At 46.7% G+C, this 144179-nt stretch overlaps 1 protein-coding gene across 1 annotated transcript; it reads right to left on the bottom strand.

The window, feature by feature from the left end:
- Positions 1 to 70962: 70962 nt before the first annotated feature.
- On the bottom strand, positions 70963 to 137035 carry PCDH12 (protocadherin 12). Its single transcript, XM_069654108.1, has 4 exons — positions 133721 to 137035; positions 108831 to 108922; positions 106795 to 106949; positions 70963 to 79905 (listed from the first exon to the last, which is right to left on the bottom strand). The coding sequence occupies exons 1-4, from the start codon at positions 136667 to 136669 to the stop codon at positions 79457 to 79459; spliced, it is 3645 nt and encodes a 1214-aa protein (XP_069510209.1). The 5' UTR covers positions 136670 to 137035; the 3' UTR covers positions 70963 to 79456.
- Between the last annotated feature and the right edge of the window lie 7144 nt (positions 137036 to 144179).

Below are 144179 nucleotides of genomic sequence, written 5' to 3'. Positions count from 1 at the left end.
AACAACTCGAAATCAATCCTATGTAATGAGCCAATCCTAAAAGGCCGCAATTCTAATAAGGAATTCATCCTTAAGACTGGCGCCTCTAAGTGCAGTGTTTTCTCAGCAATACGAGGGTGTGGAATATCCCGTTCTATACATCAGCCGGAAGCTATTTTCCCGAGAAAGAAAGTATGCAACCATCGAACTAGAGGCACTGGCAATAAAGTGGTTGATAGGATACCTAAAATACTATCTAACAGAGAGAAAGTTTAGGCTTATCACTGACTATTCACCACTCTCTTGGCTTAGTATCTGAAAGGATACCAACCCTAGGATCATGGGCTGGTTCTTGGACCTTCAGCCCTTCTGTTTCCGTGTAGAACATAGGAAGGGAAAAGAGCGGGGGAATGTAGATTTCCTATGGAAGGAGAGGCGAAGCCAGCAATATCGGAAGAAGCGTATATGACGATTCATTCAATGTCGCTACTTCTCCCCAAGGGGGGACCCCTTTCACATGAGATCATGGAGATGAAGCTGCTACCCGATAGTCCCCCTGGGGGTGGTATAATGTGGGAGGATCACATGAGGAGGGATTCCCCCCCCCCTCTAGGAATAAGGACTACCATCTAGGGTACAGCCCTGATGAGACCATCACACCCACACATACTCTAACCTCTCCTTCCTCTGGTAACATCTTTGTAGACAGTAGACCTATGTACTGTTATAAGGCAGAGTACCTCAAGGTTCTGGAAAGTAAAGAGATGAAGAAGAACAACAGGAACCTAGGTAATCCAAGTACTGGGACAAATTGGCCCCGTGGAGCAATAAAGGTGAAACCTGTGAAAGAGAAGAAGGATTTATGCAATGGGGGCAGTCACTTCTGGCAACATTGTTTAAAAATCGTCAATGAACTTAACACTTGGTTTCTGGCTGTCACGGAAGACGGCAGGTGTGCTGCGCACCGAACGTGGAGGTTCAACCCTGCATTGCTGATCCAGAGTGAGAGAACTCCAAGGACGCTGCCATTCCGCCACACCTATTGATCGGGTGGTCTGTAGGCCAGTGCATAGCAGTGGTGAGAGGAGGAAGGAACGACGTCGAACAGCCAGAGGGAAAGCAAGATGCCGGAGAAGCCGAGCGGAATGGCCGCCATCCCTGGAAGCCCCCCTCGACATGCCACTACCACAAGCAAGGTAAAGGGCGGCATAGGAGACCTGGAGGGGACACAGCGGCTTACCAGGAGGGCACATGCAGTTGTTCCTAAGCCCCTTTGCAACCATAATGCTTTGCTGGCACGGCAGGAGTAGAAAGCCTACAAAGCTCCTCCTCATTGCAGTGGTGAATCGAACCCTGTTAACCACCAAGGAAGGGTCAAGGACGCCAACTATCATAAAGAGAACTTAAGAGGGAGAGTACCTCATGTCACTGGCATGGATAAACCAACTGACAGCCAAAGGAGGGCCAGGGACCCTAAACAAGGTACAAGTCTTCTCACGCAGTTCTTGGCAGGAGAATGAACCAAGTGTGCCAGTTCAAAGAAGAAGAGAAACCCTCCTAACACTCAGTGTTGGGTCTTGTGTAGCCTAATGAAAAGTAGACAAGGGGAAGGGAGTAATTCACCTGGTTGTAAGGAATTGATAACAAGATGCCAGGACAAGGGAATCATTCTAATAACCCGGACCGGCAGTGAGGTCCCAAAGGTCTGGGGAAGGGAGGCATTCCCCCGGCTGTCTGATGCTGGACGTCAGGAGAAGGGAGACATTCTCCTGTCCCACCAAGACAGTATTGTGGAGAACATTACTATCAGGGGATGGGAGCCATCCCCTCTGACAACTTGTGAGACGCAAGACTGTTCTAAGATTTGGCAACTTTTTCAACAAACTAGGAGCCATAACCCAGGAGAAGGGAGTCATTCTCCTGGGGCCAGAACAGTACTATGTTGTTCTTTAGTTTTCAGTGTAAGGGACAGAAGTAAGGTTTTCTTGACACAGGACAGTGGACACTTTTGAGTTGACAGACATCCTGACAGACACCTTATCTGTAATTGAGGCAGGGAAACCCCTCTTAGGAATAGGGACAGATAGGTTTTCTCTTGCTTTCTTAATAAGAGTCTTTAGCCACAAACATGCCACCTTTGTGTCAGCTATCTTCTTCTGCACCCTTACACTAGCCTTGAGGGTGTCTCAGAATTACCCTTCTGTGATGGAGGCATTAATGATGCTGAGGAGCGTGCTGGGCTCATCAATTGTTTAATGATCGAGGGGCGTGGCCTGGAGCCGATGGCGTGCAGAGTCTGATCCGCCGAGCTCCGGCCGAGACGTCGTTTCCGAATCCTTTTTCTCCGGCTTAAGTGGAACAGCAGCCCGCTGAGAAGCACGCAGTGGTGCGAGAGGCGATCCCGCAAGACACCTGCTCGAGGGGTCGGAATCTCCAGCCCCCTGGATGGTAGCGCAGGCCCTGGAACGCGCTCCCTCCCCGTGCCGTGCCTGGACCCAAGATGGCGCCCCACACAGCCTAGCGGGGCCTCCGTGCGGAGCACCCCACCAGCACACTCTTGGGACGTGGTGACGGCTGGGAGCACTGAGGAGGCGTACTACAGCGGAGCTGGCCTCCTTGCGACATCCGACTGCAGTCGGCACCAGACCCTCGCCCTTCTCCCCCTTCATCACGCAGGACTGCTCCGGTCGACACTACGTGCCGGAACCTCGCACAATACGCGAGAGCCGCCGTATCCCTGGAGCTCCGCTCCACTGCTGCACAACGCACATCCCGGGGACGGCGGAGAGGGTCTCCACGCAACACCCGACCGCAGTCCGCACCAGACTCTCGTCCTTCCACCCCATCGCCGTGCAGGACTGCCCCGGCCGCCATTAAGCGCCGGCGACCTACACAAAAAGCACGGCACACATCCCGAGGACGAGATCACACGGCGGCACCACTAGCCTCTGCCCACATCCAACTTCAACGAGGCCGCCACCGGGAAGCAGAGTCAGAGGAGCAACGGCCGCTGGGTCACTGCGATCCGCCGCCTTACCCGAAGGATCGGATCCCGGCTCAGAAACCAGAAACGACACGGAAAGCTGCGACGGTGGAGCCCTGGGGGACGAGGTGCGTCAAACCACGAAACAACCGTGAGTGCGGCCCCTGTCACCCCCCCCAGCTACAGCCTGCATTAACTCTGCAGCTGGGCCACCCAATTAGGCTCACACATCTAGGGGTGACAACTCCTGCCCTCTGGTTGCGGCCCACGGCTGAGCCCTAAGCGCTCCAACACCAACACGCCTGAGTCCAGGGGCAGCGACATAGGCGCCAAGGTAGCGGCTGAATCATTCGAACATACAGTGGAACACACAACACCAGAGAGCTGCGCCCCGGACTGGCAATAATAAACTCTCGGGGCACAGTCCACTCTAGAACCCCATTCCAGGCCACATAAGCGAGTGGCCCTTACTCCCACCCCACCAGCTTCAGAGCTCCAGGGCAACTGCTATTGCGCCTCCAACATGACCGCCAAAGATAAAACTAGAGCTGCCACCATGGACTCCTTCGTCTCAGCCCGGGCAAAGACTCCCACCCAAGCCAGGGCTGGCTCCACTCAAATCACTCGCTCGTACGAGATGGAGCCCAACGATAATCACTCCCAGATAATGGACGCTATTGCCTCATTAAAGACTCATATAGACTCCAAGATAGACGAGTTCAAAATAGACATACAACTCATTCGCCAGGATGCCCGCAACTTAACGGAGAGGGTGACGGCCATGGAGAATTTAACAGAGGAAAAGTCCGGGGCCACTGCAGCCCTACAATCCGAAGTCTCGAACCTGAAAAGGAAGGTCGCATTCCTAGAAGAAAGGGCAGAGGAAGCCGAAGGTCGGGCTAGACGGGGGAACATCAGGATCCTGGGCATCCCGGAGGGAAATGAAGGCCTGAATACCACGTCCTATGTCGAAACCCTGCTGCTACAGGATATTGGGGCAGGCAAGCTGACTCAGGGATTTGCGGTGGAAAGGGCCCACAGGTCCCTCCAGAAACGACCTCCCCCTGGCTCGCATCCACGGCCAATAATAGCTAAGATACTAAATTTCCAAGACAGAGAAACTATATTAAGACACTCCAGGGAAACAGGCCCTATCGTACAGGGCGACTCTAAGATCTCTATATACCCTGACTATACCCAGAAAGTGCAGAGGGAGAGGAACTCGTTTGTTCCGATTAAAGCAAGGCTCCGTCAACTGAACCTCAAATATAGGTTGCTGTACCCGTCCTGCCTAAAAGTCATCCACAAAGGGCGAGCAATATTTCTCGAAAACCCGGAAGCAGCCAACATGTGGCTAGAAGACAATAACCTCGCTGACGGAGGGGACAACCTAGGGGAGGAAGACTGAACCCCGAGGGAGGAAGACTGGACCCCAGGAACCTTTCACACCACCCACACATGAAGCATAAACAGCCGGACCCAAGAAGGTAATCCAATTAACAGTATGTCGTATGGAAACGACCCTCGTTCGGCCTCGCCGTCTTTAACTGGCCCACTGTTGGTCCATAATGCTGGGCAGGGGGCATTGTCACAAGCACCATTGGTATCCTGGATTACTCTAAGGTCCTGACAGTACCTTAAAAAGCACATATATTAAAGGTGACAGACATCTGGGTTAGACCTGGGGCAGACTGGGGTGGTCGTGTAGAGTTTCAGGGTCCAGAATCACACAGTAGGTGGCAGTGCCCGATCCCTGTGACCAACCCACCCACTGCCCCCAGGTACTGGTGGGGGACCTCTGTAACCCTGTGTAGATGGCTAGAGGAACTCCACTCGTTGGTGGCAAGTTCAGCTGTAACCCAGAGTTCAGCTACCGGTGGCTCCCTATTGAAATTCAAAACAGCTTCTTGCAGCTGGACATTGTACCTAAGTGAGAGAGAATTAGATGTGTGCGACCCTATATAGTCCTGTTTCTGCAAGCCTTAGAGTTCCTGGGCAGAGGCCATGCCCATCACCAGATAAGGCCAGTTTCTGAATAGTGTCTTGATTCAGAAATTAATCCCCATATGGAGTCTTCCCAGGAGAAAGTAGGAGAGTGGCATACCCCACTGATCCATTGGCTGCCAAAATGTTTTATAAATGTGTTCACATGTATTGTGACAAAGTTCCTTGCCGGGAACTTTGTCTGTTGACCAAAGGCCAGCCAACTCGAGACCTAGGTACTTAGCCAAACCAATAATAGAAAAACATATTTTCCAAAAGGTGCCTCAGGCACAGAAACTAAACTACCAGATCAGGGAAGCGAGATTTGGGGCAGGGAGACGGTAAACCTGCCAATATACCCAGTCAGATCACTTAAACTGGGGGATACAATAAGAAACCTGTCTCAGGGCCCAAATACTGAACTTCTACATGCAAACCACCCTCGAATGGACTACATCTGTCACACTGCGTTTCGCTCCCTACCGGCAAACCCAGATAGATCCGGGAAATTAAATGATCCCTCCAAGGACAGGGAGAACATAGGAAAACCTTTCAAGGACAGGAAGACCCTGTGGGAAACCTAAACAACCCTAAAGCCCTTGTATCCCACTTGCCCTCCCACAAGCAGCACAGCAGGATATTCTCCTCACAAGCAGAAGGTTCAGCTTCTCCATGCAAAGAGTTTTAAAATTGCCATCGGAGCTCTTATAGGTTTAACGCAGCCTCATCAGCTTCTTTCTGACTAAGGAAGTGAGAGCCCAGCCAATCCCAACTCTCCCACCATTTAGGAACACAGCTTCAGACCATCAGCGCTAGTTCCAATCAGGGGGAGGTGACATATTACTATATAAGCCAGATAGCCCAGTTCAGTGTGGTGGCTGACAGGAGCAGGTAGTTCCTGTTTTGGGAAGGCTGGAGAGAGGCGACTGTTGGAAACTGCATAGACTTTGGAGAAGATTGGAGATAGTAGAGTGTTTACAGAGGTGAGCTAGAGAGATGGCAGCAGAAAAGAGGAAGAGGTGATCTCTGCAGAAGACAAGAAAGTGGTGAGAATTAAATGGGAGAGAAAGGAGTGGAATGCACTAGTGGGAGCAGGAGAAAGGAGGAAGGCATTAAAAGCAAGAGTGGAGTGGAAGGTGGTAGTAGGAAAGAGGAAAGGAGAAAGGCAGTAAAAGCAGGAGCAGAGTGGAAGGCGGTAGTAGGAACAGTGGAAATGAGGGAGGAAGTAAAACCAGGAATAGAGTGGAAGGTGGTAATAGGCAGAGGGGAAAAGAGGGAGGAAGTAAAACTAGGAGTGGATTAGCAGAAGGAAACAAGCAGAGTCAAGGAGGGAGGAAATAAAACCTGGAGTGGTGTTGAAGAAAGGAGTTGCATTTGAAGGCTGGAGGGAGTTTGTAAGACCTGAAGTGGAGCGGAAGGTGGCAACAACAGGCCAAGGTGGAAGTAAGGAGACAGTGACGAATCCTCAGGAGGAGGGGGTAGGTGCGAGTGAGCAGACTGAGGACGATACGTCTTCGGATGAGGAGGATTAAGAAGATTGGCCTGGGGTTGAGTAGTATTGGAGGATAAAAAAGAAGGCAATGAAGAGAAGAGATTGTGGTTTTGGTAAGCTATTGATAAGCAAGGCAACGAGCCAGCAGCAGGCTAGTCAGCTAGAGGTAAGAGGTTCCGTAGGGCCAGGCCAGTCTTATGCAAATCGAACAAGGGGAAGGGGGTTTCAACGAGGGCCAGGGAGCTTATTGGCAGTTTGAAAAGGAGGTGGAAAGAACACCGTCGGGAAGAAATGCTGATATTGATTTCTGGCAACCTCCTGGCTGACCCCAACACCATCTCCAAAAACTCCCTTGCACCTCTCCATCCCCCAAGGGTCTGGCAGAGAATCAAGCACTGGTTTAGTCCTGGGGTACGGGACACTGGAAAGCCAGAACCTAGACTCAGATGAACAGAAGAAGGGTTTACTACACCCTGGAGCATTTATTATTAGAGAGGCGTGAGGTAACTCCTCTGGGACTCTCGAACAATGATGGCTGACACTCAAAAGCCTGAGCATTCAATTATGAGTTTGGGAAAGCTATCGTAAGAGACAATCTTGGAAGAAGGCCATCCTATGTTTTGTTATTTATTTGGTGAAAATCCTGTTTATAATAACGTTGGTCCATTTCCGTACACAGTCCCTAAGAAAAATCTTAAGTTTTAAGCACCTGATCTTGGCATACTTCTTGGTCCCAAATGCCCAATATGTGACCGTATTAAGCATGGTTGACTCATACTCCCAGTACCCCATGACTGGGAAAGGTCTACCTCTGTAGGTGTGCATGAACACGGAAGAAGACACTCTCCACAAGTCCAGTTGTGAGGAAGCCCTCCTATTACTTGCAACCTTCCAAAACTACTCCTCATGTGAAAGCTCTGCTGTGGCAACTGTGGAAACCAGACTTCCACCTAAGAGCATCATTTGACTCAACCAGCTTTGTTGGACACTCTGTCCTCAAGGAAGCCTTACCTGCCTTCTCAATAAGCAGAACCAGTAATTAGAGGGAAAGTGCCAGAACCAAGACACAACAGCAACTGACACACTGACATCTGCAGCTGCTACAGAGACAGAACAACCAACTACCTAAAGGGCCTGTACTAACAGTTCCCCCTTTACATGAGTTTGGTCATTGGAGTCCTAATACAACCATCTGCCACTGAAGCAATGGTTTCATTGCCCGCTGAGTTACTCCACTACCATTGCATCAACATCTAATAGGAGTAAAGCATTGTACCAAACTCTCACCTGAAACCGACGTGCCAACAACTCATGAAAAATTCGACAGAATCAACAACTATTTGATTAAATAGACAAATTCCGACAGATCATCAAATAAACCTCCCACAGCATTATCCCACGCTGCACTCCAGCATGCACACTGCCCCTCTGGACTGAATTATCTCCTCTCCCTCCCTCACACCTCCTAAAAACAATTGCATCACTCAAACCTATTTCTTACTGATGATATCATCTCAGCATCGTTTTTCAATTGATGGGCTCCGCCTGCAACGCACTACTCCACTTCATTAATACCTCCCCCACAGAAGGGCCATTCCTGGACACGCCCAACATTGGGCTCATTAGGCATCTTTTGGCAAAACCTTGGGAAATGTTGTCACTACCCAACTATTTACCAGATTCTAACCACTACACCTCCTAAACGGCTATCAGTCTGAGTTATGTCCCAAGTGTAGCATCGAGACACATGATGCCTTCAAATCATGCGTAAGGTGACTCATGCCTCCTCTTCCAACTTGACCTCTTGACTTGACACCATAGACCACCGCTTCCTCCTTTCCCTCTTCGCCGACAGGATGGGATTCTCTAGCACTGTCCTGAATTGGTTTATCTCCCACCTCTTGGGCAGAGACCAGGCCGTCCAGATGAACACATTACGTCTAACTGACTCCTAGTCTCCTGCAAAGTCTCACAAGGCTCCATACTCTCACTGATCATTTTCAACCTTTACATGGAGCCTCTGGGCACACTCTTCAAAGATCCCCATGTAGCCATCCACCAACATGAAAATGATACTCAGTTGTACATGAGAGTAAAATGCCCATAGGACATCTGTCGTCTCTGCGATTACTTTGCCGTCATCCAATCATGGATGTCAACTGCCTGCCCCAAATGTCACCCATTCGTCCTCATCAGTGCCCCTCTAAATGGAAACTTGTCCAACAATGGCTCTTAGATATGCACCTAGAAGGAGTCGATATATGACTCTCAGATTCAGCTAAATCCTTAGGCTTCACCATTGATAGCGGTCTGTACCTTTAGAAATACATAGCCATGAAGGCCCAAACAGCTTGGATCCAAATCTCCACCCTTCATATAATCAAACCCTTCATCCTGCTACAGCATAGTGCAGGCCTGTGTGGTCGTGCATACCGATGGGGGAAATGCCTTCCTAGCAGGGCTCTCAACCACTCACTTGGCTCACCTAAAAACAGTTCACCAAGCTGAAGCAAGTCTTATTATGGGCGTGCTGACAGTTGACCAAATCGCCCCCATCCTATCCAAAACTACATTGACTGTTTGACAAATCCAGGGAATTCGATCTTTCTCCCCAAGGGGATAGCCACCCCCTTTGGGACTAGGGAGGTCAGCCCCCTATGCAATACCCTCTCTAGAGGACAGGTAGTGCCCACGTAAGGATTCCATCACACCTCCCTTTACTGCTAAAACCTCAATGTTTATTGGTTATATGGGGGATAAACAGGATAATCATACAGGACCCCTTTAAAGTGGATGGCTTGTTTTCTGACCTGTTTATGTTATTGCCTTTGTGTGAAGACCAGGACATATTGCATCTTCCCTTTGCTTCCAGGGAGGAACCCAAATACACTGGGATGTCAGCAGCAGGAGAGGGAGGCATCCGGACAGCGAGACACTGACCTGCATGACCCCGGAGAGGAGGGAGTCTCTTCCTCACAGCAAAAGGCTGAATGAAGAACCACGTTGTTAACATGGTAGGTGGAGAGTTTGGAAAGCCTGCATAGCTCTGCCGCTTGGTGCTAGGTGGAGAACCCGGGATTGCCGAAGCATAAAGAAACAAGGCCAAACCAGGAGCAGTGGGGTGCCGTCCTGCCGAAGCAGCATCCAGAGCCTGAACTGTGTAGACCAGAGACGACGAAGCCCTAGATGGGCCCTGCCACTGGCAGAAAGGTATGCAACCTAGTACCAAGAGCAGGCAGAGGGTGGTGAGGCCAGAGCAAAGCCCACACCAGGCTAAGAATCTGTATAATCCCCAACGAAGGGGTGAACAGGCTGAGACAACCACAAGCCCACACAGGGCTGCACAACCAAATATACCACTATGGGTGAAGAAACTGAGACAAGGAAGTCTGAGCAGCCACACGCCCATGCAGGGCTTCAAGACCAAAAGCAACTTCCACAGTAGGGCTGAACAGGCTCGTAGATCACTGAGGGCTGAGAAACTGTTTACCCCAAGAGGCGGTGAGCGAAAAGATAAAGCATCCAGGGCAGGCCAGGACCATAGCTTACAGGAGGTTAGGAAGGTTGGATTAGATTTGGACAGAATACAGTGTGTATTTGTGAGACGTCCTGACAAGCACCCATTTGGTATTTTCTGGATCAGGTTCTCCTTTATAGAAATAGGATTAGAGTAGGTTTTCTTGAATTTCATTAATGAACTCAATTGTTGAACAGTGTCCTCTGGTCTGTCTCCCATGTCGTACTTACCACAGCTTCCTCGCCAGGCCAGAATACTGGTCAAGACTTGTGACATGGCCTGTCTCCAGGCCCAGTCAATAGAGGGAATGGGGAACCCAAACCATATCTTTTATGAGGCCTGAGTGTGGAGCCGATCCTAAAACCCTGCTTACCTGCGCGGCCGGTGGCTGCAGCACTGATGCTGGATGCCAGTATCGCAGAGCGGGATGCGTCCGTGATGGTGACAGCACGTTTGTGCCGGCAGGCAGAAACCGGTGCCACCTTCTACAGCAAAGCAGCTCCACAGGCAGCACCGATGCCAGGAGCAATAAGAACGCCACGAGATGGCACAACAGTATCAGGAAGAGCATTGCTCCAGCTGGCAGTGTCATCTGCCGCCTGTGTATACAGAATCACCACTACACAGATAACCCACTAAACCACCAGGGATAGAAATATTAAACAAGCCCTACAGGAAGAGGACCCCACTACTCCACCAAGGTCATAAAAAGAAGGAACAACAGTTCCTTATGGGCTTCCCTACCCATGTTAGAAACATGGTTGGGTCGCAAAAAAGGGGTAGGGTGTACAAGCCCTTGTGAAGCTGTTTCTAGCCCTCCCCTGTCAACCCCATCCCCCTCGGAGCCAGATAAGTAATTGGGCAGAGAGCTGGCCAATCCTGGGAGGCAGTGGGCTATTTAAAAGGCAGTTTAAGAACAGTTGACTGAGTTGTAGCTGGGTGAGGACAGAAGGTGGAGGAGGACATCCGAGAGATCATAGGAGGATGGAGCGCAAGGAGTGTGGGGGTTGTTGGAGAGTGGGGTGTGCAGAGTGGTTGTTCGTGAGTGTGAGGAGTGTGTCAGGAATAGCTGATGGGGCAGACGAGGTGTGTTACATTATGCACAATGAAGTGCATTGGAGAGCTGGGGAAGCAAAGACTACCTTTCCCAGCAGAATTAGCAGCCGCTTGTAGTCCTGGCAACGGCACCAGACAGGTGCAGCTTATTTTGGTTTGCTAGGCGTTATGCTGTTGGAGGAAGCAGGAGTTTGGGGTGCGCCCGGTGCACGGTTATGCTGACGGTTGGAAGACTAGCGTTTCGGCAGGAGGACAGACGTGCTGCCAGCTCACCTTTTTCTGCAGAAGTTCACATTGTCCGGGTAGTCTGTGGGGCTCCCGGACTAAAGATAAGTACTGGAGGGAATTGTGATTATACCGTCCTTGACAGACAGACTATTGCATTGCCATGGCGGTTTTGGGAGATGGGGCTTATGTCTAGTTGTTGGGTTATAATCACCCTTGATGGAACATGTGTAATTACGAACGTTCAACTGCAAAAACGGCCAGTATCACAAGTCATTGTTGGTTAAGTCACAACAGTTCCTGGAATCAGGAAGTTATATGTGTTCACAAGAACTAGTGCTGTTCACTAGAATTTGCTACTACATGTGTTCACGTTCTGTTACATGTTGCTTATGCTTGCTCACAGGGCCATGTATGTGTCTCATCATGTTGGGAAATTTCCCATTTGTTTGCTTCATCTCGTTTATGGCAAAGTGTTTGTTACATGTTCATGTTGAATTTCCATGTACATGTATATGTATTAGTCAGGCTTAGGAGGCAGGATGTTTAGGAATTATTCACATTATGTATGTATGTGTTAGTTCTACAGGTATCACGTATCTGAATATGTATGATAGGGTTGTGTAGGTCAGGTTTTACCCTGTGCTTCCCCAGTCCTATCCAAACTAGGTATTTCCTTACCCTCTTTCCGGTGTTCCTCATTCCCCCACCCTATCCACAACCTCTCCCTAATCCCTCTTGCCCCCATTGGCTGCCACGTGGTGTCCTGTGTATCTCTATATCAGGTACCTGTGCCAACCACGGTGGGAGGGGTCGATTCATTCGGCTTCTGTGGTTCGGAAGAGAGTGTCAAACTCTCTTCCCTTACAAGGTGTGATTGTGACAGAGTGAGAGGGGTAGTGGTATAGCAAGAGTAGATAAGAGGCAGTAGCAATGCTAAGTGGGGGTGGTGGTAGGGGAGGTATTGAGATTGGAGTGGTAGTGGTGATTAGTAGTTGTAGTAGGGGTAGTGATGGGTAGTGGTGAGGAGAGAGAAGGGAGAGGTAGTGGTAGAAGAGAAGCAATAACGTTAGTAGCAGGACATAGTGGTAGCAGAAGGAAAGGATAGGTGGTAGTAGTGATTAGTGGTACAGTAGTGGTAGTAGAGTAGTAGTAGTGGTAAGAATGCAGAGGTAGTAGTGGAGGAGAAGTGGTGGCAAGGAAGTGAAATAGTATCAAGTCAGAGGAGGAGCAGCAATGCAGGGAGTAGTAAGGAGATAATTGGCGGTAGTATTAGTAGCAAGTGAAGAAGTAGAAAAGAGAGGAAGTGAGAGGATGAAAGACTAGCAATGTTAAAGGTGGAGGTAGAAAGGTGGAGTGTAACACTGGAGGGATAGCAGTGTGGAGAGGAGGAGAACATTGTGGAACAGCAGCAGAGTTCCAGATAGGAATTTGAGCTGGGAGTATTTTATTCCCTATTTTTAAACTTTGAGAGTAAATGCAATTTTCAAGGGAGTAAAAATTAGTTTTCTCCTTCGCAAGAGAATAAAAAGTATGTGACATCCAGCCGATGCGTGCAAAAAGTTACACTGTATGGAAATGATTCTCATGTGTCAGCAGTCCAGATTGTGACAGAAAAGCAGGTTTCTCTCACAATTAACAGATAAAACACAGAATGAAGTAGCACCCTCTCACCAATGGAACAGATGTGCACTAATCCTCCGAGCTCCCTTTGCATGCACAGAATCTCATGGTCAAATGTTTACTGGACAGTTAGCCTTACATCCTTCAGAAGTCGGTCAACTATCAATTGAGGAAATAATTACATTGCTTAGAAGTTGAAGGAAGTCTGCATGAACCAGTACATACAATTAAATACTTATCTGGATTACCGCTACAGGGACATGTCTTGCTTAGTTTTTATTTCAGTTACAAGTGAAACCAATTATTATTCATTGTTTTGTACAACACTTGTACTGGCTGGAGTGTCAGGTTTTGAATGTTAGAATTGTAGTCTTTAAGAATGAAAGATAATGTGAACCCTGTGATTGTGGTAATGGCAATCGCTCAAGTGTGAGCAAAGGCCTTGCTGCCACTAACCAAATATAATACCATTTACAACATTGGCTCCTGTAATGAAGGAATGGTATCAAACAGTTCAAGGGTGTTTATTGAACTTCAATTGGGTTTGAAAAACACATATCTAAACCTAAATCAAGCTACGACCATCAAATAATAATAATAACAATACCGCAGTCCTAGTGGGGTCTTGTCAAAATAAAAGGGCCATACTAATAAACCTATTGCCAATCCTTACTTCTAAATACGAATAGTGTGGGAAACAATGTTATGCAAAAGAAAAGTATTCAAGAAATGATATGTCAGGATATTCAAGCTGTTGGCTTCCCTTCCGCACGTTTTCCGCACGGGACAAGGCGACAACTCGAGCTTAGCCAGTCTCTGGTTTCTCTAGCACAAGGGTGCAGTTCAAAACTTCAACATCATGGCCTTCTGTGCCAAAGTCTCTTGCCATTCAAAGTCTCTTTTTTAGAGGGCATGATGCAATAAGACAAACAACAAAGTTCCCTTCTCTTTGGGTTTCAAACATACAAATTCTAGGGTTATTTTCTGTTCACCCTGGGTGCCCCTCCGCTGGGCTCTGACCCACCTTCTTAGGATTTCACACATACAAATTCTCAGGTGATTCTCTGTTCGCCTTGGGTCGCCCTCTACCAGGCTCAGACCCACTTCAACAAAAAACCTTCTCAGGTGATTTTCGCTTCACCCCGGATCCCCCTCCGTCAGGCTCAGACCCACTTTAACACAAAGCTTACAATTGATCTCCCTCTGCCGGGCTCAGACCAACTTGATCAACTTTGCCACAAATATTCTTTACTGTATCAACATCGAAGACTTTTGATTGTCCGCTGGGTTTTGCTTGACCCGCTTCGATTCACAATTCTCTACAACTCTTCCACTTTTCAGTTGGATACCTTACAGAGAACCCGCGTAGTGCCGGACCACTCTGTCAAAGGTATCGGATCTTCATTTCAAAGTTCAATCACTCATCAGCAGATCAAATTTACTTGCGTCTTTTATTACACGTATTTCAAACAATGTGTGTTCCAGCGCTCGCCATACAATGTTGCCGCTTGCAACCTTGGCTTCAATACTGACTGGTCTTGTAGTGGTCTCCCCAACTCACCGACTGTGTTGATTTCACTGACGCTGCTTTGTTGTTGGAGCCAAGGACAGCAACACAGCGGCTGGTAATTTTCCCCTCCTTGATTCTTGACGCAGAGGATGCAGGATTCTTCAGCCTGTTTTCCTGGTCTCACGCTTTCCAATCTCGATGGCTCATGAAAGCAACAGCTCCTTGTCGAAAAGGTCAAAAGAACTTCCCTCTCGTACTCTGCCTTTTTTCCGTGTCTGGAAGCTTAATGGAAGTCAGGTGTGTGTGATGGTCAGTAATTGCCTGACCTTGCCTGACCATTGTATTGGGACACATCAGGTATACGTCTCGGGTGTTAGTCTGTTTTCTCTCATAGCGGGCTGTCTGTGAGAAAGTGTTTGTGTTGTAAAGGGGGGAAGGGGTTCGAGTTCCTAAATATCCTACTTGGTAGAATGGGGTAAAGGTGTTATAAGGAAGGGGATACCCTGTCTCACCATCCGGTGTCCCACTCCCCAAATACCCCTCACCCAGGTGATCCTCCCGCACTGGTCCACCCCCACGAACTAGATCCAAAAGCGATAGCAGTGTCCTGGCCACCTGGATGACAGATCCCCAAGGACCAGTGGGTGAGACACCTTCTGGTTTCTCACACTCCAAGTTAAAGTTATTGGATGTTTAAACTAGAGATTCCATACTCATCGGCGCCTCATACATGGTTTTGAGGTGCAAGTTTTTTACACACTTTTTATAATTAGAGTATTCATTAAATTGTAAGAGTAAAAATGATTTTCCAACACAAGAGTGTAACATGTATGCAACAGGCAACCAAAACACGACTAAACTTGAAAATGAAAAGAACACATTAGCAATAAAACAGAGTTGTATAGCAAAGATGCCTGGCTTCAAACAATATATTACATTTGTAGAAAACCTTCTCCTACACAATATGAACGAACACACCACATATATATATCTTGTGTGACGAATCATGGGATTACATCACTTATCCCCATGGGGGACCCCTTCCCTGTGAGGCTACGGAGGTGAGGCTGCTACCTGATATCCCCCCTAGGGGTGGTAAAAAGCAGAAAGACCTCACAGAGAGGGATTCCCCTCATGATGGAACTCCCTAACTTGTGTGCCCTTGAGATCTCCACAAACCCCAGTTAACCAACCTGGGAGTACTACTGTTATGTATTGCAGTACTCCCTCTTGTAGACAGTACTGAGAAGAGGAGGCTCCACAGAGGCATGAAGATCATGCCATGGAAATCACAGAAAGACTTTGACAGTCTGCTGGGGAGGGATCAGTTACAGAGTATAAAGAGAGAGAAAGGACTATGGAAGAGGAGAAGCTGGCATAAATGCTGGAACCCATCGGGAAGTTCCAACCTGGGAGTGGGGAAGTAAGCTGCAGAGGCCGGTACATGATGCAGAGGACAGTCAATGATACAGAGGACATTGAATCAATGTTGAAGGGGCGTTCCGGAGAAGGCAGGAGTGTCGAGGCAACCAGCAGCTGGAAGAAGGTTGTCAATGGTGTGACCTCGCTGAGGTGAACCATTCGGTCCAACAACTTTGTTGAATTGAAAGGACCAAGGACCCCCGCAGGACAAGTGCAAAGCAGCGGGGAATGGAGAACAGCGGAGAAGGAACGGCCAGGTAGAGTGGCCGAACCCAAGAAGAACTGGCAACGTGGTTGCGCCAGCAAGCTAGTAACAGAGCCACAGTAGACCCAATAAGGGTTTGGGGAGGATTGAAGATTGCCTTGGGAGTCATCTCCCTTGTCACAGTACACCCATAGCTACTGATCCTGAAGAGTGTATCGGGAGTCATCTTCCTCGTCACATTAGCCATCCTAAGTCTACTGACCCTGGAGAGTCCAGCGGGAGTCATCTCCCTGTCACAGTAGTCACCCTAAATCTACTGATTCTGAAGAGAGCATCGGGAGTCATCTCCCTTGTCAAAATATTTATAAGAAAGAGTGCATTGGGAGTCATCTCCCTCATTTCAGTGGTTTCCAGAGAAGCAAGACTGGTGAAGAGAGAATGAAAGACAGAGTGGAAAGCCTTGGGTGCAATCTCCCTGGCTCTAGTGACTTTAAGATTTGCAATCCAAGTGCCTGGAGGAGACCTTGGAAGGGGATGCAGGAACTCTTAGGAAAGGTCACGAGAACTGTGAAACTGTTATTACAACAGGAGAAAGGAGCCACTATCCTGCTTGGTAAATCAGACTCTTTCTTAGACCAACAGGTTAAGCCCGAAAGGAACCTGTTGGGCTCAGGGTTAGAGCCAAGTTAACAATAAAGACTTCAGCACGTGTGTAAGTGTAGGTTCCTTCTTGTATTCTTTTCAGTGCTGTCACGGACATACAGATGGAGGAAGGGACTCACAGTTGTCAAGTGAAGGACAGCCATACACCAGCGCCCACCACCCAGGCGATGACCTTCCAACTGACTCATGTAGATCCCTCGGTTCACAAGAGGCTGCCTGGGGTCTGATAGTGACATCAGCCATGACGTCACACCCTAGGCACAAGCCACAACACTCCTTCCCTTTTAGTGGACACAAGCGAAGCCACAAAGGAACGTATGTGTTATTCTGGAAGTGTAAACACTGCTGAAGGCTGGTGATATCAGAAGAAGGGAGCCATTGTTCTGGTTAAGGCTGTGACTGATTCCTATAACGAACCAGGAGGAGGGAGTCATCCTCTTGGATAACCTTACTTGGTTATGTTTTAGTGGTAGGGCTAGAGCAGAGAAGAATGTTGGACAGAGGACATTTATTCTGTGTTGGACAATCATCCTGATGACTAGCACCCGAGTTTCCTTAGTTAGCTAAAGAAAACTCTTTTAGAATCAGCAGAGTTAGGTTTCTTTCCTGCTTTCCTTATTTAATAAAAGTATATGGCTAAAATGCCACCTCTGTGTCCGACTCTTTCCTCCAGCTCGCCTCCCTTGATGATAAATGTACACAATGCAAGAACCTCAAAAAATACTTTTGTGTAATGTAACCATGAATTCACGTAAAGCATAATATGTTTGTTACAAGGGATACTTCCCAATGGTAACTAAGTTTTGCATCTGATTACTGGACCATAACATGCTAGGAAATAAATATGCATCCATAATGCTCCTCTCCATGCATCTGCAGACACAAAACACAGCAGAAGTTGAACAAAAGAAACCTTTATTTATCACAATGTGTGCTGTTTCTTTCTGAAAGTGTAAATGCACACAGATCACAGAGCAAATGTCTTGTTTTCAGACTGCTTCTCTATGGCATGCAAGTTCAACTAGGCAGATTAAAATCAAGATGTTCTGGTTTCTGTCAACTGACTTGACCTTTGCACTGCCCAATGCTCTCAACTAGTGCGTAAAGAAAACACACAGAAAAATAAAGGTGTCATATTTAGAATATTGTAATGCATAAAAAAGTCCTTTTAAGAGTAAGACCCTTATCTGGAGGACTGAACATCAGTGTAGAAGGGCAAGGTGCAGTTGGGCATGCGTGGTGAGAGACTTAGGCTGTGTGAGTGAAGGCACCATCCCTAGCGCCTAGAATACTAAGCAGGGCTAGGAGCAGGACAGGTAGAAGGCCCGTACGGAGTCAGTCGGCCAACTCATCAGGGTACCACTGCAGTCTTATTCCCCTATCAACAGCGGCCCCCTGGTGCTCTAGCACTGGCAGCTAATAGATTTTAGGGTCCTCTCCTCCAAATACAACTTTGACCCAAGTGGCACCCGCACAAACCACATAGAAACATACCAGAACACAGGACTCTGGCACGTTTTGCCTACGGTGCTCAATGCCTCAGGCTTCACATTTGCCTCTGCACCTCACTAGCCCAATGCCTGAACTCTTTTCACTTGCATTTCACCACTTCTATGTCTCCCTTCCCCACTTGCACATCCCCCGCCCAATATGAAATCCCCTACCTTCACCGCCCATGTGGCACCCTGGTGACAGAAGTGGGATGCATGTGCTCAGGGTTTTATGTGTGAACCAAAAGAAATGGGTCACTACATTTGCAAAGTACATGTAATGCAATACATGCCTGTCTACCCTCTTCCCCCTTGCATCATTTCTCGGTTCATATTTTTCAGGTGATGCAGGATGGTCCCTAATGCCATGACACCTCAGTCCTCACACCCATTTGGGATGCCCAGAATGTGCAGGAGGCAAACTACAAGCATGCACATATGATATGATATGATATGGCATTTATAACGCGCCTATACACAAGTGTTTCAAGGCGCTATGATGTAAGGGAGGGGAAAACAGTGGAAGACAGACAACGATCCTACTAGGCCAGGTGTCATTCAGATCGCGCAAGTGCGAGGGTAGGGGGAAAGGGAAGAGTGCCATGGGGAAGGGAAAGGGGAAAGTGCAGTACATGGGAAAGAAGAATAAATACGAGAAATAAAACGGCCTAAAGGTGGCAAGAGGAGGGAAGAGCAGACATAAGTGCTGGTAAGGGGACTGAAGGGTTACAGAACCAGTCCCTAAGTGCAGGGGGTTGCCAGGGAGGCAGGGCAGGTGTGCAAAAGGCAGGACCTGGCTCCAAGATCAGAAAGGGTTGCCAGGTAACCAGTGCAGAATCGGCAGGAATTTCAACAGGGGAGGGAGGCAGAGAAAGCAGAAGCAAAGAGGAAGGTTTTGAGGTGTTTCTGGAACCGGAGATGCCTCAAGTTTCAGGGAGGCAGGAAAGTTGTTCCAGAGCGAGGCCCCAGCCCAGGAGAGAGATCAACCACCAATTTGTTGCTTGGAGAAGCGGTTAACCCTGAGGGAGTTGGAGGCAGATGAGCGAAGAGCCCGAGAAGGAAGGTATTTAGGAAGAGAGAGTTGAAGGTAATGCGGCCCCAGGCCCCAGAAGGCCTTGTGGATAATGCAGAGGGTTTTGAACTTCAAGGAATGGTTCGGTCAAAATTTTTTTTTATTGCCCCTATGGGTCGGCCATGTGTTTTTAAGCCTAAGTCGCTCGATTTTAGAAAAACTTCCTATGGACCTTATCCGAGTTTTCGTCCATTAAACGCACGCGAAAACAGGCACCAGGGAGCTGCCATTTTGTGATAATCCTATCATTTCCCCCATCGCCCTGGCTGACCTGCTTTTGCGGCACTAAATCATATCCCCCGCCCCTGAGTCTGACATTATCAAAACATTCATATTCCCCGCCTCTCTCCGTGATGTCACTGTGCTGCGTAGGCAAACATGCCCAGTCGTCTTCTACACGACTTCACACAGAACCCGGAAACCAACACAGATCAGCTCACAACACAGCGCACCACAATTCGGAATATGAAACTGTACTTTAAAAACAAACAGCAACACAGTAAATGTGGTTAAGTATATTTATTTGACATTAAATGTTTATAGAATATTCTGCAATTGCCATATGAACTCCGAAAGTCATTTATTTTCTTTTATCTCTATCCGCAAATCCTTAAAATTTTATCGTGAGTCACGTGCTGTTCATTTACGGTAAACAGGGTGTTGGTTTTCGTTCAAAGAGGCACTTTTGTCGCACGTTGAACCGCAAGGCTGTTCCATCAAGTAGGCACTAGGCCAGCGTAAAGGTTGATATGTTGCTTCTAGCCACTAGTACCGCGTAAGGGCATATGGGCCCTTGGCGATCGTCCCATAAGATCATCAGAATGGTGCAGTTGTTTACATTAAGCTACAGCTGGCGGCTGAAGAAACCGTCGGTGTCTGAACCTGGTGGCAGGGGCAAAATGGAAGGATGTACCTATTTTGAAAACATAAAATTTATAATTAGTCTCGCCAGCCGATCTTTATTAATATTATTCATTTTATTTATTATGGCCGAAATGAAACTATTTGCTTTCAAGGATAGTGCAATGGAGTATGTTCGGCTCTAAAATCAATGCGAAAACTAACGAAATAAATCGAGGTTGGTACACAATGAGAAACGACTTTTTGTCTACATGCGTGTGGAATGTGGACCTGCATGCCCATGTGCCCGCTACAAGGACGATCCCACAAACCTTTTCAAAGCTCTTCATTCATTCATTTATTCATGTATCCATTCATTAATTTCTTCATTCCGGTATAAAAGTGTCTAAAGAGTTACTTACATTATATTTGCAATTTCCATTGTGTCTCTGCGTAATGCAGTCCGTAAATCCCACTGTGCTCTTGACAACGATTTTTCGTATACTGAACTAACATGAAACTCAGTCGAGTTTAAGAATTTTCTACCTTATCGTCTCAAACGTTATTGCACCCCCAACCCCCCCTTCAAATGAAGTTCTTTCTGCATGGTCCCTGTCTCTTAAGGTCAAAAACAATAGAACCTTATACTGCCAGTGCGAGTTGTGGGCCTCTTCAGGGCGCGAGCTGAAAATCAAAGCCGCTGACCTTCACTAGAAATTAGCATACATTCTTTCTTTGCAACATCCCGTAGTAAAGCCATCTGTGAGAACTTGAAGTTTCGAATCCATCTATGTAGTGCGCCTCAATGTGCAAATGCGAACTGGCTTCTCTCCCATCTGCAACTGCTCGCTTGGCGCGTTCTAAGGCCCCAATTTTGTCCTCGTTGTCTGCAAGCTTTGAGCCCCAAAGAACCATAACTATTGAGACTTTTAATTTTTTGGGGAAGGTCAGGGAAAGTATAAAGTACCCGAGGAGTTGAGTTGAAAGTGAGATTTATTGTTTGTTTGTTTTATTATTTGCAATACGCAAGCCTCCCCATGTTAACAGTGCCCAGCATTTATAAGAGATTGCGAAAATTAGTTACATCAACAAAAATATATACATACACATATAGACAAGGTCAGCAATATGAGGTGAATAGAGAGAGAATTCAAAGATGACACCCAGGTAGTTCGGCACCCAGGATGGTGAAGGTAGGGGTTAGCGTACTTTGTATGCACACTGTACAATAAAATGTATTTACAAAAAGACAATCGTATTACAATTGTTTAAACCGCGATTTGTACTTCACAACCAGCTCTCCTTTGGGTGGACATGGCACAGTGGCAATGTTGGGTGGCAATGGATCAGTGCTCTTCACAGAAACGTTCAAAATTCCATATCTGTGCTTCTCTAATACAGCAACAATAAGGATTTTGACAAAGTCGAACTCCATTTCCTCATAGACTGGTTTGATCACCCATTGCTTACTTCTTTTTGAAAAGGCCTTAGTGTAGCGAGGCATCCTTACATTACCCTTAGTCCTAGATTGTACACGGCCGAGATTCTCGTTATGGGCCAAGACGGCAAGTAGAGTCCTATGTCTCATGCCCTGTATGCTGAAATGCAAGCGCTTTGGCCTGTACTTTAGGCACATATTGTGGAATACCTCCAAACCTCCAGTGTGACAGAATTCTGTCAGTCCCCTCAAATCTCTTGATAGAGTTTTATTGAAAACAATCTTCTCAATGGTATTTCCACTGACCCTTCACAAGTTTTGGAGCTCCACCAAAGATGGTTGCTGATAGACTGGGACCACTCTGAAATACTTTCCAAACCTTTTTTTCCCTGCATCCTAAATGTTCTTATTGATTGATTTAGCAAGATGCCATACGTCAAATTGATGTTTAATATGTGGGAACTGCTCTCTCATTGTCTTGGCAATTGAAACGTGTCTGTCCGTGGCTATGAGGTCGATGTGCATTCCACTCGATTGCAGATATTCCACTGATTTTATAAATCCTAGTTTATCCATGGCCACTGAGGATGTACATTGTGTTACCTGCACGACCACCGAACTCACAATTTTCTTACTATCCATGTCCTGAAAGTGGTAGGTGCAGTACTTGGCAGAAAATCCAGGGCTGTCGCACTGTCCATCGCCGGCTAGCCTGAATCGTTTGCCTTCGAATGTACTTGCTAGAGACAATTGTTCAATTTTCCTAGCATCACTAATGGCCGGAAACAGATAATCATGTTGGTATTTGTAGTACTGCGTTTTTTAAATGAAATGGAGTCCCACAAACTGAAAGAAAGACTTTAACTTTCTAAAACTGGAGCCACTAAAAAGTGATGCAGCTGCACACAGTAGATTGCCTGCTGGCAGTTTCCCCAGCATCGGTTGTGCAGACCATGAAAACGTATGATGTAATCTACAGACGGCATGTATTGTGACATTACTGCCTTGTTTTTGACGAGTCACATGAATCAATGGCTTCCCACATACTTTCCCTCTGACGGAATGCCCACATTTCAGCATACTTATAATATCCATCAAACAACTGTCAAATACTATGTATTTGTCCTCTTTGATTAGACTGTCATCCTGCGTCAAAGTTGTTTCGGCCTGTGACGTTGAGGACATATCATCACATTTGAAAGAAATATCGCTGATATCAAGTTCTGATGCGTCAGTGAATGCTGCTGCTGGTTCATTCTCTGTCATTTCAACATCTGCTACTTCAACATTGATGGGAGAACACAACAATGTCGACAGGTTTTTTGGTGGCAATTTTTTGGCGGGTGTAGATTGTGTAAATTGATCTGCGACTACTTCAGAGCTATCTTCAATACATCCAGTATCATGTTGTTGCGGTGGTGCGGTCGTACTGTAGCAATGGTCCAATACAACTTTGCTGGATTCTCCGGATACATTCATTTCATTTTCTGTACATTGGATATGAGCATCCCGAGTCTCAACATGCCGCGTCTGAATTAATAGTTCCTCCATAGCCTCCATAGTGTAAATGGTCTGGCAACCAACATCTCTCATTCGCTTCACTGTCTGTGTATGTATAGTTCGTAGACCCACGGGTAACTAGAGGACAGATTGGAAAAGGGATGTTCAGTTTAAACACAAGATAAAGTATAGTACAATTGACTTTAAAAAAACATAAAATAGTCCCCAGCACAAAAAAAATTCTAAAGTTATGAACTGTTTATAACTAACCTTATTTTTGTTTCTTTTCTTTGCAACTTTTTTGACTCGACCTTCAACATCTGCACGCTGTTGCTCTGACACGTATCCGCATTTCTCCCCTTCCTCTTGCGCTGCAACGACAATATTTTCTGTATCCGCATAAACAGCACGGAATGAGGCTCCATCGACTCTCTGAAACATAGTATTTTCATTACTGTGTATCAAAATATTGTTAGCATAAAACGCACGTGAGGACAAACACACATGTACATCTCAATAGCCAAACACGATTTAAAGATTGTGTGGAACAATCAAACGACAAGTATTCGAACTCTGATGACCTAGTTCGATGGAGGTGTCAGTATCCATACCTCTGGCTCTGCATGGACTGCCACAAATGATTGTATTGAAGAAGAGGCATCAGCAACTCCCTGAAACACAGTACTTGCGTTAGTATGGTTTTCAATATCGTAAACATAACACACACTAGGGGTCGACGGCACAGGTACATATAAAGAGAAAACCACAAATGTTGCATTGTCTAAAAGAATCAAGGAATATTTAAAAATTATCAGATTTAATCGACTTATTTCTCCGATTTCTTTACATCTGCATCATCTAAATGGGGTCTTGTGATTGTAGTGGAAGCTCCATCATCTCCCTGAAACACAGTACTTGCGTTAATAGGGAAGAAAGTATAGCACATGGAATCACGTTATATGATCACGCTCGATGGAGCTGTCAGTATCCATACCTCATGCTGCTGAAGAATATCTAGGGCTGTTGTCAATGTGCTGTGCCCTTCCGAAAGCTGTTGCGCCGATTCGTATCCGCATGGTCCCGCTTCCACCGGAATTACTTGAATGTCAGGCTCTGCATCAAGTGCGTGGGTTGACGATTCAACAACTGCCTGAAACATAGTATTTGCATTAGTAAGGATTACAATATTGAAAACACAACACACGCTTGGGGTCGACCGCACAGGTACATATCAACGGCTAACCACAAATGAAACATGGTGTAGAACAATCAAACGACAAGTGTTCCAGTCCTGATGATCACGGTCAGTTGAGCTGTCAGTATCCATACCTCGGGCTGATGAAGAACATCTAGGGATGTTGTCAATGTGGTGGACGCTTCAGCATCTCCCTGAAAGACAGTACTTGCATTAGTATGGATAACACTAATTATAACTGAAAACAAACACCAGGGGACGACAACTAAGGTGTATATCAATTGGAAAGCACTAACCAAACACAATTGGTAAAATAATCACACGATACATACAAACTATTACTTGACATGCAGAAAACAAGTCTGTAGCGGAATAGCCAAGTATGATTACCTGATACGCGCTAGAAGTGGTTGATAACTGCGAGCACGTGACGGAAGTAGAATGTTCTTGCTTCAGATTCAAGGGATAGTCAAGAAGTTGTAAAGGTAAATTATTGTTTGATAATGAAATGCAATATTTAAAATTGCCATGTAAGGAGACAGAATACTTGAGTAATGTGCAATATAGCACAGTTCCCTGTGCCCATATATAGATTTCGTTTGTGGGTTATGAAATCTAAAAATAATATATTGATAAATGTCATTATTCAAAAAGCTATACACCCATATCAATGTCGAAAGTATTACAAATTGGAAACAACACCTAAAATATCAATGAATCCATTCGGCTACCTACACACTACCGCAAGGCCTAAAGCTAAAAACGGACACTTGACTCACCAGTGGCAGATTGTGGACAAATAGAGTGGGAATAGCGTTTGCGAGCAATTTTCGTGTTGATCGCCGTTTATTCTTCTTTGTTACCCAAGATGTGGTGTACATGTTCGAGGGAAAGTGCCGGCTGCAGATGCGGTGTCGATCACCCCTCTTGTCTTCAAAGACTTGTTGGACTCTACTTTCCAGCTCATCCAGTGGATATCCGCAATGTCTGACCCATTCTCTTATTCGATCAACAGTTTTCGGGAACACATGCATTGTAGTGCCTTCAGATTTAGCATGGGTCTTCGAAGGGCAACCGCTAATCGAACAGGCAGGCATTGTTGAAAATTCTGAAAAGTAAATATCAAGATTATTATAAAACCTTGATGAATAAAAATGTCATAAAAAAGTAAATGAACCATACCATGCTCAATGCAAGGTTTGTTTTGGTCGCCGGAACTATACCAGTTCATCATGTGCAGCTTAGTATTTGCATAAGTTACAGATATTTTTTAAATTATGTGACTAAACTCTGAACATGTGACTCGTCCCTTGGATGTTCTGTCTTGCACGAAAAGGAACCATGCTTACATTATAGACTGGACCCCCGAAGGATGCAATTCGATGACAATTGACACAGATGAAAATAAATAGATCTATTGATAGCATAACAATTGAAACTCAAGTCAAAAGCAATGAGACCAATGACCATAGCTCTATTGGGTACTGTAATAGCAAATAGATTGAAATGTAAAAATGACCGAAATATGACTAGGATACATGGCCTTACCTTGACCAACAAACAGTTGGATTCAGCAGGCCGAGCAGTATGTTGCAGGAGAACAGGTAGGTGGCCACAGGTAGCGCACTGACGAGTTTGCTCGAAGCGGTCACAAATAGCACGGCGACGAGCAGATTAGCATAGATCTCAGTGCTTCTCAGGTAGAAGGTTCAGGAGTTGACTTGCAAAGCACAAAGATGTTCACATGAGACATATCAAGTGGTTTATAAAGTATTGGAAACAGGGGTGTGTTTGTGAATGAATGACGTGTGTATGTTGTGGTATTATGTTTATTGCAGGGGGGCGGCCTGCCTCAGGGGAGGCCTGCCTGGAGACACGGGGTCTGAGGAGGCCATGTGAGCGATGGCCCCTGGGTGTGGGATACCTTTTGAAGTGTACATGCTGTTTGGCACCTTGGCCGTTTGCGCCCGTCACAGCCCCCTATGCCAGCGCTCATCCCCGGGTGCGAACCGCCTTTGATAGAGGGGGTGGGATGGATGGGCCTGGGGCGTGCAGATAAGGCACAGGAAGACTGCTGAATGGAGACACACTTATGTGGATTGCAGGGGGGCAGCCTGCCTCAGGGGAGACCTGCCTGGAGACACGGGGTCTGAGGAGGCCATGTGAGCGATGGCCCCTGGGCGTGGGATACCTTTTGAAGTGTACATGCTGTTTGGCACCTTGGCCGTTTGCACCCGTCCCTTGCCCTTATGTGATGTTAACTTTGCATGACATTCGCGTAGATGGGAACACTGAGCAGGACATGGGGCATCCATTTTTGTACCCCCTTTCCACTCCATTTTGGTAACCAGGCCCCACTGCGATAGTACAGCGCGCAGAGCACATGGCCCACAGCCTCGTTCCCACTCTGACTGGAAAACTACAGAGGTATTTGCAACATCTAATAAATGTAACACATCACTCTCTGAGATCACGGTCCTGCATGTGAACCGGCCTGAACCAAGCACATTGCTCGTTCATCTCCACAAACATGTCCTTGCCCACGCACGCTCACCAGTGGAAACTTACTGCCATTCTGACCCTGGGTCCCTGCAAGGTATTCTCTTTATGTGCCAGAACACTGAACATCTAGCAGATCCCCAACTAAGATTAGACCCCTACTGCAGTATATCGTTGCCTATCAATAACAAATGCCACATATCGGAGATTCTTGTGAGCACAGACCCACACTTCAAACACTGTATTATAGTGGTCAAGAACCTTGACCTAAGGCCTGTATAATCCAATGTTCATTGATAGTATTGATATATGTGTAACTTTTATAGAGACATAACCGACTGAAAGACTTTGAACAAGTGTTATTTAGTGCATTCATTATTGATAATATATTATGTTAGCTTAGATAGTGACCACCCCGCTTCACAGCGACCTGAACTTCACCCATTCCAAGCACAGGTGTCTGACGTCCATCCTTGAATGGAGACACACTTGGTTGATTTAAAAAATCGAAACAACCATTGTTAAAATATATGTGGTGTTTTATTTTGTAGCTTATTTTGATGACACAAAAATACAAAAGTTTACACAGTTCAGGTTGCAGCACAGCGAGAGAAAATCCCCTGTACTGACCGCTGTCACTCTGGAACGTTTCTCTTATGGCACAGGCGGGTATCACTCTTCGAACGCGATGTCCAAGCCTCCCGTGAAGCCACCATGTAAAGGAACGATAGGCCACCAGCCTGTACCACCTGTGAAAAGGAATGAAACAAACTGTTTTTAAATTACCAAGATAAGTTTAATAAACGTTTGTTGTCAATGACAATTCTTGTAGCTAATGGCATTCTGCTCAGACAAATGCTATCTAGACACTGCACACTATTGAAAGACTTTCATGCGTTACAATATGTAGATGTAATTTTGGATGTAGTAGAAGACCATGAAATGGGAGTGGCATGACAAGCAGAGTATACTTACTCGTTACTCGGATTACGAGGACGAACAGTTGCGCAAAGTTCGTGCATAAGCACCATCATTATCATTGTCACCTGTGTGAGGCAGGCTGCCTTGAAGTCTGGCAGTCCGGTGATGCTTTGCGGTCGTGGCTCGCCTTCTGAAATGTAGGCCACGCATCCCGAGTTTTCACAGCAGCAGCAGCTCTCCTCCTCGGTCGGCATTAGCTCGCACTGATTGCATGTGCACCAGGTGGAAACACCGTCCATGCGACTAGGTCCAGTGTCTTCATCCGTTGATTCGTCTTGCCAACTGCTGTCCGAAGCCCCATCGTTTTCGTGTGTTTCCCTTTCCAGTAGTTCCTCCTCGGTATACTCGGGCTCGTACATGTAGGGCATTATTGTATCCATTGTGTGTTGCACAAACTAAAATAATTGATAGCGGTGGTACTGGTATCTGTCCACACGGGCTACAAGCAACGAAGGTAGCTGACCAGAGCACTGAAACGAGTCACAGAATACTCAAAGTAACACAGAGAGAGGAATGGAATCGAAAATCTGCTGCTGTGTGTTGTGAAACGGTCTGTTTATACTTATTGAGGAAAGAGGCGTCCTGCCATTTCCATGGCGACACGTCATTAGCTGAAGCGCAGCGAATGTTGACATGAGACGTGCTTTGGCGTTGTGAAATGGGGGGTACGCGTCTGCTGATGACAGGCTCAGGGGCGGGGGATATGATTTAGTGCCGCAAAAGTGTAACGCTCACCTGATTCCCGTAGAGGCGCCGGTCTTGACTGGGCGTATACCGTATTTTCAAAGGTGATGTGTAACACACAGCTGGCTCTTTGGGCTGGACCTCTGTGCACTGTATGTCTGACTCGAAGGGTAAGATGTCTGCAGATAGAAAATATGGGATTAAGGAACTGGGTTATTGAATGTCTCTCTCTTCTTCCCTTTCTCTTCTCCTGTAGAACCCCAAAAGTTAACGCTCTCACCTTAGGTAAGTGAACGCCGTGCTCTCCATCTGCCTCGGGGCAGGGTGCTGTAACCAGTTTCTTCAATGGATAAGGGAAGCAGGCCTCTTGACTTCAGAGGACTGCTGTCCGTCGTTTACTGCACGAACGGTAAGTTTCGAGTAATTCTAATGTCTTTAAAGTCTTTAGTAATGATGTTTCTTGTTTTGCAGGGTTCTGGCGATGGCGGATGACGGGCTGAAGTGAGTTGAAGATGGAGCCCGTGTGATGAATAGAAGCGCCTGGAAGCACGTAAGTAAGCGCTTGTTGCCTGCTTCACGATGCGCTCTAACTGTCTTTTTATTTTGCAGGTACAAGTTCGGAGCGGCTGCAGGGTGCCGGAATACCCACTGGGTTAGATGTGGAAAGGAGTAATGGCACGTGAGTATTAAAGTTCCCCAATGTCTTTAAAAGCACCTTGTTTTGTCTTTCAGATGCGGGATGCAGCGCCGAAGGCCTCCGGAGCGTGCGAAGAGTTGGTAAGCTTTTGTCTTTCAGATGCCGGAATGCAGTGTGAAGACCTCCGGAGCGCACGAAGAGTAGGTAAGCCTTTGTCTTTCAGATGCCGGAATGCAGCGCGAGGCGTTGGTGACAGCCGATGGACCAGGTAAGTGAAGAGCTGTCACTGAAGACCGTAATGCTAACCTGTTCTTTCTTGTCTTTATAGGTGTTGCTGAAGACTGGATTCAGGATGGTAAGCCTTTTTCCTTAGGCCCAGGATCAGATGCAGAAGACACGATGAGCGTTCTGCTGCAGAGGATGCTGAATAACGCAAAGCAAGATTCATCCATCGGGTGTGGTTTAAATAGCCTCCTGTAGTGCTTAGGTGTCTCCTTCCACAGCCACGCCTAGGTAAGAAAAAAGTTCCTGCTTTCCAGAAGAGTTCCAGTGTTCTGAAACTAGGGAGTGGCTCCTGCCCCACCCAACAGGAAAAGTAGTTCCAAACAGAAGAGGATCAGAGGCTCAACTGGCAGGCAAGTAAGCAGCATGGTCTGCTGCAGGTAATTCCACCCAAGCATTATGAGCCCGGCGCTTCCAGCGCTGGGACTGGGCATATTTATGAGCCTGGTGCCACTGGCGCCAGGACTGGGTCCAAAAGGTCCCAATTGGGACTGGTTGGCACTCGGAACCTGGGTTATGGATCTGCTTCCAAGGGAGTTGGGAAAACCCTGACCTTTTGGAAGCAGAGATCATGACAAAAAGCAGGTCAGCCAGGGTGATGGGGAAATGATAGGATTATCACAAAATGGCAGCTCCCTGGTGCCTGTTTTCGCGTGCGTTTAATGGACGAAAACTCGGGTAAGGTCCATAGGAAATTTTTCTAAAATCGAGCGACTTAGGCTCAAAAACACATGGCCGACCCGTAGGGGCAATAAAAAATTTTGACCGAACCATTCCTTTAATCCTTGCAGCCACTGGGAGCCAGTGCAGAGATTTCAGTCCTGGAGAGATACATCCGGACCATGGCATAATTGAGTGGGAATGTGGGTTCCTGAATGCCAGAGTTGCTGCCTGCACCGGACAGAAGGTGACCTTCAGCGTGTCCCCAAAAAGGGCCAGCAAGATCACCATCGTGTGCGACCTGTGGTACGACATAGTTATTAGACGTCGTCCCGATGGCCTATGTGGAAAATTATATGATATGATATGATAGGTTATTTATAACGCACTTAATACCCAGAGGTTTCTAAGCGCGGACCTGGGGATTGAACCTGTGTTGCTCCGTGTCGTCTTGCTTCGTAGGCGAGCACGTTGCCTCTAAGCTATCCTCCTCAGACGAGTGTGGAGTCTGATAGTGCCCGGGATAAAAAGGTATGACATCATCCAGCTGGTGAAGCTGAGCATTGCAAAAGCTATGTCACCATTCAGAAACTGATTGACAATTTCTTTAGGACATTGGGCCTCATTACCCGGTTGGCATGGTGCCGGTGCCAGTAAACCCATTCCGCCCTATTACGAGGTCTCCTCGCGGGAACCGCAAAGGGCGCCTGGTAAAACTAGGTGACCTTACCGGGTTCCGTGAGGAGACCAGGGAGCTAACAACAGGCCCGTTATTAACGGCCCGTTGTTAGCTCCTTCCCCATTCCCATTCGAGCCCTATAGGGGCTCGAATGGGAATGGGAATGGGGATGTACCGGGTCTGGGTTCCTCGAACGAGGAATTACCGGGTCCTCCAAGGTTGGGATGGCCCGGCAAGTCCTCATTTGAGGAACCCGGACACAGTATGCGGTAAGGAGGTAACCATGCCACTATTTGCAGCATGGTTACCTCCAGCCTCGTAATGAGGGCCATAGTTTTTTTCATCAATGATTACTTTTACACCTCAAACTTTCTCAGGGTTGACATAAATAAAGCTTTTCAATTCTTGCACACATCCAGTACACAGTTAATCTTTTCAGTACAGTCAATCACACATTTCCCTCCATAACCAACAACCTGCCACACTTCCTCCGGTAACCCAACACACTCTCCAGTTACACTTTCGATGTGGTTGTTTATTCCCACAGCCACTAGAAGTAGAAGTGGGGACCTCCTCTGCCATCACTGAATGCCCCTTTGGATATCAGCCTACAAAGTCATCAAGGGGGAGATGGAGGAAAACCTGGCAGTGGATGGTGGTGTCCCTGGGTCCGTTGCCAGTACTAGAGTTACTTGGCAGGTGGTATTCTCAAGACACACTACGGCCGGGACATGAGGCCAAGGGCACCACTTGTCTCCTCCATGGTGTCACTCATTCTCCTGCTCCTGGCAGCATTTGACGCAGCTATGGGGTTCACTGCCCTACAGATGTCCTGAACTCTTCTACTCACCTTCTGCTCTGTCGTCTGTAGTGCCACCCCCACCTCCTCCCTCATTGCCTTGCTGCATCCTCTGTTGCTAGGGCAACCGCCTACATGGCCACCGGCTGCTGTCCTGCCACGTCCTCTTGAGTAGACTGCCACAATGCCCCCAAGGGCCGCATCATAGGTGGAGGCTTGGTCTGAAGTGAGGAACCCTTTGGCCAGGACCATTAACTAAGCTCCTGCCATTCCTGGGCTCGTGGGGAGCTGGTGTGACTTGGACGAACAGCTGCATGGCACATGTGAGTGAGAGCATATCATTGTTTGCTAGAGTTGGAAAATGTTAAGCGTAGAACATAAGGGATGCTTGGTGGGATTTTCTTTTTTTTAACACAAGACTGCTGTTAATCCTATGCGCGCTGCATGCTGTGCTGCCCGAGTTTAACTTCACCCATCACCTCTTCTCATGATACTCGTCTTGACTGAATACTGTTTTCCACCTGGCCCACTGTTCAACATGCTACTGTGGCATGGTATGAGCCACCTATTATGATGCTTTTGACTTGCCGCAATAGGGCAGTCACATTCATGAAGTGGTGAATGGCTCGAGGTGGCCTCTGCACTGCTGCCTCCTTGGCAAATCTTTTTGGCCCAAGAGCCTTAGGGTGAGAAGTTTTCCTGCCGGGTATGCCGGGTGGCGTGCTGCTCAGTTCACCTCAGTTTTCAGACATCCTGGGCCTCCTTCCATATCCCCCGTTGTGAGACAGTTTTGTACTGGATGACTGCTCCATCAGGTCCCCCCTGAGCTGTCCCGGAATCTGTGTTGGGTTATTCTGTGCTCCTGGTGCTTCTGCCTCACAGTATTTGGCAGGTAGACTTTTCAACAGTCCTCTGGTGGGAAGAGTGAGAACATATATCCTAATGGTATGCAGAGCACTCCTTGAACTGGACCCCTTAGAGGTAACCCAATACCATATACCTTAAATAAGGTGAAAAGGGTTGCATTGGCAGGGGCGGGGGGTTTCAGCAGAGGTCCCCCACGCCACCACAAAGAAATCAGTGACCCAAAAAATAAAGGGGAAGGATGGGTCACAAATTTGGGGGCCCTTAAAAGTGGCCTGACAAGCACCAAAATAGGAATTATTTCTGACCTTTAATGTAAGTCAATGGTAATATGCGGAAGGGGAGGAATGTAACACCCCACTACCCCAGGTCCCAGGGAATCCCTAGCCATAATTCTAAGGGATACATTAGGGCCCCAGGACCTGGGTACATGTATTTAAGTTGACAATCACTGTGGATTTGGTTCAGGAATTACCAGAGGAAATGGTAAGTACCAGGGTTTCTTTAAAGGTCTGTGAAGGGGATCCGGGACATAGGGAGTTGAGCCCTTGATCAGCGGTAACCCAGACAGACAAAAAGAAGAATGATCTGTGTGTGTACCCAGGAGAAGGGCCCACCAGGCAGAAGTGGATGCAGCATCAGAGATGGTGAAGCCACCAGTAGCACAGAGGAACCCGACCAAGGGGATTCTGCCAGTTCAAAGAGCAAGAGGGTAAATAATGCTTCCACAAAGGGGGCACGAGATGGAGGTGATCTAGGATTGCCTAAGATGAATCTGAGATGGGGTTGTAACAACCCACCTCTCATCTAGGGCAGGGAGACTCCCCACCTTGAGCTGCTTAGTCCAGGAGGATTTTGCAGGGAGGCAGCACAGCAAGGCAAGGAAACGGTTCCAAAATGGACCATTTAGTCCAACCAGCAAGGACTGGAGGGAGGACAAGCAAGAGCATAGAATGGGTTTCCAGCAGGCTTAAAAGAAACTGGGTGCAAGAACAAAGTAGCCAGGGTCCAGCCAATATGGCCAAACCGGGTCCTCGCCAGCAGCAGTAGCCCACCTTTGCAACAGTCCTCCGGCTATTCAGGTAAGAACCTGAGAAGTGCCCAGGGTGTCCCACTGGTAACACATTCACTCAGGTGCTAGCCTACGCCAACACTCCAATAACACACAAGGCCCACACACAAAGGTTTTGGCGGCCAGCCAAACAGACTGGCCCTAAAAAACTGGCAAACACAGTAGTCCACCCACACAGTATGTGTATTGGGCATCTCTGAGTAGAAAACCAGACTAACTCCATTTAAATCACAGTAGAGGGTTAACGCCTGGTATCCAAGTGATCCCACATTAGCACAACAGCCATTTTAGGGCTGCCTAATAGTTGACATAGACAAAGGGATGGCCAAACCACAATTCCAGAGAGTAAGGAGTAACAAATACTTTAGTACCCCAATAGCTACAACATTGGTGCATTGGGATGCTAATGCAGTAAAACTGACTGCAACCCTAGTATGATAGGGTCTGGGACTAGGCGCTCTCCACAAGATCCCCTCCCAATCTGGGGCAGGGGGTTTACCAAGGTGAAAACCAGAGCCCGCCCTGTCCCAGAGGTGGAGGGTGGGAGTTGGGGGAACTCCATCACGTGCCTTCAGAATTGTGTATACCATCTTCTGTCACGCAATGCCTGCCAGCACTTGTTCTCACCATTTTTTTTGCCTTTGTGTTTCAGGGCATCAAGGATCTGAATCCCATGTGGCGGCGAATGAGAAGAATTTGCTGGAAAAGAGAAATGTTGATTATGGCCCATCTCTACAAAGAATCAACTCCCAACATGGGAGCAATGCAAACAACTCGCTGTGCGAAAGAAAAATGAAACACCAGACACACAGCAGGACAAAGAAGTTTTAAGCTTTGCACCTCTGTAGCCCAGCCCCATGGCATAAAATAGCCACAAATTGGCCCACAGAATCGGGTGAGCGCTGGAACCAATGGAAGGGAGGGAGAGATAGAACTAGTAAAAGAACAGTATAAAAGGAGAGTGAATGAGAGACATAGTGTGGGTTGGATGGGCGAGGCCAAGAGGTGGACCAAGAGACCAGGCAGAGGACGGATGGTGGAGCAGAGTGTCGAAGAGTTGGTGTTAGAGCTTGTGGAGAAGGAGCCAAGTACCCCCACCTCAACCATCTCTGCCATATTACCTATAGGTTGGGGCTCAGAGTATGAAACACGTGCAGTACCAGTGAAAATAATGATAACAAGAAGAATTCTGGAGGCAAGGTTCCCATTGAGAAAGCCATACCTGCCTACAAGACATTATGATGGCCATTTGAATGAAATTCCAGAAGAAACAGGACAAATGAATGAAAGAGTAGATTGTTGACGTCACACAAAGCCAGACTGACATGCATAGAAGAGATGCAGTGTCAAGAGGATGTAGATATTCTATAAGGCATCAAGAAAGTATCAAAAATAAGTGACATCTTGGGCTTGAGATGAAGTGACTTAGGCTAAAGCAATGATGAAGATATCAAGTTATTTAACTCGTGTACAGATGCAAAGAAATGCAAGCAGACAAAGTATTCTTGAGGCTAGCTATGTAGTAAATAGATTGTGGCATGTGCCAACGAATACATGTATAGAAGTAAGCAAAAAATGGATGTTTTCACTACGTGTTATAGCAGAGCTGGACCAGAAAAGGAAGGCCTTTCCAGTGTGCCACAGTTAGGAAAAGCCATTGAATTACAGAAGTGAATCTCAGAAGGGCGAGGCTGGATGAGCCCCAAGAAGCCAAGGTCGTATCGGACTGGGATGAGCAGACATTAGTTACAATCGTGTGAAAGAATTAAACTCCTGTTCAGAAGATATGGACGAAAACAAGGAAGACATCAGAGGTTCATTAAATAATAGTATTTTAAATGCACTAGAGCTCAAATTTGTGGTCTTTATTAACGTGGAGGGATGAAGCTGGACAAACATGACGAACCACACCTATGCAGGGAGGCAGAGCCTGTCTCTACTCCCCTGTATTCTCTGGAACAAGGAACATTACCAAGGTCGAGTTCAGAGGCTTAATTGATGTGTAGACCACTGAGGTGATGATAGATGATATGCTAATTGGTGGGAAACTATGGTTATGACCAGCTCACCAGCACCTGGAAGTCCAGCCTGCGTGCTGCTAACGTGGGTGGAAAAGTACTGACGGATGTAAGAGTGCCAACCAATTATAGGGGACCGCATAATTAAGGGTCCTATAGTTTGTATAGACAATAGGACGTAATGTATTTAGTGACGTTCATAGTGACCTGTTTATGAGGAGGGCTTAGTAGTCCCACCTGATGTTGAAGAGCCTATCACTTTATTAGACTAGTATGGAACGTATACTTAGATGTTCCTTTAGACCCAATCACAGTTACCACTAAGTTTTTGTACTCTGCCACGTAGGATGACGTAAGCAAATACGTGGGTTAACGTCAGTTATGATGAGTTTTTGTTAAAAAAGTAAAGTTTATTTTAAGCTGCATTGAGACCATGCTGTGAGACGTCCGTTATACTCCCTGTTTTAGAGAATTGACATTAAAACAGTCAACCTTTTGCCAATTCCTGAGTTGTTTCGATTATTGATGTTTGAGTATCTTTGCATTCCCATTCGTCTCATAGTATTGCTACCTCGTTTTAAAGGGGTGGGTCGGCTGTCCCGGTCCATGTGGTAGCAGAAAGTTGATGGTTTAAATAATCCATCGAAGTAGTAAGCTTTGGGGTCCTGGTAATATCGGATGTCCTCTGCCATTCGGCTGAAAATAGCTCCCTGTAAATAGCGGAAATAGTTTTTAAGAATAAGCCTTGCAAGCATAGGTTCTCAGCGTCTCGGCTCCCTTGTTTTCAGGCAAAATCCCCTCCTGATGTCTACAGGAAACTGAACAGACTGAAGGTTGAAGCGGCTGATAAGGAGGAGACGATCCCGAGAGTCGGAAGTCGAAAAATGTAATGGTGTGTAAAACTGAGTGAGGTGGCAAACTGTGAATGGGCAGTGAGTGAAGAGAGTGATAAGGGGAGAACAAGTAACAGAGAAAGGTGGGGAGAAACAACTCGAGACAATGAGCGTCGAGTTATGAAGTAATTGACTTGAGGAGAGGAGCCAAGAAATTGAGAAATTGTGAGACGAGGAACGTCATGATAGAGTAAGCCCAGTGTCCTGCATCATAGCACGTAACAGAAGGAGTCATAGCTAGAGTCCCATTAGCAGATGACGTAGGCCACAGACTTGTTTAAAGACAGTCCAAAGAGAACGATTCACACCCAATCGGGATATTTTTAGGGGCGGGGATAAGTCTCGACGATCGCAGACTGAGATATCTGTGGTTGGTCGAATATGTCAGTTTGTTTGTTTTATGTGTTGAAAAGATATATATGTTCTGAAGAAATAATAGATGAATTAAGAGACGTGAATCAGAAAATACGAGATTTAAGAGTTCATTTTTTATTTGTTTAATCGAATTGATGATGTTTAGTAGATAACTAGATTGAAGTAAAACATGATATAAAAGGATTGGAGCTGCGACGATTGGTGCATGGTCATATTGTATTATTTTCTTGAAATGTATTTTTGAAAAGTGCAAAGTGTGAAGATGAGTATTGACAGTCAAGTGTGACGAGTCAAAATGGAGGATATTACTCCACTTACTCATCTATGCAAGCAACTGCCAAAACACGCACCCAAGCTTAAGCAGTATAGTGCGGAATGGGTTAAGGGCATGGCCACAAGGGGGGGATCACTATCAAAAGCAGTTTTGCAACACATGATGACATATTTGCATGCAGCATATACTGGAAAAAAGTTAGACAAAAGGCTAGCGAGCTTAGAGCTCTGGAAGATGTACGAGGAGGAAAGAGAAGAGCCACCTCCTGAGGACTGGATACTAAACATATGCAGAGAGGGGGGTGAGGAGCCTTCTGCTCCCCCCCCGAGGCACCTGAAGTGAACAGCGATAGTAAGAAAGTGACAGAGTGTACCCATTAAGCGAATTTAAGGAGGCAGCAGGGTACAGCATATGAGTCGCCTGCGCATAGCAGCGACGAAGGCCCAGATGTGATCCAGAGGGACAAAGAGAGAAAAGACAAGGAGATAAGTGATCGACCAAGCACATCCTTAGACATAGGACGAGAAATAAAGAGATGGAAAGGAGAGAAAGATATGGATGATGAGGTAGCACTCATACAGAATGAATGGATGGGTGGTCAGATTTTGCTCAAACTCGATGGTAAGAGCATCGTGGAGGTGAGGCAAAGGGAAGATCGAGATGAAAGAGACTAAAAGGATAGAGACAGAGAGGAACCACTGAAAGAAGATGGGACAAAAAGGAAAGCCAGACAAAGACAGGAATAGTTGTATCAAGATGAACACCTGAAAAAGCAGGAAAGGGCAGACGAGCAGAGAAGATATGACAACAGACAGATGGCAATCGAAGAATGAGAAAGGCTAGAAAGAAAAAGAGAGGAAGAGGAAGAACCGAAATTAAGGGATAAAAGAATGCAAAGATGTAGAGATGAAGAAATAAGAAGGGCAGAGAAGAGAATCAAAAGAAAGGAAGACAAGAGGGTGAGAGAAGAAGCAAGGAAATGAAGAGAGGTTTATGATGAAATAGAACGTAAAAGAAGGCAGAGAGCACCCGACATTGATCGTATGGAAAAGGAATTAGTGGACCCTAATCCAGAAGTGGCATGGGAGGATTTAGAAGAATCAATGAACCAATAACAGGTCCATCTGGAGCAAATCTAGAGGATGATTTTGACTCTAGAAGTATTGGAGATGCAATCGATAAAGTCTATCATGAGATGAGGACTAAGAAGAAACTGAAAGAAAAGGGTAAAAATGATCCACTCAAGAGTACGCAGTTGTACGACAAAGAAGGAGGCTTGTGTAGTTTTGAGCCTAAAGAGCTGTCTCCAGATAGACTAACTCTGAATAGAGATGACGAAGAGGGAAGCCACATAAATTGGGGACAGGATATGTCAGATGAGGACAGAGAAACCTTCCCTGGGGAGGAGGAAGGTATTGCATGTGGTCCTGAAGAATGTTATCCAATGGATAGAGAAGTCAGATCTAGACCTACCTATATCTCGGGCGTCAGAATTTCTGGCGCGGGTAGATCGACCTAAAGGGCGATCTCATGGTAATGGGGGGGACTCGGCCCCTTATGTGAGCAGGTTAAGATCGCTGCCCGGAAGAAAACGGTACAGAACCATTGTCCCTGCTATGGATAGACAAATGATGGAGGACAAATGTGAGTTTGGGATCTCGCAGTTTCCCTTGTTAGAGAAAGGAGGAGCCAGACTTCAGTATATACCATGGCCACAAATGCACAAGGATAATTTTAGGTGTAAACTCCCGGGTTTGACTTCTGGCCCTGGGAAATGGATACATGAGTTAGAAAAAATGACAAGAGGGGACATGTTAGCTATAGGGGACATTAAAGGTCTTCTAGTCGCCATTCTTGGGGAAAGAGCTGACACTGTTTGGTCAAGAGCAGGGTATTCAAGTGTTACTGCGCTGAACACTGCTCATGATGGAGCACTGTTTAACAACTGTAGGGCGGCAGTCTGGAAAGTACCTAGAGTGCTGTATCTGGACACAACAGATATGGGAGCTATAATGACGAAAAAGATGCAGGAAGTGAATGATCCCCTTGTTTACATTCTGTATTTTATCATATACTATGCCAAGGGCTGCCAGAACCAGTGCAGAAGCAACTCAAGAAGTTAGTAGGTATGGAAGAGAAACCATGGTGAGAAATACAGCTGGCCATTGTGCATTATTGCAGGCTATTGCAAGAGAAGAATCACATGAAAGATGATGCTAGGAAAGGTGAGGAGGAGAAATCAGTGCAGAAAAAGTGTCAAAATATGCCATTGAAGGGGCAATGTTGACTAGTGGGGAAGGGCTGAGTTCACAGCAAATAGCAGGCATGCCACACGTGAATACCCAAAGGCAGTTTGATCAAGGTAATAATGGATTTATACAACAGGGAAGGTGAGGCTTCTGAGGTAGATGCTTCCAGAATAATCAGGGACATTTTCTGAATAACCAGAGTGGATTTCAAAACATACAGGATGATAGTCAAAACATGCAGGGAGGGCAAATTAGGAGACCTCCTATATGTTGGACATATGGTATGTCAGGACACCTTGAACGCATGTGTAGAAGCCAAGGATTCGTGCAAAAGGGGCAATTCCCAAAAGGGGGGACCATATACCCGCCTGTCTACACTCAACATAATGGAGATGGGTTTTCCCAAAATCGGACGGCGCAGCAAACAGAAGCGACAAGAATGCAACCAGATTTGCAAACACAGCAGACAGCAATGAATCCGCCACAAGGGCAGTCACAACATTCACCCATGCAGATACACAAGCAGGGCACAAGCACGGGACAGTTATTGACTCCTAGGATAGGGGGTGTCACTGTCGAAGGAGGGAATCCTTTCACAGATACAGGAAAGAGAATGTACCCACAATAAGACAGCTCACTGGGAGACTTGATGTGTTCGATACTATCAGTGATGCCCAATCCTCAAGAGGAACCGAGGGTTGACGTCAGTATAGGAGGCAAATCGTTTTCCTTTTTAGTAGACACGGGTGCAACACGCTCATGTATATGAAAGGGGAAATTTACATTATCTGGGAATGTCATGAATGCTCAGAATTTCACAGGCGCTACAAGTAGAGTTCCTTTTTACTGAAAAATTGCCAGTCTCTATAGGAGAATGTGACATGTCTGTACCATTATTATGCTCTAGACAGACACCTGTTAATAAATTAGGTTGAGATTTAATGACAAAGTTGAACATGACGATTTTGTTCACTGATCAAGGCATAGTGTGTTCTACTCAAGGAATGCATTATCTAAACGTGAGTGAGTTTATTATGGCATTTACAGGACAAATGGCCATATGAGGAGTACCTTTAGAACCAGATGTTTTTCACTATGGGGTATGTATTTTGTTAACATGGCTACCAGGGTTAGTGGGTAAAACTGTGCGAATGCCTAATGAGTTTTTATTTAGGCCAAGGATACTTATGGATGAAGATGGAGGACAAATCTTTCCCTTAGAATTACAAGCAGCCAAATTACGTGGAGAAATGGCTTTGCTTGCTGGAACGGATTGTGAAGACAGACGATGGTGCACGGTGATTGCCATTGGAGAAGGTTATAGATTGGCTGACGTCACTGACAAAGATATGTTTAAAGACCACCCGTTAGATAACAAAGTAATATTTGAAATAAGTATTATTTATTGGGTAAGAGCAATTAAACGTGAGGTTCCTCAGAAAATGATGTTAGCATGGAAGCGTCCCAAGTTTTTCGATGAAGACATGGCGAAAATGCCAGTCTCATTGTGGACAACAGGCCCCTATGTCCTAGGCCTATTGAAGGGGGCTGGAGAAATATAGATTAAATTGAAACCAGGAGTAATTTTACCTCGAGCACAACAGTATCCCATGTCTCGAGAGGCAGATGAAGGTATTTTCAAGACGATATCCGCCATGATGGAACAGGGTATCTTAGTGACGTCCGAGTCACCGTGTAATATGTCAGTGTAACCTGTGAAAAAAAGTAAAGGGGGGTTATGGTGTTTAATTCAAGATCTCGACCCGATTAACCAGACTATAGAGGATGAGTTCCCTCTAGTTCCCAATCCTGTGACAATCTTGCCTAGTATCCCTGTTGAGGCACGATATTTAACCGTGATTGACTTGAAAAATGCGTTTTTCTAAATCCCATTGCATAAAGACTCTCAAGATATGATGCCATTTACGTTCAGAAAAAAAAGCTAAAAAGCATGTGATTGCCTCAGGGGTACTGTGAGTCTCCATCCTAAAGAAGGATTTAAGCAATATCGATTTGCAAAGTGTTGTGTTGCAATACGTAGATGACATTTTAGTCCGTAGCACCTCAGAGGAAGAGTGTAGACGTGATTCAGTTCAGTTAATGACTATTCTTGCAGAGAAAGGATATAAAGTAGACAAGGAGAAATTGCAATATTGTCAAGAAGAAGTGTTTGTATATAGGTCAGTTAATTTTGCATGAAGGAAAGAAAGTTACTCCTGAGAGAGCTGAGGCTATTTTGAAAACAATAAAGCCACACACGATAAAGTACATGCAAAGATTTTTGGGACTATGTAATTATGTGAGAGCATGGGTCTTTGATTACAGGTCATACATAAGGCCCTTGTTGCAATCTCTGAAAAAAGCACAGGCAACTCAGGAAAAAATTGTCTGGACTGAGGAAATGGAAGTAGGGTTTGATGAGTTGAAAAAAGCAATTTGCACAGCTCCAGTTTTTGGAATTCCCAATTATGCTGAGGAATTCTTCTCATTTTCTCACACAAATGGCACAGTCATGGCAGCATTACTCACGCAGAGGACCACGTTGGGGTACAAGCCCCTTGCATATTACAGTGGGATTTTAGAACTAGTAATGAGGGGTCACTTTCCCTGCGAACAATCTTTGGCAGCCGCCGCGTTCGCTATTGAGAAGGCTGCCAGCATAGTAATCGGATGTTCCATGACGTTATTTGTTGAACATGCTTTGTTTACCATTTTGGAAAAGCCTAAAGGCACGCTGACTTCTGAAAGGGCTTCTGCCTACAAAGTAGTCATATCAAATCCAGTGATTAAAATAGTCTGATGCAGAATAGTGAACCTTGCCATGTTTGTGAAGGAAAATGCTTTGGTAGCTGGGGAGATTCTCTTTATTGATGGTTCTTCGAAAATCGATCAAAATGATGGACAAAGATATACAGATGCCGCTGTGGTGAAGCACACGGCTAATGGAGAGTTTGAAGTATTGATAAGTGCACGACTACCGTCTCACTTCTCAGCACATGCTGCAGAGTTTGTGGCGCTGATTATCACACTTGAAAATCACGCAAACCAGGAAGTAACCATGTACAGTGACTCTGCCTATGTGACGTTGACGGTACACGCAGGGCTAGCACATTGGAAAAGGAGGGGCTACCTCCGAGTGGATGGCACTCCAGTGCAAGATGCCACCTTAGTGGTCAGACCCATTAGAGCACTACAACTCCCAGTAGCCATTGCAGTCATTAAATGCATAGCTCATAATAAAAGGGCAGATTTTATCTTGCGCGGAAATCAAGCTGCAGACGAGGAAGTGAAACGTATTGCATGTTCAGACACCATTATGAAGTTTGATACGCCTAATGTGAATGAAAGCATGGTGGTGATGATGGGTGTGCCTGAAAGTTATAACAACTTGTCTAACGACTCGGCGGTAACCCTTAAATCCGGCGGTAGCGCTATTACTGCCGGATTTAAGGGTCCGCCGAATCAGGGCTTCGGTGGATTTTGCCCCACCTCTGAGCTGGGGGGAAATCCGCTGAAAATTTGCGCTATTACCGCCGGCGGGAAATCCGCCGGCGGTATTAGTGCGAAGATTCCCCATTGAGCCCAATGGGGAATGGGGCATTCCCGAATGTGCTCAATGGGGAATGGGGACTTACATTACCGCCAAACTCGTGATCTGACGCTATTAGCGCTGGGGAGTTCAGCAGTAGGGCTAATACCGCCCACGCTAATAGCGTTACCGCCCAAGTCGTGATGAGGCCCTAAGACTCAGTTAATGGAACTTCAAGGGGAAGCACTGCAGGACGAAAAAGATCTATGGACATGGAGGGGGTGTTCTTTAACTCCTTCAGAAGCATTATGGAGACAGGAAAGCACTGGTAGACCAGTGATTCCTGTAGCCTTATTACAGGTGGGTTGGACCAGCTACACTACCCTGTGCATTTCTCTAGAGAGAGCCTCACCGCAACAATTGCAGAGGATTTGTTCATTCCGAATTTGGTAGAACATGTTGAATTTTATGTAGTGAACTGCATCGTATGTCAAATGGTTAGTGCTGGGCACACAATGCGTACAGTTAGAGGAGTTATCCCAAGACCTAATGATCCTTTCCAGCATTTACAAATCAACTATGTCAACATGCTGCAAGTCTGTAATGGATAATGATACATGATTGTAGTAGTATGTCCCTTTTCAAGGTGGATTGAGGCTGGTCCATGTACACATCCAGATTCCACCTGTGCAGCGAAATTTCTAGTACGAGAAGTGTTTCCTAGATGGGGAATATTTGAAGTACTGAGATCAGATAATGGCCCTCATTGTGTTAATGAAGTCTTTGAACAGATACGCTTGTTGCTTAGCATGAAGCACAATTTTTCATTGACTTATCACCTGCAAGCAAACAGAATCTGTGAGAGACTCACCGGCCTGCTTAAAGAAAGAAAAGCCAAATTGAAGCTTACCTTGAAGAAAGGATGGTTGCATTGCCTACCACTGGCATTGTATGCATTGAGAAATCAACCAGGTTCCGAACACCATCTTGCGCCCCATGAAATAGTGACAGGGAGGGGGGTGAGGACACCCTCATACCTCCATCTAGAACTAGAAGTGATGCCCAGACAACAGCAGAATTGTTATGAAAGGAGTTACGTACTTTCTTAACATGTATGACTACAAGTATCTCTGTTGTTTCAGGTCAGCTCAAGCGGAAGGGGTGTGGGGCACAGAACACAGAAGGAAATAATACAACATCCGGATGTGAAGAATTACGTCTTCCCAAGATTTTTCTCGGTGATCAGATCCTGATCAGAAATTTTAATAGGTGATGGCACGAGCCACACTTTAAGGGCCTGTTTATCATGGAGGACATAACGCCATCAGTAAAGGTGATAGGAAGATGTGCATGGATATTTCTTGGCGATGTAAAGATCTACACTGGCGAATCCCCTTCAACCCCTTAAGCTGCTAAAAAAGGAGTGAAGGAAAGCTATTTGTTCTTGAGCCACAGGAGCTTGTTGACATTGGACTGAGACATGTTTAAGTCTTGATCGAGAAGGAACGAATGCCAGACTTGTATTCCCTTTTCGACGACTGGAAGAGGGAACAGTTCCCCGATTCCTTTCTCACTGAGTTTCTCTTTGGGAGTGCCCATGGTGGTGCCCAATGACCACTTTCATCAGATCATCCTTGCTATTCTTCTCTACATTCTTCGTTCTTGCCCTGCATTGGTGGGGAGAACTTTTGACATTTGTAATTTCCTGCAAGATCCTAAGAATGGTCTAATCGTGAGGAGATTGCTCGCAGCCATAATAGAGCAAGTTGTTCAGCTTCCTGAGTACAGTGGGGAAAACACAAATGCCCCTATCGGCTGACAACGCACATAGACTGGTAGGGATGTTCTTTTATTACTTAATTGAGGAATGCCCACATCTTGTTGGAAGACAAACTGACGTTTGCACTTTCTTGAGAGATCTGAGGAATACAGTGGCACTTTTAAATTGCTACGAGATATAATTGAACAAGTCAATCTATATTCTGAGAGAACACTGAGGACATCCTGAATGAGGTTTACGAGAGAAGAGATCCAAGGTCTAACTGTCTAAAGTCTTTTATTTCTTGTTGGAGGAGCATTTACATTTTGTCTGGTGAAAAGACGATTCCTTTGTCTACATTAGGAACTTAATTGTCCTGCAATCGTTCAGCTGATTGAGGAACTTGTGGAGCGATCCAGCAGCTTCCAGAATATTTCATGATGTTGCCTGAATAAAAGTGGGTTTTTCCTTCCTTAAAAAACATGAAGAATGGGCAGTGCCAATAGTAACAATGTAATGGAGAATAACAAGAGACCCTCCGCGATGCGCAAGAAGCTTCTGTTGTAAGAAGTGGGCTTATGTATACGTCATTTATATATGCATTTTGTTTATAATGATACTTCTCCACTTACAGTGGATACTGCTTAATATTTAGATCCAAATAGAGCAAGGATTCCTGTTTACCTTCCTATGCAGAAGGAGGGTACAGATGTGGCAACTACCAGACACCCAAGACCTTATGTAATTATTCCTACTCTAGAGATACATTCAAAGATACCTAATCCTGTGATAGATAAATCCAGGCTTCCTTTTGGGGGAAGGTCACATATGGATATTATACGGGACTCTTTTATGTCTGCATATTTTGTTAATAGGATGAGGCTTCTGGAACTTTATCCTACACAGGTAGCTCATATAAAAACATTGAGTCTCCTGATGAATGTCCCTATGATCGGTCCAATAAGAAGGAATTATGCTGACATACTTTATGAGATGATTGTAGAAGCTCATAAGAAAGAAATGAGACATAAGAGAAGTGCTAGGGAGGATGATCATGAGTTAAGTGACTACCTGGATAGTACAGCACAGTGGGCAATAACATATGGTATCAGCATATGAAAGAAGTGGGAAGGAAGACCTCGAAGAAGGAATGCTTTGTATGTGCACTCTTGTCTTGTAGCATATGGAAGTCTAAGATCTTCATAGCTATTGAAATAGGCGTCCAGACTGCACATTGTCCATCATACATAGCACTCTGCCGTACAAGAGGCCAGTTCATGGTTCAAACAGCCTATCTTAAATGGGCAACTGAATGGACAGATCCAGAGGAAGATGATTTTGTCCAAGACACAAATACAAGAAATGGGATGCACACTAAGAATCACGTGATCAGATACGAAAAGCCTGGAGTGAAAGGAGCTGGAATCAGATGGGAAGTAAACAGAAGACTTGAAAGTCCAGGAAAATCTATAGAACAAATTTATAGATGGAAGAATAGAGGCCAGATGCAGATTTGGGGATCAGTGCTTTCACCAGATGGATGGGAAGAAGGAGTGGTTATCTGCAGAGCCTGGGTATTCATTGGTTTCTATCAGCCAACCATTGACATAGTACAGAATGGATGCAAGCCTCTATGGCCAAAACCTGCTAAACTACTGACATGGGTCAAAGATAAAGGAGGACCTTTGCAGATAGAGCCTTTAGAGAGTTCAAATCTGTGCTTCAGAAACAATGGCACAAGAAAAGTTGTAGAGAACCATAACTGTGGTCGAGACTTTGATGTACCAGGAATGAACATTGGGACAGCAGTGATCATGGATCACTACTGGGCTTGTGGATCCAGGGCGTACATGAAGCTACCCAAGGATTGGGGAGGACGATGTTCCATAGTAAATGTTCATGTTCGAGCATTGGAGAGTCCTAAAAGTGACATAAACATGGGCAGCTTTCCCAAAGCAGATGCTCACCTGAAAAATAAGAGATCTGTAGAGCTGATGAGTTGAATAAAGAGAGAGAACTACTTCTCAGCTAAATCATTAGAAGCCTTTGATGCCATTCCATATGAACACAGACTGTTCAGCCAGACTTCGTCGATATTCAAGATGATCTTCATGCTAAGGATCCAGGTTGGAGCAAATAATATATGGCTACAGATTACCAGATGGGAATTGTTGCAGCAGACAATCAACACTACCATAAAGGGATTCAATGCTATCAGGGAAGAGATGAGAGCTATACAACTGATGACTCTTCAGAATAGATATGTCCTGGACATGATCACAGCTATGGATGGAGGTGTTTGTGCAAAAATTGGGGACTCATGTTGCACATTTATACCTTCTCATGACAACGAGAATGGTACCTTGACAGAGGCCATAGAGATACTGATGAAGCTACATGTCCAGATGATTGGCGAAGTGGAAGACATTGGGCCTCATTACGGCCCTGGCAGTCATTTTCTTTCCGGCGCCTGGCAATGGAGAATTACCAAGGCATTACAGTCCCAGCAGTCCCGGTAATTCTCCATAGCCAGGCACTGGGAAAAATGACTCCCCATTCTCATTCGAGTCCCATAGAACTCAATGGGAATGGGGAGGATGGATGCACCGGCACTGTTGCACACAGTGCTGGTGCATCCGTCAAGGTCTGTGAGCAGGTACGTATCCACCCACCAGGTCAGACAGTGCTGGTAGCTTACTGGCACCGTTGATAACGGACCGGCATACTCATAATGAGGCCCATTGCTGATGATAGCTGGTTCAGATCAATCTTTTCTTGGGTTCCACAATGGATGGCAGACATGTTCAAGTTTCTTGGAGCCCTGTTCGTGATGGTATTGCTTGGATTCTGTGTGATTAGGATAATAATTCACAATGCAAAAAAGACTGCAAAGAAAGCCATAGGGAGGAAGATCATTATTGATGTTGAATCAGGATAGAAGATTAAGGAGTTGACAGATGAAGAAATCAGAGATTGTGTGAAAACCAGCATCTATGTACCTGTGGGAACGAAGTCCCTGTATCCAAAGAACCATAAAAAGTATTTGCGAAAGTGGATCTATTGCAGTCCAAGTGGACAGTGCATGCGCATTACTTGGAACATGGATGAACATGTGAAATCAGCTGGATGCCTGAAAGGAGTCAAAGATATGGGTCCCAAAGAAGCATTTCTTCAGAAAAGGATGTCTTGATGTGAAGTATGATGGGAGAGTGGTCGATGAATCGCCCAGAGGGGGGAGTGTAGAGAAGGATCCAAGTACCCCCACCTCAACCATCTTGCCCACCTTACCTTTATGTTGGGAATCAGAGTGTGAAACACGCGCAGTACCAGTGAGAATACTGATACCAAGAAGAATCCTGGAGGCAAGGTTCCCATTGAGAAAGCCATACCTGCATACAAGACAGTATGATGGCCATTTGAATGAAATTACAGAATAAACAGGACAAATGAATGAAAGAGCAGATTGGTGACATCACACGAGGCTTAATTGACGTGCAGACCACTGAGGTGATGATAGATGATATGCTAATTGGTGGGAAGCAATGGTTATGACCATCTCACCAGCACCTGGAAGTCCAGCCTGCGTTCTGCTAACATGGCTGGAAAAGTACTGACACCCTTTGCCAAAGTAATTGCCAACCAACTATAGGGGGCAACTTATTAAGGGTTCTGTAGTTTGTATAGCCATTAGGATATTGTGTATTTAGTGACGTTTATATTGACCTGTTTATGAGGAGAACTTAGTAGTCGCACCTGATGTTTAAAAGCCTATCACTTTCTTAGACTAGTATGGAACGTATAATTAGATGTCCTTTAGACCCAATCACAGTTACCACTAGGATTTTGTAGTTTGCCACGTAGGATGACGTTAGCAAATACATGGGTTAACGTCAGCTATGACAAGTATTTGTTATGAAAGTATAATTCTTTTTAAGATGCATTGACACCATGCTGTGAGACGTCCGTTGAGGTCTGTTGTACTCCCTGTTTTAGATAATTGACATTAAAACAGTGAACCTTTTGCCAACTTCCTGAGTCGTTTCGATTATTGATGTTTGACTATCTTCTGCCTCCCCATTCATCTCACAGTATTGCTACCTCATGTTAAAGGGCTGGGCCGGCTGTTCCGGTTCAAGCTGGTATAGAGTACAGGTGAGGTATTGTTTGTGAGAGAGCGTGGCACAGGTTTTGTAATTTTGAAGCTGTGATTGAGAGAGTGGGTGTGAGTGATTGTAGCAGAAACAGAGCGATGATGGGTTTGGGGAGAGATTAATAGAGAGTGTGTACACTTGAAGGAAAGAAGGAGAGACAGAGGAGAGGCAGAAGACCTGAGGGTGTGAGAGAAGTTGGAGGAATGAGAGCACAAGGTGTAGTAGAAGAAGTAGTGAGATCAGGGAAAGGAGAGAGAGGGAGCATCTGAGTGAAAGAACAGATTAGAGTGTATGTTACTGGCACAAGAAAATCATTCTTATTGAGAAAACCTGGGGAGTGTTAAGTTAGGGACCCCTTAGAAGATCCCTGGAGGGAGTCAGACAGATAAGGCTTTGACCTTTAGACCGTAACCTGTAGTTAACTTTTATTCAGGAGTTAGCTATCACTGCTTACAAAACCTAGGGTTAGGGAAGCCTGGTGAAGTGGAAGTGCCAAGCACGATTCGCACTCCAGCCACCCCTTTTGAAGTACCAGGAACGTTCACGCCGAAATATGTGACGAATGATGAGCAAATAAACCAGCAGAGAGCCACAGTTGGGCTCTGTCCAGTACCTATCAGAATAACAGCACCTATTGAATTACCGACACCTAAGAAAACCTGGACAGTAAGGTACCCATTGAGAAAACCATATCGACAAGTGAGACAGAATGACCATACCTGAAGAAGCTAAGAGGATACTGAAGGAAGGTGAATGGTGACGTCATAAGAACCCAGACTGACACACATATAGAAGATATACCAACCTGAGAATGATGACACAAGAGCCGAAACACCATGGATAAGTGACATCCTGAGCCTAAAGTGAAACAATTGATGTCAAGATGTCAGAAACATATGCCATATGCACGATGAAAATATTCAGTTGGTTTAAACGTGTACATATTCAAAGTAACTGCAAGATGCAAAGAAATTGTGAGGCTTGCTTATGCTTAGTAGTAAGACAGATTGCGGCAAGTGCCACCTATACATATAACTAACTCAAATAGCACTTTATATAAGTATATTTCCACGACGCACAAGAGAAGAATCAACCAAAGGTTACTAAAGGTCTCAACAGGAGAGTTTTGCAGCAAAGAAATCGAGAATTAAAGACAGAGAGGCACTCAGACGAAGGTAACCATGCCAAGAAGCAAAAGTCGTATCAGCTGGAATAGGCCGACAGTGGACACAATTAGAAAGAAAGAAGAACAGAGTATACTGTTCAGGGAAGGTCAAGATAAGCCACAGATGGCAGACGACTGGCAGAATTAAATCAAATACAGCGAATTGCATGGAGGAAAGGCTGATTTCACGGTGTCGAAATCACGTGCCAAGACAAGCAGGAAGGGATGAAACTTTCACACCTACGCATGGACCTTTGCCATACCCAGACGTCTTAACTTTCCCAGACCAAGAAGAAGACTCGAGGCCAACTATAAAGAAATAATTGACACATGACCACTGAGGTGATGATTGATTGTAACAACAATTGGAGGGAAGCTGGGGTGCAGACGAACTCCCTGCACCTGGCCGGCTATTCAGCACGCTGCTAAGCGCAGGTGGAAAAGTATGAGTGGGGTTGATGCCACCCCAATCATAGTGCACCGTGTAATCTAGGGTCCTATAGTTAGTAGATCCAATGAGACGTCGTACTTTTAGTGACGTTTACAATAGTCATTTTGAAGGAAGGGCTTAGTTGCCCCATCTGTCATTGTTTATACAATCCCCTCTCCCCTTTACTATATACAGATATAGTACCTATATTAAAGTTACCTTCATAGAACCAATCAAGTTGCATGCTAAGTTTTAAGTCAGTGATGACGAGTTTTTGGTATAAATGTTATGTTTTTTCTGAAATTAATTGGAGTTGAAGCGAGAAGGAAGATCGAGCGATTGCTGATATTTATTGAACTCCCTGTTTTTTGTACTTGTCATTAAACTGACTCCCTTTGCCAAACTATTGAGTTGTCATTATTGATTTGGTGCAAGAGTATGAATCTCCATCCCCATCCATCTCATGAGTGCTGCTGCTCATCTTAAAGTGCTGTTTGGAAACCCCCAGTCCTATGGGCCAGCTGGGGTCCATCCTGCACACTTGGTAGCAGAGATTGATGGTTTCGTTTAGGATTGATTAGATAAGACACCCATTGACCGTTGACATAAGTAACGCCAGGTCCTCGGCAATGTCACGAGTGCTTTGCGATCCGGCTGAGTAGAACGAGAATCTCCCTGTAGATAGTGGTTAGCCTAAGTAAAAAACCCTGCAGGTTAGGTCAGAAGGAACCTTTGCTTTCCCCCATAAACTCCTTCCCACTTCTATGAGTAGCTGATCGGACGAATGGCACGTAGAGGCGGTAACGAAGGCGGTGAGTCTGAGCGTCTGATGAGGAAAAAAATGCGAACGGTGAGTGAAAAAGACTGAATACTTTGGCAAAAAGTTGCATGCCTTAGAACAAGTAAAGGGAAGGTAACAGAGGGAGGAGGAACAAAAATAGCATCAGAGTAAGACTTTAATGTATATGTAAGGGGAAGATACTGGGCCTCATTCCGAGTAGGGCGGTAAGGGTTAACGGTCAACGGTAAGGAGACCGGTGCCGTTAAACTCTTACCGCCCTACTACGAGTTCCCTTTGCGGGTCCTTCCTTAACGCCTGCTTTTAGTAGGCGTTAAGGACGGGACCCGTAAAGGGACTCCAGGGTCAATAATGGTACCGTAATTTACGGTACCGTTATTGCCCCCTTATGGGGGCTCAAATGGGAATGGGGAATGGCCCTGGTGAATGAGGAATTACCTTTCCCTCCAACCTTGGAATGGACCGATAATTACTCCATTCACCAGGCCGGAGTTTGGATGAGTACGGAGGCAGCCATGCCGCAAATAGCGGCATGGTTACCTCTGAACTCGGAATGAGGCCCATTGACTCGAGGGTGGCCGAGTAATAGAGAGAGATACCGGGAGAATAACCGAGAGAGGAGTATACGCCCAGATACCTAGGTTATAATAGAGCGCTAGAAGAAGCCTTCATTTAAAGTCCTGAATTAATAGGACGATATAGGAGACCAGAATCGATTAAAGGCGATCTGAAAGAAATGGCCTTACATTCCATGTTGGAATAACTATAGGGGCAGAAATGCATCTGAGGAAGCAGATGGCATGAGATTTATGTAGCCGGCCTCAGTCTGTCTAGTCTGTCGGGTCTGTCTTGTGTTTTTCATTTTTCTGACATCACGAGGTAAGAACATTTTTGGACAAAAATAGCATGAAAAGTGTGCGATTGAATAGACAAAATGTTGTATGACATAGATTGATGGTTGTTGTTTGAAAAAGCAAAAGTACATTTTTTGTGAAAAAACAGGATTGGAGCTTGCGACAATTGGTGCTCGCTCATATTGTTGACCTTGTTTGTGAAACGTAAAGCATAACAAAGTGTTATAGAAGGAGAGTACAAACAGGTTTAAGTATGGAACACGTTACCCATTGGTGCACTTGTGCAAACAGCTGCCACAACATGCACCTAAACTGAAGCAGTACAGTGCAGAATGGGTTAAAGGAACTGCAAAAAAAATGTTTATGCCATGGCCCCAAGGCGGATCACTCTCTAAAACGGTCCTGCAACACATGATGACATATTTGCACGCCACATATACTGGCAAAAAGTTAGATAAACGCCTGGCTAGTTTAGAGCTTTGGAAGATGTACCAAGAGGAAAAGGAGGAGGAGCAGCCGGTAGATTGGATACTTAACATATGCACAGAGGGGGTGAAACACCTTCTGAAACAAAAAGCAAAGCCAGTAAAGACAAAGGATTATACCCAGCCACGGGATATAGCAACCCAGCATATGAGTCACCTACGCAAAGTAGTGACGAAAGTCCAGAGAAGGACAGAGACAGAGATATTGCCTCCAAAGTCCTGAAGGACAAGGAGAGACATGAAAAAGAAAAAGGAGATCAAGCACAAGCAAGTACATCTCTAGATACGGTTAGAGAGGGAAAGAGATGGAAAGGAGATGAAGACAGAACTCATGAGACGGCATTCACACAGAACAAATGGATGGGAGGTCAAATTGTATTAAAACTCGATGGTAAATGCATTGACGACATGAGACAAAAGGGAGAGCCAGATGAAGTAAAAAGGAAAGAGAAGGAAAAGGAAAACCGACTGAGAGACGACAGAACTAAGCAAAAGGATAGACAGAAATGAGCGCAGTTATATCGTGAGGAGCAAGAAAGAAAATGCGATCAGAAGCAGAGAACAGCTGATAAACAGGACAGACAGTAACAAAGGAGAATAGAAGAAGAAGAACAACAAAAGATAAGGGAGAAAAGAATAAAAAGACAAAGGGATGAGGAAATACGAAGGGCCAATGAACAAAGAGATGTGAGGAAACTCAGAAAGAGAGGAATGTGAAGAAAGAGAAGAGAGAAGGCACGAAAAATGCTTCTCTAGAGGGAAGGGAATAAAATGGTCAGATTTTAGTGGATCTGCACCAAAAACATCAGAGTCAGCCACACAATCAGACCGACACAAAGAAGTATCTTATGGTGAGAGGGGGGTGTCTCCACCACCCTATGTGAGCAGACTAAGAACATTCCCAGGTAGCCAGCGATGCAGGAATATTACCCCTGCAGTGGATAGAAAAATTATGAGAGAGGAAAAGTACTGCCATGTGTCACAATTCCTGTTAGTCGAAAAAGGAGGAACAAGACCACAATATATACCGTAGCCACACATGGATCGAGAAAATCTGAAAAATAAGCTTCCAATGTTAACATCGGGAGCAGGAAAAGGGATACATGAGTTAGAAAAAAATACGGGAGGGAACACGTTAGCTACCGGGGATATTAATGGTCTTTTAATTGCCATACTTGGTGATAGAGCTGGTGATGTGTGGACACGTGCAGGTTACCCTGGTGTGACTACAGTTAATACTGTGCATTATTGAGCGCTGTTTAACAATTGCAGAACTGCGGTATGGAAAGCATTACGAGTGCTATACCCGGATACTTCAGACATGGGAGCTATAATTATATGCAAGATGAAGGAGTCAGATGATCCTTTGCTTTTTATTCAGAATTTCCAGGATGCCTGGGTGCTCGAAACTCGTGAATCTTGGGGGAAATCCATACCTGTGTTTTACCATATATTATGCCAAGGGCTGCCAGATCAAGTACAAAAGCAGCTCAAGAAATTAGTAGGAATAGAGGCCAATCCGTGGTCTGAGATACAGTTAACCATAGCGCACTATTGCAGGCTGCTGCAAAAAAAAAATCGCAAAAAAGAGGCTGCACGAAAAGGTGAAGAGGCAAGATTAGTGCAGAAGAAATTGTCAAAATATGCCATTGAAGGGGCAATGATATTATGTTATGTTAGTGATTCTTATAAAGCGCACAGTCGCACAAAGGCATCATAAGTTTTAACCCGCCTTCTAAACTCCAGATAGTTGGGGGTTTTCTTTATGATGAGTGGGAGATTATTCCACAAAACTACTGCAGCAATAGAAAAGGCCCAGCCACCAACCCGGTCTCTGTTCTGCTTTTGAACAACCAGTTGTTCGGAGGTGGCTGAGCGAAGGTGACGAGTAGGATGATAGCGCATGAACTTGGCTTGAAGGTATTCTACACCCTGACCATTAATGGCACGGTGTACAATACACAAGGTCTTAAAATCAACCCGTTGAGCCACAGGGAGCCAGTGCAGGTTGCGTAACACAGGGGAGATGTGACCTCGAAAAGGGGAACCTGTGGCTACCCTTGCGGACAAATTTTGCAGCCACTGCAGCCGTTAAATCAAGCCCTTGGATTTGGCTAGATACAAAGAGTTGCAATAGTCTATTCACGATAAAAGCATAGCAGCAACCACAGGAGGGTGCAATGGGGCCGGGATCAGTAGTAATACTCTTCTCAGAATTTTCAGCTGAAAATGACCAGCCGGACAGACTACAGAGACGTGTTGGTCCATAGACAAGGATGCAGATAGAACCACTCCCAAGTTTTTCATTTTCTTAACTGGAATCGGTAGGGGTCCCAGGGAAGAGGGCCAGAAGCAGGACGCCCAAAGTGTAGGATCGGGGGATAACCCACCACCATCACCTCAGTCTTGTCCCCATTCAGTTTGAGCCCATTGTGGTTCATCCAATCCCCAACCGCAGTAAGGCACTGTCATGGCCATTGGATAAGGGTCCAGGCCTTCCTCACCCCCAGGGTCCAAATGGATCCAGTCCTGGTGCCTCTGGCGCCTGGCTCATGGAAAAGTGTGCTTTGCACAGTCTGTGCCTAGGGCACGTGCATCAGGGCCAGGTGTGTCCATAGACTATCATTGGAAGGCACATGCAAGAGTCCCTGGGAGGGGCAAGGTGGAGCCACAAGGCGGGGCCAAAGGGAAGGGCCAGGGCCAGTCTATTTAAGGCTAACCCACCCACATGCCTCTGCTTCGCGTTATTCTGCTTTCAGCAGCGTAATGCTTACCGCTGTCTTTACCTGTTCTTCATCTCGTCGTGCATCCACTTGATTCCAGCTGCTCCATCGCTGAAGACCATCTTACCTGGATCCCACTACTTCATCGTGGAAGACGCATCTTACCAGATTCCAGCAACTCCATCGCTGAAGGCACGCCTTACCTGATTCCAGCTACTCCATCGCTGAAGGCGTATCTTACCTGATTTCCGCTACTCCATCGCTAAAGGCACCTCTTACCTGAATCCAGCTACTCCATCGCTGAGGGCGCACCTTACCTGATTCCAGCCGTTCCATCGCTGGGCGCGCATCTTACCTGCATCCCATCGCTATCGGAGTTGGAGCTTTTCCTCACCTGATCCGGGCACCCAGCAACGCGGAGCTCCACTTCTTTTCTTCATCTTTACGGTAATTTCATCCTGCAACCTCGGAGCTGCTCCCGAGCATCCAGACTTCGCTCTACGCCGCCAGTCTTCTCCTGCAAGGGAAAAAGAACACAACAGGTTAGAAACCATATAAATAACGAACGCTTGGCCGCGCCATACCTGAGTCTAGGGATCCATTATAAAGGCCAATTTACCAACTAATTCGGGAGCTCCATCATCCTCAAGGGAATCCCCGGACTCACTCCACGACTCCGATTTGCCATCTTCACACCTATTGGGAAAGAGATAAGACATTGCAAGAATTACTATTAATAATCAAGGCATTAGACATTATAGTAAAACGAACATTAATCATAACCAAAAGACTTACCTTCTAAGTGGATTGGTCGCAGCCGGTCTGGATCACCATTTCCACGGACTAGTGAAGTAACTAGGTCCATTCTACGTGCCCCTGCTACAAGAAGCAGGACGGAGAGCTCATTGTTACAAAACCACAGGTGAGCTTGCGTGGGAAAATGCTTATGCACTTCATTTTGGCACAAAAGGGTCGAGGGAATTCATGACACCACCACACCATTCTAATTGCCTATCATCTTCTCTCAGGGGCAATGCCAGCGTCCAGAAGAGCAGGCTCAGCAGCAGCAGGGGGAGAAAGTCTATCCAGGGGAGCCAACTCGAAGGAGGGCTCCAACCGTGCCCCAATGTCTCTACAGATACCAGGTGAGCATAACAGGCACCCCTGCAAGCACAACGACACCTCAGTCTGATCAAGGTCTAATCTGATCAGTATCTGGGTGTCGTCGTCATAGGAGTAGCACCTGCTGCCGAAGGAGCGAATGAGACACACAAGGGCCCATATGTAGATGTTAAACAAAATAGGCGACAGGGAAGAGCCTTGGGGCACTCCACAACTGAGGTGACAAGGAGCAGAAAGAAAAGGAGGCATCGAGAGGGTCTGATAACGATCCGCAAGGAACAAACTGAACCAACCTAGTACCTATCCAGATATACCAAACTGGGAGAGGCGGGATAGCAGGATGGAGTGGTCAACAGTGTCGAAGGCCTCTGATAGATCTAACAAAATCAGGGTACCCACTCCACCTGCATCCACCAGTCTGGTCATATCGTCCAAAACGGCGACCAAGACACTCTCTGTCCACGACTGGGACGAAACCCGGACTGAACAGGGTCCAGAAAATTGGAAGATTCTAGAAAGGTAGATAGAAGGGGGTCACCAGTAATTCTAAAAGTTTAGCCAGAAAAGGGAGAAGCGAGATAGGATGGAGATTAGATGGCATAGCCAGAAAAGGGAGAAGCGAGATAGGATGGAGATTAGATGGCATAGTAGGAGGTTTTTTCAGAAGAGGGATCACCCTGGCAGACTTAAACTCCCGAGGGACAGATCCCGTTTGAAAGGAATCATTAATAGCTTTGGTAATCTCTGATAGCAGATCAGGGGCAATGTCTTTCATGACCCATAAAGCAATATCATCCAAGGGAGAGCATGACTTGATTTTTCCAATAGCCGTTAGGATGGTTTCCTCTGTATAAGTCGGAAAGATAGACCAAGTATTAACAATGGTAGGATCACAGACAGTTAGGAAAGGGGTGGTGTTATCGGTGGGTCCAGCCCTTGTCACTGCCAGAGCAATGGTTTGTCTGATAGCGTCAATCTTCGAAATAAAGAAGTGCGATAGAACATCACAAGGCTCCTGAGTGGGTGTGACAGTAGGGGTGAGCCTTTCCACTGAAGTAAGATCCTTAACAGCAGCGAACAGGGCCCTTGGCTGAGAGAGAGGACTCAATATTAGTAGTAAAATGTGCCATTTTAGCAGCCTTGATTTTAGCTGAGTAAGCAGCGGAATGTTTTATATTGAATTTTAAGAGCAGGATTGTATGTTCTACGCCATTTACGTTCTGACTGGCATAGCTTGAGGCGTTCTTCATTCAGGAGATTAGTGAACCATGGTTCAGGGGGCAATCTATGGGGTTGAATCAACCGAGGAGGGGCAACCATATTAGCAGCTTCGAAGAAGGCATCAGACATAGAGGACAGTGACACCGCTGACTCACGGCTACATTTAGCTTGAATCAAAGTGGCCAGATTTGAGGTGTCCACAGCACGCCAGGAGCGCTGCCAAATTTTCTCTGTCTGAGTTTTAACTGGTTTACCTATAATTTCCAGTCTATACAAGACCAGGAAGTGGTCAGACCAGGATATGGGTTTGATAAACTGAAGTTTGAGAAGAGATTTATGCGCAAATACCAAATCCAATATGTTGCCCAATTTATGAGTAGGGTTATCAACATGTTGATGGAGTTGGAGATCAACCATGCTTTCAGCAAATAAATCGAGAGCAGGAGGCCTGGGGGGACAGTATTTTAAATTAAAGTCCCTTAGAACCACAAAATGAGTGTATTGAATTTGTAGATTAGCTACAAGATCAGGAAATTTCTCAAGAAAGCTACCTTGAGAGAGGGCAAGAGGGCGGTATATGAGGAAAAAATGACATACGTCAATAGACTCATACACCGAAATAATATGGCCTCCATCGGGATGTTATGGGAGCAATCTATTTGAGTAACAGTAACCTCGCCCCTGAATATAACAGCAATTCCTCCTCCAATCTGAAGTGGCTTGCGATCGACTTGCAAGATGCAATATCCAAGGGGAATAGCTTGAAGGAGGTGGGGAACCGAACTGGGCTGGAGCCATGTTTCTGTAAGACACAGCATAGTGGGGCATCGATCCTCTAGCACGATTCGAAGTTCCTCAGCATGAGCTGGGAGGGAACGAGTATTTAACAGAAATACTGAAAAATGCCCAGGTATTCTTGTGGCTGGAAGTATTGGACCAGCATTATCAATACTGGGAGAGTTCTCAACCCATCCTATGGGGAAAGCAGTGTCTGTCGGTGCTAGATTTGTTAGAGATAGAGGCACATAAATGCCGGTGGCGAAGGGGAGGGGAAGCTAAGCCCACCCCCTGCGTGAAATAGAAAGGGGACTGCACAAGGCAGAAGCCCCAAACACACGTGCATAGGGGAAGCATTTAAGAATAGTAGTGTAACGTTGTTTCAGTCATAACTATCATGCAACACAATAAAACAGTGCTAGCAGCAATTACAGTAAGAGGCTTTAAAATGACAGACTCATAGGAGCCATCTCACCTCTACACACGAGTGCTGGGATGATCGGCACTAAATGCTGGTGGCGAAGGGGAGGGGAAGCTAAGCCCACCCCCTGCGTGAAATAGAAAGGGGACTGCACAAGGCTGAAGCTCCAAACACGAGTGTAGGGGAAGCAATTAAAAATCACTAACGCAGACGGATCAAACATGCAGCAGGTCAATAATCAAAGGCAGTTTGAGCAAGGCAATAACGGGTTTTACTCAGGAGGGAGAGGCTTTCGAGGAAGAGGATGGCAGAGTAATCAGGGAAGTTTCCAAGGTAATCAAGGAGGTTTTCAAAACATGCAAAATGGCAATCAGGATATGTCAAATGGGCAAATAATCAGACCACCGCCAATATGTTGGACGTGTGGGATGACAGGGAATCTAGCACGCATACGCAGGAGTCAAGGCATGGTGCAAAACTACTAAGGCACAAGAGTAGGGATGGTGAATCCACCTGTGTTTTTACAACAGGGTGGAAAATGGAGTTGCACAAAATCACACGGTGCAGCAGCAAGTGCCGGGAGCACAGCAAAGTTTGCAACCTCAGAATATGACACATTTTCCGCAAGGACAGTCTCAACAGTCGCCAATGCAACTGTTACAAACAACAAGTACAGGGCAGGTACTGAATTTTGGAATAACAAATGACACTGGTGATGAAGGAAGTCCATTCACTCAACATGGGACAAAGCTATATATGGACTAGGACAGCTCACTGGGAAACCTGATGTGTACTATCCTATCAGTGATACCAAACCCTCACGAGGAACCAAGGGTAGATGTCCTTATAGGGGATAAAGAATATTCTTTCTTTGTTGACACAGGCGCAACACGCTCGTGCATACGTGAAGGCAAGTTTTCTTTGTCCGCCGAGGCCATAAATACTCAGGGCTTCACAGGAGCAACAAGTCGTGTTCCTTTTACAAAAGAACTTCCAGTTTCCAAAGGGGAATGTGACATGAATGTGCCACTGCTGTATTCAAGGCAAACACCAGTAAATATATTGGGACGAGACCTAATGACGAAGTTAAACATGACAATCTCGTTCACGGAGAAGGGCATAGTATGTTCAACTCCAGGAATGCATTATTTGAACGTATGCCAAATGATTAGAGCATACAAAGGAGAAACGGTTATGAGAGCTGTTCCATTGGAACCAGAAATATTCGCGTACGGAGTGCGCATATTAATGTCATGGCTACCAGGCCTTACAGAAAAACCAATGAGAACCCCAGATAAGTTTCTATTTAGGCCAAGAATACCCATGCATGAGGAAAAGGGATGAGTGTTTCCCTTGTTAATACAAACAGCCATAGTACGAGGAAAAATGGTGTTGATCGATGGTTATGATGATGAAGGCAGACAATGGTGCACAGTAATCGCCATTGGGGAAGGATACAGATTGACTGACGTCACTGAAGATGATCTGTTTGAAGAGCAAACAGGTGTAGATGAAACGACAGTTGAGGTGAATTTCATTTATTGGGTGAAAATGATCAAAAGAGAAGTGCCCCAGAGAATGATGCTGGCACAAAAACGTCCTGAATATTTTGATGACGACATGGCAAAGGTGCCTGTCTCAGTATGGACTAGAGGCCCGTATGACGTAGGCTTTTTGAAAGGAGTTGGAGAAGTGAAGATTAAATTGAAACCAGGAGCAATTTTACCAAAAGCACGATAGTATCCGATGTCTAGGGAAGCAGATGAAGGGATTTTCAAGACAATGGGCCTCATTACGACCCTGGCAGTACGGGGTAAACGGCGCCGTAAAAGGTGCCGGTGCTGTTTACCCCGTACCGCCTCATTACGAGGTCCCCTCGCGGGACCCAGGAAGCAATGCCTGGTCAAACCAGGCGCGCTTAGCGGGTCTCGCGAGGGGAAGAGGGAGCAAACAACGGGCCAACTCGTAATGGCCCGTTGTTTGCTCCCTCTCCTATTCCCATTCCCATTCAACCCTATGGGGGCTGAAATGGGAATGGGGAAGGACCGGGTCCGGGACCTTGGAGGGAGGAATTACCGGGCCTTCCGAACTCGGAATGGCCCGGCTTCTCCTCATTCTGAGGACCCGGACCCGGACGCGATTTCAGCAGCAGCCATGCCGCCAATAGCGGCATGGCTACCGCCGAACTCGTAATAAGGGACAATTTCTGCTATGATGGAACAGGGCATTTTAGTGACGTCAGAGTCGTCAGGCAACACTGCCGTTTACCGTATCAAAAAATCAAAGGGAGGGTCTTGGCATTTAATCCAGTATTTAAGACCAATACATGATATTGTAGAGGCTGAGTTCCCTCTAGTCCCTAACCTGTCCACAATCCTATGTAATATACCTATTGAGGCAAAGTATTTCATGGTGATTGACTTGAAAAACACATTTTTCTCAATCACATTGCACAAAGACTCACAAGATTTGACATCCTTCACGTTCCGACAAATGCGTCTGAAAAGTACAAAGATACCTCAGGGGTACTGTGAGTCTCCTTCGATTTTCAACTGAGTCCTGCAGATGGACTTAAGCAATATTGCATTATAGAGTACTGTCTTGCAATATGTGGATGACATCTTAATTTGCAGCTCGACAGAGGTAACGTGCAGGCACAATTCTATTCAGCTATTGACTGTATTGGCTGACAAAGGATATAAAGTTGACAAAGAGAAGTTACAGTATTGTCAACAAGAAGTGCTGTACATAGGCTAGCTAATCTCACGTGAGGGGAAAAATGTTACCCCTGAAGGGGCTGAAGCCATAGTAAACACAGCCAAGCCGCACACGATAAAACACGTGCAGCGTTTTCTAGGATTATGCAATTATGTCAGGGCATGGGTCTTTGACTACAGCTGCTATACCAAGCCCTTGTTACAAGCCCTAAAGAAAGCACAAGAAAAAAGTGTGTGGATCGAGACCATGGAAGAAGGGTTTGTTGAACTAAAGAAGGCCATTTGCACATCACCAGTTTTAGGGATTCCCATTTATGCAGAGGAATTCTACCTTTTTTTACACATGAATGGCAGTGTTATGACAGCAGTACTCACACAGAGAACCACGATGGGGTACAAGTCCCTGGCATACTACTGTGGGAATTTGGACCCACTGATGAGGTCACTTCCTGTGCAAGCAAAGTTTAGCTGCCACAGCGTTCACCATATAGAAATCTGCAGCCATTGTGATGGGATGCTCAATGACGTTGTTCGTTGAGCACGCATTATTTGCCATTCTAGAGAAACACAAAGGCACATTGACATCTCAGAGAGCTTCGGCTTATGAAGTGATCATATAAAATCCATTGATTAAAATAATCTGATGTAAGATAGTGAACCCAGCTATGTTTATAGCAGAGCCAGTCACTGAAGGAGAGCCAATCCATGACTGCGCGAACTATGAAGAATTTTATGATGAGATTCCGAGAGTGAAAGAAAATGCATTGGCAGAAGGAGAAATTGTCTTTGTTGATGGTTATTTGAGAATCGATTAAAATGTTGGGCAGAGATACAAAGGCACCGCTGTGATGAAGCATGCGGCAAATGGAGAATTTCGAGTACTCATTAGTGCACGATTACCCTATCATTATTCAGCACAAGCTGCAGAATTTTTGGCGTTGATACTTGCACTTGAGAATCACGCAGACCAAGAAGTGATGGTGTACAGTGACCCCGCCTATGTGACATCGACAGTGCGCGCAGGCCTAGCACGCTGGAAAAGGAGGGGCTTATCCCCAAGCGGATGGTATGCCAGTGCAGCAGGCAGCCCTATTGGACAGGCTCATTAAGGCACTACAACTCCCAGTGGGCATAGCGGTTGTGAAATGCACCGCCCACACGAAAGGGACAGATTTGATCTCACGCAGAAATCAAGCAGCAGACATGGAAGCCAAACGTGTGGTGACCAAAGATGAAATAATAATGAATGTGGAAATAACTGATGTGCATGAGAGAATGATTATTGCACAAAGTGAACCTGAAGGTTACAGTAATATGGACAAAACCCAGTTAATGGAGCTCCAAGAGGAGGCACCACAGGAGGAGAAAAACCTCTGGAAGCGATGGGGGCGTTCTTTAAACCCCTCAGAGAGCTTGTGGTGACAAGACAGCACTGGTAAACCGGTGATGCCTATAGCCTTATTGGAAATAGCACTGGAACAGTTACACTATCCAGCGCACATGACAAAAGAGAATCTAGCAGCGACAATTGCAGAAGACTGGTTTATACCGAACTTGGCAGAGCATGTTGCATTTTTTTATAGTGAACTGTATATTCTGCCAACAGTTCACAGTTGAGTATACACTATGTGTAATTAGTGGAGTCATCCCAATGCCCAATGGACCTTTTCAGCGCTTACATGTCGATTATGTCGATATGATTCAAGTATGTAATGGGTACAGGTACCTAATTGTTGTGGTGCGTCCATTCTCTAGATGGATAGAAGCAGGTCCATGTACACACCCAGACTGTACATGTGCGGCCAAATTTCTGGTGAGGGAGGTATTTCCCAGATGGGGAGTATTTGAGGTCATGACATCAGACAATGGACCTCACTTTGTTAATGCAGTATTTGAGCATATCAGCTTGTTGCTTGGTATAAAGCACAAGTTATCATTGGCATATCATCCTCAAGGGAATGGGGTATGTAAGAAGCTCAACGGCTTGTTAAAGGAAAGGATAGCCAAGTTGAAGCTTACTCTAAAGAAGGGATGGCTACACTGCCTTCCACTGGCACTGTATGCGCTCAGAAACCAGCCTGGTTCTGACCACCATCTCATGCTGCATGAAATCGTGACAGGCAGAAGGATGCACATGCCACTAACACCCCGAGATAGAGCTAGATGTGATGCTCAGCCAACAGAGGAAGTGTTAGGATCAGAAATGCAAAATTACTTGAATTGCATGACATCTTATCTTACGGTAATTTCAGGACAGCTGCAGCGACGACAAGAAGGGTGCAGGGCAGCACAGAACACAGAAGGAGATACTACAACAGACCAAGTTCAGGGTTTAAGTGTACCACAATTGCTCCCTAGGGACACGGTCCTGGTGAGAAACCACACGAGAAAAAAGTGAGACGAACTAAGGTTCAACAGTCTCTTCGAGTGGAGGACATCACTCCCTCTGCAGTCAAGTTACAGTGAAGAAGAGCTTGGATCTTTTTGGATGACATCAAGCCATACAACGGAGAAGACCCTATGCCCTCACCCCAGTATGTAGAGACTACAGACAACGGGGAAGAACCACAGCACGTGCAGACGACATCCATGACGAGGAAGAAGGATGCATGACCGGCAAAGCAGAGGCAAAAAACTTTTGTGCAAATTCTGGCTTCATTTTGGACATTTCCTCTGAACAAAATAGGGGGATAAGGACATAAAAACACAGGCACTCTGTGCATCCTAGTCGCAGGGTGAAGAAGAAAATTGCACGTATAAGCCACAACATAGTTTGTTGACTTTGAACTTTGGACTGAGTCACACTGAAACCTTGATAAGGAAAGGATATGCCAAATTTTGATCGAGGACATATAGATTGGAAGAAAATACAGTATCCTGACTCTTTTAACACAGAAGCCTTATTTGGACTCACTTATGGTGTCACGCAGTAGTGACATCACTAAGGACGTGTTAATCTATTTTGAGTTAGTATTGAGGTCAATCCCGTCATTAGTGGGAAGACTCACTAACATCACCGAATTTCTTCAAGATCCTGAAAACGAAAAGACAATAAGGAGGCTGCTCATCGTAATTGCTGAGCAGTTCCCTTTGCTTCCGGAGTACAGGGAAGATAAGACAAATGTCCCTGTCACTAGAGGATAGCAGACTAGCAAGCAATGTGTTTTTTCACCTAATTGAGGACTTTCCAGAGCTTGTGGGGAGACCTGCTATTGTTGATGTTGTCACTATCATCAGCGACCCAGCGAACTCTACACAGATGAGCATGCTCCTGCATGGTGTTGTAATGCAGGTTGAACTTTCTAATCATCATCAGAATTACCGGAGAAAATTGTAAACTTTCCGTTGAGGAACAGATCGCAAAAGTGTTGCCAGAGGACTTCACTCCTGCTTATGCTGACAAAGAAAGGACATGTTGTCTGGAGTGAGACAAATAAGAGGCATTGACTGGGAGCTTGTTTATTTTGAACACGCAAATTAAAGACTTGCTGAACTTATTGCTTTATTTGACATTCTAGTATACGGAAAAGAGAACTGTTTTCAGAGACAAGAGACAATGGCCCTCATTACAACCCTGGCGTTAAGGGATTACCTGTACCGGTAAGAGTACCGGTACCAGTAATCCCTTAACACCTGATTACGAGGTCCGTTTGCGGGTCTGGACCTTAACGGCTGGTGTGTACCAGCCGTTAAGGGAAGGACCCGCAAAGGGACATTGAAGGTGATTACGGTACCGCATTTTGCAGTACCGTAATTACCGCCTTCCCCATTCCCATTGAGGAATGGGGAAGGGCCAATGGTAAATGGGGAATTACTGCCCTGCCAATCTTGGAATGGGGCGGTAATTCCCCATGTCACCATGGCAGATCCGGTAAGGGTACCGGTACCGGTAATCCCTTAACACCTGATTACGAGGTCCGTTTGCGGGTCCCGACCTTAACGGCTGGTCTGTATCAAAGGTTACTAAAGATCTCAAGAGGAGAGTTTCGCAGCAAACAAAAATCGAGAATTAAAGACTGAGGGAAACTCAGACGAAGGTAACCATGCCAAGAAGCCAAGGTCGTATCAGCTGGAATACGCCGACAGTGGATACAATTAGAAAGAAAGAAGAACAGAGCATCCTGTTCAGGGAAGGTCAAGATTAGCCACAGATGGCAGACGACTGGCAGAAATAAATCAAATACACGAAATTGCATGAAGGAAAGGCCGATATCACAGTGTCAGAATCACATGACCAGGCAAGCAGGAATGGGTGGAACTTTCATACCTACGCATAGACCTTTGCCATATCCAAACGTATCAACTTTCCCAGACCAAGAAGAAGACTCAAGGCCAACTACAAAGAAATAATTAACACATGACCATTGAGGTGAGGATTGATTGTAACAATAATTGGAGGGAAGCTGGGTGCAGACAAACTCCCTGCACCTGGCTGGCTATTCTGCACGCTGCTAAGCGCAAGTGGAAAAGTATGAGTGGGATTGATGCCAACCCACTGTCATGATGCCTATCCCGGGGAACGAGACCAGGTCCAGCAACCCCTTAAGCAGGCATCAGGTTATTTTGAGCAAGCCCAAAAACCCCTGCTAGGGGCTGTTTGGGTGCGGTCCTGGCACCTATGGCGCCAGGCTCATATGGAGAGTCAGTCCTGGCACCGTAGGCACCAGGCTCATACAGTAGAACTTACCTGATGCAGACCATGGTGCAAGCTTACCTAATGCAGACCATGCTGCAGAGCTACAAGCCAAATGAGTCTTGGAAGGGACTATTTTTTACTCGGGTGGGGCTGGGGAGGAATACTTACCTGGGACTACTTTGGAGGCTATTTAAACCACGCCCGAAGAGCAGCACACGCTTCGCGTTATTCTGCATCCAGCAACGTAACGCTCACCGTGTCTGCAAGCCTGCATCCAGTCTTCTGCCACGCCCGCCTCGAGTCTGCAGTTCCTAGAAAAAGGGAGGAACAAAAGGAGAAGAGGTTAGAATAAGAGCAAAACCTTCGATCCTTACCTGAATTCCGGATCCACCGCGCCTTCAAGCTGGAAGAAAGAAGCATTTTACGCGCGCCGCCTCGCCTGCTGCAGCGCCGCGCTGAACTCACTGGCCTTCGCAGCATCCTCACGATCCACCACATCCTTCTGCACATTCCCGCCACACTCTGGCACCTAAGGGGAACACAAGAACAGCAAAGGTGAGCCAAGGGAATAAACAGAGGCAATAGTAACTACCCCCATAGACTTACCTGATTACCACTGGGGGTACTATTCCTCTTCATGGGTCGGCGCAGTCTCCATTGCATCCTCGCCGTACCCCAGCCCCTAAGGGGAACAAAAGGACAACAAGGTGAGATGAAGGGACAAACAAGGGGAACTCTTCTCACCACAATAGACTTACCTAATTTTACCGCCAGAGGCATTATTCCCCGAACTTCATATTTTCTCTCCACACCTGAATAAGGGAGCAAGCCACAGGTTACATTCTGGCCTTATTTTATTGAACTGTGTAAGATAAGCCAAATCCTTACCTAAACTTCGTCAGCTACCACGAGGAACTCTTCGCTGGGGTCAAGCTGCAAACTACAAGGAATCAGACAAGAGTGAAAGTCAGACATGTGAACTCTTACGAACTACATACTTTTCAGAGTCAATATTGTTCTGGAACTCACCAATTCCTTCGAGCCAGTGAAGCAACTGGTTATCAACGCGCCCATGCGCTCAATGCAGGATGGAGAGCTCATCTTTTCAAACCATCAGGTGAGACTATAAGAGGGGACATCAAAGGTGATCTGTGGGGAGTGGGCCAGTCCAGTCCGTCATCTCGGCCCTACGCGTCACACTGGTGGAGACCGCAGCTGTCCAGTTCAGATCGACGCCTCTGTGGGAGCCAGGTGAGCGTAACACCCACTCATAGTGGATCATGTAATCTAGGGTCCTATAGTTAGTAGAACCAATGAGACGTCGTACCTTTAGTGACATTTACACTAGTCATTTTGAAGGAAGGGCTTAGTTGCCCCACCTGACATTGTTTGTGGATTTACCGAATTCTGCCTCGGAATTACCGGGTCACCGGGGTTGTGATGCCCCGGTGATTCCAGGAATCACAGAGGTGGAATGGTAATACGAGTCCGGCGGTAACCTGACAGAATTTCCGGCACGGTTACCACCGGACTCGTAATGAGGCCCATAGTACCTATATTAAAGTTACCTTCCTAGAACCAATCAAGTTGCATGCTATGTTTTAAGAGTTACACGTCAGTGATGACGAGTTTTTGGTATAAATGTTATGTTTTTTCTGAAATTAATTGGAGTTGAAGCGAGAAGGAAGATCGAGCGATTGCTGATATTCATTGAACTCCCCGTTTTTTGTGCTTGTCATTAAACAGACTCCCTTTGCCAAACTATTGAGTTGTCATTATTGATTTGGTGCAAGAGTATGGCTCTGCATCCCCATCCATCTCAAGGGTGCTGCTCCTCATTTTAAAGTGCTGTTTGGAAACCCCCAGTCCTATGGGCCGGCTGGGGTGCATCATGCACATTGGGTTAGGGAGGTGGGATGGGAGGTTGAGATAGGGAAGCCCTTAGAGCAATTTTTACCATTTGTGGAATAAAAACCTTTCAACCATCTTTTGGTGTCTGGGAGTTACTTAAGCCATTTGTGACACGAGTGAAACCAAAACTATCCAAAAAGAGTGGCTTTAGTGTAAGCTGCTCTGGGGAGCGACACCTTCCAATCCCTTGGATTTATGTCGAATTTAGTTGAAAGTATAGCGCAGTATCTTTGGATTATAAGATACGTTCAGGGATGTCGCGGGTCACTGTATCCAGACGGTAAAAAAGACTAACCGTCACCATAAACAGTGTGAAAAAGAAGAGAATGCAGGACTCAGCGCCATCAAGATGTGTGTATATTTATTGGTATTGCATATTCACACATTGAATGCAAAGCCCATGTACGATAACATGTTTCGGCTCTGCTGAGCCTTTTTCAAATCTGGGCCGTAGTTGTATGTAATAAATCCATAGGACGAATGTCCCTGTAGTAGTCACGGGGTAAGATCCCCAAAATCAAATCTGTATTCCCACAAGCAGAAAGTCACACGCGTTGGCAAAGAGTGAAACCAAAACTAAATTACAAACAAAATAGGAGTGAGACCCCTAGCACACCACAACGCACGACACTGGCAGGAGTATGTTCCACAGGTGGCCAAAATTGAGAGTGTACGATAAAGTATCACCACTAACCAACCCCACTAAAAATCTCATCCCAATGCTTACACCTCTCAAACTCCAAACTAAACAGAACCATAGCTCTACAGCATAACAAACCACAAGCACTTCACTACACCACAATGAGACAAACTACACATAGCCTCGCACAACAGCACATGACAACTATTGACTGAAAATTCACACCTACGCTCAGAGCACTGTCTTAACCGAACTGAAGCTGCCAACAGCACATCACAGCTCACATGTTTTTTCCCCACTCAGTCCTACTAATCTAACCCCCACACCTTACCCTCTTGCTTTTCATATCCATCAGAGTTCCAGGGGACCACTCAGGTGTTGACAGTATGCAGTATAAATATCCTTTAACATAACATAAGATCACATAAAACAAAAATCACACTTAAACCCTGGAGCCGCTCGACAACCAATATTTAGCTGACTCCTGCAGGGGAATTTAGATTTCTGCACCATTTTACACCAGAGCAAGTAGATAACAGCTTTCTGGCACGGGCATCCAATTTCTAAACCTAGGGAGTGTACAAATCTACATAATTAAGTGTATAATGACACCTCTCTGATTTGCGAAGACTTGGAGGCTAATTTTGACAATCTGTGTTCTTTTGCCTTCTGGAGATCTGGCTACTCGAACCCAGATTAAATGTTAATATGTAAACGTCATTTTTTGATGTAGTGATATTACTTTGAGTTAGAACTCAGGGCGGGGCAGCAACCAATAAGGTTGCTCAGATTGGGGATGAATCCCACAATCCTAGCCCACGCTACGAGCAACCTGACGGCTGCTTCCCCTGTCATCTTCTCCCTACCCTCCCCACTGTTTTCTCATCCCTCTCACTTACCTGATTCCTTCAGTGGCTGTGACATCCCTGCTGCTTTGTGTCCCTGCTGGCTGCTATGGAAATGGAAGAAGGGCTCCACTTGGAGCACCGTCTTCCAGCTCCGCGGTCGTCATCTTGCATAAGTATTGTGCATGAATGAAAAGAATGCCGTGAGGCCATTACCCCCGATCTGGCCCACTGGATCAGGTATTATTGCTAAATTTGCTTGTGTTTAAGTATGTCTACTTTCAACAATGAGTAAAAAAGGCCTTTAGTACTCAAGGTGCTAATGGCAATAACCCCTTCCCTTGTCGGCTGTTCCAGGATGGTAACGGCCCACCGTCCTCCATAAAGGCCCCAACTTTTCGAAGTCAGTGAATATGTGGATGTGAAATATTGTGGAAGTCTTCAGGAGAGTGAGAGGGAATGAAAATTAATTTAAATTCCAAGGCCACGCAGCGATGGGTGGAGGGCTGTGCAGGGAACATATGACTCTGGGTTAATCATTTTATAGTTAAAGATGCTATCACTTGAAAAGAAGCAATTCCAGTTCTGATTTCCCATTCTCTCATCATCACCATCACCAAAAAAATAGCCTTCCAGCTCACAGCTGCGGGCTATACAGGCTGTTAATGTCCTGTAAGCTCAGAGACTTTAGCCTGTTTTGACCAGAGCTGCTGTCTATAGCGCTATTAGCATGAATACTGACCACCCAGTGTTTGGAACCACACTTTTGGTAAAAATGTTTGCTATCCCCAGGCTATGAAACACATTTCCAGCAGTGAAAAAACTACCAAAATGCCCATCGTGGGAAAAGAAAGGCACTTCTTCAAAAATGATGGCCCTTTCTACAGTAGTTCCATTGCAGTGGAATATATTCAGCCAAAAAATTGCAAACTATGTCAAAGAGGGGAGGAGCCATTAACCGGAAAAACCACTGAGCGGAACAAAGTATATAAATAGTCATGTGGTACACTGGTAACCTCCCATGGCTCGCACTAAAGGGCTGCGTTGAAAGCTGGCTGATTGGTTGAAGATTTGAAGATGTCCCTTTTTTATCATGGCTGATTGGGTATCGTGACATCACTATAGCTCCTGTAAGAAACCTAACCTATGGACCCACCACTGATCTCAGTAAAGAACTTGCAAGCCTATTTGATGGGTATCAGGACGACACCAAATAAAACTGCCATCACTTTTCTTTGGTCGACTCAGACCTTTGTGGGATGCCTAATTGTGGATATTTGCGATTAGTGATGAGACCCTTCATTCCAATGTTTCTGTATGGAGCGATCAGTATTTACAACAGGTCATGGGAACAGTGGCCTACATGTAAAGTCCAGTGATGTAATGCTGCCTGCAGAGCATGTAAAGCAACTGTGGTTGAGTGAAACCTTTTCACGTTGTCATTTGTGATATGAATTCTGGACTCGATTGTGGTCAACTCTGGGGGTTGAAAACACAGTCTCAAACAAAATGCACACTCTCTCGAATTTTGACAGTTCTAATTACACACAATGAAAAATGAACATTGGCGCTTGGCTCACGCAATATATCATTTGTGAGGCTAAATGTATTCTATGCATTGAATTGAAGTACATTTATTAGGCCGGGTACACAATTACAACATTATAGCATCACATGTGTCAAGGTCTTGAAACAGACACTGACACCAACATAAAATACAAGCACAACTAAATAATAAAATAATCAAACAAACAACATATCCACTGACAGTTACCCAGCAAATGCCAGAGTTATATTTGCAATACAAGGAGAAAGTACTGTCCTGTCATTTCTGTTTATTAGGTATAAACATTTGATTGATTGATTGATTGATTGATATTTTATTTCTATCGCGCTCGTACACAAGTGTTTAATGGAGTAGACGCATTAATAAGGCACTGAAAAATGCACTAACTCATAGATGCTATATAGACACACTGATACACCACCCAATTCTCTTCTGCAATCTCTAAAGGTTCGTGTAATTTAAGCAGCTGCTTCTAGACACCCCCTCATTCCTTCCGTGTTTTTAGTTTCCCTCACTGTCAGCTTGACCTTCAAAGCACAACGATTACTCCCGCTGGCCGAATTGCCGAGATCACCGGGGTTTAGGTCCATGTGCTATTTTGCAGAATAATGGGTGATGGTCCAGAAATTACTTGTTTCTCCGCTCATTCGTTTAAAAAAAAAAAATGGACACATCTAATTTCATATACAGTGAATTGTATTCCTCGACCCGATTACTAAACAAGTTCTGTTTAGGAAAATTCCTCCTTGAAATCCATTGTGATCCTTTGTTTTTAGTTTTCTTTTGGTTGATTGACCAACGACATTCATCACTTGCTTGAACCCTTCTGCCTGTTTTGTGGAATGTGGTATGCAAATATTGACATGCTTTTTGCATTATATTTGGAATATATGTCATGTACATGTCACAATTTATTTTTAATTTTGATCTTTTTGTTTTTTAATTTGCTTTTCTCATTTTATATCCTAGTTGTTTGGTGCATCTCTAGCATGGTTATTTATGATTTATTATTATGTATTCTATGGAATTTATGCAGCCTTGAGAACGACCTGCCGGTCAAAACACGTATCGGCTGTCCAAATAATTTCACCTATCAAGCAAACACCTGTTTGTGGAAAGTTCCAATTGGATTTTGTTTGACTCTTATTGTAACTTGAGCGCGACTCTACGACCCATCACAAACATTTTCACTGTTCATTTTTCAAGCTTCTGTGGATGAGCTGGAGGGTTAAGAGGGGTTGCTGCCGGTTTTCATACAACCAATTTCATCTATCTCTTAATTTTGTAGAGTAATTTTATGAGTGGTCAAGAGCGCACAGCCCAACATATCAAATCCACAGATACTCTGGCCCTCATTACGACCCAGGCGTTGGACCATGGTGCTAATAGCACCATGGTCCATGCCGGTAACTTACCGACTCCGCCATGGCGGAATGGGGAATTACTGCCCCATTCAGAGGTTGGTGGGGCGGTAATTCCCCATGCCGCCATGGCCCTTCCCCATTCCCATTTTTGCCCCATAGGGCTCAATGGGACTGGGGAAGGCGCTAATTACGGCACCGTAAATTACGGTGCCGTAATTAGCTCCTAGGTCCATTTGCGGGTTGGGTTTTTAACGCCTGCTAAAAGCAGGCGTTAAAGTGCCACCCGCAAAGGGACCTCGTAATCAGGCATTAAGGGTTTAACGGGGCCGCCACCTTTTAAGGCGCTGTTAACCCCTTAACGCCTAGGTTCTGATCCTTCTAATTTCATATACGGTCTTTCCCAAAAATCCCTCCAATCCCCCATCAAGCAGGTTCACGGGGAGTCTTCAAACGTGCCCCTTCTCGGACCCAATGCTTCTTACTTTCTAGAATCGGGTGGTGTGCTTTCATTACCAACCACCTCCAGGCCTAAGTTGCTTAACAAAGGGGGCCAGCTATGATTGGGAGAAATTGATAACAAGTGGCCTTGTTTTTCTTTAAAGGGGGAGGGGGCGTTGTAAGTCACCCAGAGTTATATGGGACCATTATCGGTAACCTCGTGCTTGCAGTCCTGCTACATATTCTGTTTTCTCTTACCTGATCTCTAGTCATTGTTTTCCGGTGTCTGCTTCTTGGGTGCGGTCTGATTTTGGGGCTCTTTAAAGGTACGGTTTTGGAATGCAGGTTGCAAGTATGTTCACAAGGAGGTGGAAGGGGTGATCTGTAGGGTGCGGTGCTGGGACAGTTGGTGAAGGAACGGCTGGCCCCCACTGAGAGGACCACACCACAAAGAACAGGAGCAGTTATGCAAAGTAACCCCTGCTGCCACAAACTGTTTATTTGCGTTCTAGTCCAGCCAAATTAGGCCAAAACAAGGCCATACCCATTCATTTGAAATAAAGTGGGAGTCATGAGAAAATGTTAAAAGGACCCCCCTGAATGTCTCCAAGAAAATCCCCCCAAAAATCGGGTTAGGGGTTTTCTGCCATATTGAAAAGGACGTTCGCCACTTTGAATTTTTAACATACTTTCGTCAAAGTAGTAATTGTGCACAAACTACTAGACTTGCATGATTTGATTTTAAAAAATGTTGTTCTTGAAAAGGGATTTCATACAAATACGAAAACATGAACAATAATAAAAATGTGCTGCTCGGATTTTGAAAATAAGATCTCTATTGGGGTTGGAGGGAGGGGATTCCGATACTTCTGCCTTATTTTGCTGAAATAGGTTTTATTGAAGGAAGTTTCAAAGGAAAGTTGTAGAGTATAAAAACGTCTAGCGATAATATTTTATAATATAGCAGCAGTGTGGCTTCATTTCTGATGCTTTCTCTTTATTTCCCTTTTTGTATGCCATAAACTGTCGGCTAATCTTTGCTATTCTCCTTCTGATATTCCAAGAATTCCACCGGTTATGTTTTTCACAAGGGCTCAATCGGTCACACAATGAGTGAAAGTGGCTTGGGAAACGTATGGCAGTCAGTATATGACAGGAATAGTGCAGTCCATATGCCAAGCGGATGGGCTTATTCAAGAGCAATTTGTGCCCATGTATTGACCATGCGGGCTTTAGATATTCTACACGTTGAGGAAACCACTAAAGATGGCACCTTTGTTGACACTTTGAGAGAGTTCTACTGTTCAGTGTTAACAGTCCATCAAATCTTCGAACCTCTTTCGGATCTGACAACTCTCCTAAGGGAGAAAGTCAAGTGGGCTGAAACTGACGATGGGCACACTGCCAAATTGTGGATTCAGTAAATGAGTATGTATGCGTGTTTGTAGTTGAGGGTTGTGGTGACTGGAAGCCATATCTTCTTGAACTTTGCAAAAATCAGCACACATGGATTTCCAGTAAATGCTTCTATTGGAAGAGCAGATGGATCTAGGTGGATTACAGAAGTTTGCTACACCTGGCTTCGTCACCATTTGTTGGTCAAGCAAATTCTGGCCTGGTATTTGGTCAGATATGACCATAGAACAGGCACTGATGCACTCAATGAAATGATCTGGTGGACTTACCCACGGTCACATCGCGTCCTCATCCACCGTCGCAAAATGGCTGCATGCAATGTCAGCCACCTCAAGAATAGCGGACGCCAAAGAAGAGATTGGCAGACTCCTGGATCCTGCCTAATAACAGCAGATCAGTCTGCGATTGTTGAGACAGGATCGGACGGGGTTGACATTTGGGCATTCATAAACTGGATACATGAGCACAACCTTTTTCAAAGACACTCCCTTAACCTCAGATCTCTATCCAGCAGACTTATTGAAGACAACTCTATAAACTGTGATCAAGCACGGGAAGTTGGACTGCCTCTCGAGAATACTTTGGGCAAGCTCTTTACAGAGATCCACTAACAGTGCGATGGCAAGGTGCCGTTTTTTGTGACCATTACTAAGGCTGTCCGAGTGACCAGTGAACAAGTTGTGACCAACCCAAACCAGCTTTTCCATAGAATGCTGTTTATTGTGCAAAGTTAAAAAGAGTTGGAAAACTATTGAGCATACGAACTGGCTGCTTGATAATATTTCTATTTGGAAGGGCACAATGCCACCTCTTGTACGTGTTCTCGATGCATTGTCACCAAGTGAATTGTCCAGTCCGCTTAACGCAATGTATACATCAATGGTGGCCACCTTCTGAGAGTTGTGTTCCTCCATCCATCAACCTTCAGACAGATATGCCATCAACGTTGAGTATGTGAAGGAAAACATACGATAGCTGCCACAGCATGTTTGATGGGTATGACGGAGGCCCCAAGATATTGAGCACCTTTGACAGTGATAATTAGTACTGGTAAATGCTGAATACCATGTTCAGGTTTCTACCTCCCAACATGACTTTCTCGCAAGCAAACACAATAGAGCTAGATTCATTACACTCGTACCAGATGTCAGGCTTACCAGGCAGTTGGGGATCTAGACTCTAATGGCTTCAAAAGCCACTGAGCTGTCATTATCACGCCCACCCGTGCCTGTGGGAGAAGATGCCAGCTTCCTTGTTTTCTTGATCGCTCATTGCACATCTGAAGCTCAAATGCCTAGGCCTGGTATGAAAAAAGCAGATCACGGGTACAGCAACCAGAAGATACAGAACAGTTTATTAGGAGACATGACGAAATATATTGGTCCTTCACACATTCAGTGTGTTCTTCCATTTCTGTTCCTTTCAGAATGGGGACAAAGTACACATACAAACTGCTTTGTACCAATATTTTGCTTTGTCACCTAAAGGATGTCTTTAATTTTTTTAAAATATTAAACACACTAACCCATTTCTCAACATTCCACATACAGTTCTCATACAGAAACTCATACAATCACCTCCTGGCACAGCAATCCGCACGCACTTCACCACACTGCAACAACAGACTAACAACACATGACCTGGCACAACAGCACATGAGAACTCGCACAGACCCGAACACCGCACTTAAGCTCAGTGATCGGTGCAAACCGAACTGAAGCTGCCAACAGGACATCACAACTCTCACTTTCCTATTCCCTCTACACCCTACTAACCCCCCACTAACCTCTTTCTTCACACCCTCCTTTTCAAATCCGCCAGAGCGCCTGGGGACCACTCCGGTGGTGACGGTGTGCGATACAAATACTTTTAACATTAACATTACATTACACAGATTAATTCGTAGCTGCAGAAGAGAAGTTCTTGCTGGCCTTGTACAGCATTAAGGGGCGACCAGATCTTGGCACAGCAAGGCATTGCACATATCGCGTGACTGTGAACAAGCAGGAAGTCCAGAGGTAGCTCTGACCTAGCAATGTCCCCACCCACTTCGGCTGCAGCACATCAGCATTCCCTACATGTGTATTTACAGGTTCAGCCGTCTACACGTGTGGATCTACTACCAACAGACTGGTGCTGGAAACTCCACACTGATGAACCCCTCCCACTTCCAGCACTACCAAAAACTCCACCACAGAACGTTCTGAAACTTGTCACGTGCAATTGCAAGACCGCATGAGCAAGGAAATAATAGTGCAGAAGAAGAGGACTTGAATGCTCTCTTGCGTGTGGCCAGTGTGAAGGTTATGGATGTAGCAACAGCCCATTTGTGGATGATGACTGCAAATTTGATGATACCCATCAAGTCACAGCTACACTCACCAATGAAGCGGTAATTGATGATCCCGGTGAATTGGTTCCACCACCTGCACGTAAATGCCGTAAACATGAAACATGGCCACGCAAGTCAATGATATTCCAGACATCTTTAGTTTAAGATCGAATTTTAAGTGAGTGGGCCTCATTACGACCCAGGCGTTAAGGATTAACGCCGTCGTTAACCCTTAACGCTGATTCTGATTTTAACGGCTGCTCTTAGCAGCCGTTAAAATCCATGGCGCTAACCTGCCATGATGCTAATTACGCCACCGTAATTTACGGTGGCGTAATTAGCGCCTTCCCCACTCCCATTATGCCCTATGGGGCAAAAATGGGAATGGGGAAGGGAAAATGGGAAATGGGGATTTACCGCCCCACTCACCTTGGAATGGGGCGGTAAATCCGCCATCCACCATGGTGTAAACATAGTTTACACCATGGTGGTAAAGTTGGCGCAATTAGCGCCTGGGTCGTAATGACCCCCAGTGTCATAATTTTGAGGACAAAAAGTGCTAATAATGGAAACATAGGCAAAACTTAGATATTTAAAAAAAGTACTACGTAGTTAGGCCAGATTGCTCATAATATATAACATTAAATACCATATCTATACTTTTTTTTACACTCTACAACTTTCAATTGACACTTTGTTTTCGATAGAAACCTACCATTTCACCAAATAAGACCTAAGATTACGAATTCCCCGGGCCCCCAAAATAGAGAAATCCTATTTTCAAGGTAACTGTAGCACTTTATTTCTGAGTAAAACTTTTTTAAAAAAAATGTGTATGAAAATCCTTTTTAAGAGGAACATTAAAATAAACATGCCATAAAGTCCAGATGTTTGGGCGCAGTTGTAACTTTTATGAAAGTGCCAAAAATCCAAAATGGTGAACTTCTATTTCAAAATTGTGCAAAACCTACAACAACATTATCGATGATTTTCTCAGAGACATTCAGGGGGGACCTCTTAACATTTTCTCGTGGGTCCCACCTTCTTATTTGTAAATATCTACCTCATAAGGTAATTTGACTGGACTAAAGGGGAAGTGGTTTACTAAGAAAACAGCATTAGGAGTGTACACTTTGTGGGCAGCCTATTGGCACTTGAGACCTCACAGCCTCTATAAGCACCCCTGTTAGACTCTTTGACATAGTACGCCATCCTTTAATGTATAGCCCTTAGCTATCACATGTCCCTCATTGTTCCGGGAGAGAGGAACAGAAGCCAGTTTTGAGCCACACCGACCAGCACAGAAGTTTGACTACATAGTGACTCTGAAGCCCAGACTGATCACGAGACCAGTGAAAAGTAAGAAACTACTCGTTACCTGGGATGTGATGGTTTAGGGGAGTTCCTCAAACGTGGTGGCCGGCTACCAGATGCCACATTGTGGACATTCTGGGTAGGCTGACACTCTATACGGGTGCAGGAAAGCAACATGGCACGACTAAACATTACATAACACGAATAGTAACAGGATTAAATGACAGATTGTAATCCTGTTGTTTGTACACTGCTGACATGTGCTGGTTAAAAGGGGTTGGCGGGAAGATAGATGCCGTTTAGTAGCACAAAGCCTGCCATATTGGGCATCCAATTGACCTTTTCATGCACTATAGCAGAGGCACCTCATGTCATTGTTTACTTAATTGTAACTGTTTTAAAAACGTCTGCATGCCTTTGCCTTCCTAATAGACATACAAGCTTTCATTGTGTTCAAAGGGGCTCCATCCAGAGGCTGGCCTCGTTTGTACTTTAGAACACATGGTTGATTTAACGCTATTCAGAGATATTACCTTTATTTCTGTTTGGGTGATCAACATTGGCCTGCAATTGTGTCCTCATGCGGAAGTACTCCATCAGGTCTGTTGACTCCTGGCTGGGCCAGAAGCTCCTCTGCCTTCTTGAGCCTGCTTCACCTTATCGATCCCAGCCAATGTCCACCCTTTCCTGGCTTGTGGAAACAATGGAACACCTATCTTCATCCACGTTCCATTGCCCATTCTGAGCCCAAGCTGTGGCCTGGAAGGAGTTAGTGGTGAGGGGTTTATTTCTTGTGCTCAAGACGGTCCTAGATTTTCCACCACCGCCCCCAGTAGCACCTCTGTAAAGCACTTCTTTTCCACTGTTAGCACCAATGAAGAATACCCACGGGTTCACCCCCCTGACCTTGTTTCACCAGTAGCACCAGTTACATATCCTATTTTCCACAGTGAGTAGGTAATGCAGTCCATTTACGCTCCATCCAGACGATTTAGGATCATGGCCCTTATCGACCTTCCATCTAATCCATGGGCTGTGCAGAAGCCGCTGGCCTTGGGGCAGCTGAGCCTGGTGGTGTCTCTTCTGTTCACTATCATCCTCTGATTAGTCTTGGATGCCCAGTTCTAGTCACTCATGCATTCCAATACAGTGTTTATGATCTCTATCTACATTATTTTAGACTAGGGCAAATTACTGTTTGCAGAATAGTGTAGAAAGTGATATTGCCCACGGACCAGTTGGCAAATGTAAAGGCTGCCATTTAAGAATGGAGCTCTCAGCCAATCCAGTTGGCCCCTTTCCAAATCTACTATGGTCCCACAGAGCTAATATGATTTGGAGCTTTACCACAGCATAGGACTTTCAGTTAAAACCAATGATTTTCCTGGAATTCTGAGACCATATGTGCCCTCGACCATCCCAATCCTGCAGCATAAGCAATGGTTGTTTCTGCTGGAAGATGCGTGTCTCATAAATGTCTGTTATGCCAACACTGTTCAACAATCTGCTGCTGAGCCTGTCTTGGGGCATGATGCGATTTGGTTTGAAAAAAGAGAGTTTGAGGGTTGAGTTCAAAGCACTGAATGAGGAACATTCCTCCCTCAAGTGAACAGATGGCAAGGGGTTCCATCTGCAGCTCCACCTCCATTAGTGTCACAGCCACTTGCCAGGAGTGGGCAACTCATTCACATGTCCACTCTGGCACCCCAGTCCTGCCTATGCTACTCAGAGTTTCTCCAGGGACGGCCAACTCATTTTCCACTACCACGCTGGTACCAATATCCAGTCCCAGGGTCCTGCTGCAGGCAGAAAGCCTCAGCAGCACCTCAGAGGCTGTGGCAGCATGGGCGTCGGCCTTCTGTGTAAGAAGCATCTCAAAAAGGGAGCTCATTTCTGAGAGGAAGTTGCCAGCCAGCTTGGGGTCATCGCCAGGCTCAGGCTCTGCTTTGCCGAAAGTGAGGAAGGTCTTCAGCTCATCTCTCTCCATACTACCTGCTAGGATGGGCTCATCCTCGGGTATGCTGGCTGTTGCTGGTGTAAAGAGGTTTGCTTTGTAGTCTGCAGTCATCGGGAGTGAGAGTCTAGCCAATAATGCAGGGTCTGGCTCACCAATGTGGTCTGCTTCATAACCTGGCAGAGCGGGCATCACAGGGAAAAACAGAAACACAGCACAACAAGGGTTATTGAGTGCAATCAAACAGGCAAAGAAACAGGGTAACATTGGTACTAAGCAAGGGTACAGCTGGAAACCGAAGAGTGACTTTGTGTCAAGGATGTGCCTGTTTGTGTTTATTTTCTGTCAGATCATATTTCTTATCCATCAGCTCCTAAAGATATAACTGATAAGGCCATGTATGTAGAGCTCCTATAAACACCTTCTGATACATAGTGAACGGGTGTTGAAAAACTCAGGTGAGGCTCAGATTTTCCTGTGTGTTCTTTTTAGGTACCACCTGCATAGCTAATGCTCACCACCCCAAAGTGCCTTCTATATTGATCCTGGTAAACCTTTCTGCTGCTTTTGACACTGTTGCCCACTCATTACCCAGGACCTTGGGTTTTGCATATCTGTGCTTGGCTGGATCGCCTCATACCTGGAAGGGTGAGCTTTTTTTCAAAACTCTAGGAACTTGGAAACCACTGACCCCACCCCGCTCTCTGTCGGTGTCCCTCAAGGATCAGTCCTTAGACCTCTGCACTTCATCTTGTAAACCTCTGCCCTAGGAAGACCTATTTCATCCTTTGGCCTTCATTATAAGCTTTTTGATGAAGACACTCAAATATGTTTCTTGTTTCCATCCTTTACCCCAACCATCTTGGAAACAGATTACAAACTGTATCATGGCAATTTGTCACGGTATGGCTCTCAGCTGCCTCATGCAGAACTCTTCAAACACAGAAGTCATATTTCTTCCAGATCCCAGAGCCATCCCTAGCCTCCCCTTTCCTATCTCCTTCTGCATGACCTTCTCACCCTAGGCTCACAATCTTGGGGTCCTCTTTGATAGTAACTTACAACTGCAACAATTTATCACTACCACTGCCTCTGCTGCTTGTATTAACCATCTCAACATTCAGAAAATGTGTCCTTTTATTACTAACAACTCTACAAAAATACACAATTTGTGCAGCAAACTGGACTACTACTCAAGCCTATTGCTTGGCCTTCCTCTCTATTCCTTCCTCCCTCTAGACAAACTTTGCTGACCATAATCTCTACAGCCTACCCAAATCCTTCTCCCTTCTACCTACCGACAACACGCTGGTTGTCTCTCCAGGCACAGCCACTCTCGTTCCAAGTATCTTGCCTAGTCTAAAAAGCTATCAATGGTCTCTCTCCTCAGTATCTGATTGTATCTCGGTTTATTCACCATCTTGTTCCTTCTGATCCTCCTCTGCACACCAACTCACTGTCCCATACCATCCTTATGCCTCCTCTTGCTTCCGCTCTTTCTCTCCAGTCGCCCTGCTCCACCGGAACCCACTGCTCATAACAATGAAAGCCAGCCCAACTATGGATCTCTTTAAAGCTGAGCTTGAACTTCACTTACTTGCTAAAGAGGGAGTTCCACATGCCCTCTCCCCCACCGTTCCCACATGAACCCACCACTGCCTCCAGTGACACTTCATAATGTAATTTTGTATACTTAATTAGTACTGCACTAGTGTGAAGCACTTGCCGCCGTATGATTGCCGCCTTATGTTAATGTTACCTGTTTTCTTAAAAATGAAAATCCTTGGTATATGTCCTACTTTTTTTACAGCATCATAAACTAGCTCACTACTTGTTCTCATCTTTAGGCTATTGTACAGGCACCATTTATGGGAATGATTACACCATCTGTACATGTGTTATTGTAAGTAATTTCTGGTCCAAATTGACATCCCTTTTCTTCAAATAAACACAAATGCAAAATAGACGTTATGGTAAGTATTGTGTTCTTCAGTTTATCTCGGGTAGGTGAACATTCATAAGTTTGCATGCTGAAGCTCTTGTTCAGCTACCACACACAGAAATACGTTTCATGTCAAGTGATATCTACAAATCAGGCTCCTAACCTGAGGATGGACCTCATTGTCCAGAGCTGTGGCCCCCTCTGGCTGCTCTCAGGGTCTAAGAAGATGGAAGAGAACTGCTTGGTATGGTCGAGAGCAGCCAGTCAAGGAAGGGAATGGCCGGATAAGGTACATGAAAGGGGAGGTAAGCAAGTACTTAATAACGATCAATCTACTGGTAACTGCCATCACAAAATGTACTGGAATTCTGCAAACTGGGAATCTTGATCTGTGCTCTGCAAATATATAACTAGGAATCGACCAAATTGAGAATTAATTGAAGGCTAGGTCTGTGTTCTGCAGATAGAAAGTGTATTGGTATGTGCAAATAGGGAGTGTACTGGGTATGTGCAAATATGAATGTATAGGGATTATGCAAACTGGGAATGCATTGTGAATTGCCAAGCCGGGAGTACACAGCGAATGTCACAATGGACCTTACTGGGATTCTTCAAACTGATAATGCACTGGGACTGTCGAATTGTAGTGTACTTGGATTATGTAAACGAAGTGCTATCTTTTTCAAATTTAGATATTGGATCAAAATGGGAGTGTAATGCAATGATATAAATTGAGCATCTAAATAAACATGGTGGCATGTACTGAGATTGCAACGGTGGGAGTATTGGAATTTGTAATCTGTTAATGGTTACAGGGTCAGGAGCCTGTCCCTGTTAATGGGTATAGGGACCCCTTTCAATCTAGGTCAGGATGCCTACTAAGGTTTTTGCCATTGCCAGTCCAGCACTAGAGGCAGGGTGCAGGAGCTGGGAGGGCTCCAGTCTCTGCTCCCTCCCCTTTATGTGCTTGGTTGCTGTTGGTGTGTCCACTGTCAATCAACCAATGCCTGCCTCACACCATGCTGGCCAGTGTTTTCTTATTTCCTTTCTGGAAATACAAAGCCCAGAACACCTTGTGGTGAGGGATTAAGTGCCCAACCCACGAGAAACAGATACAGCAAGGAATACAGAGCCGGCAGAAACTCGTGCACTACATACCGGGGGCAAAGATGCTCAAATGCTGCAGCAAATGAATTTTGGAAACTGCAATGATAATGCCGAGCAGACATCACAAACATCCGGTAAACCCATGCTGAGAAAGAAGGCGGGCATTTTATAACCTCATAACGGAGTAACCCAGCCACTGGTGATTTGTCATATGGAGACTGGCTTGGAGAACCAGGTGAGCAGATCGCCAATGGTAGGGGCAGGAGAAGGCAAAACCACACAGGTGGTATATGAGGGAATGAGCAGAACGGGGGAGTGTGGGTTGTCCAGGTGAGGTCAAAGAGAGAGAAGAAAGACCAGGGAGTGTGGGTTGTCCAGGTGAGGTCAAAGAAAGAGAAGGAAGACCATGAGACCAGCCAGAGGAAGGATGGTGAAGCAGAGGAGATTGAGAGAGAGAGAGAGCATGTTAAATGTGAGGTATTGATTTGTGGAAGTGGTACTTGTGTGTGAATGCGTGGAAGGAGAGTGAGAATGGCGAGTGAATCTAAGTGAGTAATGTTGAGAATTTTGGATGAGAGTCTGAAAGGGGGATGAATGTAAGTGGGTGAGAGATGGGTTGAGAGAGCACGGTAAGGAGTGTGAAGTAGGGAAGGGTGCATAGGGAACCCTATCCCTGGAAGGGTGAGCAGGGCACCATATCCCTAAGTGGAGATGAGAGGGCAAGGGAGTGGAGAGTGGTAAAGAGAGACGATCAGCAGAGAAGAAAGAGAGAACAGAAAGAGTAGGAGGGAAGTGGGAGGAGGAGGAGGGAGGGAAATGGCAGAAGGAGGGAAAGAGAAGGAAAGAACATCAGGGACAGGAACACAAGGGCATGGTAGAGGAAGACTAAGTGAAACAGAGTGGTTCAGAAAGGCACCACATCCCATTGTCAGACCCAGATATTCTGGTGGATTTAAGATAGATATCACCTAGAGGTATCCCTGAGGCAGAAAGAGAGAGATAATGCTGACGGAGGGCTTTAGGCCATCACTTCAGTTAGTAATCTAGACAGTAGGGCTTACCAATCTCTAGATGTCAACCCAGGGGAGAGACACAGCAGGTGTGGTGCTGCCCCCTTAAGGGACGCGCACGTGGCGACGTGACATTGCACGCCGCCGCGTGCATTATAAATAAAGGGGGCGTTCCCGGCCACGGCAGTGTGACCGGGGAGCCCGAGCTGAACAGACGTGTGTGCCTGAGTCTGTGGGGTTGGGGGCTCACGGGAACTGCCGAATGGGTCACGGAGACACCCCCAACAGTGGCAACGAGGTCGGTGCATTGCCCGGGCCCCGGCAGTGATGTAAATTTCTATTTTTGATCCGGATTGGATAATTGCATGAAATTCGTTCCACGCCGCAGGCCGAGCGGACGCCACACGGTGAGCGGCCATTTTGAATCCCAGGCAGGAGATACTCACGGGGCTCCGGTAGGGCCTGTGCAGGGCATCCATGCCTAATTTTTTGAACATTTAATAGCGGGCAGCTGTACCTGCCCACACATGCCCAGATTTTGAATTTTATTTGATTTGTGGGCGAGTTACGTCGAGTGGAGGCGAGGAAAGGGGGGAAAGATGCTGAGGCCTGCTTAACTCCCAGACTTCCCTGGCTCAATTTTTGGGACTTTCATGCTGGATTACTGCTGCCACACGACTGCATGCAGCTGAGGACTTCCATCTTCATTGTCACCTTCATCATCATGACCAGCTGCTGTCTGTGTTTGTGAGGCACACTATTGGTCTGGAATCTTCCGGCTACCCATCATCATCATCATCATCATCATCATCAGGTCTGGACTTGTGATTCCTGTGTGTGTGTCTGGACTGGTGCACTCCACGCCCCCGGTGGGGTCTGTGCTGGTTGGGTGAGTTGCGGCCCCCAGTTCATGTTGGGGGTGCCTGTGCGCTCTAGCCGATGAGTGTGCCTGGCAACCAGGACGGTGAGCAGCCCGCAGACCAACAGCCACCTCAGGCCCAGCCCCGACTTTTGGCACAACCTGTTGTGCAGCACGTCTCTCCAGTCATGGCACAGATGCAGGCCCCTGCGGCGCTACAATCTATTCCAGAGTTCGATGTCTCAGGCCCCCCATCCATTCTGGGGCTCAGGTGGAAGCAGTGGGTAGACCGTTTGGACATGTACTTCAGGGCCACCATGGAGACAGATGATGACAGCTAACTGGCAACTCTGCTGTATGCAGCTGGACCTGCAGTGCAAGAAATCTTCGTGTCCCTTCAGCCAGCTAACGCCTCTTATGCGGCAGCAAAGACTGCTCTTCAAGACCACTTCCTGCCTCTCGCCAATGCCGATTATGAAAGGTTCGTAATGCTGTCAGCACGGCAGAACGAGGACGAGATGCTAGACACTTTTTATGGCCGTCTCAGACGCCTCTCCTTGGCATGTGCCTAGGGTGATGCAGAGGACATAATCAGGACTATGCTAATTCAAGCCTGTTCGTCAGGAAAACTGAGACGGCAGGTGCTGAGAGAACCAGGCACTACGCTTGCCCGCATCCTTGAACTGGGGCGTTGCCATGAGGTGTCGGAGGCCCGGGCGTCCCGGATGGAAGCTGGGTCGCGCCCGGTGAAAACGGAAGAGGTATGTGCCAAGTGGCGGGGTGGCAGAGGTGTCAGGAGACAAGGTACCGGCTTCCTAGACAGGGGCGGCAGAGCTGGCGAGTTGTGCCAGAAGTGTGGATATGACTTTCCCCACCCTGCTGAATGCCCAGCGGTGGGGAGAACTTGCGGGAGGTGTGGACTGGCGGATCACTATTCCCGCGTGTGTAAGGTGGTCCTGCCGGTGATGGTGCCCAGAGGTCCAGTTCGGTCGGGGTTCCTGTGTCAAAATCGCCCCCCTGAAAGTGGCTCAGGTAGACCAGGGCGAAGAGGGTGCCCCCGCAGAAGAGGAGGAGGAGGAATAGGAGGAGAACATCTTCTTTGTGTCCAGTGTGGGGGCTCTCGAATCAAAGAACAGATGTCAACCCAGGTGTGTAGTGGAAGTGAACAAGTCGCCTGTCCCGGTGCTTGTGGACATGGGGGCATTGGTCAACGTGATGGCCCGGGGACACTACGATGCAATGGACACACCACCCAAACTGGTGAGTCCGAAGGCCCGCATCTTTGCTTTCTGTGGGTTGGAAGCCATCCCCCTGGATGGTGCTTTTGTGGCAAAGGTGGAGCATGACGGCTCGAAGATCATGGCCCGCTTCTACATCACACCAGTGAGCACAAATACCCTCCTGAGTTGTGCTGCGGCGGAGGCCTTAGGCATCGTCAGTTTTGCCTACTCTGTATCTTGAGGACATACATGATCTGCTGGACAAAGGAATTGGCCAAATGGCCGGTTACCCGGTGAGGCTGCACATCAATGAGTCTGTGCAGCCTATAGCCCTGAAACATCAGAGGGGGCCGTTCCATCTCCGGGAGCAGGTGGACAAGGAACTGGACAATCTAGTAAATCTAGATATCATCGAGAAGGTGGAGGGTCCCACACCATGGGTTTCACCAATCGTGGTGGCAAGGAAGCGGAAGCAACCTGAATCCGTCCGAATATGCGTCGACATGAGGCTACCCAACAAGGCCATTAAAAGGGAGAGACACTTGACCTCAACTATCGACGACATCATCGCTGAAGTACAAGGTGCTCGCTTCTTTTCCAAGTTGGACCTTCGGGCCAGCTACCACCAAGTCGTCCCGCACCCGGAGTCACGTTACATAACCACGTTTACCACTCACGTGGACTCTACAGGTACAAGAGACTCAGTTTTGGTGTGTCATCGGCAGCAGAAGTGTTTCAAAACATCATTAGAGGCGCCCTCACTGACCTGAATGAAGTCCTAAACATTAGTGACGACATCCTAGTGTTCGCCAAGACTGAGGTGGACCATCTGCGCAAGCTGGCCAAGACTTTTGAGAGACTGCAATCACTGCGCCTCACGCTGCACAGGGAGAAGTGTGAGTTTTTGCGCCCGACCATCGAATTCTTTGGATTTGTGTTCAAGGAAGGAGGTTTGTTGCCAGATCCGAGGAAAGTGCAGGGCATTAAGAAGGCTCAACCACTGGAGTCTGTATCGGATGTGAGGAGTTTTCTCAGAACTGTAACGTACTGTGGTCGATTCATACAGAACCTAGCATTGAAATCGGAGCCCCTGAGGGCTCTCACAAAAAAAGAAACAACATGGCACTGGGGCCCTCTCGAACCGGCGGCGTTTGAAGATATCAAGAGCACCCTCACAGCTGAAGACACCATGGCGTTCTTTGACCCCACCCTTCCGCCGGAAATCATCGTGGATGTCAGCCCATTCGGCCTAGGTGCCGCATTGACACAAATTGATCGGGATGGCGGTGTTCGCCCGGTAGCCTACGCCAGCAAGGCACTGTCCGACACCGAGCAGCGATACTCGCAGATAGAGAGGGAGGCCCTGGCAGTACTCTGGGGGTGCAGGCACTTTAGGCTCTACGTCCTGGGCCGTCCGGTGACTGTCGTGACGAACCACAAACCCCTGCTGCCCATAATGGCGGGGACCTCGTCCAAATCACCGGCGAGGATTGAACGGTGGATGCTTGCCCTCCTCGAGTATGGTGTCACCCTAGTGTACAGGCCTGGTGCGAATAATGCGGCGGACTACCTGTCCAGGCATCCCGGCGTGGACAGCAAGGAGGAGCAGGACATGTGTGCCGAGGAAGCGGATGACCACGTTCGCATGGTGGTTGAGGCGGCAACCCCCAATGCCATGCCCCTCGAAGACCTGGAGGCAGCGGCAGCTCAGGATGAGTGTTTTCAAATACTGAAACACACGATGCAGCAGGAATCATGAAAGACCGTACTGGAGTCCCTGGCCGGGCGCACGCAAGAAGCCAAGGTGGGGCTAGAACAACTGTGGAAGGTGAGGGAAGAACTATTGTTCTTGGCGCCTGGCCTCCTATTAAGGGGTGACCGGATAGTCGTGCCCCAAGCCAAGATCAAAGATGTGATCAGTCTTTCCCACCAAGGATACCAAGGAGCCGCCAAGACCAAGGTCCGCCTACGCCTCAAAGTGTGGTTCCCTGAGCTTGAATGGAGGGTCGATGACTTTGTTGCTGCATGTGTCTGGTGCCAGGCAGCGTCTCTGTTGCAAAGAGAGCCGGCAAACGAAGGAATTCCCCCGGGGACGCGGCCATGGGAGGTGGTGCATGCAGATTTTGTATCCACCACACTGGGCACCCATTTCCTTGTGGTGGTGGATGAATACTCCCGCTATCCGGAGGTCGGGTTCGTAGACTTGGTGGCTTTCGAGCACGTGGTGGTGGCCATCGAGAAAGTGTTTGCCTCCCATGGTTACCCCCACACCCTGTGCTCGGACAATGGGGCGCTGTTTCAGAGTGAACGCTTCTCAGAACTGATGGAGGGGTACGGGGTTCAACATTGAAAGATCACCCCGCTCTGGCCACGGGCCAATGGTGAGGCCGAGAGGCTAATGAGAACTCTTAATAAGACTTTCCGGATAGCGCAAGGCCAGGGGCAATGCCTGCAGAGGGCTCTCCATCAGTTCCTACGAGTCTATTGCACTACCTCCCATGCTTCCACGGGAGTCACCCCAGCCGAGGCCCTGTTCAGACGGTGCCCGAGAGGGCTGCTACCCGAGGTGGGGGATAAGGAGCCCGGAGTGATCGATGATCAGCAGGTGGAGCTGGATCGCCGGCTGCAGACGGAACAGGAGAACGGGAGAAGAGGACACCGCCCACAACGACTGGAACCAGTAGATGAGGTGCTTATAAGGAACAGACACCCCCATGGGAAGCTCTCTCTCCCCTACGAACCTGAACCACTTGATGTGGTGGCCGTCAAGGGATCCATGGTGACGGCCTTGGACGGGAGGTCGGCTGTCACCCGGAACGTGAGCTTCTTTAAGAAGCTAGGGGACCCCAGACCTGAACCTCCCCACAAACCTGACAGGAGAGAAGTACCGGACGAGGGTGCAGGCAATCTCCCCCTGCCCGCATCCCCAGCCTGGGGAGTGCCGCCGGATGGACTGCCCGTGCTGGAGGTAAGTGGGAGGTACCCCCAGAGGGCTGGAGGAGGGAAACCCATTTACCTCGACAACTACGTGCTGGGACATGTTTCATAACTCACCCGTGGGCCACATGTGATAGTTACAGGGATCCAGGGTGGTTGTGAATAAAGGGGTGTTGTGGGAGTTTGTTGGAATTGCACTGTTTGTTGTTATTGTTGTTGTTTGAGACTGGTAATACACTGTTGTTTGTCCTCATGGAAAAGGAGGAGTGTGGTGCTGCACCCTTAAGGGATGCGCATGCGGCAGCGTAACGTTGCACGCCGCCGCATGCATTATAAATAAAGGGGGCGTTCCCAGCCGCGGCAGTGCGACCGGGGAGCCCGAGCAGAACAGACATGTGTGCCTGTGGGGTTGGGGGCTCATAGGAACTGCCGAATGGGTCACGGAGAGACCCCCAACAGCTGGGCTAAAGAGATGGATTGCCCACAAGAGAGAGAGACAGCCTCATTTGAGTTATGTAAAATAAAAACCCTTGCACCATCTTCTTGAGTATTAGCATTCTTAAGGCCATCTGTGAATATACTAGGGTTGCCAAACGTCGAGTGCTAATCCAGCAGGCTCATCAAAGTCCTCCTTCTCAGCATGTCCTTGCTCCTGCCAGCTTCTGAGTGATAGACCCCAGAAAAACTCCCTGGATACCACTTTCAGACTTCTATTAAGCTATGGGCTTTTAGCCTATCGACCTCCAGTTCTCGCCTCCTACTACTTTTGCTACCAGCACACCTACTTTCTGGAGCAACATACTAGCTCCCACACCACTGGCCTCCCTCTGACTTCTTTCACGCTCACGGGATTCAAATGTCTGAATAATGCTCAGTTCATGGTTGTGTTCGTGGCTGGTACCTCCTAGGGCCTTTCATGTGGTTCCCTTCTCTCTGTTATTGATGACATGTGTTGCTTGTTATTATTAGTATGCGGGTTGTGGCCTCAAAAATGCTGTTTGGCATCTTTAAACCAGGCAGGACCAACGTGGAGATGTGGGGACCCGTTTTCTGGCTCCCTGCACCGTGGGCCATGTTTATTTTATATTCAGTAATGTAATCACATTGTATGGGTAACATCGGTTTGTTTCCCTGCGTCTGCAAACACCCACATCGTTCCATTCCGACGCTTCCTCACCCTTGGTTTTTCTGGCGCTGATGCGAATGACGCGGCTTGCTCACCTAACGGACTGAGTTTATCACATTCTGGAGTGTCTGCACTTTTCATCACTTCAATTCCCAGTGTGCATTGTGTTGGTCTGGTGGAAGATCTTATACCAATATCTGCACTTTTCGGCACAACATCTACCACACTTTGCTGATCTACTAGAAGACATAGAATGAGAATATACCCTACTTTTCAACACTAAATTCACCACAATGCACTGTGATGTCTTAGAAAAAACATCTGCACTTTTGAACCTTCTTGAGAAGTTGATGTTGGATATGGTACTACTCGTCCATGTGATATTAACAAATTAAAAAATAACGAAAACATTTTTAACTAAACATTATTACAGAAAAAATACTGAATTCTTTATTTTTTATTTCGGGGGGCCCCCAACTCCTCCATTTCCCTTTGTTTATAACCCCACCCCAACCCCTTCCACACCTGTTTTAACCCCTTACACCACCCCATATATATATTTAATAAACATTTGGTATTTTTTTGGTAATAATGGTTCATTAAAAATGTTTTTCCTTATTACATACTCGGTAATATCACTGGATAGTACCGCTCTCTCCTACTTAGACTGGGATGGAATATCCTCCCCACTAGAGAGTTATTGAGGAGAAGTGAGATGGTGGATGATATGAATGGTTTCTGCATATTCTGTCATAAAACAGGGGAAGTAGAAACCAGTAAACATCTCCTGCTATCATGTCCGGTGCTAAAGGCAAAAAGGATGACATATCTGGAGAAATTTGCTAAAAGGTATATTAGGGGTGATGATGACTATGTTTGGGCTTGGTGTATATCAATTGAGAAGAACATGGAGGGCCTGGCAGTGGCTCCTTGGATTTATATGCTGATCTTGCTTTGTCCGTGGGGAACTCTAATCTTTTGGGCTGTGCAGGCCTTTAATGGATGGCTTATTATTGGTGGTACTGGAGGGATGACGTTAGGCCCCCATTTCCTGACACAGAACTGTTTCTCTCTGGGGTGACTGCGCCCTTAGTAGAAGACTGAACATTGCTGCTATTGGAGAGATTATATTGGGTTCTCTTATTTTGGACATTTATTTTTCCCAATTAGGTACATGGGAATTTAGAATATTAATCCAAACTCTTTTATCTACTAAAGTAAAGGTTTTATATTGTCTTATGTGTACATAAAGCTTTGGGCGAACTTAAAGCTTTTATTTATTTCCTTTCTTCTTCTGTTTTCTTGTATTCTCTTTGTTCTTCTTTTCCTGTTGCCACCTATTTTAGGACTGTGTGGAGCTTATGTACAGGAAGGCACCTTATTTCTGAAAATACGTAATGACGAATTTATTTTAGGAATTTTCTTTTGTAAAAATTGTAATGATGATTGTATTTTTTGTATTCAGCTTTATTCGATTGTAAACGTTTCTTATGTAAACCATACACAAAAAAAATATATATCACTGGATACCTGGTTCTACATGTTTTTATAGACATCTTTTTCCATTTCCCTCCTTGTGCCTTCCTCAAAGCTGCCTCTTCATCACCAGTCACCTGCAATAAGTACAAATAAACCAATGCACATTTATTCCCCCATTTTGAGGGAATGTCGGGGTGACAAAGAAGGGTATTTTGGGGAGTTTTGGGAAATATCTTGAGAGAAATCATAAGCTGAATTTGCAGGGATGTTTGTGAGATTTGGGACATGTAATGTTGTGAGTGGTCTTCCTGTGGAGGCAAAGTTTATGCTCAAATTCTATGTCAAGACCGGAGGCTTCATATTATGCATTATCTTATTTATATACTCGTTTAGCAGCAAAGACATTTTTTTCTTAAAACAAATACATATTTTGAGAACATGAAATAGAGCTCCATAATCAGCTGAGCCCATGACCTCTGTACCAACCAATCACAGCCAGACCCACTCACGACCGGCCCTAGGATTTGCTGGATCCTGTGAGGCATATGATGTGCGGGCTCTCTTAATGGCATATATGGTGACCCGTGATATTACCGAAAAAAATGATTTCATAAAATGTGTCTTTCATATACAAACTATCATGGTCAGTTACATTAGAAACACGTTGCCATTAGTAAGGCAGGAGACAAATATAATGTGACGTCCAGTATATGATTTATCACTGTTAACATTTACCTATGTGGCAATATAAGGAGTGAGGCTTAATCTTGTAGGAGACAAAATGACAAAGGAGCCTGCTCAATGTACCCCATGAGCTTACATTGGAGGGGGTGAGCAGACCACAACTGTTTGATGGGGTGCAGGAATTGAAAGGGGGAACAGGGAATCCCATAACAGAATGTAACAACGGCAACTGAGCAGGTTAGGTGAATGTTGCTGAGATGTTATTGTTATATCTTCCTGTAAATCATATTACTTTTTCCCATTGCTGCTTCAAAATGTGCTGTCAAATTTGGTGTTTTGACTATGGGATGGATACGGCTCTCTCGCATCAGTAAGTCTGGGAACTTCTGGTCCCATAGCAAAAATCAAAAGCTGGCACCTATAAATAACAGTAAGTGTACATATCTTAAAGTGAAATACACACATTTGATTCAATTGACCTTTCCTCTTAGAAGAAAGTGCATCAGACAAAGGGGCATTGGCATTTAAAAAACAATCAACACCAGAAAATGACCTGAGAGAGGAGATTGTCCAATAATTATGCTGGCAAAGTGTAAAAGGTGCCCATCTTTTAATCCCAACTATCTATGGTGAAATATTCCCAGGAAAACAAAATCCCAGTAAGAGACCTGTGTTTTCATGAAACTTTTATGTGGTATTGTGGGTAAGCGTCTGCACTTGGACAACCTGGGTGAAATCCTTGTAGCTGAATACTTAAGCAAGTTTGCTGGACTCAAAAATAGCCAAGCGGGGTAGCGGCCACCCTCTGAAAAAAGAGTGCCCACCCACTTATGCCCGAAAAAACAAAATAATAAGGGAAAATAAAATTTCCAGAATTGCAAACTCTGGGCATATATAAATGGCTTGCTTTCCTACTCATCATTTTCCATTACCCCATGTTTGGCTTTGAACAGTACTCTGTTTTTATAAATACGACTTAAAAAGTAGCCATACCACAGTAAGGTATTCACACAAATATCTAAATCCTTATAGAAAAATGTTAGGCAAACATTGTTCACTTGTGGCATTTTTCTCCTCTTCTTGAATGGGAGACTACAAATACCAGAATGCAATTCAGCAGAAGGCAAAACATGGACTTTGAGTTTTGAAAATGAACTTTAAAGACAGACTATTGTGAGAAAAGGTTTGCGTTTCAATGTTTGACAAATACAGGCTTTATAATGGAATTACTTTAAAACATCTCAGTGAGATATATTTTAAGTGGCCTGGAGGAGGGTGTACATTTATGCAGCTAACTGGTGCTTTGTGTGCATTTAGAATAAAAATGACCCTTAGCACTTCTTAATAAGAAAACGTCTTGCCCAAAACAATGGTCTCTTAAATGAGCCATGACGTGCAAATTGCTGCTGCTTTAAAAGCTAGGCTAGAGCAAAGAAAGTGATTAGCAGTAATTACGGGCCCGCAGCATCTGATAGGGCGCTGGCAGGGGGTATTTGTTTTAAGAGCATCACAATGGCTTCAGAGGTGACAATGTGGCCTCACTCAGACAAAGCTTGAATCGTCCAAGGAAGCAGCACAGCTCCTCTTTAAAATTATGTGACCTGCTATAGTCGAGGCAGGCATTGGTGCCTGAGAGCCCCCCACCCCTTGCGAGCGGGACCCTATGCCACCACACACGCTGCACATGCCTCGGGCCAGCTCTGGACCCACTCCATAAAATGCTGTGTCGTTAGTCCCTCTTCTTTCTTCTTTGCTGCTCGTCACAGCAGATAAGTACTCTTAGTTTCTATAATGTCTGACCGTTCAATTCATTGGGCCTCATTACGACCCCGGCGCTAAACCATGGTGCTATTAGCACCATGGTCCATGCCGGGGTCCGCCATGGTGAATGGCGGAATTACCGTCCCATTCCAAGGTTGGCGGGGCGGTAATTCCCCATTCACCATGGGCCCTTCCCCATTCCCATTTTTGCCCCATAGGGCTCAATGGGAATGGGGAAGGCGCTAAGTACGGTGCCGCAAATTGCGGCACCGTACTTAGCACCAAGGTCCCTTTGCGGCACCCTACTTTAACGGCTGGTAAAACCAGCCGTTAAGGTCGGGTCCCGCAAATGGACCTCGTAATCAGGCGTTAAGGGTTTAACGGCGCCGACACCTTTTACGGCGCCGTTAAACCCTTAACGCCAGGGTCGTAATGAGGCCCATTGTGTGCTTTGATTTCAGCAGTTTACTACGTCATATGCTTACTTTAATTTCCAAAGGCTTCTGTTCTTGCAGTGTTCGTCGCACTTTGTAGTGCAGGTTTCCTTTTGCTGGTTCTCTCTCCTAAGCGCATTGTTCAGAGGCCCTCGCTAGAGGGGAGAGACTCCAGTGTGGTTAGGCTTTGCTGCACTGCAGGTCGTTTAGAATTCGACCATGTAGTGCTTGTGATTTTCCACCATGCAAGGTGTTCGGAGACCTTTGCTAGCGAGGGAGCTCTGGTATTGGTGAAGTCAGTGCTGGCCTTAGCAGCGGCAGCGCCCCAGGCGGTTTAAGAAAAATGTGGCACCCTCCCTTCCCTGGGTGCTCCTGGTCAATGTGGGAGGCTGCCAATTATTTTTTTACTCCCCACTCCGGCACCTGAGCAGGGAATTAATCACTGGACTAAATCCCTGGTACTAAAAAGGAGAGCATTCCTCTATGTCAAGATGTTGAATGGTCCTGCTAACCCGCTCTGAACCACCTTGGGCACATCAGAACTCAGCCAACGGTTGAGGTTTCCTCTTAGTAAGAGCATGAATATTTTCTTGCGTGATACAGGCTGGTGCCCCAATTGGGGGGACGATTATGCTAACATGAGATATTCATTAGGGAATCGTATTGATCTTTGGGACTATAATAAAAACATACATCATTTGGAGTTATTAAAAAGTGATTCATTTGTCCCTGACATTTTGTATACGTTCAAAAAAGCCCAGCCTTATCTGAATATATGTCCCTCTCGCCACCTTAGAAGGTTTAGTCCCCTATTGCGCATTAATCATTTACCTGTACTGGGCGTAATAGGTGCAGCACTTTCTGTCCATGTACAGGATCTCTTTTTTGCCGTACCTGTGGTAACAAAGATCTGCCTGAGATGGCAAAGCATGTCTTGACCGAGTGTCCTTGCTTAGGGAAAGTCTACATCTTGCATTTAGGTAGATTTGTTCATCAACCTGATACTATCAAAGACCCTTCTTTTTGGAAACAATGCATTAATACCAACAATAAGGTTCTTCACATTGCACTATACAGAATTTGGAAGGAGGCAGAAAGATGTATGTCAGACGTGGAATAGGAACTGCCTCAATGTGGACATTGATAATAGGGATATGGACCAAATGACAATATGGTAGTAGCCATTCTATGTAAGAATAAACGTTGTCTGTGGTCCTGCAACTGGTGTTGCACATACATTCTAGGGATCTGAACCTTAAACCCTTCTAATGACCTATGTCTTTGTAAATTGTACTATCCGTAACATTGATTATGCCGATTTCTTCCAATGTGGAGCAGTATCAGACTGTATGAACCTCCATATGTATGCCAGGTCCCATGATTTATTTGATTGGCTGTTACTTGTGGGTGACCAATGGCTTACTGGTAGGGCATTGTTAAGTTATAGGAGTGTGGAAGGGAACAACATGAAATGTAATTGGAGAAAGAGATCTCTCCTCTATGCTTCTTCCACTTTTTGATATGGCTGATTCTCTTCTTTTTAACTATGTGTTCTTCTTACTCTTAAGTGTCTAAAGATATAAACTATGTATTTTAATTTTGATGATCTTATTTAACGTACTGGATGTAAGGATGAATAATGAATTATGAATCGATGTTGAATATGACGATGAAACAAAGAGTAATGTAACACTGCTATTTTTATCTTTATGTTCATTCTATATTTATTGTTCCTTGTATACTTTTTATTTCTTTAATGTGCAAAGTGTCATGCTAAAACTAAATCACATTTAATAAATAAAAAATAAATAAACCTCCTGTAGTACCATTCTTGTTTAAGCAGGGCAATTGTTATTGTTCATACAGGTTGATGTAGCTTTCCCTTGTCAGTGGGCCATTATATTATTACAATTGCCTCCCTCTTGTGCATCTGAGGGAGCTACAATTTATGTGTGGTTGCTTTAATTACCTAGTGTAACTTGAATGTGAGGAGAATATAGTTTCTGGTGTCATCTATGCCTGCCACCCACTGGATTTTTCTTTTTTCTTCACTCTGGTGCCAGTATATAAACAGACATCATGGATCTAAAAGCTTCTCTTGGCCTATCAAGGGTAAATGAGGTGACGGAAGGGTTGTGGTGAGCTGCCTTTGTCTTCAAACACAACATTGAGGGACAAGGGCTGACGTGAAGTGTACAGTGGTGATTGGTTACATGTTTGCTTCGATCCTTGTGGTGGAGACTAAATCAAGTACATGTGTTTGTTCTGAGCACTAAAGAAGATGGAGGAGGGACTAATGACCGGATTTGTTTGGAGAGGGTCTGGCTGTGATTGATTGGTACAGAGGTCATAGACTCAACTGATTATGGAGCTCTGTTTCATATTGTCATTAAATCCTTTTTTAACCTCTTTATTTACGTAATATTTACTTTTTCACACAAAGAAAACAAATAAAACATAATACAATACAGGGATAAAATACCATAAGCGGTAATAAGACATCTTGCCAATTTATAGAAAAATAGTGCATTCCAAACATCATAAATGCATTTAAACAGCAAACCAGCAATCATCTTCATTTGTTTTAAGACTTTTTTTTCTTAAAATGTCATTATTCTTTTCTGCTGGAGAAGTATGTTATAAAGAAGATAATGCATAATAATTGCCTAGAGGGCTGAACCTCTCACTTAGCAGATCATCTGAAGATTTTGAAAGGAGTAAGAAGAAGAACTCATTTCGACCTGAGCTGAAGCTACAGTCTATCTTACATCTTCTGCCAGTGAAGGAAGGCCAGGAGTTCCAAGAGGGAAGCAAGATCCCTCCCCTAAACATCTCCCAGGGAACAGAGGGAGATACCGGACTCAGAGGACCCGTCCAGCAGCTGCAGAACCGGTACCCAACCAGCACACATTGTGCCCTGCTAGGTTCTACCAGCAAGCTTCCTAGGTGGGAACTGCGCAGAGTCTCTAGAGCAAGGACAAGGCCGTTGCCTGCAATCACTCTCCTGAGCTTTGGCCCATCCACCTTGAAAGGACACAAGCCGTGCGAAGAAGCTCTGAGGAGTGCCACACAAGCATCATCCTGCGTCCATCTTTTAAGGACATTTTTGAGATAGTCGAGTCCTCAAACTGCATCCCGCTGAACCGCTGACTGTTGTCACGTCGCAGTCACCAGAGCCATCCAAGCTGCCTTGATCCGCAAACCAGCACAGAAATAATGATTCTTTGCCCGAGCTGCCGCACCGGACGGCCTGCAGATGCCCGTCCAGCCTCGCTTGTCGAACTGCCTGCCGTCTGGTACCTGCAGCTGTCTCCCACCACTAACTCTGTCTCAAGGGCTGCGAAGCGCCTCGGACCCGGCTCGACGTTGTTGAGCAGCAAGAACCTCTTCAGCACCAGGTACATTGTGGTTTTGCACCCTTGATCCTTCTCAGAAGGCCCCTAGAGACAGTTATGACCCTTAGCCCCCTTGGTGCTGGAACTGAATAACAATGAACAGTAAGACTGATTACTTTACCAACTACCCTCCTGTTAGTCTCCAGAATGCATCCCTTTCCTTTGTAAAACTGTCTGTTTTCTGTATTCCTTTAGCTGGTGGGTTGTAATTGTAGTGTGCTAGACCTGTCTGTTGTAGTAATAATAAAGTAGATATTTTTATACAACCTTGACTGAACAGTCCCTTTTATCATTGGGTGATAATTGTAATTTAGCTGTGTTGCAACTAACCAACGATCCACCACTTTGCGAAGATAAGCCTGCCAGTCCATCCATGTAAGCAAAATTGGACAAGGATGTTTTATAATTCACTACAATTCCGATCTGTTCAGATCCCTTCTGGTGTACTAGAGGTGTGGGGTTGATTGATGGTTTAGAAACCGATATTCATCCCGGACCACTGGTGCCCCAGAAGTTAATTTGTCACACCATCTCTGAAAGAGGGTAATGCACAGCATACTTTAGCCAATAAAAAAGCCATCATTGAGGACGATATCAGACTACTGGGTAAACGGGCTAAATTGCAGGAATTGCCCCCCACTGACTGTAGTCCTTTTTTTAAAAAAATCGTAGAATCATTATGGAAATCTTTTCACATATAAATCAGTTACCATGATAAGTTCTGGTGACATCACTCGTATTGTGTGTGCTATTTAAGTTTGATAGCCCTCTTAACTGGGAAATCATTGAGTTTGTCTCTCCCCTGATGGTTGCACTATGTGCTTTCGAGCTTGAATCCCTTGCCTTCAGACTAATAATTTGAAGAATGTACTCTGCCTTTTCCTGTAAAGACATCCAAAGCACCACAAACATCTTGGCATTGACCAATTTCCCTTGGTCAAACCACTGCTCCGAACGTGCATCTTTATTAGCCTCTACAGTCCGACTTAATAATGATGCTGCTGGAAAAAAACAATTTGAGCAATAGTGGCGACAAACATAATTTGACAAAAAGATTGTAGTCCCATGCTGTCTTGGCTCTCATGGAATACCAGAGGCCATAGCTCCTTTCTCTGCCATCCTCTAGGTCTCTTTCGATTAACTTCTTCTGACATATTTTTAATGCAGGGAACATGGCTTATTGATAACTTTAGTATTGATGGTTACATTACACGCGCACATAGCGGCTGTCCGAGTGGAGGTGTGGCCTTTGGAGCTCGTGTTAGATTCATTCTAGAACCTTTTAGTCTTGCTCATTCCTTTCCCTATGTTTTGTCTGCCTCTTTATTTCATCCACCAACTAACAAAAGAGCACTGATTATTAACGTTTATGGGCCACCTAATGGTACGATTACATCGAAAATACAATGCCTAATTGAAAATATTATTTGAATATGTTATGATTACCCTACTAATAAGGTCTTGATTGCGGGAGACTTGAATGTGCACGATTTACATCTAGATATGTCTGTAGACTTTAATGAGGAAATGCATCAACCTTGCATAATGTATAATGCTAGGGTTACCGATCGTGGATGGAAGAAGTTTCTTGAAGGCCAGGACATGACCTTTTTCCTCAGAGAAAGTCCTGACCATCCAGACTCTGTTTTCACTTGGACCAATGATCGTTCTAAAACCTATCTTGATTATGTTGTGGTAAACATTGAAATGCTTAGAAGTTGTGGTCTGTTAAATATCGCCCATATGAATTTAAGTGAGCATGCCACACTGACTTGGACCCCAAGATTAGGTTACTACTACTCTAGGTCCTATCTTTCCGCTGCTGTTAAGGTTTACAACGCTGGAAATCGTAAAGTGTGGTCTGCATAAACGGCAACTAGCATTAACAACATAATTGGAGCAAATCAAGACCTTCTTGAATCCTGGTTGTCGGTACATGACTGGGATATTGAACATATGGTTGCCAATCTAGCTGGCTCCATGGGTGTTCAGAAGTCTAACACCATCAGTATCATTGGTAAATATAATTAGCAACCTTTGATCCCCTAATCTTGCATAGAAAGATAATTTATCGCAAGGGCAGTCAGAAGACCATTTGTTCTCTCGCTGAATGAGAAAAAAACACAACTTACTCTCTTAGCTACACGTTATAAAAATTGCCTGACACAACACAAGCACTCTTTAAATAATTTGAATTGGTTATTGCTTTTTAGAACTCTGAAAAGAAATGACAATCGAACATGTCGGTCTGGCTTTAGGGAACATTTGGCAGGATTTTCATCTATAGAATTGGATGCGTTTTCTGAATTTCCATGGGTGGTGTATATCACCCAATTGTATTTTGTAACAACTAATGGAAAACCTGATCTAGATAGATATATTCCCTCGAACAAGTTTTTTGGAGAGTGTTTTGATGTGGAGGACATGGTTTTCATAATAAAAAAAGTTGAAATCCTCCCGCGCCCCTGTCCCAGACGGTATAGTTAACATTAGTATGAAAGCTAATCCAGAATTATGGGCTAACGTCTTGTTAGAATTATTCCGACAAATTGAGACTAGTGGGTGAGTTCCCGATAGCTGGAGAAAGTCTATACTCATTCTTGTATACAAAAAAAGTGATAGGCATGATCCTCTTAATTAGAGACTTTTGGCTATGCTTGACATGAGCCAAAATATATTTTTCCACAATCTTGTTAGCCACATTTAATCAATAGGCACACAAAAGAGATCTACTCAAACTCTTCCAAACCGGTTTTAGAAAGGCACACTGCACCCTAGATAATATATGTACAATACAGTACTTAATTGCAGAAACAAGGCGCAGCCCCGACTTTAACCTCTGTTGTTGCCTTATTGATTATAGTAAGGCCTTTGACCTTGTATGTCGCGGGCTTCTATGATCTAAACTTGCTCTATGGGGGATTCATTTGCATTTATTGTATTTTCTTAAATCATTATATACTCACACGATAGTTGCAGTTCGCCTGAATCAGGGGGGTAAACTTACTTCTTTTACTGAGACAAATTTAGGATTAAGCAGGGGTTTGTTCTTGTACCCCTGCTGTTTAATCTATACATCTCAGATATGGCTAGTTCGTTAGATGTGGGAAGTAATGTTCCTCCTAGAATTAATAGCATGGCAGTGTCATGGCTTGGGTATGCGGACGACACTGTCCTTATTGACCAGACTCCTTTAAGACTTCAGCGCTTGATTGACGCTCTTTCTGATTTTGCTCAGGAAAACCACATGATGATTAACACTAAGAAAACAAAAATCATGTGTTTAGGGGGAGGTCTGCCAAAAAAGTCCACATTCATATGGAGACTGGGAAACGATAAACTCGAAGTGGTGGACAGTTACATCTATTTAGGTTTCCCCCTACAGCTCAACCCCACTAATCATTTTTACAAGGACGTCGTAAATATCAAGATATGGAAAAATGGTTGGACATTAAATGGTACATAGCTAGTAATGGAGGAAACAATATAGAAGGTTTTGACTATTTATCGAACTAGCATTATCCCAGCAATAGTTTATGAGCTAAAGGCTCTCTCTCTGAGACAAGTTAAATGGCTTGATAAGTTTGAGGGCAAAATAGTTTGCTCTGTAATGAATTTGCCGAGTTCCGTCCCAGTTGAGGCCTTGAGGATGTAATACGATCTTTATTCCCTCAGTACCATTCGGTTAGTCCAACGTACCATTCTTTATCTCAAATTGCTCTCTCCTCTGAGCAATACTAATAAACCTCTGAGAATATTGGGAAATGTGAATCCTTTTCTCCTTGAACTGGAATAATCGGCCAATTACCTCTTGACTCGAATTGACTAATATAGAACAGATTTTGAAACAAATCTATAGAGTGAGGTAGAATAAGTAATTCGGCCAAACTAGCTATTAAGAAGAGATATAAGGTCCTTTTGTCTCAAAGTTTTTTATTAAACACACCTTGCACCTATTTGACTAAGTCCTGTTTTCCGGCTCTAAAATGTTTTATTTGATATCTGCTTTTTATTCCTTTACCTACGTTGGAGTATCAGGGGGCCTGGAAGAACGCAATTTATGACAGAAGACTTTGTCGTTTTTGCTGTTTAGAGATCGACACAGAGCGCCATATTTTGGCAATGGGTCCTAGGTTAAAACTCTTATATGTTCAAGGATATGGAAAATTTGTTGACCGTATTGAACGACTTGAAACTGAACAATTTTGGTGCACACTCTTCATACCTGAATCAATTGTTATCCTGCTGCTGCTTGCCGCATCTGGAATGAGGTGCTATTTTTTACATATTCTCTTATTTGAAAAGGCCGATTTTGATTTGGTGTGATTATGTGAAAATCAATTTTGTGAAAAGGATGCGTGAAAAATGTACTGCATGTATTTTAAAATTTGATTATTTTTATTATGTTTTCCTTTTTGGTGTGATATTAATCTGAGTATTGATATGGATTTGAATATATAAACATATTTTACAAGTATGAATTGATATTTTATTAAAATGAATGTAATGTTGCTAAGTATGCTTAAGGATTGTATGATAACCAAATGCACAATAAAGTATAAACAGAAAAAGAAATGTAGTTCTGATAGCTGCCCTAGGTGCGTTAGAGTGCATTATAATAGGTGTACTCAGGTAGGATGTTATGTCAGATAGCACAGCGAGTAGAGCGCTCGCTTTGACATCCGAGCAGAGCCTGCCGATGCAGGTTCGAATCCCAGGAGTGCCAAACTCAGCCTTTCATGCTTCCGAGGTGGATAAATGAGCACCACACACTGTGGGTAACAATAAGCAGCTCTCAGGTGCCTGAGGGTTCGTAGCGCTATATAAAAAAAATAATAAAAAAATGCAAATGTGGTGAGTGAGAGGTAGTGCTTTCTGGAGCATATAGTGGAGGCTCTGAACTAAGTGAGACTTTGAACAGGCGTTCTTGTGACAGCAGCTGTACTCAGTTATGCAAAGTACTTTCTCATTCTCCGGTGTGCAGTTTTCTGGAGGCTTCTATTGTGAGGTGGCATACATGCATAGACATGAACTCATCTTGGTGCTTCTAGATTAAGGCAATGTTCATTTCTTGACATGTAGTTCTATGGGAGACGGAGAAGAGGGGATATCTGAAATGAGTCAAATTAGAGCCCTTGTGTAACATGTAGGCCTTTTGAGGCAGTTGTATTGAGAGTGTTAACTGGTATATGCGACACATCGTCTTGAGGAGATATAGCAGTGGGTTCTGATAGTAGTATGCAGTTAACTGTACTTTGAAGGGCATAGTGCTACTGATGAGACAGGGTTCATTCTGGGACATAAGAGTCCAGTATCTGAAGTGAGCCAATTCATTCTGGGATATCTACCTCTATGGAGGAAACTGCGCAGGCTGTAGCAAATGCCATATGGGGCCTAGTCGTGAGTGGGAATCTATAATGCATGGGGCAGAGTGCATTGCTGTGGTAACATCAGTAATACGTGTGGAATAATGCGTTCTGGGATATGTAGTCCCCACTGGCATTTCCATTGGATTAGTCAGAGTGCAACGGGAATGTGTATTCCTGTCAGGTAGTTCCACAGGCGAGGGCACAGTTGGAGGATGTTATGACATGTTTGAACTTCTGTACGAAATTAATAAGTAAAGACTGGAACACGACAGCAGCTTGACCTGCCTCAGCTGCAGGAGACTCACTTCCAAGGGTATCGCTGTAGGTTACTGGGCATGTCGCCCTACAATATTGTACAACAAGCAGGGCTCACGAGGGGAGGAGGGGGTAGCCATTCCGTATAGAAAAACCCTGCCCATCCGGATTGTGATAGTTCTCAGGGATCCTGGCGGTAGATTTATCATGATAACGGGCAGAGGAGGAGAGGATGTCGTGTCTTTAATGTGTATGCACCCTCAGCAGCTTGTGACAAGTCTACTAAACTATATCCAGTCCATAGTAGTGGAGGTGCAACCCTGAGGGGGCGGGGAGGGGATCAAACGACTAAACACTTTCATCATAGGAAGTGTGTACATAGACACATACTAATTTGTATAGGAAAGCATTGAAGTCCCAGCACTAAAAGGGTTCATGGACAGACCCAATGACCATTCAAGGGCATAGAGATAGATGGCAGGATTGATTCAATACTCAGAGTGTTTGCCTGAACCGTGGAGACCTTCTCGCGTAACCACCTTCTCCAGGATTCAATAATTCTTTACTCAGGAATACCGACTGTCATCAAGTCAGTAATGTTAATTTTCTCACAGGGGGTTGTCTGACCGCTCTCCACAGTGGGGAAGCTTCCTCTGGGGAAGTTGCCTATCAGCAGGGATATGGAGGTTAAATGTCTGCTGCTTGTTGGTCGTGGAAGGGACTACACAAGTGGGTCAAAATACACAGGAACACCTAGAGATTACTGTCCTACCCAGCGATGACATTATGGTCCTATGGAAAGCCCACAAGGTGACTATCTGGGGTAAAATGAGGGCTGTTATCAAGTCTCGCGACGAATCCTAACAACAAAAATCTGTTCCAATTGGAATGAAATGTAGCTAAGCCAGCAGTAGGTAGTAGAACAAATGGAGATGAGGGGTTGAGGGAATGGTGCGTGTTCTAGAGCTTGACACAGATGTCCCAATAGGCTGTTTGGGGGCAGGTTGTCCAACTACAGGGATAAGGTTGGAAAAATACTAATAATGTTGGCCCACAAAGATGAAAGGAATGTGTGTCCTGGGATTACCGATCAAAGATGCTCATTGGTGCAAGATAGACAAAGCATTGCAGATGAGTTTGCATCCTATTATAAGGCATTGTGCCCAAGCAGTAGGAATTGTAGCCCACAAGCTCTTGATCAGAAGCCTGTCAGATAATCAGTGAGCAGATCTATGGTCAAATATCCAGCAACCAGAAGTGGCACAGGTAATTACACAAATGCAGACAGGGAACACTCCAGGACCAAACTGCCTAATGGCCCACTCTCTAAGAAATTGGGAGAACAAATAATTCATCCCATCTGTAGAAGTAGGTTACTAGGGTGATGACAACACTGCCACATCCATATGAGCCTAGGTCTATGCCTAAACGCTCAAACAGATGGAATTTTAGAAGGCTTCCAAGGGCATGCTGGAAGGCTGACCATATTATGGGCCCATTCATGAGCATGGCTTTAGATTGGTAGAAGGACTTTGGCTAACTAGAGCCTTCTTATACATAAGCCATATTTACAATAAATGGGATGTGTTTCTTTCTTCATGGACTGGGTATGCCTCTTATATACTGGCCCCACCATCAGAGCGAGGGTCAACTGTCCACATTCTAGAGAATGTCCACTGAGCAGGAGGGCCCAAGAATGGGGCCGTCTGCCTCCATTGTGGCTCACACTCGCATTGTAGTCATTGATGGTATGGATGATGGAGGGCCGAGAATTGCTGGGATTTAGATGGCTGTTGGCATCTGAGAGGGAGGGCAAAATTTGACTTTACGTAGATTACCTTTACTGTACTTCGGAGAGCCTCAAGTATAGAGCCAAAGGAGAATGGACCTGCTGAGTGAGAACTGATCCCACAGGGGTCTAGAGATAAACTGGCAACATTCTGTTCTCTTGTCAAAGGTGAAGAAGATGTAATTCTTACAGAACGTCCTCTAAAGTACCTGGGGACAGACACTGATAGGCACTCAGGTGCATAGATACCCCTGAACCTGGAGCCATTCATGAGGGGTTTTAATGGAGACGTTGGTCACTGGCCTAGATAGGTGACATATCAGATGATATCCTTAGCCTTTTCCCTGTAGGTGCTACGGAGGTCCCTAAATGCAGCTCCACTACGGACTCAAAGTGAATTGCATGGGCAACAGGGGACCGAAGGATTGACTATATGAAGAAGCTATCTCAATACCTTTCCCGCTGGCGTCTGAATAGGTGTGGAGGAAAGTAACAAGGAGGACTGGTGGCCCTACAGAAATGACCCTGACAGTTTCCCTGCGAGTATGAGGCGGAGATGCTTGAATAGCAAAAACTACAGGGCTTTCGGAAATAGGACGAGGAAGGCACACGGGCACTAGGCATTGTAGTACTGGGAGATCCACTTAAAACCCACGCAGACTTACAAACCTATTGCCAACTAAAAAATAGATGCCTGATTAAATGCATTCAATGAAACAACAATGTGTGCACTGCTTATTGGCTAGTCCAGTTGTTAGATTTCCTGGAACAACGTAAGGGAAGTGGGAAGTCGATATAGGCGTGATGGAAGCCACCAGGGGAGGTAGCAATCCATTCTAGACGGCGCCTTATTCAGTATAAAATCTTACATCACATGTATTGTTCTATCTAGTGGGAGAGTGTGCTTGACAGGTTGCTTGTAGGCGTGCTGACTTAATGGGGTCATTCTTTCTTATTGTTTGGAACTGTCCCAAAATATAGAGTTTCTGGATCCTGGCGGTTCAAGAGATGCCCAAGATCACAGGCATATAGGAGGTAAGGACCCTAGACTGCTAGTAAGGGGTATTTGGGAGGAATCTGCTTATCTTACTCTAGACATGCTAAACTACTTCTGGTGATGGCTAGCTATTATCTGAACTGACCATTGCAACAAAATGGGGCTCCAGAGATTACCTCTGGGTTACTTTGGACTGGACCAATGCATGAATCTTACAAAAACTGGGGTTCCCTGTGGAAATGTGAATCTCGGGTATAATGGTGGAACAGAATGCTCTGCGAGGTCCTGGGGACAGAAAGGGTAGGTCCTGAGCGGGCAAGACCCACACAACATCTGTAAATGCCCACACAGCAGCACTGCTTGGGTATTTACAGATGTTCATGCCACTGCTGTGGGCCCAACCACATTAGCTTCAGGCCCCACTTGTTAGACAAGCCTGGCTACGCATCTGGACTGAAGGAGTTTAAACAGCTGATGGCTAATTGGCCATCGAGGTTTGGGTGGGGTATCCAAGGACACAAAGCTTTAACGCTAGTCTATGATACACAATGAACCGGCCTGTGGCTGTTTGGGGAGAACGGGACTGTGCGACGCAGGGCTCTTGGTAGGGTTTATGAGAATTTTGTCTGTAATGTGCGTTTCTTTAAAATGCAAATAAAAAGGCAACATTGCTATTAGTAAGAGAAAAAGCTAGAAGTCACCATCTGCAGGGTCCATGAGGCCCTCCAGGCCATCTTCCAGAAGCAGGTGAGAGGACGCCAGGTCTCCGCCGGCCTCGGACTCCAAATCTCCGGCCTCGCTTTCCCCGTGTCCACTGTCCTTCGTGCTCATCCAATCAGCCTCCTGCGTAGCGCTTCTGTTGGCAAAAGCAAGCAAATCAGATTACTGAGGATGAGGCCTTGCCACCCTCTATTTATGATTGTGATGGATCGCAATCCCCCACCAGGAAGACCCCCTCGCCCATATTCCACTAAAGACAGCTTGCTTGTGTCCCATACGTGGCCATGAGAATTTTCTGTCTGAACGCCAGGACAGAGTTACCAGATCTGGCTTGAGCGGCTCCACTGGGACCCTAAGTGGCATAACCTCACACCCAACTACCTCTGCCCCAGCCCTTCTGCTCTTTAGAAGCCCTCTGAACACCAGAAATATTAAGTGGAAAGCTTGGAATTAATTGCAAGTACTGGCATTGCTCTGGGCAGCGTCCATTTCATTGTTTTAGCCTGTCTGCAATATTACAGAAGTGGACCAGTCATATTGCAATCAGGGCAGTCCGGCCTTAACTTTTAAGCACTGTCCCCTTTGCACAGAAATGCAAGCAACCTCAGGCATGTTTGGCCACTTTGGTTATCATCTGTGAGGATCAAGTTGATTCCCATGGATCAACCAGCAAAGGAGTCATTTCTGAGCATAACCACCTCCCAGCTAGTAAGACTTACAATGGACACCAAAAAGCGATGAATGGAAGCTTTTAAATAGTTGTGACCACTAGCGTTGTTATGAGCCGCTTCCATGCCATTGATTGTGTTTGGTCTACACAATTGGAGGAGGTCACCCATATGCAAATCATTTGTCATCCTGCCACCAAAAAGGAAAGTCCATCGGCCTGCTAGGCCAAGTTCCCTCTGCACGGAAATACAAGAGATCCCAACAATGTGTTATCCTTGTTGGGCGTTACCAGTGAGGTGCAGTTTCATTCCCAGGGTCAGCCAGAGCACGATGTGGGCGGGAACTAAAGGGTACAACGTTCCTCTCGTTTTTGGTAAAATCACCCATTGTTCCCTTACTTTTTGTCTGTGGAGAACCGTTCCTGGACGGCTGGGGAAGGGCACACCCGTTTTTTTGCTGCCCGCTTACTGGGGATTTGAACCTCGGCCCTGCTGGATGGCTCTAATGTCACATGCAGTTGAGCGATTATGTCGCTGGCTTGTTGTCTTTTCAGTAGCCTCCTTGGGACGAAACGTCCATTCCCAAGCTTCCCTCATAGCCCTGCTCCCCCAGTGATCAGCGTATGTCTCCTAAGCAACAGGTTAACCTGAAATTGCTGCAGGCATGGCCGTCTGTGTAGGTAATGGGTGGGTGAGAGGGGTGGCTTTTCTCTTTGCACTTCATCTTAAGAAGTGTGAACAGTGGGCAATTAGAAATGAAGATTGTTTGAAGTTGTAAGCTGTGGGGGACACTTACTGAAAGTAATGGTGGTCGTTTAAGATGCATTTTCTTTCACTTTGTTTCTTTCAGTCTCTGTAGTACAGTTGTAGCGCCTCGTTGCCTCTGGGCTGTTTTGTGCGCTTCATAAATTTAAATAAAGAAATAAAAAGTTGTAAAACACAGAAGTGGAGGTGAAGTAGAGGAAAGCCAATGCCAAGGTATGTTTTTTTTTTATTGCAGGAGATGTAGGCGGTATGGGTCAGTGGAGAGCAGGGAGGGGCGAGGATGGGTGACAGTGAATAGGGCCAACAGGGAACATAGTTCCGCTATTTTCTTTTGTACCCTTCAACCCTTGGCTACAGCAAGCATGCAACCCACATCCGGGCCTACCGCTTAGGGAGACTCACATTAAACACTTAACATGGAGGAATGAAAAGCTTTCAGCTATGTTTTACCAGTGGCAGAATCCAAGGCCTGTTGCAGATTGTCCTGATTTCTCAATAGCCCAGAGAGCCCCCGGTGGCTAACTGTGTACAGTTGTATCCTATTGACAAGTGCCTACTCCTCCTTACCAATCAGTTTCTCTCACCTGGGACTCTTTGTCGTATATTTGTTCCCTCTGTGGTTGGGCCTGGGGTGCACCTGGCCCTGGTGCAGCAGTGACAGCAACTGGGAGATTTGCTGTAAAATAGAGACCAGGAGAGTTAGTGCCATTAGTCATGTCCCACTACCCTATACCCATTAGAAGTAACCAAACACTTTTTCTGGAACTATATGGCCCGTCCTATGAGTATGGTGATTGTATTCAAGGCAAATCTAGACAACCGGGCGCGCTTACTGTTAGGATGGATTGATTATTGTTAGGATGGATTGATTATCAGAATCAGCCCTGTGGACAGATTCTGAGAGGCCTCCCTTTTCTGGCAAACATGGAAAGAGACGACTCTCTGCCCAAACTCCATCTGGGTAGCGTGACTGAGCAGAAAGGCATAGACTTAGGAGTGTGTGGGAGTGGTGAAGGGATCAGCTAAGCACACACAGAACACTCTTAATAATACAAGTTAGGCAGAATGTATAAAAATGCAATGCAATCAATTAGTTAGGCCTTGGACAAACTCTTAGCAATTAAAAACCTTAGATAGTTATCACAATAAACATACACTACTATATATACACATTCACTTTTGGGGTGCTCTGGCTACAGAGCGCTAACACTTTACTTTTAAACACAGTTACCTCAGTATTAGCAACTGTAGTAGAAAAGCAAGTGAATCAGAAGGTAAGAACCAAAGATCTAAGAAAGAAAAGCGCTAGAAACACGATACACAGCTGCCTAACAACAAAGCACTAAAGGTCCTTCCCTGGATAGAAAAGATGGGGTTTAGTGCCATTAGAGCAGTGGTCTTCAAACTCTTTTGGCCAAGGCCCCCCTGAGCAAAATGTGGGCAGGCCAGACCCCCCCCCAAAATGCCAAATGGATAGTAAGTCCAAATGGCTATGAACTATCGCACACCGTCACCGCACCTTACTACCAGTATAGTACCGGGGCTCCCCAATCTGCTCCCATCACAGTGTCTGGGCTCCTTGATCCCACTCCTAACCCAGTCCCTGGGCTCTCCCCATCCCACCACAGACCCTGGGCTCTCCTCACTCTGCTCCCACCAATGTCCCTGCACTCTCCCTACCCTGCTCCCACCACTATGCCATGGCTCCCCCCATCCTGTTCGCACCACAGTCCCTGGACTCAACCCACCCCACTCCCAGCATAGTCACAGGACCAGTGGCGGCTAGTGAATTTTCTAAGTGGAGTGGCATAAATATTTCTCCCAGATATGCTATAGCAGCCAAGCGTAATGAGGGAGCCCGAGCCAAGCAAGGGAGGTTCGGTGGGTTCTCCCCTGGAAATTTTTTTAAAATATTGAGTGAAAATGGTGCATTTTAGAGCACACTTTTTAGAAAAATTGGGTAAAAAGCCAAGCAGTTTGCAATTGGGTTTTGTAGGGTAACTCATGAAAAAAATCCAATAGATGCAAGTCACCAACAGTGTACAGGAGCATTTCTCCAACACATTTTCATGATGCCTTTTCCCACGATATGTGCTAGTATAAAACATTTTCACACTGGCTGTGCCCATACATTTCTATGCTGACTGCACCATTATACCTATTATTCTCATAAAAAGAACATACTCATGTTTGCTTTGTGTATAATTCCAGTAATGATACTATAAGAAAACATGTCCGTTTGTTCTGATAATGTATGGCATTATCCCCATGTAAGAACATATTCCAGTTGGCTTTACCATTAAAAACGCATGCCAAAGTATGAACACATGTCCAAACTGGCTGTACTAAAATGCCAGTCGAGCTACATAATAATACTTATCATGCTTACTTTATCAAAGAAATCCAATACAAAATGTCACACCACAATAGGAAATGGCTAGACTGGCTGCATTGAAATGCCAGTCTAGATATATATTAACAATTATCATGCTTGCTTTATAAAAGATGCCCAATACAAAATGTTATGCCACAGAAAGAATGATACCACTGATCATGCGTGCATTATCAAAGCTGCCCAATATAAAATGGCATACCACAATAAGAAATGGCTAAACTGGTTGCACTAAAATTAAAGTCTAGCTACATGCTAGACTGGCTGCATTAAAATGCAAGTCTAGCTACATAATAACACTTATCAAATGCCATGCCTGCTCCATGATGTGGCAGTGCCTTGCAGTCACATATAATCACATTAATGATGAATGTGATTATGTGTGATTGCGAGGCTCTGGCGGAACAGGGGGCAGATGTGTGTCAGGAGCTGGGGTCCCAGGGTACAGTCATGGCATTTTTTATTGGGCACAGATGCCAAGGATAAAAGGCCATGCCCGCCCCGAGGCCCTGAGCGTCTCACCAGCACACATTAATTGTGTGCATGTGAGGTGCTGGGGGGCCCAGTCATGGTATTTTATACTGGACATCTATCAGATGCCCATTAATATATGGCATTCCTTCACTCATTGTCCTCCAGTGCCTCAAATGCACAGATAATCAATTGTGTGTACATGTGAGACGCTGGGGGTGGGGGCTTATCAGTCAGACTTCACATTGCATGTGAGGCGCAAGGAATCCCAGCGGACTGGGATGGCATTCTTTACTGGGCATACTCCGTAAAAAATGCCATGCCTGCCCCCTTGGCCCCAGTGCCTCACATGCACACTATGAATGTGATTGTGTGTATGCGAGGCACTGGGGGAACTGGGGTAAGGCATGTTCATGGTACCCGAGCTCCTCCCACATGCACACAATCAATGTGGTTATGTGTATATGCCAGGCACTGGAGATCCAGGGGGCGGGGATGGTATTTTTTACTGGACATCTATCATGTGTGTCTGCAAGGTGCTGGGGGGCCAGAGGGCAGGTATAATAATTTTTACTAGACATCTATCATAGAAGTCCAGTTAATAAATACCATTCCTGTCCCCTGACCCCCACAGCACTTCAGACGGAGAACTGATTTTGGCCATTGGGGAGGGGAGTTGTGCAACAAAGGCATTTTTAAAATGCCTTTGTTGTACAAACCTCCTACCCCCACTCGCCAAAATCATCTCGGACCAGCACAAGCACACACACACACACAAACACACACTTACACAACATATACACAGCAAGCACTCGCTGTCTCATTCACATTCACGAGCACCCATCATGCACTCACTCATAACACAAGCATACATGCATCCATACACATATTTAAATAATAAAATAAATGAACACACACATTTACACAACATGCACACCGCAATCACGCTCTCATGCATACCAGCAACCATCATCATACATTCATTCATTTAACAATACAGCATGCACACATCCATACACATACTTTAAATTAAAAAAACAGAACATACACAAACTTACCTGCTGCCACTGGGCTTTCCTTACCAGCGCTTAGGCCCCTGTTAGCATTAACAGGAATCAGGAAGCTTCCTGGTTTCTGCTCATGCGTAGAGGGCCCTGAGCGTGGCTGCGAGAAGCGCCCCCTTGCACATACAGACATACAGTTTCAATGAGCCATGCAAGGCTGGGGAAACAAACGTCCCCAGCCTTGCATGGCTCATTGAGCTTGCACGGCTAGGGAACTTTAACAGATAAAGGGAAACTGCTTCCCTTTGACAGTTATGAGCACTCCATCTGCTGAGAAAAACAGCTGGAGGAGTACTCGTATTTCACTGGGCTGGCTCTTCCTTAATGTGTGAAAGGGGGCAAAGACCCGGTGTGTCGACGCCCCACACCCATTGTGGACGAGCCACCCCTGTCCACATCATACTTCCCTCTTCAACTCCTCTCTTGACAATGTCACTTTTCCTGCATACTGTAAAACAGCTACTGTCATTCCTATCATTAAGAAACCTGGTCTCTCTCTTAACAAACTATTCCAAAATCCTAGAGCAAGTTGTATTCAATAGACTCAGTGAGTTCCTTGATACTTTCAAACTCTGTGACCCTCTTCAATCTGGCTTCCGACCTCTGCATTCTACCAAGACAGCTCTCCTCAATGTCAGCAACTTTATCTTTTCCTCTCGACATGCAAACCTTTCATCTATTTGTTTGCTTCTTGACCTCTCTGCTGCCTTCGATGCTGTCAACCATTCTGACCTTCTCTCTACATTACCTCTCCTTAGCATCAGAGATAAGGTCCTCACTTGGGTTGCTTCATACCTTACCCCAAGATGCTTTCAGGTGTCCTGGAACAGCTTTACCTACCCACTCACCCCCCTTACTGTTGGAGTTCCCCAAGAGTCTGTCCTTGGTCTGCTTCTCTTCACTCTCTATACTTCAGCTCTTGGCGCCCTCATCTCCTCTTATGACTTCTCCTATGAACTCTTCAGTGACGACACTCAGATCTTCTTCTCCTTTCACTCCTTATCTGACAAGCTGTTATCAAAAATGTCAAACTGTCTTTAAGCCATCAAATATTGGATGGCATCTCACTCGCTCATGCTCAACTCCACTGAGACTTAAGTTCTCTGCTTCCCAGCAAAATAAGCTATCACTTCCTCTACCTCTCTTTTTCTCATCTCTCCTACCTACCTTCCTTAATCTGCTTGCGCTCGTAACCTTGGTGTCATATTCAACCCACCACACAACTTTTCTCTCTTCATTTCCACATCTGCTACTGCAGTCAGACTGAACCCCCTCAATGTGAGAAAAGTCTGTCATATTCTTCCTTTCAATGCTGCTAAATAGCTAATCTCCTCCTTAGTCCTTTCTAAATCTGATTACTGTGCCAGTCTCCTCTATAGCCTTCCCAACCATGCTTTCTTACCTCTGGACAAAGTCATCAACTTCGCGGTCCACATACTTTTCAACCTTTCTCACTTTACCTTTACCTCCTTTGCCTGTCTCCAGATTGGCTGGCTATCTATGAAACAAAGGGCGAAGTATAAACCTCTTCTCATCATCTCCAAAACTATCCATGGACTCCCCCCTCACCTACCTATCTGCTTATCTCCCTCCTTACTTGGCTCCTCGCTCGTAAAGGTCATCCTCAACTCACCTCCTTGCCACCACTCGAGCCCCCTTTGCCCCCTCTCGTTTCCGCTCTCTCTCTTCTCGCACCCCTAATCTGGGATGCTCTTCTTCTCCCGTTCCGTACTGCTCCATCTCATTCACTATTTAAATCCAGCCTCAAAGCTCTCCTTCTTGCTGAAGAACTTGTTTCCTAGCATTATACGCTACTTCATCACCCTGTTTTCCTCTCTCCCTGCCCTTCATGGACAACCCTACAGCACTTGTTGCCCTTCATCCTTAATTCAGCACTTTCTCCACCTTCCTGTATCTATGTCATTCTGTCCTGTCCTCGTGCCTAGTTTATGTTTCCATCGTCCAGTGCAACATCTAGTCTTCAAGTCACATTCTCTCACCCCATTGTAAAGGACCCATGTCTTCCGCTCTGTTTTCAAAAGTAAATTATGTACATGTTTTTGTGCCAAAAATGCATTGCTTTCTCCATGATTTTTATTAATAAATAAACAAATAAATAAATATGTGTGTGACATGGGAATGTGGGACATCAGTAAAGGACTGTGCTTACTGTAAACATTAAGATATTTTCAGACACTCCTGCATAGGTGCCAACATTTTACCATGGGCTCGAAGCTCACTTATGCGTTGCTCACGCTCCCATCGGGCACACTCTAAAAATGTGCATAAGTTGCATAGCTCCACCCACCTGACTAAAAAGACAAAATGTGCTTTGAACCTATCACATTGAGGACAAATCCTTTAGAATTATAAACAAGCACAGTTCCCTTGTATTTAAATGTTCTTAATACTGTTTTATTAGCATCGAAAAGTGTATTTGCCCCAATAGAGGTGACATTTGTGATTAGTTTGAAATCCAATCATTTCATCTTGTTTGCATTACTCAGCTAACATTTGCACTGCTTTACTTTTGGGTATTCAGAAGTTAGGGAAATGAACTAGAGTGCCTTGTGATCTTAGGCAAAACTGTTGAGAGAATGTATTTTCACTAGCAGTGACTTTCTTCACAAATTGAAACATCAGTAATTGGTAGATGCAGTGATGGGGAAAACACAATTATCTAGATTTACAATGAACCCAATTGTAAACACTTGTATGTCAGTGCATGATTTATTTTCAACAATCAGGAATGGGAATTTTTTTTTCATCCCAGGCCCAACCAAGAACTTGTGAGCCTGATTCCAAAGCACTGAAAGCACTGAAAGCGTTTTTATTTTCTTCAGAGATGTGGCAGCAAGGCTATACACTTCTAAGTGGTAAAATCTACAAATATTAGGCGGTCAAAGCCCTTTCACTGGCAGAGACAGACCTCAGTAAAGTCATTGTATAGAGTTGAAAGGCTCGCCTTGCATGTAAAAGGATCATCACCTTTTATCTCATGTTACCCTGCTCTGGGGTTTTTCTCACATGTTTGCAGCCTTGAGAGTTTGTTGTTTTTTTGTGGGCCAAACCCGCGAGTGTGAGTCAGTTGACAGCAGTGCTCATGGGCCTCATTATAAGTTTACCGGTCCGGGAACTACGGTACCGGTAAACTTGCCGGTATCGTAGATCCCGGACCGGCAAACTACGAGTTGTGCTTGCGGGTGCCTTTCTGCCCGCCAGGTCGGAGCTATGGGGCTCAAATGGGAATGGGGAGTAATGGATTCCGGCCCCTGGCAATGGGGACATACAGGGTCCGCCAAGGCAGGAATGGCCCTGTACGTCCCCATTGGTAGGGGACGGAAAAAATGCAACTCCGGCGTTAGCCGTGCCTGTGTAACAGGCACGGCTACCGCCAGGGTTGTAATGAGGCCCACTGTGTGATAATTTAAAACACTCTTTTAAATTGTCCTTTAAGCAGCTCAAAAATTGGTGGTCGGTTCTGCCTCTGCCCACCAGCCTCTTACAACTTAAATTCTGCTATTTCTTAAGCAATAACACTCAAATTGACACTGGGCCCTGGCTGACCCAGCTTGCCACCGTATTATTGTTATTAGCAGACTGGGCTGAGCTGAGATGCGAATAGTGTTTTTTGGTTAAGAAGAAAAAAAACAGACACAATGGTGGCACTTAATTATTGTGTGGCACACATACTGGTTCCTGAAAATTAGGGGAAGGGTGTTTTTTGAAGTGTAAAACACAGAGGTTTGCCTCTGTGAAATCCCGATAAAGGGTTGTTTTTTGTGCATAGTCCTAAGTCTTAGCTTTTATTACTTGGTTGGGGCAGACACAAGTGTGAAATAGAGAATGCTAATAGCCTATTTCCCTGACAAGTTGCTGGGAAGGAGCCATTAGCATTCCAAAGCCCCTCGTTCTGTGTACACTCCACAGTAAATGCCTGCACCACATAAGACTGATTTTTTTTCTAGCTAGTCTGCAATGTGTCTAAGTTGACATGAAAACAGTGAGGTAATAATGAATACACACTTTTATTCAGAAAATGCTTGTGTGTAACAATTCTGTGATGTGAAGACCAGTAGGGCAATACACAGATGTCTGTTTATCTTGTGCAGGTTATAACGTTTCTTTTTTTTTTTAACTTTCATTTATTCAGCTTGGTAGCATAACACAGGCGAGCAACACACAGGGCAGGTACAATGTAGTTACAGTTGAAACAATACAGGCACACAGTAACTGCTTCCAATGTGTACATGTTCATCAAGTACATATGCAGAATAAGCGAGTCATAAGAGGACTGTGATTCAGGATGGGGAACCTAGTTGGGTAGGGGTAATAGCTGGAGAAGATGCATCCGGTGTCGCATTCAGATCGGACATATAGGACCGGAATTTAAGCCAGATCTCTCTGGGTCTTGAGTGAGTGGGTTGTAGGTAAGACCAGGTTTCCTCAGTGTCTGAGGCCCACGTGACTTCCCTGAGCCATTGAGCATGAGTGAGGGTGCGGGGCGTAGCCAACAGAGTAGGATGGATCGTACTGCAAGGAGCATGGAAAGGCCAGCCAGTTTTTTTGAGTCCCGGGGGAGTCCGGAGAAGTCGTGAAAGAGGCACTTTATTGGGGAGGGGTCGATAGGGTGGTCGAGAATAGCGGATACGGTTGAGCACACCATACACCAGAATTGGGAAAGGCGGGGCCAGGACCAAATCATGTGAATATAATCGGCAGTATCCTGGCCACATCTGGGACATCTTGGGGAGTGGTCACTAAACATGCGATGTAATCTGTTCAGGGTATAATGAAACCTATGCAGTACCTTAAGCTGAATCAATTTGAAGTGGGAGATAAAGGATACCCAGTGTATACGAGCACACATATGGGCCCAGCGTTCATCTGTCACCTCCACCCCAAGGTCGTCTTCCCATGCTCGCCTCAGTTTAGTGAATTTCGGAGTGGATCTGGATTGCACCATGGTGTACAGCCTAGATATTTTACCTCTGGTGGGTGTAGGGGAGGTCAGTTCTTCAATAGCGGGGTCATCTGGCGGTAACGCTGTGAACATATGGTAGTTTCGTTAAAGGGTTTTACGAAGGGACGAATACTGGAGCCATGCACACGGGCCACGTCTCAAGGGCAATGGGAGGTCCGGCCACTCAACAAAGCTGCCCTGCTCGAAGACGTCTCGAATCAGCTCGTATCCCGCCTCAGCCCAGCGTCGCACCATTGGTGGCGGTACTCGTGGAACCCCCGGGAGAAAGTTCCAAAGTGGGAGGTTGCCATGGAATGGGTAAGCGGTATCAAACAGTTTCCATGTTTTCGTTAATGCCAAGGATGTACAGGCGACCGGGTCTAGTGAGTCCAATGCCGAGGGGACGTGTTGTATTACCAGGGAATGGATGTCCCGGTCGCTAACCGCTAGTTTTTCAAGTCTGACATGTGGAGGGGGGTCTGTCGTGTTAAACCAGTACGATGTGTATTGAATTTGGGAAACCAGCCAGTATTTAAGAAAATCAGGGGCTCCAAAGCCACCGTTAGCCATAAGGGTAGACAAGGTACCAAGTTTATGTCGAACCGCACCCGAGTGCCAGAAGAAGGAGTTAATAGTGTGAGTCAATACTCGGAAGAAGCTCTCGCCTGGCCATAAGGGGATGTTTGTGAACCTGTAGAGTAGTTGGGGTAAGACTATCATTTTCAATATCCCTATTCTGCCTGCAAGGGAGATCGGTAGTTGACTCCAGGCTAGCGTCTTAGTCGCCAGATGCGTAAGATAATTTTGATAGATCTCCTCGAAGGTCGACTCAAATTGTCGTGTTATTTCTATTCCCAGATAGGTGATTTTTTTCCTGAGCCCACGTGAACCCCAGGCTATCAGGAGGGGGAGGGTGCAACGCGTGAGCGGGAAGAGAGTGGATTTTGAGCAGTTCACCTTGAGGCCCGAGATACGACCGAAGTGGACGACGTCCTTCAATATCGGGGATAAATTGACGGAGGGGGAACGTATGAAAAGCAGTGCATCATCAGCATACAAGGACACTGTCAGCCTGACCCGCAGTGCGGAGCCCTCTATGTGCGTGGGATTGGCGTAGCATGTCAGCAAAAGGTTCTATTGTTATAGCAAAGATCAGGGGAGAGAATGGACAACCCTGTCTCGCCCCGTAGCGATCTTAAAGAGAGGGGAACATCGGCCTTCAGTGCGGACCCTAGCCACCGGATTTGAATAAAGCACCCTGACCCAGGAGAGAAAGGTGGGACCAAATTTGCATTGTTCGAGGACCCGCCAAAGGTATTTCCAAGAAACCGAATCAAAAGCTTTTTGCATGTCGAGAGTGCCGGCTACCGCGTGTACATTGGGACTTATTCTACTAATTATATTAAAAAGACACCTCAGGTTCAAAGAAGTAGAGCGCCCCGGGATGAAGCCCGCTTGATCTAAGTGGATAATAGATGGCATACAGGGGGCAAGTCTTATCGCTAACAATTTGGCGTATATTTTGACATCACAATTTATGAACGAGAGCGGGCGATACGAACCGCACTGTGTGGGAGATTTACCAGGTTTGAGTAATACCATTATTGTGGCTTCTCGAAGTGATGGGGGAAACATGCCCGCCTCTTCTGATTCCTCCCAGAGAGCTATTAAGTGAGGGAGTAGGAGAGGTTTATAGCGTTTGTAAAATTCAATCGGGATGCCATCAGAGCCGGGGCCTTCCCAAAGAGAGGGAGTCAATGGCATTCGAGAACTCCTCCGGGGTGAGCGGGGAGTCGAGGGAGGTTACAACGTTTCAAGCATCAGGGTGTTGTAGTTTTGTTACGGACTCTTTGAGGGGTGTTTAAATGAATGTTGAAAACAAGGAAAGGGGGTGTTTCAAAAAAATGGAGACAGGCGTGGGTACAACCTTAGGCTGAGAGTGCCACCTCTGGGCTGCAGCCTGGTTGTGGGTCACAGCAGGGACTTTCATAGATCTGAAAGAGAGGCTCTGGCCAGAACCGGCCTTCCATTTCTATGATACGGCAGTGGAGGCCAATGGAGCAGGTAAGAGTGTGAGGATTTGGGTAGGGAGGGCAGGCGGGGGAACAGGCGAAGAGTTGGCGTGGAAGGTCGCTGGGGCATGGCCGACTCGGGGAGAAAGCTTCTGGCTTCAGGATAGAACACAGGCTTTTACCATCAGATTCAGACAGCATTTTCCTAATCCTGTTTGTCTGCTGGTTTCTCCCTGGGTTAGAAATGTACACAGCCATCTTTTGCCGGCTCTTCTCGCCTGTGGCTATTAGAGCCAAACCGGACCCCTGGCTCTGTTTTAGCCTTACTCAGGAATTATCTGGCACCCCCTCCTCTAGATACCAGGTGACTCCCCACCACCCTCCAGCCCAGCGTACCCACTTACTCCCCGTAACTGTGAAGCCTGAAGGAGTTGGATAGAGGAAGGGCTGGTTGGTATGGGCCATGTGCATCACCCACTTGACTCCCTTCGGAACGCAAGTCTTCTGGAAGTATTGCGCCTCTTGGTTTGAGGGAAAGCACCCCCCTATCCTGCTAAATGCCAGGGAAGTGTGGCACTCAATGCTAAAGCTGGCCCTAAGAGTGCAGATTCGGCCTGCACCCACATACAGGCCTAAACGTCCTTAACTTGAGTAGGACTGGGAAACAGGCAAGCACAATACATTGCTTCGTAAGAAGCACACACTTTGAGGAACAAAGAATAGAAATGGTAAATGTCAGGAGTAGGTGCAATGAACACGGAAGTATTTTGAAAAAACTGAACGAGAAAATATCGAGACTAAGAATAACATTTCTCAAACATTAAATTACAATTTTTAATGTCCAACGCACGGCCCTGCATACGCCATTCGGCGTTAACCCCCACACGGCTCCCCAACCACACACAGGCACAAAAGAGGCGCAGAGACCAAGAGCTCAAACAACAGCGACTTTATTCTAGCTCTACACCGTGTCAACTGGCCTTCCCTTTCCGGCCACCCACTCATCCCCCGCTCTTGTCCTTCGTCACTGCCCTGCTCCTGTGTCACGTGAGCAAGCTTGGACTCAGACATCACACAATTCAGTTGAATGGTAGGGGGCGCACTTCCCCAAGAATCGCCGGATACCGTTCGAATTTGCGTAGAAGCTCTCCCTTCTAAGATGCCTGGGGCCAGGGCCGGCCTTATTGGCAGCAGTGCCCTGGGTGAATCTGCGCCCCCCCCCTCCCAGTGCGCCCCTGGTCAACAGGGGGTGGGCATGGTGCTCCACATTTTTTTTACCTCCTCGCTCCAGCGCCTCGCAGGGAGATAATCACCGGAACAGGGCGCTCATGCATGAGCGTCCTATTCCACTGCAAACCGCCTCGCCCCCCCCGTCAGAGCCGGGAGGTAATCATGTGAATAGGGTGCTGGTGCAAAGCATCAGCACCCTATTGTTATTAAATGCACCCCACCGCCGTGGGTGCATTTAATAACAAAAGGGCGCCTACCGCGCCTTCTCCCACTACGTCAGCTAGGGGGAGCCCTTGAAAGACTCCCCTGAGCTGGCGTGGTGGGGGGCTAATGGTGCCTTGAGGGGGGATGGCGCCCCGGGCAGTTGCCGGGCCCGTCCTGTCCTAAGGCCGGCCCTGCCTGGGGAAATTAATGCACCCCTGCAATGATAGATTACACATATAAAATCCCTGACAGTCTAAGTTTCCATTCCATCACCAGTTAAATCATGTTTCTTGGTGTTACAGACTTTATAAAACACGGGCAATAGGTACGTATTACATTTGAGTCACCCTCACTGTTGAATGTGTCCAAAACTAGACTAGGGGCGTTATTTGGCCTTAGTGCTGAAATGAGGACTCATCAGTCTCAGAAGATAGCGTATTGGAGGAGTAAGCAATCTGACGCCCCACCCCCCTCCCTCGCCCCGTTTGATATGCACTGGTGAGCAGTGTCAGGATCTGGCACTGATGCAAAGTGTGAGAAGCTAGGGACAGACACTGCGGCATGTCTGGGGTTCTCCCGCTAGTAAAAAGCACAAGAAGATGGCACAGAACTGTGAGAAAAACTGGCACGGCCCGGGTGAGCATTGTGACAAGCCGACAGGCATGTGCAGTGTGCGAAGTTGGGACTAGAGGACAGTGTGAGACGTCCTCACTATTTAGTGGTGTGAGAAGCTGGGACGGATGAGCAGTGTGAGAAACGTACAGCAATTGGTAATTAGCTTAGCTGGCAATGCTAGTCAGTGTGAGAAGCTGGCACTGGTGGGCACTGCGGGACTCGTGCATTAGGGAGCGCAGTGGGGAGTGGCCTCAAACAGAAAGGCATGGCATTGGCTGGCAGTGTGCGAGAAGCTGGGCTGGTGAGCAATCTAAGGGCTGGATATTGGCCAATTGATAAGCAAGCGCTCTTGTGAGGGTCTACCACCGGCGGTGGCCCTGGTGGCAGCGTAACTGCCACTCCTGGGCACTGCGAGAGGAGCTGCTACTGTTGGGCCGCGTGGGAAGCTCTTATTGGTGGACAGTGCGAGATGGATTCTAGTGCCGGTGGGCAGTGGCAATAGTGGGCCATGAGCACCTGTAACCGGAGGCAAGTGCTACACGCTGTACAAGATGGGTGGCTCGTCTTGCTGGTACGGGCAGGCAGTGTGTGACTGTCATTGGTGGCCACTGTGATATGCTCTCCCTGCTTACTAGCGCTAGATTAGTTGGCATTGGTCAGCAATATGAGAAGCGCTAGTGTTAGAAGTGTGAGAGAAGCAAGCAGGCATCAGTGGTTTGTGTCATAATCTCTCAAAAGTGGGCAGTCTGTCACGCTGGGCGGAAGTGTGTTCTACGTTTTCCCCGGTTCAAAGAGCGAGAAACTTACACTGAAAGGCAGAGTGAGACGGGAGGAGGCATGTGTGGCGTTATGATGAGCTGGTAATGTGGGCAGTCTAAAACGTCTTCACTGGTAAGCAGTGGGAGACACTGGTATTGGTGGGCAGTATGAGAGGGCATGTGTGACTGGCAGTGTAGGAGAGAGGCTGGCGCGTGTGGGCAGAGGGGGAGAAGCCTGGATTGGTGAGCAGGGTGAGAAAACGAGCCCGGTGGGCACATAATCTCGCACTGGTAGGCAGTGTGAGTACCTCTCACATGTGGACAGTGGGAGATAGTGGCGCCGATGGCTGGTGTTAGAAGCTGGCACCGGCAAGCCGCTGGGTGCACTGCCTCTGCTGGGCAGAGTGAGAAGCTGTCACTTGTTGATAATGTGTGATAAGTGGTATTAGAATCAGCCTCTAGTAGTGCGAACATGTACTACTCGCATCCGATGTGAGAAGAGTATGTTTGTGATACACTGGTGGGAAGTGTGTGAATCTAAAACTGGAGATCCGTTCGAGAAACAGACGGCTAAGGGCAGTGTGGGTGCACACTGTGGCCCTAATATACAACATGAGGCTTACACTGATGCTGAGGCACAGTATGAGAAGCTGACACTGGTCGACAGTGTGACGAGCTGACACTAGTGGACAGTGTGAAGAGGTAACAGCGTTAAAAGCTGACACTAGTGAACAGTGTGAGAAGCTGACACTGGTGGACAGTGTGAGGAGCTGACACTGGTCGACGGTGTGAGAAGCGGACACTGGTCGACTGCGAGGAGCTGACACTAGTGGGCAGTGTGAATAGCTAACAACATGAGAAGCTATCACTAGTGAACAGCGTGAGGAGCTGAAGCTGGCGGAGAGTGTGAGAAGTGGACACTGGTGGACAGTGTGAGAAGCTAACACTGGTGGACAGTGTGAGGGACTGACACTGGTGAACAGTGTGAGGAGCTGACGATGGTGGATAGTGTGGGGAGGTGACACTGCTGTACAATGGTATGATGAGCTGAAAGTGGTGGAGAGTGCGAGGAGCTGACACTGGTGGCCAGTGTGAGGAGCTGACATTGGTGGACAGTGTGAGAATCTGACACTGGTTGACCATGGGGGAACCGACACTGGTGGACAGTATGACAAGCTGATACTGGTCGCCGTTGTAAGGCGCTGACACTGGTGGAGAATGTGAGCGACTGTCATTGGTGGACAGTGTGAGGATCTGACACTGCTGGACGGTGTGAGGAGCTGACACTGCTGGACGGTGTGAGGAGCTGACGCTAGTGGACGGTGTGAAAGGTGGACAATGGTATGAGAAGCTGAAAGTGGTGGAGAGTGAGAGACGCTGACACTGGTGGACAGTGTGAGAAGCAGAAACTGGTCTCAGGAGCTGACACTGGTGGACAGTGTGAGGAAGGACGCTGGTGGACAGTGTGAGGAGCTGGTGCTGGTTGGCAGTGATAGGAGCTGACGATTGTCGGCAGTGAGAGGATGTGACACTGGTTGACAGTGGGGGAACTTACACTGGTTGACAGTATGAGGCGCTGATACTGGTCGCCAGTGTGAGGCACTGACACTGGTAGAGAGTGTGAGAAGCTGACACTGGTGGACAGTGTGAAGAGCAGACAGCATGTGAAGCTGACACTAGTGAACGCTAGTGGACAGTGTGAGAAGCAGAAACTGGTCTGAGGAGCTGACACTGGTGATCTGTAAGAGGAGATGACACTGGAGGACAGTGGGGTATCTGACACTAGTGGACAGTGCGAGGAGCTGACACTGGTTGACAGTGGGGTATCTGACACTAGTGGACAGTGTGAGGAGCTGACACTGGTAGGCAGTGTGAGGAGCTGCACCGGTGGACAGTGTGAGGAGCTGACACTGGTGGATAGTGTGAGGAGCTGCCACTGGTGGACAGTGTGAGGAGCTGCCACTGGGGGGCAGTGTGAGGAGCTGACAATGGTTGGCCATGTAAGTATCTGTCACTGGCCGAAAGTATGAGGAGCTGATACTAGTGGACAGTGTGAAGAGATGACCGTGTGTGAAGCTGACACTAGTGAACAGCATGAGGAGCTGATGCTAGTGGACAGTGCGAGATGCAGGAACTGGTCTGGGGAGCTGACACTGGTGAACAGTGTGAGAAGTGGACAGTCTGGTGGACTGTGGGAGGAGCTGACCCTGGTGGACAGTGTGAAGAGCTGACACTGGTGGACAGTGTGAAGAGCTGACACTGGTGGACAGTGTGAGAAATGGACACTGGTGGACCATGTAAGAAGCTGACACTGGTGGACAGTGTGAGAAGGTAACACTGGTGAACAGTGTGTGGAGCTGACACTGGTGGACAGTGTGAGGAGCTGAGACTGGTGGACAATGGTATGAGGAGCTGAAACTGGTGGAGAGTGTGAGAAGTTGACATGAGTGGACAGTGAGAGGATCTGACATCGGTGGCCAGTGTGAGGATCTTACACTGAGGATCTTACACTGGTGGCCAGTGTGAGGAGCTGACACTGGTGGACGGTGTGAAAGGTGGACAATGGATGAGGATCTGAAACTGGTGTAGAATGTGGGACGCTGACCCTGGTGGACAGTGTGAGGAGCTGACACTGGCGGACAGTGTGAGGAGCTGACACTGGTGGGTAGTGTGAGGAGCTGACACTGGTGGACAATGGTATGAGGAGCTGAATCTGGTGGAGACTGTGAGGAGCTGATACTGCTAGCCAGTGTGAGGATCTGACACTGGTGGACGGTGTGAGGGACTGACACTGGCGGACAGTGTGAGGAGCTGACACTGGTAGGTAGTGTGAGGAGCTGACACTGGTGGACAATAGAATGAGGAGCTGAAATGGTAGAGAGTGCAAGATGCTGACACTGGTGGACAGTGCAAGGAGCTTACACTGGTAGGCAGTGCGAGAAGCTGACACTGGTTGACAATGGGGTAACTGACACTCATGAACATTCTGAGGAGCTGACACTGGTGGGCACTGTGAGGAGCTGATGCTGGTGGCAATGTGAGGAGCTGACGATGGCGGGCAGTGCGAGGAGCTGACAATGGTCGGCAGTATGAGGAGCTGATACTGGTAGAGAGTGTGAAGATCTGACAGTGTGTGAAGCTGACACTAGCGAACAGCATGAGGAGCTGATGCTAGTGGGCAGTGTGAGATGCAGGAACTGGTCTGGGGAGCTGACATTGGTGAATAGTGTGCAAAGTGGACAGTCTGGTGGACGGTGGGAAGATCTGACACTGGTGGACAGTGTGAAGAGCTGACACTGGTGGACATGTGAGAAGTGGACACTTGTGGACTATGGGAGAAGCTGACACTGGGGTACCCTGTGAGAAGCTGACACTGGTGGACAGTGTGAAAAAGTAACACTGGTGGACAGTGTGAGGGACTGACACTGGTGGACAGTGTGAGGAGCGGACACTGGTGGGTAGTGTGAGGAGCTGACACTGGTGGACAATGGTAGGAGGAGCTGAAACTGGTGGAGAGTGTGAGAAGCTGACACGAGTGGACAGTGAGAGGAGCTGACACTGGTGGACAGTGTGAGGATCTGACACTGGTGGTGAGTGTGTGGGGCTGACACTGGTGGTGAGTGTGTGGAGCTGACGCTGGTGGACAGTGTGAGGAGCTGACACTGGTGGGTAGTGTGAGGAGCTGACTCTGGTGGACAATGGTATGAGGAGCTGAAACTGGAGGAGAGTGTGAGAAGCTGACACGAGTGGACAGTGTGAAGAGCTGATACTGCTAGCCAGTGTGAGGGTCTGACACGGGTGGATGGTGTGAGGAGCGTACGCCGGTGGACAGTGTGAAATGTGGACAATGGTATGAGGAGCTGAAATGGTAGAGAGTGCGAGATGCTGACACTGGTGGACAGTGCAAGGAGCTGACACTGGTGGACAGTGCAAGGAGCTCACACTGGTAGGCAGTGCGAGAAGCCCACACTGGTTGACAGTGGGGTAACTGACACTCATGGACATTCTGAGGAGCTGAAACTGGTGGGCAGTGTGAGGAGCTGACACTGGTGGGCAGTGTGAGGAGATGACACTGGTGGGCAGTCTGAGGAGCTGATGCTGGTGGCAATGTGAGGAGCTGACAATGGCGGGCAGTGTGAGGAGCTGACAATGGTCGGCAGTATGAGGAGCTGATACTGGTGGACAGTGTGAAGAGCTGACAATGTGTGTAGCTGACACTAGTGAACAGCATGAGGAGCTGATGCTAGTGGACAGTGTGAGATGCAGGAACTGGTCTGGGGGAGCTGACATTGGTGAACAGTGTGAGAAGTGGACAGTCTGGTGGTCGGTGGGAGGAGCTGACACTGGTGGACAGTGTGAAGAGCTGACATTGGTGGACATGTGAGAAGTGGACAGTCTGGTGGACTGTGGGAGAAGCTGACACTGGTGGACAGTGTGAAAAGGTAACACGGGTGGACAGTGTGAGGGACTGACACTGGTGGACAGTGTGAGGAGCGGACACTGGTGGACAGTGTGAGGAGCGGACACTGATGGGTAGTGTGAGGAGCTGACACTGGTGGACAATGGTATGAAGAGCTGAAACTGGTGGAGAGTGTGAGAAGCTGACACGAGTGGACAGTGAGAGGAGCTGACACTGGTGGACAGTGTGAGGATCTGACACTGGTGGTCATTGTGTGGAGCTGACACTGGTGGACGGTGTGAGGAGCTGACACTGGTGGACGGTGTGAAAGGTGGACAATGGTATGAGGAGCTGAAACTGGTGTAGAATGTGGGACGCTGACACTAGTGGACAGTGTGAGGGACTGACACTGGTGAACAGTGTGAGGAGCTGACACTGGTGGGTAGTGTGAGGAGCTGACACTGGTGGACAATGGCATGAGGAGCTGAAACTGGTAGAGAGTGTGAGAAGCTGACACGAGTGGACAGTGTGAGGAGCTGATACTGCTAGCCAGTGTGAGGATCTGACACTGGTGGACGGTATGAGGAGCGTACACTGGTGGACAGTGTGTAATGTGGACAATGGTATGAGGAGCTGAAATGGTAGAGAGTGCGAGATGCTGACACTGGTGGACAGTGCAAGGAGCTGACACTGGTGGACAGTGCAAGGAGCTCACACTGGTAGGCAGTGCGAGAAGCTGACACTGGTTGACCGTGGGGTAACTGACACTCATGGACATTCTGAGGAGCTGACACTGATGGGCAGTGTGAGGAGCTGACACTGGTGGGCAAGTTGAGGAGCTGATTCTGGTGGCAATGTGAGGAGCTGACGATGGCGGGCAGTGATAGGAGCTGACACTGGTGGACAATGGTATGAGGAGCTGAAATTGGTGGAGAGTGTGAGAAGCTGACACGAGTGGACAGTGAGAGGAGCTGACACTGGTGGACAGTGTGAGGATCTGACACTGGTGGTCATTGTGTGGAGCTGACACTGGTGGACGGTGTGAGGAGCTGACACTGGTGGACGGTGTGAAAGGTGGAAAATGGTATGAGGAGCTGAAACTGGTGTAGAATGTGGGACGCTGACACTAGTGGACAGTGTGAGGGACTGACACTGGTGAACAGTGTGAGGAGCTGACACTGGTGGGTAGTGTGAGGAGCTGACACTGGTGGACAATGGCATGAGGAGCTGAAACTGGTAGAGTGTGTGAGAAGCTGACACGAGTGGACAGTGTGAGGAGCTGATACTGCTAGCCAGTGTGAGGATCTGACACTGGTGGACGGTATGAGGAGCGTACACTGGTGGACAGTGTGTAATGTGGACAATGGTATGAGGAGCTGAAATGGTAGAGAGTGCAAGATGCTGACACTGGTGGACAGTGCAAGGAGCTGACACTGGTGGACAGTGCAAGGAGCTCACACTGGTAGGCAGTGCGAGAAGCTGACACTGCTTGACAGTGGGGTAACTGACACTCATGGACATTCTGAGGAGCTGACACTGGTGGGCAGTGTGAGGAGCTGACACTGGTGGGCAGTGTGAGGAGCTGATTCTGGTGGCAATGTGAGGAGCTGACGATGGCGGGCAGTGTGAGGAGCTGACAATGGCCGGCAGTATGAGGAGCTGATACTGGTGGACAGTGTGAAGAGCTGACAGTGTGTGAAGCTGACACTAGTGAACAGCACGAGGAGCTGATGCTAGTGGACAGTGTGAGATGCAGGAACTGGTCTGGGGGAGCTGACACTGGTGAACAGTGTGAGAAGTGGACAGTCTGGTGGACGATGGGAGGAGCGGACACTGGTGGACAGTGTGAAGAGCTGACACTGGTGGACATGTGAGAAGTGGACACTTGTGGACTGTGGGAGAAACTGACACTGGTGGACCGTGTGAGAAGCTGACACTGGTGGACAGTGTGAAAAGGTAACACTGGTGGACAGTGTGAGGATCTGACACTGGTGGACGGTGTGAGGAGCTTAGGCTGGTGGACAGTGTGAAATGTGGACAATGGTATGAGGAGCTGAAACTGGCAGAGAGTGCGAGATGCTGACACTGGTGGACAGTGCAAGGAGCTGACACTGGTCGACAGTGCAAGGATCTTACACTGGTAGGCAGTGCGAGAAGCTGACACTGGTTGACAGTGGGGTAGCTGACACTCGTGGACATTCTGAGGATCTGACACTGGTGGACGGTATGAGGAGCGCACGCTGGTGGACAGTGTGAAATGTGGACAATGGTATGAGGAGCTGAAATGGTAGAGAGTGTGAGATGCTGACACTGGTGGACAGTGTGAGGAGCTGATGCTGGTGGCAATGTGAGGAGCTGACGATGGCAGGCAGTGTGAGGAGCTGACAATGGTCGGCAGTATGAGGAGCTGATACTGGTGGACAGTGTGAGATGCAGGAACTGGTCTGGGGGAGCTGACACTGGTGAACAGTGTGAGAAGTGGACAGTCTGGTGGACGGTGGGAGGAGCTGACACTGGTGGACAGTGTGAAGAGCTGACACAGGTGGACATGTGAGAAGTGGACACTTGTGGACTGTGGGAGAAGCTGACACTGGTGGACCGTGTGAGAAGCTGACACTGGTGGACAGTGTGAAAAGGTAACACTGGTGGACAGTGTGAGGGACTGACACTGGTGGACAGTGTGAGGAGCGGACACTGGTGGGTAGTGTGAGGAGCTGACACTGGTGGACTAGGGTATGAGGAGCTGAAACTGGTGGAGAGTGTGAGAAGCTGACACGAGTGGACAGTGAGAGGAGCTGACACTGGTGGACAGTGTGAGGATCTGACACTGGTGGTCAGTGTGTGGAGCTGACGCTGGTGGACGGTGTGAGGAGCTGACGCTGGTGGACAGTGTGAAAGGTGGACAATGGTATGAGGAGCTGAAACTGGTGTAGAATGTGGGACGCTGACACTGGTGGACAGTGTGAGGGACTGACACTGGTGAACAGTGTGAGGAGCTGACACTGGTGGGTAGTGTGAGGAGCTGACACTGGTGGACAATGGTACGAGGAGCTGAAACTGGTAGAGAGTGTGAGAAGCTGACACGAGTGGACAGTGTGAGGATCTGATACTGCTAGCCAGTGTGAGGATCTGACACTGGTGGACGGTGTGAGGAGCTTAGGCTGGTGGACAGTGTGAAATGTGGATAATGATATGAGGAGCTGAAACTGGGAGAGAGTGCGAGATGCTGACACTGGTGGACAGTGCAAGAAGCTGACACTGGTGGACAGTGCAAGGAGCCTACACTGGTAGGCAGTGCAAGAAGCTGACACTGGTTGACAGTGGGGTAGCTGACACTCGTGTACATTCTGAGGAGCTGACACTGGTGGGCAGTGTGAGGAGCTGACACTGGTGGGCAGTGTGAGGAGCTGGTGCTGGTGTCAATGTGAGGAGCTGACGATGGCGGGCAGTGTGAGGAGCTGACAATGGTCGGCAGTGTGAGGATCTGACACTGGTTGACAGTGGGGGAACTGGCACTGGTGACAGTATGAGGAGCTGATACTGCTGGCCAGTGTGAAGCGCTGACAATGGCGAACAAAGGGGGAGCTGACACTGGTGGACAGTGTGAGGGACTGACATTGGTGGACAGTGTGAGGAGCGGACGCTGGTTGACAGTGGGGTAGCTTATACTAGTGGGCAGTGTGAGGAGCTGACCCTGGTGGACAGGTTGAGGAGCCGGCGCTGGTGGACAATGTGAGTCGCTGACACTGGTGGACAGTGTGAGAAGCTGACACTAGTGGACAGTGTGTAGAGCTGACACTGGTGGACAGTGTGAGGAACTGATGCTGGTGGCAATATGAGGAGCTGACGATAGTCGGCAGTGTGAAGATCTGACACTGGTTGACTGCGGGGGATCTGTCACTGGTGGGCAGTTTGAGGAGCTGACGCTGGTCGACGTTGTGAAAGCTGGACAATGGTATGAGGAGCGGAAACTGGTGGAGAGTGAGAGACGCTGACACTGGTGGGCAATGTGAGTCGCTGACACTGGTGGACAGTGTGAGAAGCTGACACTAGTGGATAGTGTGTGGAGCTGACACTGTTGGACAGTGTGAGGATCTGACACTCGTGGATAGTGTGAGGATCTGACACTCGTGGATAGTGTGTGGAGCTGACAATGGTGGACAGTATGAGGAGCTGACACTGGTGGGCAGTGTGAGGAACTGACACTGGTGGGCATTATGAGGAGTTGACAGTGGTGGCCAGTGCGAGAAGCAGTCACTGGTTGACAGTGTGAGAAGCCAGGGATTCCGGGTGGTGTGAGAGTGATGGACAGTGGGAACATCTAGCACCGGCGGTCCGGAGGAATCTCGCACTGATGGGCAGCGTGAGAGCTCCCTAAAGTGTAATGGGCAGGGGCGGGCACACTATTAATCGGTGACGCGTGTGTTCATCAGGTGTTGTTGATTCTGAGTATCCTAGGGGGATTGGTCTGAGGAGTAAGGGCATATCCTCTAACAATGTTTGGGCCAGGATCTGTGGGGGCAAGCTGGACCTCTGTTCACGCCTTACCCAACAGATATCTTTGAGAGTTACTGGGCACCTCCCAGAATGCAACATTGTGGGTTGTTGGACTCTGACCTTTGTTTGACTGTTGGCAAAGGAAGTGTGTCACTGCCACACATGTTCAGGCAGTCTTCCGAATTATCCCTCATGAGGTGTTTCAAAGAATTAACTTTCTGCTGGGGGTCCACTCACCAGGACCCAGGAGTTACTGCTGCTTCAGTTTCATACAGAAATGGCTCGACTCGCGGTTTCCAAGAGGCTATTTTTGCCACCAGTTCTGAGGTTTTGGACTCTGCATGCAGACCCGCGTAGAACTGTGTTTCGATGCAATGACCCAGCAGTCAAATTATGGGAACATGTAGTTCCACGCAAGGGAGATCTCCACGGCCGTAACGGTTTTTGGGAAACCTGTAATCACCTGCAGGTGTGATGATTATTCCCGAGTTTCCCCTTGTCGACCCTCGCCTCCCCGCTGCCCTTCCTTGATCGGGTTTACACTACGGGCACGTGCGTATATGTTTCATGGACTGGACGGGGGCTACATGACACTAAAGAAGTGGACAGCATGAGATTCTGGCACCACTAGACAGTTCGAGAAATGGCCGCTAGCAGGCAGTGTGAGGAGCTGGCGCTGGTGGGCAATGTGGGCACTGGTGGGCAATGTGAACAATGGAAGTGGAGAGCATCATGAGTAAATCACTGCCGAATAGTGTGAGGAGCTGGCCCTGGTGGGCAATGTGGGCACTGGTGGGCAATGTGAACAATGGAAGTGGAGAGCATCATGAGTAAATCACTCTGCCGAGCAGTGTGAGGAGCTGGCCCTGGTGGGCAATGTGGGTACTGGTGGGCAATGTGAACAATGGAAGTGGAGAGTATCGTGAGGGAATCACAGTGTGAGGAGCTGGCACTGGTGGGCAATGTGAACAATGGAAGTGGAGAGCATCATGAGTAAATCACTCTGCCGAGCAGTGTGAGGAGCTGGCCCTGGTGGGCAATGTGGGCACTGGTGGGCAATGTGAACAATGGAAGTGGAGAGCATCATGAGTAAATCACTCTGCCGAGCAGTGTGAGGAGCTAGCCCTGGTGGGCAATGTGGGCACTGGTGGGCAATGTGAACAATGGAAGTGGAGAGCATCGTGAGGAAATCACAGTGCAAGGAGCTGGCACTGGTGGGCAATGTGAGCAATGAAAGTGGAGAGCATTGTGAGGAAACCACTCTTCCGGGCAGTGTGAGGAGCTGGCCATGGTGGGCATTGTGGGCACTGGTGGGCAATGTGAACAATGGAAGTGGAGAGCATCATGAGTAAATCACTCTGCCGAGCAGTGTGAGGAGCTGCCCCTGGTGGGCAATGTGGGCACTGGTGGGCAATGTGAACGATGGAAGTGGAGAGTATCGTGAGGGAATCACAGTGTGAGGAGCTGGCACTCGTGGGCAATGTGAACAATGGAAGTGAAGAGCATTGTGAGGAAACCACTCTGCCGGACAGTGTGAGGAGCTGGCACTAGTGGGCAATGTGAACAATGGAAGTTTAGAGCATTGTGAGGAAACCACTCTGCCGGGCAGTGTGAGTAGCTGGCACTGGTGGGCAATGTGAACAATGGAAGTGGAGGGCAATGTGAACAATGGAAGTGAAGAGCATTGTGAGGAAACCACTCTGCCGGGCAGTGTGAGGAGCTGGCACTGGTGGGCTGTGTGAACAATGGAAGTGGAGAGCATTGTGAGGAAACCACTCTGCCGGGCAGTGTGAGGAGCTGGCACTGGTGGCCAATGTGAACAATGGAAGTGGAGAGCATTGTGAGGAAACCACTCTGCCGGACAGTGAGAGACTTTCTTTGGTGGATAGTAGGCAAGGGATGGTGGCACTAGTAGACAGTGTAAGGGGCTGGCACTTGTGGGGAGTGGGAGCAGCGCACACACGTGGGTAGTGCGAGGAGTGTCTCAAGAGTGAGCCATTTGAGGGCTCACACTCATGGACAGTATGAGAAGCACACAGTTGTGAGCAGATACTGGTGTCCACTGGGTGCAGCTGGCGTGGGCAGTACAGGCAGACAGTCCTGCTGGGTTGTGTGAGTGGCGGACACTGCTGTGCAATGTAAGGTGCTGACAAGGGTGGGCACTATGAGGGTTGGACAGAGCAGACAATGTTGCAAGCTTTCACTGGTGCCGTGTGCAACGCTGTACACGCGTGGGGTGTGCGAAGCTCTCGCTGATGGGCAATGTTTGATGATGGCACTTGTGGGCAGTGTGGGAAGCGGGTCCTGGAGGGTGTGCAGCGTTAAAAGATGACGCTTGCGCAGTGTGAGAAACGCACTGTTTGACGGTGTCAGAAGCTTGCACTTATGGGAAGGATAGCAATCTTGCCTGATGGTCAGTGCGGTGCACAATACAATGCATTCACGATGGGTGAACATTTGAAACTTCCCCAGTCTGAGCCTGCAGTCTGTACACACATTCCAAAAGTAGGCGATGACGTGCCTATCATCTTTACTAGTAGGAACCCAAAGGGGTGTACAACGTGAGATGGGGTATTGTTACTCTGGATGCACTACATACAAATGAATTGGAACATTGACAGTTACGTTTGTGCCTCTGAAAAGCTGATAAGGCTGCGATAGAATACCATGGTGGGCTTCGACTGACTCTATCCCAGCCCTGCCAGCCTTTCAAAGACAGGCAAAGCCTAACGTGACGCTGCTCTGCCGACCGGCGAAAGTTGTCAGCAAGGCGTCTCTCCACTCCTACACCACAGACTTGTGCTGCCTGATATAAAGGTTCAACATTTACCCCCAAAAGGCTGAGTCTGAGCTCCCTCTCGGGGCCTACCTGAACGTGGGGCGAATCCATGGTCAGCTCCACTCGCTCCCGCTCGGCTAAGGCTGCCATGGACAGCCTCACCAGGCTCCGCATGATCTGCTGCCGTGGATCTCTCTCGGCCCGAGCCCTGGCGTCTGTGTTCTTCTGCCGCCTGAGGGTGGCCCCAGATCCTGGGACCAGGAGTGCCCCGTCTGAGACCACTGGCTCCAGGCTCTGCTCGCCTTCCAGCCTGACCTGCGGGCTGCCGGGGTTTGTCAGGATTTTGGGCGAGGACCTCAGCGTCTCCTGTGGTGCCAAGTTCTCCCTGGATGCAGCCCGTTGCCTTTGGTACTGTAGAGTACGGTAGGCCGAGGAAGGGAAATTGAAGGGATCCAAGTTCTCCTGGTTGCTGTCGAAAGCTTCCTGGTTGACTTGATTCCGGAGCGTGCGGTACAATGTCGGTGTCAAGTGGAATGGGGTCTGAAGAGGGGAGTCCCCAGGGACTTCTGTGCCCACTTCTCGGGACAGAGCCTCATTGCCTGGAGGGCATTCCACGCTATTGCTCTGCTCCTCCTGTTGACTTCGTAGCGCTGGCACCAAGAGGATGTCTGCTTTCTGGATCTGCCTCTGGGGCCTCTTTGGCTGTTGCCGGTAGGTCGATTCGGCCTCTCGGCAGTTGTAGGCTTGGCTCTCCTTCCTATCAGTCCTGCATATGGACATGAGCAACACCAAAATCAGGAGAAAGACAGCTAGAAGCACGGCTAGGCAGATGACGGTCACCACGGAAGGACTCAGTTTACCAGACTCGGCCGAGTTCCTCAAGTGCTCCAAGTGGTTGCTGAAGGTGAATGTTAGAAGGGCTTGAGTGTGGAGTGATGGGTCTCCCTGGTCTTCCACCTGTATCGTCAGCTCACAGGATCTGCCAATCAGGCTGCTGGCGTTGCTCATGTTTAGATACACTTGCCCAAGCCGCCGATCCAGGTGAAACAAACCAGCCTCATTCCCTTTCAGGATGTGGTAGACCAAGGCACCGTTCAGGCCTGAGTCTGCATCACTGGCCATGATATTGAGTATTGGATAGGAATTGGACCCGATATCCGGTATCATCTCTGCTTCAGCCAGCACATTGGTAACAGCTGTGAAATAGCCAGTCCTGCTGTGACTGGCCTTCTCTGCAGAGGTCAGCAGGAGACCTGATTCTGGGTTCACCATTACCGTGATACTGGCCTTGCCGCCCTTCAGCACCGGCTGCACAACCACTGGGTGATTATCATTTTCGTCCTGCAGGTTGATCATCACAGGGACAGTAGAGGACAAGCTTGGTTGACCCCCATCTTCTGCGCGGACCATGAATTCCAACCTTGCCCCCATTTCAAAGTCTAGTGGCTTGAGTGCAAAGACTTCACCAGTTGTGGGGTCCACCGATACCCACCTTGAAATATGGCTGCCCCAAGCAACAGAATCTGGGATGCTGAAGGTAATTCTCCCATTAGGCCCAATATCAGCGTCCTTTGCCGAAATGGTGAGTAGGTGGGTACGGGGTGGGTTGTTTTCTGCGACAGATGCCTGATAAGCATTCTTGTCAAATAAGGGGGAGTTGTCGTTGGCATCGCTGATATGGATGGTCAAGTCTTTGGTGGCGCTGCATGGTGGGTCTCCTTTGTCTTGAGCGTGAACCGTCAGATTGTACTCTGCCAAGCGCTCCCTGTCTAGAGAGCTGTTGGTCAATAGAATGTAACTGTTACCATTTGTCCTTTTCAACCGGAAATGTCCATGGTCTTGCTGCAGTTGACACTCCACTTGCCCATTCTCCCCCGCGTCTGGGTCGCTTGCTGTTATCAAGGCAACAAAGCTGTCCTTCGGGAGAGCCTCAGAGACCAGCGGGACGTGGGAGTGCTGAGAAGCCCACGTGACGTGGATCTGTGGACTGTTATCATTAACATCCAGGACCTTGATCAGGACTTTGCAGTGGGCAGGAATAGGATTTGGTCCCAAGTCCCGGGCTTGGACATCCACCTCATAAACACGCCTTTCTTCGTAGTCTAGGGGCCCATTCAATGCAATGCTACCGGTCTTTGGGTCCAAGCTGAAGGTGTCGAGTACCGTGGAAGGGACGTGCTTGCTAAATGAGTATTCTACCTCTCCATTGGGGCCCTGGTCGGGATCCGTGGCTGTGACATTGATCAGTAGAGTCCCAGGCAGAGCGTTTTCAGAGATCTCCAAGGACAGAGAGCTTTCTGCAAACACAGGGCTGTTGTCGTTGGAGTCCAGCACATGTATCCTTATCAAGGTTGTGCCTGATTTCCCTGGTACGCCGTGGTCCAGTGCGGTTAACACAAGCTTGAACGATGACTGCAGCTCTCTGTCCAGTTCTTTAATGACCACCAATTCAGCATGCTTGGTGCTGTCGGAACTTGAGATGACGTCCAACGCAAAGTGTTCGCTGGGAGACAATGAGTACTCTTGCAAGGCATTGGCGCCACAATCGGGGTCCCAGGCACGGTCCAAAGGGATCCTCGTCTGCAGAGCCGCACTTTCGGAGATTTCCAGCTCCACCTCTGCCTTTGGAAATTGTGGCTGGTGGTCGTTGACGTCCAAGACCTCGATCTCCACGTGGATGAGTGCCAGGGCCTTTGTGGCGAGCACATCGAAGGAGACGAGGCAGGAGTGTTGCAAGTGGCAGAGCTGTTCTCTGTCGAGGCGCCCAGTGGTGAAGATGGAGCCGTCCGTGGAGCCCACTTGCACATGGAGCAAACCGGGAAGCCGCATGAGCTTGAACTCTTCATCCGGGCGTTCCTTCCAACCCAGGTCCTGTGGTAAGGTCCCGATCGTTGTGCCCATGGGGACTTCTTCATAGACGGTGTACCTCTTTGTGAAAGATGTTCCCTCCTCGCCATCCACCAGCAGACCAGACCAGGGCATTAGCACGAGGACAAAGGCCCCCCACAGTAAGTCCTTGGCTGACAAAGACATCTTCATACACCTGATGAGTCAGGGGTAGAAACCCGTGGCTGGTGTCAAGAGGATCAATTTTCTTGTTTTCCGTAATTCAGATTTTGGCCTTTGGGATTGAGAATCCGTTTTCGTCCGTCTGGGGCACGTGATGGTGGTCCAGCTGGTGGGTTCGGGGATCAGTCTGTGCCTGTCTGCGGGCTCAGCTTCGGATCCATCTCTAAGGTGCGCGGGTGGAAGCTTCTGGAAGCAGGGCCGGCTGTGTGGACTTGCCGGCTGAAACACAGCGCTCGACCTAAGAGCCGATATTCTCCCGGATCCCCGTGCCTGGGAGCCTGCCGCTGCCCTGCACATCCTAGAGAGGACCCACAATTGTGAGGTTTGGGAGGAAGGAAAAACCCATCTGTTTTAGGAAGTGCCACATGACACATCGCCCAATGAGGCCAAGCGAGGCGGCTGCTCTCCCAGGGAAACCCCACCTACAGGAGGGAGAGGAAGGAAACACCGGGACCTTTCAGTGCGCGTGTTGTGAACTCCTTTGTTAAAGTGTCTTGTAAAGGGTCAGAATGTTAGGTTATGTTTTGTTAGTTGCTTCTATAACGCTTTGCTCAGCTATTAAGCCACATGAAAGCGCTCAGAACCAACAGGAGAGACGGGGGAAAGAGAGTTGCAGAGAGAAAAGACGCAACATATTAATTTGGTTGTATACTGTTTTACACCACTGTCAGGCAATCTTAATGCACTGAGGGAGAAGAGAAGGGGAAGAGAAATGCTGGGAGTGAGATGTTCTTGCTCGGTGTTTACGTGCGATATTCGTATTTTTCTCCCTGTGTGGTGGATATGCCTCTGCTAGGCACATGCGCCCCCTCAGTCTGAATGACACTGTTATGTGTCCATCTGCTATTCTGTATATGTGCCTTTTTGTCATATAGGTCACCGCTCAGGATATATGTGACTCATAAGTGTATTTTTTCCTGGTCAGTCTATATATCCATCGTCTCTGAATATCTGTCGCTGCTCCGTGTATATACCCTTCTTCAGCCTATATACCCATACAATGTGTATCTGCCCTGCTCTATGTACATGTCCCTTCTTGGTGGGTCCCTCCTCAGTGTTTTTCTCCTTCGCAGTAGGTTTGGTAAACATATATCTACTCAGGTTGCACCCGCCCCTCCCCCCCACCACCCGGTTATATGTCCCTCTGTATATTTTCTCTTTACAATTTACATGTACCACATTGGTGTATATGTTTTTGCCTGTTGAATATGTGGGTCCTCAATGCATTCGCCCCTTTTTAATGTGTGTCACACCCCCTTGGTGTTTTTGACCCTCCTAAGTAAAATAAAACAAGTGTAATGCACCCATCACAGTTTCGATGTCTCAACTCAGTGTCTATGTCCCTCAGTGAATATTGTATTGATCGGTGTATATGCCTCTAATGGGAGTATACATTATGTTATGTAATAAAGGTTTCCTACTGTACCAGCTACCACTGTGGTGGTGTTACGGCGCAGGTACCATGTCTGGGAAAATGGCATATTGTACCCCTGCCTGGGGTAACAAGACCGTAGTCTGTGGAGGAACGAGAAAGGAGCACAGGGTAACATGTGCGGGGCAAGCGGGAGAAGCAGGAAAAGGATAGGGACACACAGAACTAACAGGGACAAGGTAGAGGGAATACGATTGTATAAGTAGAGCTGAGTGTGTAGTGGTGTGCAGTGGAGCAAGCAGAATGCTGATCTAGAAGTAGGGAAACTAAGAAAACGGGTGCTAATGAGCATTTTCCAGTGATGGCTTGGAAGAAACAGTAGAATGAGTGGAAGCATGGTTATGCAATGGCAAGACCTGGGAGAGTGTAGGGTAGCCCTTCAATGCTCATACCAGAAAAAATACAACCCACTAGGGAAAAAGGCTCAGCACACCTCTTGCAAGGAGAACAAGGTTTATTCTCACAAAAATACAAGTACGTTCCAGCAAAGAACTCTGCTGCCATGGAGCGCTCTGTCAAAAACAGCACAAACATTGGGTTTTAAAGATACACGGCGTCACAAGTGATGTACATCACATAGGTTACAAATACAGGTAGCTGGTTGGTGCAACTCTATACACATAGAGTCTGCTCCATACAGGATGCCAGGCGATTGGTCCCAGCATCTTCTGTCCATCTCCTTTCACGTAGTGATGTTCTTCTTCCGTCATCAAGTATGAAGACTCTAATTGGCAATTTGGTTTACACAATTCATTATTTCATGGCTCTACGGTGCACCTGGTACCAAGGACATGAGCGAGACGGCTTTCTTCGATGGCGTGATAACGCCTCAGAACTATGTGAACCCCAACTCCCTCCCAGACACGCCAGTGTCTCCACAACTTTCCGACCCGCAGCCTAAATTTGTTACCTTCTCCCCTGGCATCTCGCAGCACAAATCATATGAAACAATGGTGGGGCAGCCTGTCCCTGCTCTCTGACCTTCCTGATCAATTGGCCACTTTACAATTTTATGGCCAGGTGTCTTGGGCTGGTCACTGCACTAAAATGTTCATGTCCTGGGATTGGGCGTCCCAGGCTGCTATAACTTAAAGATCTGGACTGGTGAAGGCCTAAAGCCCTCATCCCGCTTCTTGTAGGTTAGCTCTTTAAAGATCCATTCCGTCGCGCTCTTGGTCTTGCAGGGCACATTTCTTCTGGGTAACATGCTCTAATTATAAGACATAATAAAGAACTGTGTGTCTTCTGGAAATTAACCTGCTGCTAGGGCTGTGAGCAGGAAACGCATGCACCCCATTGTAACCCTCTGGACGGGATGTAAGCATACTGGCCTAGCAATGGCACCAGGCCTCAATTTCAAGATGGCTTGTAACTTCTAAAATGGAGTTCCATTAAACACGTGATACTAATACCAGAATTCACTACATTTCCACTACAATGAAGCTTCTACAGGTGCCTCTTCCCACCCTCCATTCTCTTAACTTCCCTACAACATCCCTTTCTACAATCGCCTCATCCTAAATCTCAGAGGGGCCTCGAACATCCACCTCTGCTCCCCAACATTCCCCACTTTAGTTAATTCTATATTAACAAACTCCCTTGCCTCCCTCTCAGCTTCCTCATACCTCCATGTTCCTTTCTTGGGCACGCATACTCTACATACTGAGCACAAACTTTCTCCCACTTGAGCGTATTGCTGCGGGGTGCAAGTAAGATACATACATCCCCCATCTCCTTCTAAGTCAATCCAGTGCTCCTCATAGTTATCAGGATTTGGTGGGGCCGTAGTGACTGTTCTAGCGGGGTCAATTATTTGGTTCATTCTCACTATGCAGGGCATATTTGGGTCATCTGTTTGTACCTGCCCATCATTTGTACCACGAGGTGCACTGCTTACCCTAATTGAAACCATCATTATCGCACTATTAGGGATCGCTTTAGCACAGCATCAAAGTCCCAACTGGAAAGTGTAGAAGATCACCAGCATGAACACCACCACTGGCACTAGTATCTTTACAACTGCTCCCATCCACGATGGTGCCCACAAGAAGACAATGTAGAACCAATCACTCGTATGAATTCCTGCTCCCATCTGCATATTTTCTCTGAGGGTGTGCACAGCCTCTATTATCTGTGTGAGAGACCCATTCATGGCATCGTTTGGGGGTATATAAGTACAGCAAGATTCTTCTATTTTTTTTACAGGCACTCCTTCCATGGCTCTGAGTATATCACGCAGATACCGGTTCTGCAGCGTCATTAAGTGGATAGCTCTCAGTTCAACCTTAATCGCGCTGAATCCTTGTTCAGTGTCATTTGCCAGCTGTATCAGGTCCCATCAAACTATTTGCAGCCATTTGGCATTGACTGCTGCTTGTATCCCTGGCACTAACAGAGAAGCAAAACATGTCTCTTCTTTATTGTACAGTCAATATCGATCAGGTAGTTCTTGAAGCAATTGAGCTGTGTTTTTTGACAGATAGTTAGAGTTCTTTTTCCTTTTCAAAAGTATGTTTTCCTTTTTTCCTGGCAAGATCCGGAAAACAGGGGGCTGTAGTGGCGATGCAGAGGCTGTGGGCCCTGGTGGTGCTGTGGGGGTAACTTGCTTGATGGTGTCAAAGCTAGGTGTGCTTCAGGGACCATGAGGAGAGCCGAGTGCAGCGTGGTCAGCGAGCATATGCCCCTCCATGATGGTGGCAGGTGCAGAAACGCCTGCTGGCCACAGACCCAGTACATGTCCATCACTGCTGCTGTTCCTTTCTTGTGGTCTGGAATGTTTATTGTCATATTGCACTTGTAATTGGTACCCACAGAGACATCTGCTGCATTCTAGAAACACAGTCGATAATTTTCTTGTTTCTGCACCTTCACTGGCTTTTCCTTTACTTCAATCCAAGTTAGCTTTGCCACGTGTTTCCCCAGTACTCTCGACATGCTTTGTTTACCCTCTGAATCACTTATTTTCTATGTCCTATAAGTCCTCCTGCCATACAGCTCACCACAGTCTCTTTGCACCGATTGGCCACGAACTTCACTCCTAGCTGCATGTATGGTCTTTGTAAGCACTGTGAACTTTTGCCATTACGGGCACACTGCTGTTCATCTGGGTCCATCATCACAAGGTGTATGCTGTGTGCTTGGAACGTACTTCACAACCTACATAGTGCTAGATGGACAAGACATTGAGCATCCAAAAACGGAAGCTCTTTCGGTATTAGTACCTTGGGGGCTTCTGACGCGTGTTGTATTAAGGAGCAAATATAACAACTTCCATTTCCCCTCTGTTTCTGTACCAAGCTCATGTCTGCGTACCAACTGTTACTCATCTCTGGGTGGTGCACATCTTCTATCATGCCAAAACCTATTCCTCTGTATTCATCATACTTTTTGTTCTTAGTTTGCCTTCTAAAACATTTTAATATGCTTGCATATGATGCACATAACTTTGCAGCTGCTGATATATTCATTTTTAGTTTTCATGTCATTCCTGTTTATTGGTGTGTTAGTGCCCATTCCCAGTATTGTGTTATTGTCCCCATTCTGATATGTACAACTACCCTGGGAACACATCCTCGTGTACCCCCCTTTTTATATGTTCCAACCATATAACATCACATAATGTGAAGTGCATCACACACAATATTATCAGATCTCTTCTTAGCTTCATATCGTACATTAGGAATAGGCGCATCGATCAGTAATTGCACTTGCATTATTAGATAAAATGGGAAGGAAAAAAAGATTATTTGCCCGAAACAATGGGAACATACTAGTGCATAAAATAAAAAAATCCTGTATGTAGTTCATATACATATGTACATCCAGTGAATTGTTCTGCAAAGTTACGCTCATTCTTAGTAGACACTACTCATGTACTACTGTCAAGCTCGTTAGTGGGGGGTGCAGCATTCGGAGCCCTCCAGACATCAGAAAGGTGCACCCAATATCGCAAATCCCAGACTTTCACAGCAAAGGGAGTGGCATACACAACGTTAAAAGGCCCGTTGTATCTTGGTTCACTCCACCTGTGTATGAAGTTTCTACTGAATACGTGATCACCCAGAGACAATTGGAGAAGCTGTGATGTCGTTCAAGCAGATGCAGCGATGGTTGTTTCTATAGACCGCTGTGGTGCTATCAGTCGGTAAATAAATTTGATTGATCTAATTAAAACAGTGAAATAATCCTTAAATTCCTCACCGAGTACGGATGCTGCCCTGTGAGCATCACAGGCCTTCCTTACAGGAGATAAAGGTGTATGCATTCGCCGGCCTTTTACCACCTTATGTGATTGATAAGTGATGATCCTTACAGGGCCGCATGCGTAAACTGAATAATGCCAGAGGGAGACAATGCACCCAGTTTCTCTTAAGGGTAACACACAACTTAGATAATTTAGCCTTCAACAATCCATTGATCCTCTCTACAACCCTGTTGGCCTCAGGTGGTAAATTGTACTGCTTGGTGCCCAACAACGCAGTCACATCTTTAAAATATTTGTTAAAGAAATGGGTGCCATTGTCAGACTGCAGCACGTTGCAAACACCCCAGTGAGGAAAAAACTCTCTTACTAAATACTTGTCAGCGGATTTAGCGTCTGGATGTTCACGAGGACCTACCTCGACCCACCAGGAGAAGGGACACACTACGACGATCATGTACCTACACCCATTGCACCACTTTCCCATATCAGCGTAATCTATATGGAGCTCCCCAAATGGCCCTGGAGGGCAAGGTAGTGCACCTGGTATTGTTCTTAGGGTGTGACCAGTACTGTAGGTTTGGCATGTGATGCAATGCATCACCACTTTGGTAAGAACCTCCTGCAGATTGGGGACAAACCAGTCCTCCTGTATAACTGCAGAAATATGTTGCTTAGACAAATGAGACGGATGATGCAACTGGCTAAAGGCGTAACAACTTTACCCATGCATTCTTGTCGCCATAATAAATCTATGGGGGATTGAATACACCCTCTTTTCTGCCACAACTCCTTCTCCTCCTGTGATGCTCGACCTTGTCATTTAATAATTTGTGATATTGGAACTGAAGTGCATGGTGCTGGCAACTGCTCTCTTACCCATGCTATTACTAGATGCTTGGAGATGTTAGGCACTGGGAGATAACCAGCCTGTTTGGCCGCCGCATTCGTGGCAGCGTTGCAGAGTGAAACTTCATCTGTTTCATTGGTATGGGCGGTGCATTTAACCACCGCCATCATGGAGGGCTGGGAAAGGGCTTCGATCAGTTTATCCAATAATGCTGTATGTTGGACCGGGGACCCGTCTGTCCTCTTAAACCCTCTCCTTTTTCACCTTGCAAGCCCCAAATGTACTGTTGTTGCTATGTAGGCTGACTCAGAATAGATGGTCACCTGGCACCCTTTGGAGGCTAGAAGTGCTTCAATAAGTGCTATAAGTTCCACTGCCTGGGCTGAGTAATACATGGGCAGCTTTCTTTGTACCAACATCTCAAACTCACCATCCACTAAGCGGACAACTGCTGCACCCATATGTCTCAGGCCTGTCCCCTCGCCAATAGTTACTGAACCATCAACAAAAAGTATTGCTCCCCCTAAAGCAGGCTGGCTTTTGCTTTTGGTATGTCCTCCTTCTCCCCCTCAAATGTCACACAGTCATGCCTAGCGATATCTTCCCCAGTGCACAGTTCTGTCAAGAAAGTAGCAGGGTTTACTGTCTTGCACCGCACTATGTGGATATTTGGGCTGGATCAAAATTACCTCATATGCGGATGCCCTCTTTGAAGAGCTGAGCGGGTGTAAGCAGTCGCCGCTAGCCCAGATTGCTGTTTCCAGCCCAGCATGGTCCCCGGGCCTCCAGTGAGTGACTGTGTTTATTTATTATATTTTTCAAACCCCACACTCTGTGCTCGTTGTTTCAACCCCTTCGCCCTCCCCATGCAACCACTTCCTGGTACTCTTCTCCCTCCCGCCTACCTGCCCGCCACCCCCTCTGATTGGTGGCTCCTGGTGTCCCTCCTAGACTAGTCGACGGCTGCTCTCCCCGCTCGCTTCTTTGCAGAGCTGAG

The sequence above is a fragment of the Ambystoma mexicanum genome, chromosome 3q, assembly GCF_040938575.1.
Source record: "Ambystoma mexicanum isolate Mex_15411 chromosome 3q, UKY_AmexF1_1, whole genome shotgun sequence".
NCBI classification, from domain to species: domain Eukaryota; kingdom Metazoa; phylum Chordata; class Amphibia; order Caudata; family Ambystomatidae; genus Ambystoma; species Ambystoma mexicanum.
Note: the sequence above shows the minus strand (reverse complement) of the source record. Positions and strands in the feature narration are given on the sequence as shown.

What these genes read in the sequence shown, in the direction of transcription:
- PCDH12 (XM_069654108.1), bottom strand. Translation starts at nt 136,669, where the DNA reads ATGAAGATGTCTTTGTCAGCCAAGGACTTACTGTGGGGGGCCTTTGTC. An exon ending in TATACGACAAAGAGTCCCAG is followed by an intron (nt 106,950 to 108,830) that starts GTGAGAGAAACT and finishes TTTTGCCAACAG; the next exon opens with AAGCGCTACGCAGGAGGCTG. An exon ending in CCTCATGGACCCTGCAGATG is followed by an intron (nt 79,906 to 106,794) that starts GTGACTTCTAGC and finishes CCGCTCTGCCAG; the next exon opens with GTTATGAAGCAGACCACATT.